This window comes from Ursus arctos, unplaced genomic scaffold (genome assembly GCF_023065955.2).
Source record: "Ursus arctos isolate Adak ecotype North America unplaced genomic scaffold, UrsArc2.0 scaffold_7, whole genome shotgun sequence".
Classification (NCBI taxonomy): Eukaryota; Metazoa; Chordata; class Mammalia; order Carnivora; family Ursidae; genus Ursus; species Ursus arctos.
In genome coordinates, this window is record NW_026623089.1 from 66,469,237 (window position 1) to 66,594,446 (window position 125,210).

General features: G+C 46.5%; 2 protein-coding genes and 1 pseudogene across 3 annotated transcripts; 1 reads left to right on the top strand and 2 right to left on the bottom strand.

Annotated features, from left to right (window-relative positions):
- Positions 1–27,448: 27,448 nt before the first annotated feature.
- COG2 (component of oligomeric golgi complex 2) lies at positions 27,449–79,124 on the top strand. 2 transcript variants are annotated; one of them, XM_026504206.4, is made up of 18 exons: positions 27,449–28,293; positions 46,455–46,616; positions 47,759–47,824; positions 50,008–50,088; positions 51,803–51,906; positions 54,668–54,776; positions 55,356–55,535; positions 57,154–57,278; positions 61,573–61,699; positions 63,609–63,748; positions 68,274–68,335; positions 69,914–70,065; positions 71,744–71,941; positions 72,842–72,914; positions 73,202–73,347; positions 75,112–75,251; positions 76,698–76,881; positions 78,444–79,124. In XM_026504206.4, exons 1-18 carry the CDS (start codon positions 28,222–28,224, stop codon positions 78,543–78,545), a joined length of 2,223 nt encoding a protein of 740 aa, XP_026359991.3. In that variant the 5' UTR covers positions 27,449–28,221; the 3' UTR covers positions 78,546–79,124. The 2 variants fall into 2 exon arrangements, with proteins under 2 accessions (XP_026359991.3, XP_026359992.3); XM_026504207.4 differs by having other exon boundaries at positions 73,205–73,347.
- On the bottom strand, positions 33,280–34,774 carry LOC113259258 (rRNA-processing protein FCF1 homolog; annotated as a pseudogene).
- Positions 79,125–87,145: 8,021 nt separating the features above from the next.
- Positions 87,146–99,755, bottom strand: AGT (angiotensinogen). Its single transcript, XM_026504205.4, has 5 exons — positions 99,624–99,755; positions 94,115–94,951; positions 90,438–90,705; positions 88,635–88,779; positions 87,146–87,871 (listed from the first exon to the last, which is right to left on the bottom strand). The coding sequence occupies exons 2-5, from the start codon at positions 94,941–94,943 to the stop codon at positions 87,686–87,688; spliced, it is 1,428 nt and encodes a 475-aa protein (XP_026359990.3). The 5' UTR covers positions 94,944–94,951; positions 99,624–99,755; the 3' UTR covers positions 87,146–87,685.
- Positions 99,756–125,210: the final 25,455 nt, after the last annotated feature.

Here is a 125,210-nt window from a genome sequence, read left to right on the forward strand (position 1 = left end):
ACAAATTGGATTTTAAACCAAAGACTGTAACAAGAGATGAAGAAGGGCATTGTGTCATAATTAAGTGGTCTAACCATCAAGAAGATCTAACAATTGGGGGTGCCTGGGTGGCTCAGGCACTTAAGCATCTGCCTTCGGCTCAGGTCATGATCCCAGGACTCTGGGATCAAGCCCTGCATTGGGCTCCCTGCTCAGTGGGGAGTCTGATTCTCCTTCTCCCACTGCCGCTCCCCCTCCCCCTCAGCCCACCTATCCTCCTGCTCATGCTCCTCTCTCTCTCTCAAGTAAATGAATTGTCTTTAAAAAAAAAAAAAAAGAAAAGAAAAGAGAAAGAGAGAAGATATAACAGTGGTAAATATTTATGCTCCCAACTTGGGAGCACCCGAAAATATACATCAGTTAATAACAAACATAAAGAAACTCATGGGTAATAATACAATAATAGTAGGGGACTTTAACACCCCACTTACAGCAATGGACAGATCATCTAAGCAGAAAATCAACAAGGAAACAATGGCTTTGAAGGACACACTGGAAAGGTCGGACTTAACAGATATATTCAGAACATTATCCTAAAGCAGCAGAATACACATTCTTCTCAAGTACACATGGGACATTCTCCAGAATAGATCACAAATAAGCCCTCAACAAGTACAGAAAGATCGAGATCATACCGTGCATATTTTCAGACCACAACACTATGAAACTGGAAGTCAACCATATGAAAAAATTGGGGAAGACCTCAAATGGAGGTTAAAGAACATCCTACTAAAGAATGAATGGGTTAACCAGGAAATTAAAGAAGAATTTTTAAAATACATGGAAGCAAATGAAAATGAAACACAACAGCCCAAAACCTTGGATGCAGCAAAGGCAGTCCTAAGAGGGAAGCATATTGAAGTACAGGCCTACCTCAAGGAGCAAGAAAAGTCTCAAATACACGACCTAACCTTACACCTGAAGGAGCTAGAAAAGGAACAGCAAATTAAGCCTAAAGCCAACAGAAGAAGGGATATAATAAGGATTAGAGCAGAAATAAATTATATAGAAACAAACAAGAAGAAAACCAGTAGAATAGATTAATGAAATGAAGATCTGGTTCTTCAAAAGAATTAATAAAATTGACAAATCCCTAGTCAGACTTATCAAAAAGAAAAAAGAAAGGACCCAAATAGATAAAATCATGAATGATAGAGGAGAAATCACAACCAATACTACAGAAATGCAAACAATTATAAGAGAATACGATGAAAAATCATATGCCAACAAACTGGGCAACCTGGAAGAAATGGACAAATTCCTAGAAACTTACAAACTACCAAAACTGAAACAGGAAGAAATAGAAAATATGAACAGACCCAAAACCAGCAAAGAAATTGAATCAGAAATAAAAAATCTCCCAACAAACAAAAGTCCTGGGCCAGGTGGCTTCCCAGGGGAATTTTACCAGACATTTTAAGAAGAGTTAATACCTATTCTTCTTAAACTGTTCCAAAAAAATAGAAATGGAAGGAAATCTTCCAAACTCATTCCATGAAACCAACATTACTTTGATTCCAAAACCAGGTGAAGAACCCACTAAAAAGGAGAATTATAAGCCAATATCCCTGATGGATGCAAAAAAATTCTCAACAAAATACTAGCAAATCTAATTCGATAGTGCATTTAAAGAATTATTCACCATGATCAAGAGGGATTTATTCCTGGGCACAGGGGTGGTTCAGTATTCACAAATCAATCAATGTGTTATGCCATATTAATAAAAGAAAGGATAAGAATCATATGATCTTGTAAATAGAGGCAGAAAAAGCATCTGACAAAATACAGCATCCTTTCTTGATAAAAAATGCTCAACAAAGTAGGGATAGATGGAACATACCTCAACATCATGAAGGCCATATATGAAAGACCCATAGCTAATATCATTCTCAGTGGGGAAAAACTGAGAGCCTTTCCCCTACAGTCAGGAACAAGACAAGAATGTCCACTTTCACCATTACTATTTAACATGGTCCTGGAAGTCTTAGCCTCAGCAATCAGACAACAAAAAGAAATAAAAGGCCTATAAATTGGCAAGGAAGAAGTCAAACTTACACTATTTGCAGATGACATGATACTCTGTAGAAAACCTGAAAGACTCCACCAAAAAATTGCTAGAACTCATACAGTTGCAGGTTATAAAATCAACGTGCAGAAATCTGTTACATTTCTATACACCAATAACAAAGCAGCAGAAAAAGAAATCAAGGAATGGATCCCATTTGCAATTGCACCAAAAACAATAGGATACTTAGTAGTAAGTCTAACTAAAGAGGTAAAAGATCTATACTCTGAAAACTATAGAACACTTATGAAAGAAATTGAAGAGGACACAAAGAAATGGAAAAGCATTCTATACTTACAGATTGGAAGAATAAACATTGTTAAAATGTCTCTACTACCTAAAGCAATCTACACATTTATTAATGTATTTTAATACCACCAGCATTTTTCACAGAGCTAGAATAAATAATCCTAAAATTTGTATGGAAACACACACACAAAAAACCAAATAGCTAAAGCAATTCTGAGAAAGGAAAACAAAATCAGAGGCATCATGATTCTGGATTTCAAACTATATCACAAAGCTATAATCATCAAGGCAACATGGTACTGTGGTGCCTGGGTGGCTCAGTCAATTTAGCATCTGACTCTTGATTTTGGCTCAGGTCATGATCTCAGGGTCGTGGGTTCAAACTCCACATCAAGCTGCATGCTCACTGGGGAGTCTGCTTGGACTCTCTCTTCCCACCCCACCCCCCCGATAAAGAAATAAATCTTAAAGAAAAAAAAGACAGTATGGTATTGGCAAGAAAAGAGAAACATAGATCAATGGAACAAAATAAAGAACCCAGGAATGGACCCACAACTATATGGTCAACTGATCTTCGACAAAGCAGGAAAGACTATCCACTGGAAAAAACACAGTCTCTTCAACCAGTAGTACTGGGAAAGCTGGACAGCAACATGCAGAAGAATGAAACTAGACCACTTTCTTATGCCACACACAAAAATAAATTCAAAATGGATGAAAGACCTTAATGTGAAACAGGAAATTATCAAAATCCTAGAAGAGAACACAGGCAGAAACCTCTTTGACCTCAGCCACAGCAACTTCTTACTAGACAGGTCACCACAGGCAAGGGAAACAAAAGCAAAAATGAACTATTGGGACTTCATCAAAAAGCTTCTGCATAACAAAGAAAACAATCAACAAAACTAAAAGGCAGTCTATGGAATTGGAGAAGATATTTGCAAGCAACATATCTGATAGAGGGTTAGTACCCCAAATCTACAAAGAACTTATCAAAATCAACACCCAAAAAACAAATAACCCAGTTAAGAAATGGGCAGAAGACATGAATACGCACTTTTCCAAAAAGACATCCAGATGGCTGATAGACACATGAGAAGGTGCTCAAATACAATCATCCTCAGGGGAACACAAATCAAAACCACGATGAGATACTATCTCAAGCCTGTCAGGATGGCTAAAATAAACAACACAAGATACAACAGGTGTTGGCAAGGATATGGTGAAAGGGGAACCCCCTTACACTGTTGGTGGGAACGCAAACTTGTACAGCCACTCCGAAGAACAGTATGGAGTTTCCTCAAAGTGTTAACAGTAGAAATACCCTACAATCCAGCAATTGCACTAATAGGTATTTACCCAAAGGATACAAAAATACAGGTTTGAAGGAATACATGCACCCCGATGTTTATAGCAGCATTATCAGCAACAGCTAAAGTATGGAGAGAGCCCAAAAGTCCATTGAATGATGAATGGATCAAGAAGATGTGGTATATATCTACAATGGAATATTACCCAGCCCTCAGAAAGAATGAAATCTGGCCACTTGCAATGACGTGGATGGAGCTGGAGTATATTATGCTAAGTGAAATAAGTCAGACAGAGAAAGACAAATACCATATGATCTCACTCGTATTGGAATTTAAGAAAGAGAACAGATGAACATATGTGAAGGGGAAAAGAAAAAGGAGAGAGGGAAACAAGTCATATGACACCCTTAACGATAGAGAACAAACTGAGGGTTGATGGAGGGAGGTGGGTGGAGGATGGGCTAGATGGGGGATGGGCATTAAAGAGGGCACTCATTGTGATGAGCACTGGGTGTTGTATGTAAGTGATGAATCATTGAATTCTACTCCAGAAACCAGTATTGCACTGTATGTTAACTACCTAAAGTTTAAATTAAAAAAAAAAGAATTCCTAATTCTTCCGGAATTAAAGCAGAGCTCTCTGTAGAGGAGTTGCGTTATTTTGCCAGATGCCTTAGGAGACCGCTAGCGCAGTGTCCCTCCAAGCTACATTGTACCTTGAGTGTTGTTGTTTTACCCAGGCAGTGAGAGTCTGTGCTGCAAAGTGTGTAAGGTCTAGCTTGTGGCCTCAACGTCCCATGGGTGTGGTTTCCCCTTCTACCGTGCACCAAGGAGCTGGGTGATCTTCCTTGCAGTGCAGTGGTGTGCTGAGGGCAGAGCTGGGTATATTTCCAGATCAAGCTGACACTGAAAGGTGTGGTTCTCTGGGGTCCCAGCTTTGGGGGAAGAGGGTCTTCTGGGATGTGCCACTTGGGCTGTCCCGTGCTGTGTCTCTGTCTCCTCGGCTCCATGAGGCAGTGAAAACTGGAGCTCAGGGTCAGCAAGGTTGGCAAATGCCCCAGGCTGAGAGCTGACTCTGCCACTTCCCTCTGTTTCCATGTTCCCTTGGATTCTGCCCTGTGTATGTCTGGATTTCTTGCCAGCTCATCAGCGCTTTGAAGAAGGCTTTGATTTTCAACCTTTTTAGTTATTTTCAGCAAGAGGGATGATTTGGGTAATTAGGTTGCCATATTGCCAGAAAGAGAACCCTGCAGGGCTTGTTTGTATGAAACATAAAGCAAGAAAACATTACTTAATAAAATGCACAGATTGGTAAATAGAACTCTGCTACTAATTTTGTAAGCAGGTGTTTCAATCCTCTTGTGGGACTAACACACATCATGATTTTTGCTTCTGTCCTGGGTGGTATGAAGTACTGCAAGTCAACTGGGTGACTTTCTCAGGAAGAGAGAAAAGACATGTGAAAAAGGAAGTGGATGATAAAATGGAGTGGGAGGATTTCCTCCCCTTGGTTAGGACTGTGACATTCCCAAGTGAAGGGAAATGAATCTGTACCAGTGCAGACTAATTGTAGGAGTATAAACAAATACTCTTGAATAAATCACATTAATCTTTTGACATTCTTAAATCAGACCAAAAAAATATATGGACTTTACCTGCTAACTTCCCCCTAAGTAGAGTCACAGAAAGTAAACTAGATGTGAATTCTTTTCTCCTTCACCCATGTATAAAAATGATTTTTGTCTGGGTGAAAGTGGGAGGCACCAGCCCCAAGTTCTATTTTAACTCATGAAAAAATGAGCACAAACACCCCAAAGGGAGTCTGCTTCCTAAGGAACCATGTGCTGTCATCCCCCTTCATGGATGCTCGCCCTCAGTGCAGGTAGACACTGAGTCTTCTTCCTTTATGGAGGCAGATGGGGTCTGCAGGTGCTACTAGACTGGCCTGGGGAACTGCGGACCAGGAGTCGAGACCTTTCCACAGATTGGGTGTATGAGCCTAGGCTCAGTGCCTTATTAACAAAACCGTGAACTGGATCGGAATGTCTCGGATCCCTCCAGCACATGAAAACAATTTGTGGGAAGCCTCTGTTCTTGCAGACTCTGATCTGGAGTCAGCTGTTTGACTCTTGCTTCTGAAGCTCCTCCCATACGCCAGGGGAGGCTGCCCTGTCCTCCCTCTGCAAGGACTTCGCACCCACCCTAACCTCTCCCAGAGCCTGGTCCTGCTTTGGCCCTGGGCTCAGCAGGCCTGCCTCAGATGGACTTTAGCTGCTAGAATGGTCCTATGGAAGGGCTTTTATGAGGGAATGAGTGGCCATGGGAAGAGAGATTTCTAACTGGGGTGAGGTGATAGCAAGGCACTAGGAATGGAGAAGTTAGGCTCACTTTGATGCTGGGCCGGGCAGGTGGCCTGAGGGATAAGAAAATAAGGATTGTGCTAAGTCGGAAGTGACATCCTCATGCTGGGAATCAGCCGTGGCTTTTATAGCTTCTCCGACTCAAGTTCATATTGCACGTCATGCTCCGTGTAATCTTCCTAAAGACTGTTATTATCACCTAGCTCTCATGCCCCAAATTATTGCAGTTGCCTTCGGCTTGCACAATAATGTCAAAATACCTTAGCCTGGCCGGCAGGATCTTCTAGGATCCTGCTTATAATATTCTGAAATTCTACAATTCTAGCGTCCTAGAAATGCCTGGATCCACACCCACCCTTGAGCTTCTTACTTTGTAGAAGTATTCCACTTAATTCTTTCTGTGAAACACAGTGGGACTTTGTTCTGGAGTTGGCTTCTACTTGGGTAGGAAAAAGATAGAATGTTCCGGGACAGAGGCAGGCAGCTGTCTCAGCTTGCAAGGCACTTAGATTTGGCTCAGTACCTCCCAGTCTTGCTTCTGTAAACCATTCTCATTCATGACCATGTGAGCCACCACGGGAGTCCCCCACGATAACCTCTCTTTAATCTCTCCACCTGTTCTGAGGCATTGCAAGGTCTAAATGGACTCAGGCAGGCGTATCTGTTTCTGAACATTAGACCGACACTGAGTACGCATACGGTATATGGCATTCATTGATTCTGAGTGTAGAATCTCTCCTTTATGGCTGTGTAATAAATTACCCCCAAACTTAGCAGCCTAAAACAATACATATTTAAGGAGTTAAGATCTCACACGGTTTCTGAGGGTCAGACATCTGGAAGCTGGGTGTTTCTACCTTGAGCTGTCTCATGAGGTAGCCATCAAACTGTCAGCCGGCCGCAGCTGTCTGAAGGACAAATCCACTCATGTGATGATTGACAGACCTCAATTCTGTTCAGGTGACAGGTGCAGAGGGCTTCGGTTCCTTGCCACCTGGGTATCTACAGGGCTGCCTGAGTGTCCACAAGAGCTAATGGTGAGTGAGAGAGAGAGATAGGGAGGGAGGGAAGGGGAAGAGAGGGAGAAAGAGAGCGAGAGAGAGAAAGAGAGAGAGAGAGAAAGAGAGATAGAGGAAGAGAAAGAGAGGACGGGACAGAGAGAGAGAACAAAACAAAAGCCTCAGTGTCTATTATAACCTAATTCTGAAATTGATTTACCCCCATTTCTGCTGTATCGTGTCAGTCACACCGAATGTGGGGGTACAACACAGAGTGCTGATACCAGGATGTGGAAATGTTTGTGGTCTTGCCGGAGGCTGACTGCCACACTGACTTACGCTTTTACCCTCACGCATTTGAACATCTTTGAAATTGGGATACAGCTTACGGTCAAAGGCGTACCATGGTTTAAAAGGCGAAATCCCCATTTAGCAGTATATAAAATCATCATGTGCCTTATCGCCGTGATTTGAGGGTATGCTGTTCTGGGACATATGGTATATGGACGTTCAGGCTTTAAGGAAGCTTCCTGGCTCCTGGCTGCTTTCCTTGACCACAGTCTCTCATGGCCCCACCTGACAGTCCAGCTGCCACCCACCAGGTGCACTCGGCTCCTCTTCTGTGCCCTTGCTCGCCACACCACCCCTTCCGATGTGCCTGCTTCATGATGAAATGATCATATCAGGTACCGAATCCTCCCGAAGCTTCCCCCGACCACCCAAAAGCATCACCGTCTTCTCACTCCTCGATATTCCTATAGCTACCGTTGCCAGCCATTCGTCGGCACTCATGCTTCTGTGCCTTGTAGACTTGCTGAGTTTTCAGTGTAGACATTTCAGTGTGCAATAAATGTTGCCGTATGCATTTAAAGGCCTGGGTTTTTTTTTTTTTAAATAACAGGATTTCTGGACTCTTCATAAAACAACCACAACAAACTTCTGTTCCTTAGGTGAAACTGTATAATCTGGGGTCCACATCAATCTTGGACAGTTATCCAAGAGTGCCCAAGCCCACTGTTATAAGCCAAAGCTGCAAAGATCCCTATTTCCAATGGCTTGTCAAACTCATGATTGTTCTGTTCTCCACAACATCTAAATTTTGAGATTTACTTGGACAGGGCTTCAATGCACACCATCACATAGGATGGGAAAGAGGTGCCTGCTCAATTTTACTCACAAAAAACAGGGGTTTTGTCCAGGCATGGGGTCAAGAATTGAAGCTTGGTATTTAATGACACTCTCATGAGTGGTTTAATTTGTTGCCTTGTCATTTTCTTCAGGTTTAATTCAAACAGGTGAATTGATGTGATCTATAGAGAGCAGGTGGAAAAGGGGGAGCAGATAAAATGCATGAACTGCAATTAAAACCCAAGAGAGCAGATTGTTAAATTTGAGGATTTTCCTTCAGTTACTTGCCTGCTCAGAAAGAAGGCTGTGCTGGACCATTGCCAGGAACACATTTGGAAAGACCCAGGCTCGTTCTTCTTGGGGATAGGCTGGAAAGCATTTCGATCATTGGGTGTATATATGGGAAAACAAATCATCACTCTTACCTTACACCATACCAAAAAATTAACTAGAAATAGATCATAGACTTAAACAAAAGAGCTAAAACCATAAAACTTCCAAAAGAAAATGTAGGCCAAAATCTTCATATCCTTGGGGAAAGCAAGGGTGGATTGGACCAGGTAGACTATTCCCTGGGCACCACTTTTCAGTTCAGGGCACAGGAAGGGAGGAGTCCTGTTTTGGTCTTGAATCTAAGCACTGTTGCCCCATCTAGCCCTAAATACCTATCACACTTGGTTGAACTCAGTTTGTATCTATTGTCAGTCTAGGTTAGAACCCAGCCAGATGATTCGTTGGCACCTCTCCTCATCTCTAAGAGCACATGGGTCTAATGTTCTTCAGTTTTCCCAGACTTGGGAATAGCTGTCTTGTGGAAGCATTGCAAAAGGGTGTATGAGAGGATGTCTATAAAACACTCAGATCTTTAGAAGAAAGGCCCCTAAGATTCACAGGGGACCACTAGCATAACTATGCTTCCCAAGAATATGTTCTTTTTTTTTTTTTTAAAGATTTTATTTATTTATTTGACCGAGAGAAAGACAGCCAGTGAGAGAAAGAACACAAGCAAGGGGAGTGGGAGAGGAAGAAGCAGGCTCCCAGCGTAGCAGGGAGCCCGATGTGGGGCTCGATCCCAGGACCCTGGGATCAGGTCCCGGGCCAAAGGCAGACGTTTAGCGACTGAGCCACCCAGGCACCCCCAAGAATATGTTCTGACTTGTTCCCAAGGACCTGTCTTTGATCTGTCTTTTGACGTCTGTGTTTAAATGCACACAGTTAATGACTGGGTTAGTGGTAGGGGTGAAGGGATGAGCATTGACCACAAAGTACCCCACCTATTCCCTCTGTCTTCCTCCTTCTTCTCCAGCTCCCCTAGAGCATCTGACAAGCAGAATTAGCTCACATAAAGCAAAGAACTCTCTTGTTAACTTAGCCCCCAGGTGTCAGAAGAAACAGCCTAAGTCCCTGAAACATGAAATGAAGATGTGCCCCCCAGCTTAATGATATAAGACCCCATCCCTCACACACCACACACCGTAGGAAGCTCTAATCACATCCGTTAAGGACCCAGTGGCAGAGCAGATATCAAAGGAACAGGGCAGGACGGAGGAAAGACAGTTATGTTTAACAAATGAATTTAAACAATTATACAGTCACCCACTGAGAACAGAGCTTTGAGCTCTGCTTCAAATGGGATATGAAAAGAATCAACTGAGAAATTGTATTGCAATCAAAGCTGGCCGGCTCTTTCAGAGAACTTTTCCGCAGGATCCGTATGCAGACATTATTGGTTAGAGAAATCTAAAAGGTGCTCTCTTATCAGATCTCTAGTGAATCTACAGTAACCGATTCTCTGTAATCATCAAAAACCCAATAATAACCATTTCAAAACAGTAAAAGCGCACTTCTGGTGGTCAGTGATATTTACTCATACTCATGTTTGTCATAATTTGCAACTGCCAGCATCCTTTGGACACTCTTCCTACCATTGAGGAATTTTCCCATTTTACCTTTCTACCCCAAAAGAGAAGCCAGGAAAGTACTTTCTCATTTTATCTTGCAAATGGTAGAAGGATGTGACGTAAGTTCTGCCAATCAGATGTATCCACATGAGGCTTTGATGGGAGAAGAAGCAGCAAGCACCAAGTAGGTAGGATCTGTTTCTAACGATGGAGGCGAAGGACTGGAGTTCTCTGAGCAGCCGTGGTCATGGTTCCATCCAGGGCCCACTGTTGGGCTGTCACTGCAGTATCTCCCCTGGGCAGTCCTGTGGGGCTACAGCCCCAGAACCTGGCATTGGCTCTCTGGGGATTCTTCAAGACCCCTGATAATGTTGAATAAAGTCCTTTTCTGCTCAAATTAGTTAGAACATTGACTGATACACATTGGTTTTCAGAAGCTAAATAATAGGAGAAAAACTTGTTAAGTGCTCTGAAAACTATAAAAGGCTGTACCAATCTATGGTAGCAATTACAGTACTTGGATTTTAAAGGCAAGAAGCATCAACCCAAGCTTGCAAATAAATAGACCACTCATGAGCTTGCTGAATTTTTGGCATTCTGCAGAGTAAAACATGGGTCACAGGATAAATGTCGTAGATGTTCCTTTTAGGCACATGGCAGGAAGTCTCACCAGGATGACGAGTTGGGTTTTCGGAAGTTTTCCAAAGCTACTCTTGGTGTAGGAACTAACTGAGGCTATTCCTGCACCCATACTCTGACATTGGACACTTGTCCTTTGGGGGGGCAGACAGCAGGAAACCCCAAGTTGGTGGGGCTGTGCAGGGTTTCAGTCTAGCCCTGATTGAGGTCCCAGCCGAGAGCCAGCATGAACCACCAGGCACGTCACCCATGCTCCTTCCTTTGTAAGGCTGAATAATCTTCCATTTTATGGATTTACCACATTTTGTGTGTCTGTTCATCTGGTGATGGACACTTCGGCTGCTCTTTCTGACATGGACCTTTCAATTCATTTCACACAGTCCTTCCCTCGGACACAGCCCACTGGGATGGCAGACAGAGCTCTTCTGTGTCAGCTGCCACGTGACCCAGCACTGAATCTGCTTCCTTATTCCCACAGTGATTTTTCACTCATAGCCTCATTGCCCTACTCTGATTTGGGGGCTTGATTATCAGAGTTACTCTGGCACATCTTTGAACTTGCCCCCACTTGATGGAGGGACAGAGTGCACACTACCATCAATGGGAGAAGGAAAATATAGCTTCTTATTGTCTTATCCATTCTTGCTCATGGAGCTCCGCCTTGTAGGGAGAGTGAGTGGGGGGGATTTCCGGTATCGCAGCCTCTTCTCCGTTAAGTAGAGTGCATTCAAAATCCACCTCCCTCACTAGGTGGGGTTAAACACTCAATTGCACCATGCAGTCTTTTTCAGGTAAAGGCACTCTCTCTCTCTGTTCACCTTCCTCCCTACCATGGGTCTGGGTGTAGGGTGGGTAGGGACTGGAGGCTGTGGGACACAAAGCCCTTGGATTTGTGCTATGTCTTGTGGCACTGGAGGTCTTTGCTGCAGGATGCTGGCTTGTGGATGGCCCTGTGCACATCTCGTAGGCTCCCACTGCTGGAGGCTGGCTCCTATCATGAATTCCCTGAATACTGTGGCCTGTTCATCCCAACCCCGTTCCTCTTGGTCTTCTATCTGCTCTCCAGCAGGAGCTGGGGGTGGGGGAGACTCTGGGTCATCTGCACACCACATAGACTGTGTGGAGCCAAGAGCTCGACTCAGCCTCTTCTGTCTGCACCCCCATATCTCCCTCCACTCAAACACTAAGCTTCTTGACTCAACTTTAATGACAGGAAGAGTGTTCTCAACACACTAGGAAAGAAGAACGTGGAGTCTCTCAGGTCTGACTCCTAGAAGGTTGAAAGGAAGAAGCTTTTACCAGCTGGGAATTCAAAAAAACTCAACTTTGAGACTCAGATGATGAATGACCTCTTCGATTTCGGTGGTACCTGAGGTCCTTCCTGAGACTTCTGGCTCTGCTGTGGAAGTCCATGTGGGAATGTAATTTCTGGCCCAAATGAGATTATTTTGACTTCATTTTTGAAAAAGATAATGTCCATTACTTGATTTCAATCTTAGAACAAGCAGAGTTGTTGTTCCCTTCCCTTTTGGAGACTCTGTTCTGCTGCAGCCAATTTCCCCACAGAATCCCAGCAAACCTCAATGATCACAGGGGAAGGTGGACATGGGTCCATTTACCAAAGAAGGTGAGGTGGGAGCTCTACTTAGATGAACAATTTGGTTATACCCCCACCATCAAAGAATGGGTGAACATTTGCTTAACTTTTTGTTCCTTTTTAAGGAATTAAATGTAAATTACGTTTCCATCTTCAGAAACCAAAACTTGCCAGTAAATCCCAAATGGCCCATCCCAGATTATTAAAACCAACTCCCTCTTCCCTCAGCTCTCTGCCACGCTGACATCTGCACCTCTGACCCAGCATCCTGAATCACTGATGAAGTCTGACGTCTTTTCACTCACACCTGTAATTGACCCAATTCATTCCCAGTCTCTGCTTTTTGAAAGTCTGGAAGATACAGTAATATGCTGAACCAAAGTCCTTGAATGGACACAGAAATTCCTTGCAAATACCCACAAATATCTTCAGTGTCTTCCCTTTGTACCTGCTGTCTCTCAGGTGCCCAATCTCCCAACAAATTTCTGTAAGTGTCTGTCATTCCATTTAATTTGATTTTGTGTATATGCTAGAATTAATCTTTATTTTTTTATTAGTTTGAGTCAAATGTACAGTGTTTAAAATAAATGACAGATTAAAAACATTTTTAGGAGGGGCTTACATACAAGTCAGTTATTTTAACCCACCAATTCACAAGCTAACTTTCTTTAATATCGTAGGAAAAAATATATAATGTCAGAAGGGCAGGGAGAACTTCCTCTTTGTTACTGCATATCTCTTGTGTCTTGTACAGTACCTACCTGTTTATTTATTTATTGCATTTTAGTTATTGATATAATAATATATTATGATTATATTTCATATATGATATTTAGTATATCATATTTTATATTATTATTTTATAATTCTGCATTATATTATATATTAATACATATATTAATATTTTATGTAATAATTGGTATTCATATCAAATACTAACTATTTATTGAGGCAGACTCCAATAAACATTGGTTGAATAATTAAGGGTTCAGAAACAATATCTTTAGACTCACACATCAGTATGCCAATGTCAATTTCAACAAATACTTTGTAAAAAGTTTTTGTTAAAGTGATAGAAGTCCTAAGGCTGCTTGAGTCTCTGTCACCTTGAAATCTATTAAGCAGAATTCCCAATAGCTAGAGGATTATGCAAAGGGAAGGCCATCAGTTAATTTAGGGATGAATCCCGGCATTCATGATTGTGTCTCATCATCTTGTGAGAAAGAAGAACCAAGAAGGTGTTTAATAGAAGAAAACAGAAGAAAAAATCATCACATGGTGGTTAGGGACATAAGTCCTAGCCATGGTTTTGCCATATTTGCTGTATGTCTTTTGTGAACATTTAACTTCTAATGAAACTTTATCAATAAAATAAGGAGATTTGCCTATTCTTGAGAAACTATCAAAACAGCAGTTTTCAACATTTAAATCAATGGCATCCTTTTTTTTTTTTTTTAAGCAAGATTACCAGCTAATCAAGAGAATGGGAAGATAAGCCACAGACTGGGAGAAAGCATTTGCAAAACACATATCTGATAAAGGATTGATATCTGAAATATACAAAGAACTCTTAAAACTCGACAATAAGAAAACAAACAACACGATTAGAAAATGAGCCAAAGAACTGAACAGACACTTTATTACAGAAGATCTACAGACGGCAAATAGCAAATGAAAAGATGCTCAACCTCATGACATTAGGGAAGTGCAATTAACACCACACATATCAGAATGGCAAAAATCCAAAACACTGACAACCCCAAATTCCCGCAAGGTTGTGGAGCAACAGGGGCCCTCATTCACTGCTGGTGGGAATGCAAACTGGTGCGGCCACTTTGAAAGGCAATTTTGCAGTCTCTTACAAAACTAAACATACTCTTATCCTAAGATCCAGCAATCACGCTTCTTAGTATTTGCCCAGATGAGCTGAAAACTTATGTCCACACAGGAACCTACACAAAAATACTTTTTTTAAGATTTTATTTATTTATTTGAGAAAGAAAAAGAACACAAGCAGGGGGAGTGGAGAGAGACAAGCAGGTCCCCTGCTGAGCAGGGAGCCCCATGCAGGGCTCGATCCCAGGACCCTGAGATTGTGACCTGAGCCGAAGGCAGACGCTTAACTGACTGAGCCACCCAGGCGCCCCCAACAAAAATATATATAACAGCTTTATTTATAATTGCTAAAACTTGGGAAAATGCAAGATGTCTTTCAGTAGGTGAATGGATAAATGAACTACGGTACATCCATACAATGGAATATAATTCAACACTAATGGTGGAGATCAGAGATGGAGGAATTTGGCTCTCTCCTGTCTCTTCCCACAAGGGCACTAATCCCATTATTAGGGCCTCAACCTCATGACCTAATAACCTCCCAAAGGCCCTATCTGTAAATGTCATTGCACAGGGGATTAGGGTCCCAACTTATGAATTTTGAGGAGGGACACAAACATTCAGTCCATAGCAGAACCTAAATAAACTCTTTTTTATTTTTTTTCACTTCAAACATTGAGAATTTTATTTTATTTTATTTTTGATAATAATATTTTTTATTATATTATGTTAGTCACCATACAGTACATCCCTAGTTTTTGATGTAAAGGTCCATGATTCATTACTTGTGTATAACACCCAGTGCACCATGCAATACGTGCCCTCCTTAATACCCATCACCAGCCTATCCCATTCCCCCCCTGCCAAAGCCCTCAGTTTGTTTCCCAGAGTCTTTTTTAAAAAATAGTAAAAAATTAACTAAAACCCATTAATGTAAAAGAACAAGAAAAGTACATTCGATTACTACAGATTCATTTTGTAACTGCAAATGTATAATATTTACTTAATATAGTCAATCACCTGGGGTGATAAAAAATGTGGAATCAGCAGTTACGGTTAACAATTTGAGTCAGCATCTAAACTATATTTCTGTTTTATTTTGTGTTTACTTGTGTTTTGTTTCTTGAGAAAAATCTGATTATAGAGATAAGTGATTGTAGGGAAATGCTGACTCATGACAATTTGCCTTAAAACCTCAGGGCACTCTGTAATTCAGCCCAAAGGCTTGAAGAAAAGATGACAAAATCTTTGCTTCAAAGTTGAATCACTAAGAACATTTCCTAAACAGAAACACGAACATTTTATTAAAGCAACTGAAATTTACACCGTCATGTGTTAGTCCCTCACTTGCTCTTGTAGAATGGCTTTCATGTCCCGTATGTAGACAGCATGAAAATCCCAGGGAAGAACACGAATCAAGCTATGCCCATTGGAGCAAAGCAAGTGCACATTTAGCATCTTTGCCTAAAGTTTTATGGGTTAACAGAAAGAGACATTTTTGGCTAAAAACCAGCCTGTGCTTTGCCCCCCAAGCAGTCTGCACAGCATGTGCCCAAAAGAAGGAGCTTCTTTTCCTAATCCACACACAGGCATCATGTAAAGGTAATAAGGCACCATAGAGTCAGCAGTGTGAGGGGTAGTTATGTATTCACACATACAGTTTTGATTTTATATGCACGGATATTCACAGGCCTGAATTTTTTAAGAGAGCAATTCAGAGTTTAAATTTTCCTAGTCAGTGGTGTATTTGGAAGCTGGAATATATGTACAATAATTCGGAGAAAAAAATGTATTCAGCAGTCTGTATGAGGATAAATGAATAATGGCTGCATAAGTAAATGTGGTGGTGGAAATTCAGAATATAGCACATCTCGGAGCACCTGGGTGGCTCCGTCGTTAAGCATCTGCCTTCTGCTCAGGGCATGATCCTGGGGTTCTGGGATCAAGCCCCACATCGGGCTCCTCCACTGGAAGCCTGCTTCCTCCTCTCCCACTCCCCCTGCTTGCTTTCCCTCTCTCGCTAGCTGTCTCTCTCTCTGTCAAATAAATAAAATCTTTAAAAAAAAAAAAAAGAATATAGCACACCTCGAGTGTTGTCATTATTTTAATAAAAATATTAATAAAAATATTTTTAAGATACATGAGTGAAGACTAAATGTGCAGCCTTATAGGCTATCCGCATAAAATGAGGTCACATATCCATTTCATCGAAATTAAAAATGGCTTAAAATTCTCAGCCCCTTCCCTAGAACCCCCAATTGCTGGAGCTGTTGCTTGGGATGCCATTGTTGGCACTGCCACCTTGCAATGACAGAAACATGCACAAGTTATTACGGGATCATAAAGAAGAGACACAGAAACCTGATTTAGGGGAAGAGGGTGAAAAAAATATGAGGGAATAACTGAACTCTGCATCAGAAACTATTGATGCACTATATGTTAACTAATTAAATGTTAATAACATAAGAAAAAATATCAGGGAAGACGAGTAACCAAGTGTTTTTTTTTCTGTATTCTGATGCTTTGACAATCAGAGGCCTTGCCCACGCTGGAAGGACCGCCCCTCCCAGGGTTGGTCAACTCCTAGAGAGAGTTACCAACTCACCTGGGAGTGTGCTTTTTAATGCAAAGTAATGAATCAAGAGTCTGAATCCCTGACCACCTTCTCTGTGGAACTCACATTCAGGGCCCTAATCACCCCAGGGCCAGGTAGCAGACAAGCAGGGACAGCCCCTGTACCCCAGCTCCTGCTGAAAGTGTTCAAACCAGCCAGTCCTAACCTGCTGTCCCTGCTTCCCCCATTCCTTCCTGCAGAAACCACAATAAAGACCCTTACCCCCACTCCCATCCTTCCCTGGTGGCTTGGCATGCCCCCTCCTTCTGGGATCTGTGAGTAACCAACTGTCTTTTCAATAGCAGTGGTCTCCTGGTCTGTTGGCCATACTATCCCTAAATAATAATAAAACCCGTAAGTCCAAACAAAGACTTCCTGGAGGAGGTGATGTATGAGGTATACGATGTGTGAAGAATGTCTGGTAGTATTATCTTTGTATCACAAGGCAGCAAATAGTGTTTTAGGCACAGAGAGCAGTAGGCATGGCCACCTGCAGGTAAGAGAAAGCCCAAGCCATCCAAGAATTCACAGTAGTTACTGTGGCTAGAGCACAGAACAGGAGGAAGGAGTGGATAAAAGTGGAATTGAAGAGATCGTGTAAATGGTGGAAACTGTTGGCTCTGTGTTGAGCCTGACCACCGTGCTTTCTCGTCTTCCTCTTTCTGGGGACAGGATGCCATTCCCTCCGGGTAATTTCTCCCATGCTTTATGCAGTCGGGGGGGGGGGGGGGGCACACATATAAACACACACAGTGATTGGTCCGCCTGACATCAATAGGACCAATCAGAGTCTCGCTGGGATTGATATGTAAATGACGGGAAGGAGAGGTTCTCTTTTTAGCCAAGTTGTGGGCTTTGCCGGATGGGATTCAGGAACTGGCGATGGCCATCTTCCCTTATACTTGAAGAGACTCTGCCCAGACACGAAACCAGCCACATGGAGACAAGTAAACATGAGACAGGGACAAAGAGGAAAATTTCCAATCCCTAGCTCTTGATTCTGAAATTTTAGTTCTGCCGCTCTTCTTTTGATTTTATGAACGACCACGGTATCCTTCCCTACAAGAACCTGAACATTCCTTTGTTTTGTTTTGTTTGCTTGCTTTTTACCTTGTGTTCAATCCGGTTTTCTTTGGATTGCTGTCAGTTGCAACCAAAGGGTCTTGCAAAAATCCCACACCAAGGAAATTTGCACGTCCTTAGGAGATACTCATTTTCAATAAGAGAAGGAAATAATGAGATGTGCATTTTAGAGTGATCACCTTGGAATAAGTTTAGAGGATTAATTGATGTGTGTGGGGGGGGGGGGCATATGGCTGGGGATGAGACGACAAATTGGAAGACTGTTAGAGTAATTCCGGCAGAGTGTGGTGAGTGCCTGAAGAGGAAGCGAAAAAGGGGCAGTGGAAATATTAAACATACACAAGTGAGAAGATTAATGAGACTTTGTGAAATCCAAATTTGTGAAATCCAAAATTGTGTTAGGGTTTTAACACATTTATTTTGGGATCAAATATTTTAAAAATTTCAAATGATCTTTGGTGGTGATGGCACCATGATCTTTTCAGTGATTAAGAACTCTGAAATCTTAATCTGGCCTGGTCTATATATTGTCAACTGGGCCTTGAGCACAATAAAAAGCCATTGAAGGGTTTTACACTGGTAGGTGGAGGATGGTCACGGGATTCCTTTTGCATTTTTAAAAGGTCATGTTGGCTGCTGTGTAGAGAATGGGTAGAATGAAGGCAAAAATAGAAACAAATCATTCTTCAGTATTTATGGAACACCTACTATGTGTCAGGTACTGTTCTAGACCCTAAAGATAGAATAGTTAACAAGAGACCAAATAAATTTGGTGCCCCCGTGGGGCTTTCATTTTAGTTGTTGAGTGAGAACATAAACAAATAAATATACACATATGTCAGGTGTTGACATGGGCTAGAAAGAAAACTAAGCTGAGTAAGGGGACATGGAGGGTGGGGGTTTAAGGGAGCAGGCTGGTTTTTTCTATAGGATTGTGTCAGGGAAGTCTCCCTCGTTTGATCCAAGACCTGGAGGAAATTAAGAAACGGGCAATTGTGCTATTTGGAGAAGAGCATTCCTAACAAAGCAAACAGCAAGCTCAAGGTGGGAGCACATCTCGTGTGTTTAAAGAATGACATGCTGACCAATAGTGCTGGACAAAAAACGAGCAAGGGGGCAAGTGGTAAGAGATAGGTAAGGAGGGCAGTGGGGTCAGATCACGTAAGGTCTTGAAGGCCATTGTAAAGATCGGCCTTTAACTTTGTGCCAGATGAGAAGCCCTTGGATGGTTTTGAAGAGGCTTGACTTGACTTAGATGAGAAAAGAATCACTCAGGCTGCTGTGTGCAGAACAGATTTGTGGGGTGGGGAGCAGGGGTGGAGGCAGGAGATCAGTTAGGAGGCTGTTTGCATTAAGGTAGATTGATATTTCATGACCTCTGTACCATTGACATTTGGGGTCACATTAATTTTTGTTGTGGGGGGCTGTCCTGTGCACTGCACGATGTTTAGCAGGGCTCCTGGCCTCTGACCACTAGATGCCAGTAGCACCCTTTCCCCCAGTTGTGATGACCAAAAGTGTCTCCAGACCTTGTCAAAGTCCCCTGTGGGGCAGGTGCACAACACTCTCCTGGTGGAAGACCACAATCTGGGTGAGAAGTGGTATTGGCCTGGACCAGAGTGGTAGATGTGGGGGTGGGGAGAAGTGGTGAGAGTCTGGGTGTATTTTGAAGGTAAAACACACAGAATTTATAGATATATTAAGTGCGGAGCCTGTGGAAAAGATAAGAGTTGGGATGATTTTACGATTTTTTCGGCCTGAGGCACTGGAACAATGAAGTTGCCATTTACTAAGATGGGAAAGACTACAGAAGAAGCAAGTCTGATGGGAAACAGGTGTTTGGTTTTGGAGAAGTTACATTTGAGATGGCGGTTGAATACACATGGTTATGCCAAGCAGGCAGTTGAATACATGAGTTCAGAGTTCAGGGATGAGGTCCAGGCTGGAGACATAAATACGAGCATCATTAGGATACAGGTGCTATCTCAAGCCCTGAGAAGGAGTGGACTTACCTACACAGGGAGTATGGACAGAGGGGTGTTCGGCAGCATTCTAAGGCAGCTTCATGATATCTGTCCCCTTGTGTTTGTCCTGTGCGTGTGGGCAGGAGTGTGGATGGGACCTCGGACTTGCTTTTAACCAGCAGAATTTGGCAAAGTAAGAGGATGTCACCATTATGATCACATTATATGAAATCAGACTCTGTTTTTACTGATTGGAGTGAGAGGTTTTCCTGCTGGTCTTGAAGAAGCAAAGAGCCATGTTTTGAACCACCCGTGGAGAGAGTCATATGGCAGGAAACTGCAGGCGGCCTCTGGGAGTTGAGGATGGTCTGGAAAATCTCCCCCCGACCTCCCACCAAACCACACAGGTGCAAGGAAATGAGTTCTGCCAACAACCTGAGTGAGTTTGGAAGCAGAGTCTTCCCTAGTGGAGCCTGCAGGTGAGAGCACAGCCTGGGTGACACCTTCACTTCTCCTTAGAGTGAGACCCTGAGCAGAGGACCCCAATTAACCTGTGCTTGGCCTCCTAACAGACAGAAATGGTAAGAAAATAGACTGAGTCGTTTAAAGCACCTAAACTTGCTATTATTTGTTATGAAGTAATTAATGTAAACAAGACAAGAGGCCCCAAATGGAGTTACTTATGCTAAGCCCCACGTCACCCAACCGAGACTTAATTCTGACTTCAGCTCTCCCAGAATTGGAATCTGAAACCAGTCAATCAGGCATCACCTGATCGCACTCGTTAGGTCATCTGCCAGACAGACTCCTGCCATCCCCGGAAGCAAAGTCCCCTTGCCATAACCAACCTGCTTTTTTGCCTAATGTGACTTTCTTGCTCCTCCTCCTCCCCTCTGCCTATAAAAGCCTTTCATTTTGTGCAGCTCCTCGGAGCTCCTTTCAGTCTGCTAGATCAGATGTTGCCCATTTCATGAATCACTGAATAAAGCCAATAGGTTCTTTAAAATTTACTCCGTTGAATTTTGTTTTTTAATGCAACAGGAAACTCAGACTGAAGGTCTGAGTCCTAGTGCACACTGATGTTTCAAGATCAGGAAGTTCAAGAGAACCCAGCAAGGAAAGGAGCCATCGGTGAAAAAAGCATGGAAGAGAAAGGGAGAGCCAAAATCTCGATGAATAAAATACAATATTTCAAGAGAAGTGAAGGGACTTCTGTGTCATTTAGGACTGATGGGTTGAGTCATTTGAGATCTGAGAACTAATCGTTGGATTTGGCAATGTGGTGGTGATTAGCTTCGTAGGTGTAGTCATGGGACCAAAGCGTGTTTGCAGTATCTGAAATGCAAAAGAAATTCAGGGTTTGGGTTCAAAGGGGAGCAGTGGTTATGAAGAGCAGTGATCAAGTCTGACTTCTGTTTTGGAGGTAAAATCAATTGGCTTTGCTGATGGATTAGATATGAGATAAGGGAAAGGGGAACTCATCCCAGGGGTTGAGGGTTTAGCCAGTAAGTAGATGGGGATGTTATTTACTAAGATGGGGAGACTGGCACAGGAGCAGGTTCGGGAGGGAGCAGGTTAGAAATCACGGTGAAAATAAGACTCTTGTTACATATTCATGGAGAAATGCCGCAGGCAGCAGGACAGTTGAGTCTCAGCTCCAAGGGCAGGTTAGGATTAGAGACGCTAACTTCAGAGCCCTCAGTTTACACAAAGCACTTAAATCAACGATGCTGGGTGGAATCATCTAGAGCAGTGGTTCTCAAACTGGGACTGGGAAGCAGGGGGTTTTGCTCCCAGGGCAGATTGAACAATAATTGGAGACATTTCTGGTGGTCACAAATGGGTCTGGGGTGCTACTGGCATCGCGTGGCTAGAGACCAGATATGCTGCTAACTTAAACATCCTGCAGGACACAGGACAGCCCCACAGCAGAGAATAATCCGCCCAAGTGTCAATAGTGCCAGGTTGTGAGAGCACGGCTACGGAATACCCAGAATCAGGCTCGTCCGTGGTGCAGAGATGAGTTAGAAAAGCAGGTTGAGAAGACAGGTCCAGGATGATAGGAAGAGAAACCACGTGACTAAGAGGGCACTAAGGAAGTGGGAACCTAGAGATGCAGAGGGTATGTCCACGTTCGCTAGTAGTAGGCATGTACGGTGCGCAGACCCGCCCACGAGAATTCATGCGCCCTGCACATTTTGAAGTGGACCTCTGAAAATTTTAATCATAAACTATTCATCGCAGTTTGTGTATATTTTATTATCTAGACGTTGAAAATATTAAATGAATATTAAAATATTCATTTAAAGAATGAAATAGGAAAGGATTGACTTCATTGGAATAACATTTTCCTGCTACGATTTGATTTTTTAAAAAGCAGGACAACCTAGTTTTCTGTTATTTTATTTACCAAACCACACTGGAATGGAACAAAATCATTAAAATGCTTATTTGTGTTTTTTCCTATTATGTCCCTAAAAATATATCGTTTAATTTAAATATAAAGGAATCAGTGTCACTAACCCAAAATGATTGTTTTTTTGATTTCAGAGCACTTCAACATCTGCCCAAACACGCTCTTTCCAATACTAACCTTCACCCTTAGTAAGGAGAGGAAGCCCTAAAGTTGGAGCCCCAGGATTACCCACAGAAGGACGTTATTTGAAACAAAACTGGCATTTCAACTTTGGTATCAGCCCAAGTCCTCTGCTCTAATAAGATTGGGGAGGAGTGTGCCAGGAAGTGAGAGCAGTATCGTGGCATCAGACCCATTTTTGGGCATATCAGTTATACTAAGAGCATACACAGAGTTTGGATCTAGAAATGGACTCCCTTAAAATGATCTGCACACGAGGATTCTTCAGAGATTTTTCAAGTATCCTTGGGGACACGGTATCCTCATAGGGCACCCACAGGTGTAAAGAAATATTTTACAAGTTATGCTGGGAATGAGGTAAGGAAAGAAATATAGAGGTTGCTGTGGGAAGATAGAAGCTTAAGGGAAGTCTTTGTTTTGTTTTGTTTTTTTATTTTTAAGACAAAGGTCATTTGTCTGCTGACTGGAAGGATCCATTGGAAAGAGACCTGGATGTGAACCATGGGAGTGGAGTCCTGGCAAGGGCTGGAGGGAATGAATCCCAAGTACAAGGAAGGGGACCCAGCTGGGTGGGTTAGAGCAGGGGCACACACTTCCCTGGGATAGTGTCTCCCTGCTCTTTTCAATAACCCTGCTCTATCTTCAGCTCTTTCTGTGTTTCTTATACATTTCTCCCATGATGCCAGGAACTTTTCTGTGTTGTTCTCCACAGATTTACAAACACTCAGGGCAGTGTGTAGCACATAGTAGGTACTTACTAAATATTTGTTGAGTAAATGTTTAAAAACAAAAAAAATGGATACAAATGCAAGTAGAGATTTGATTTGATGGTGTTAAGATAAGGGAATTCCTGCATAAGCGGTTTTATTTTCTTGACGTGTGACACTAGGGCAGGAGCTGAGAGTGAGGGGACATTGTTCAGAAGAGGTGGGGGTGGGGGTTGTTGAGGCAAGTCTCGAAGCTATGAAGTAGTCATCCATTAGAGGGAAAGCAAACCCACTGGAGAGACAACAGAGTTTGAAATCAGTGTTGAGTATCCACTGGAGGTTTGTGGTCAAGTGTTTTAAAGTACAGCAGGTTGGCTCTGTTGTGTGATTGATTCCTGGGTTTCTGGTACAGGCCATTGGCATTGGTGGAGCCATTTCTAAAGAAACAAAATGACGGAGGATAAGCAAGTCCTTCAGAAAAGACGATGAATCAAGTCTTCGAACATGCTGAGTTCTGAGGCACCGGTGGGACCTCACAGCGAATTAGCACAAGTAGGTGGTCGGTCACGTGGGTCTGGTGGGGAGGAAAGAAACAGATGGTAGTGATACAACGGGAGAGGTGTTGGCTAGGGCATGGGAGGTGAAACCAAGGGCACAGTTGATATCTCTACAGGAGAGGGTAGCATGGAAGAGAAACGTTAACTGAACCCTGAGAAACACTGATGGGAAGGTCATGTACATTTGTCAGGCACGCCAATGTCGACACAGACGACCGTAACCCCTCAGGGCCAGGCACCAGGGAGGTCTTCAAGCCTCATTCATTCACCCCCTCTGCCATAGCTCTGGCCACACAGAAGGTAATTCTACAATTCACTCGGATTTGATTTCTCTGCACTTTTCATTTACCAGAATCCTATCACAGTTTAGTCCTGGACATGCTGCTAGTGTATCATTTTCTTAAAAAGATTAAATAATGACCTTTTTATAAATATAAGCTGAATGCTTGTAGAGATTTTATTTAATTCATTCGTTAACAAGGCAACCACTAAGATGTTACCACCACTTCAAGGGAGAATCTCAAGAGCAGACACATATACAATCGGTAAGACTTAAATGAATTTGCTTTGATAGATGCAAATCGATATGCAAATAGAATGCAAATGGATGCAAAAGTGGCTTCTACCAAAGGAAAGGGGGTCAACTGTACTTCCAGTGGACAAAATTCATTTGCATGCCTGTAGACAAGATCATCTGCATCCATAGCAATTATGTACGATTTATAGAGTTGCAAAATAGCTCAAAGACAAGAAAGGCACAGATTATCCCATAGAATCAGTTAGTCCTGAATGGTATGTGAGGACAACACCTGTTTTCCCTTTGAAGAGACACTATAATCTTTTAGGTTCATTTCAAAGTCTTTCATGATTTTCCTTATAGTGCTTAAAAAAAAGTTATCCCTATCATTCTTATTAGTTTGAAAAAACACTAATAAAATATTAGTCTGTTATAAAATACACATGGAAGAATGTTCTGGCAGTATCATACCCGATCTGGGGTACTAACTGATTAGGGAGATGAGGCAGAATTTGGGAGCCCCTAGGTTAAATCTGTTTTCTAGTTGGAAGGGGAAATATTTAAGAATCAAATCAAATGACCTCAAATCCACTTTGGAATGAAACAGGGTATAACGAAAATATAGAAGATGTTGAAATGGCCCTGTTGGCTCATTGTGAGCTTTCCTGGTCGAAGGGAGCCCTCCACCATGATGCTAGTCCTCCTGTCCCACCTGCCCCACGCCTGCTATCCTGACGCTGAAGGACCGCAGACTATAGGATCAGCCTGCAGTTCAAAATGGAAACCCTCCGTTCCCACAGTAGTGAACAAGGAGGACTCTGGTTGCTGGTGGAAGAGTCAGCTGCTTTAGTCCAACAGTTCAAGAGAGGATCAGAAGAACATAAGGATGATATTGGAGAAAATGCTCGAATGAATTTCCGGAGCACAATATTTCTCTTTGCAATTTTCGAGTGTTCTGTAGCAAACCTGCCAAAAATGTGACAACTATAAATAGAGAAGAGTGGGAAGGAGAAATGAGGACCTGTCACAGTGCCAGCAAAAATAGGGAACCGAGAATTTTCCAGAGATTCAAAGTCAAAGGGGGTTAATATTTACTTAGAAATGAAGTTGTGGGCACAAGCTTTAGGATGAAATGAAGGCAAGAAAGACAAATTAGGCAATAGAGAGAGAGAGAGACCTGAAGATAAAAAATGTCAACTTAAAGTCTCAGTCCTCATTAAGGAAAGTACAGATCAGAGAAGAGGGGAGAGATTAGGACATACTGACTGCCGGTTACATCTGGCACTGATTAGCAGCTTTGTATCTATTTTTTAATTTAATCTTCCAGCTCCTGTTTCCTGGATTCCAGCTCCTATGGAAATAAGATGATAGTAAACATCTAACAGTAGACAAATATTTAACAGCACAGATAACTAACCAAACAAAAGCTGGCCAGAGGACCCCTGCTGAGCCACGTGTTACCCTTCCAATGGCTGGATCTCCAGGCCATGGTAGGGATCTCAGGAAGGGGTCGGGGTAGCAGGGGGACACACAGCAGGCTCTGGCCAGAGGCTAGTCACCAAACTTTGCGTGGCTGAAATGGTGTGTACCAACTGAATATCCGCTCCAAGCGGAAATTGAGGACAATGTCCTTTGGGCAGGTTTCAGCTTACTTTCCCCGCCTTTCCTTTGTCCTCTCCAGGGTGTTCCATTGGCATCTGGGGTCTTTCCTGTTGCTCCTGGCTTTGGTGGGCTGTACCACTGCCACAGCCTGTGGCTCCAAGTGGCAGCCCACTGTATGGGGTCTTGGCTGTTCCCTACTGACTTTTGGCTGTTCCCTACTGACTCTTGGGAGGAGAGCAGGCAGCAGGGATTTTCATTCTTTGTTGGCACCTAATCTCTTCAGCATCCCCAAGATTAGCACCCCAAGCTGCACAAGTTCAGGCTCATGTCTTTACCAAAGGCCCGGCAATAATTTCAGAAGGGAATTACAATGAAGGTAAGAAAGAGATCAATTACTAGCTCATCTAGACTTCTAGGGCAGGCAGTCGTTCCCAGATGTCTTTGTTTGGTCTGCCCAGCATCCTCGCCCCTCCTCTTGGTGCTTGGTGAAGACTGTGGGCTTTGCAGTTCGTGCTGCCTGTACTTGGCACTTATTAGCAGTGTGGCCCTGGGCTAAAAGTCATGCCTTTCAGAGGCAATCTAAATAGCTTATTAGACCTATTAATGTTGGCACTGTGGGCCTGTATGGAAGTATTATTTCTTCTTCATCTCTTCTCCTTCTTCTGCATCTTCTTCTTCCCCTCTTCCTCCTCTTCCTCCTTCTTCTTTGATGTGTAAACCAAGGTATTTGGGGAGCAGGGAATGATGTGCTGTTTGGGATTTGCTTTAAAATATATTCTAGACCTCCCCCCTCCAAAAAAAATATAGGGTGGCGCTGCAGGGGCCGTGGTAGGAGGAGGGCATATGAAACAGATGACTGGGGAAGCAGAGTGATGAGTACATGGGAGGCGGGGATCCTTTTGCTCTCTACACTTTTGTGTATGTCTGAAAATTTTCATAATAACAGTAAACAAACAAAGACCAAGTAACAAGGCTTTCATTCCCTATAATCCAAACAAACATAACAGGAACATAGAGTGCACTTTTCATAATTGTTCCTCTGGCAATTTATTCTGATTCTCCAGATAAGATTCCAGCTCTCATCCTATCTATCATATTCTCTGGGTATTGGCTGGGAATATTTTCTTCAACAAGGCTTGCGAGGCCCACTGCTAGGAAATATATTGTTTCAGATTCTATAACCCACGTTTTTAAAAGGTGACCAGTTTCTAGTTTGGAGTGACTTGAATATAAGATTCTCATTACAAGATATTGTCTTCCACTGTTCCATCCCTTCATAAGGACGATTAAGGGTTAATGTTATCTCTAGGAGAACACAGCATTGGGAGGGGCAGCCTGGGCCTGGTTCATCACAGCAAGGCTGCAGAGTAGAGTGTGAGGTGAGATTTGTGGTTTGAGGTATCAGAGTCTCAAGGAGAAAAAAAAAGAGAAATGAATCATCAGCATTTGACCATGGCATTCACACTAAAGGGGACGACAATGGGAGAAAGGGCGAGGGAAGAAGAAAAATCTCAAAATAAATGTGGGATGGATGGGGGGAGGAGGTGGGAGTCTCAGAAGTTGGGGGGAGGTGTGGCGATTGCACCAGTGCCGGCCACAAACGCACAGTTTCGCCCATTCCTGGCTTGGATTAGAAGGAAACACGCATGCACATCTATTTGTCGGCTGTGTTTTGTCAGCCGGTAGCGACGCGCTCCTTTAAGAGCCTTGAGGACCCGAAGTTGTGCTCAGAGGCTGGCCACCCTGGAGCTGAGCCCGAAGTGGAGCAGGGAGCTGCCCGGATGACCCAAGGCTGCCCAGCTGACCACCTTCCTCCCTGCAGATCGCTGGAACCGAGCCCAGGGGAGGAGAAGCTATGCTCGCCCGTGGGGGCCGGGGCTAAGGGCTGAGGCCAGGCTCCCACAGCGGCCTGGGCGCCCAGGCGGCAGCAGGGGCGGCGCACTGGGACCGGAGGAATGGCGGGATGATGTGCCCAACTCTGGAAGACCGGCAAAGGGCCAGCATCCCGCCACGGCTATGCTTCCCGCGGAACAATCTCGGGGAGAAGACACTGGAAGAGCCTAGCAAGCCGATTTTCCAATGGAAATGGTGGGGTGGGGAGGGAGCGCCCCTGACCCTCCCCGCCTGTCCCCTCCCGGGCTCACCCGGCCTAGCCAGCGGGTGGGCTGCCCCCTCAGAAACGTGCGCGAGGCCGTAGTGCCGCCCTCCGACGCACGGGGGCAGCACCACCTGCCGGCTCAGCGGCGGCGGTCCGCGCGCCTCTCTTGGCGGCAGCAGACGGAGGCGAGCCCGCAGCGTCCTCGCTCATTGGCCGCGGTGCGGGCGCTGCCATGTTGGCGGAAGCGGTGTGTTCTGTGCCGTGGAAACTGGCCGTGGCTGCGGCCGCAGCGTCAGGGAGAGCACCCTCCTACCTTTCCTCCTCGCTCGAGTCGCGGCGCTGAGAGACGGCGGCCGGCGGGATGGAGAAAAGTAGGATGAACCTGCCCAAGGGGCCAGACACGCTCTGCTTCGACAAGGACGAGTTTATGAAGGTGCGCGCCGGGGCTCCGCTCCCCGGAGCCGGGCCGTGGGTGGCCTGCCCTCCTTTGCCCTCCGGGGCCTCTACTCGGGCTTCTGCGCGCTTCCTGGGCCGCGTTCTCCCCGGACGGGCCCTCGGCGGGGACCTCGCTGCACTTCGCAGTGAGTCTCTTGGCCTCAGGTTTGGTAGGTGCAGCCTGGAGAAAGCACTTCTGTGAAATCGTGCACATTGAGTGAAAAGGCCTGAAAGTTCAGGGCCAGTGGTTTTGAGCTAAACGTAAAAGCCCCTATTAGGACCCGACTCTGTTACCATGCGGTACAGTCAGACCGCCGGTCCCCTGGCCTGACAGAAGTCTCACAGTTCCTTGCACCTAGAAGCTCAGCGAATGTGTGTTGGACACATCTCTGAACGCGCGTTCTTACCCAGGAATCGGGTCGGGTGAAAAAGGCATTTTCCTAAAGTTTTTGCCTAACTTTCGTCTAAAGCTCCTGGAATGAGAAATTTGAAAGACTGTACTGCCCTTACTGATTCTGTTGCAGTACTACAGAGCAAACCAAGCTCCTGTTCTAAAGTTGCCCTACTTCTGTTCCTAAGGCCAACTCGAAGCTGGTCTGCAGATAACTGTAGGACATAAACTTACGGAATAGAAATTTAAACTGAAAACATTTTACTGACAATAAAGGTTCATCAGGCATAGCCTTGAAAATGTCCAAAATTTGAATCAGAGCTAGGAGGAACTTTATTTTGTGTATCCCTGGGGTCTGTACTTAAACTACCAAAAAATATATGTTTAATTTCCGAGGATTGGGATTTAGTAGCTGGTTTCAGTGTTAGAAAGTTAAAATGTTTTGGCTCTGTAGGCACCTAAAATTTTGAAAGAGGGAGTTTTAAATTTCTTATTTTTTGATGACTTGAGGTCATAATATATTTTTTTTCTTTCTTGGGTTAACCAGCTAGTCCCTTTTTGATATTTGCATTCAGATCACATCTCCCAAACTTTGGCTTTAAAAAGTGTTTGGATCTTCTGCAGTGTGGCCATATTATTTTTAATATGTAGGGCTGTCTGGACGAAGGAATATTGTACCCTTGTTCTTGCACAGTGATGTTTCTATTAAACCACTGTAATAGAAGGTGTGACTTGAACGGAATGTCTGAAAGAGGGTACAGAGTGAATTCACTGATCCAGAAACCTTTTGTTAACTAAGGGTACATGATGAGGGGAGGTCACTGGAAGAAGAAAAGGCACACACAGAGACTTAAAGAATCTCAAGCACAGAAATCTTTGTCTATCTTTGGACTTCTTCAGGCTTCTTTTGGGCCTAACACCAGCATTTTCTCAGACTTACTAGCCCCGCCATCTTTCTCACTCTGAGCTAACAGAATGCCTTTGGTCAAAGCAGCTTTGGAAAATAGAAATCTCAAAATAGAAGTTCTAAAGTAGGACTCAGAGGTAGGGAGAGAGCAAACTGGGAAACTGGCTAGAATGCCAGCAACTCTGTGTTCTTTCGTGGCTCTTAAACTTCTGAATGTAGCATACAATTTATAGTGCTAATGAACGTGACCATGTCATACGTAGAAGAAAAATACACAGAACAGCTGTTCTGGGTAAAGTGTTGTTGATTTTCTAGGTGGGGCCTGGAGATAAAGGTGATTTGTAATGTGTGTTTCCTTCAGAGAGACATTTTAGAAGTTACAGTTGCGTGGTAGAAGTGATGAGTGGAGGGCTTGCCGTCGGGGTTATATTTCTACATACATGTCTCATTCAGCACATTTTGGAATGAGACTGGGAAGACAGAAAGGTAGATGGGGTGGGGCTGCCAGTTGTACCTTGGACAGTGCAGTGAGGTTGTTGTACGTTGATGCAGTATTTATTGTGGAGTTACGGTCAGGTTTAAAGCAGGAAATTGCACGTCTGTTGCATTGGAGCTGACTACAGGAGACTCCTTAAAAAGTCATATTAATGGCTTTTATGAGATCTAATGAGAAAGACAGAGGAGGGGAAATGTATGTGAAAGACGTAGGTGATCAAAATGCAGGAGTGGCACATGGGGAAGAATCACCTGGGGCAGAGGCGGTGGCAACATCATACTTTGTCAGCTTAGAAATACAAAAGTCCTTAGGGTTGACAGCCAACTAATAGATGAATAGGGTATAAGGTATTGGTAGTGGGGAAGAGGAAGTGGCATAACAGAGATAAATTAGACCCATTTACATGGGTGTGCTGTTGACATCATAGCCCCTTCCGTCGTAGCATATGACTTCATCTCCAGTTGTGCAGAAAAAATAGCAACCTTCATATGGGAGCTCCTTCATCCTGCCGATCACAGTCCCGTTCTTGTATTTGTACCCTTCTCCTCCTCTCCTGGTATGTGGAGGGGCTCTCCTTCCTCCTCAGGTTAAGTGTCCACCCTCGCTCAGAGTCCGCGCCCTCCTGGCTTTCAAGGACCCCGTGAGGGTCCTCTCCCCTGCGCTCCTTCCCATCCCCTGCACACATGCTCCTCTTCTAGGCTCTTCCACTTGACCCTCTGGCCTCTAGGTGTTGCCTTATCATTCTTGCGCATCACAGCCAGCGCTCAAGGGTTGACTTTACTTTCTCACCTTCCACTCTTAAGGCCCCATCGTTCCACGAAAAAGTTCTTACCAAAGCTAACTAGGTGTAAGTCAGTCCAGCAGACCTTTTCTGTCTCCTTACTTGACCTTTCAGCTGACCAAATGCTTTGCGTTGCTTTCTGTTTTCTTCATACCTCTCTGGTGTGTCTCCTGTGCATAATCATGCTCCTCCTGGTCGCCACTACATGGCTGGTTGTGGGCTCAGCCACGTGTTCTCTCCTTTCCCTAGATGACCTTCTTGGAGCTTCATGACCACCTATAGGCAGGTGAGGCCGATTCCTGTCTCTGGCCCAAATGCCTCCTGAGCGCCAATCCTATATACTGAACTTGCTGACATCTCTTCTTGGCTATGTCTGTGGCCCCTCAAACTCATCATGTTCAAGACTGAATTCTTAAGCACCTCCTGCCCTGAACACCAGCTTTCTCGTCCTCTTGCCTCTCTCAGTAAACATCCCACCATCCATCTAGTTCGGAGTCAGAAAACCGGAAGTCAACTCCTCTCTTTGTCTCCTTTCCAAAATCTAGTCTGTTACCAAGTCCTGTGGATTTCACTTCCTAAATACGCCTTGATTCCGTCGACTTCTCTCCATCTCTTCTCATACCTTCACAGTGCTCTCTCGCCATCACGCTGTAGAGGCTTCTTACCCAGTCTCTTTGCACCTTCCTTGTCTTTTTCTGGCCCATGGTCGACACTGCAAGCAGGGCACTCTTTTCAGAATGCATATGTGATCTTGTATGTAACAGGTGACTAGTCAGTCCACTGGCCCTTGAAAAAACATTTTCCAGTACATTTGGACATATTTCAAAGAGACTCCATTCCCCGTGGGGTAGTTTTTATTGGTGAACAGTTTGTTTCTGTGCTGAGCCAGTCTGCCTTGTTTGAACTTCTCTGCATCAGTTCCTCTCCCAAAGCCCCAGCTCGTAGTGGCTTCGTTGGCACCCCGGTGGGTAGGCACACAGTACTTTTTTCATGAGAAGCAAAATCAGGAGCCCTCCTTATGGTGACTGTAAGCATGGACCGTAGGTTAAAGGATCGGTGGGGGTAAGTCATCGAGGCTCCTCCCCGTTCTAATTGGGTGAATTGGGAATATTGAAACAGGAAGCGTGTCCGGAGTGTCCCTGTTCTCAAGGAGCATGCATTCTAATGGACAAAATGGAAAAGGGAAAAATGACCAGGTGCTCAGATCTCTTGGTATTGTGAGAGTTTGAGTAGCTGTGACCTGGAGGTGTGGGTCCCACTTCAGCTCTGCTGTCCGCTTGTGTGTGACTTGGGGCAAGTCACTTGCCTCTGGGCTTCCGTTTGCTTGTTAGTATAATGAGATGTGCTTATCTACATGGTCTTTGCAGTCTCTTCCAGCTCTTGACATTTTGTGCTTCTGTGAAAAAAGGACAGTAGTCCATTTTTTTGGTTTGCAGATAAGGAATCTGAGGCCTGAGGTGTCATGACTTCCCCTAAAGTCACACAGCTAGCTGGGGCAAATCACAGGCCTTCTCCTGACCCCCCGCATGCATCAGTCCTTGGAAATCATACTGTAGCAGGTTCCTTTCCAGAGGCCACAGGTGGGAACTTTGTGAAGTGGGATAATCAGAATATTAAGAAGAGCCCAAGGATGGCACAGCATCCGTACGCTGAAATGCCTGCATTCACCAATAGGGCCACCTCTTGCTTAGAAGAAATTCGACAGGGCTGGTGATCTGGACTCTCGGCATGTAGCTTAGCTACAGCAAACGGGACCAGAAGGAAAAGACGGCTGTTTGAGGCAGACTTTGTTGATGGCAGCAACAGATAGCGGCCAACAGAGAAGGAAGAGGGAAGAGTCACAAATGGCAGACAGCAGCGGGTAAGCATGTCAGCCACTGTTGCCCACCGTCCCCCATTCCTGGGAGTCGCTTTCCTGTGACAGGACCTGAGCGCTTACCCTGAGGGTTCTTAGTTTGATGTCACGTCTTGATGGCAAGATTCCATTCCCTTCCGCATCAGTTTGAGACAGACATCATAATAAAATTCGCATTCGCCAAATATGGAATATAAGGCTACATCTCATTTTATAGAGAAATTTTCTTTTTCCTTGATGATGGAGGATTTGTATCATCAGACAAAGTTTATCAGATTGGCACTTGGTAAGAAGAGGTTCTGGGAAAAAGAAGTGTTTTTTTGTCGTCCTCGCTTTTGATTTTATTCTTTTTTTTTGTATGTGAGCAATCATTTATAAAAAGATACAACAAAATTTAAAGTGATAACAAAATATCAGTTTCAAAACACCAAGAAGTGAGCACATAACAGAGGAAATGAGTAAGTAGAATAATTCATGCGATAGCGTATTGCTTGTATGAACTGCCAACAGAAAAAGTGGGTAAAAGAAGGCTGAGGAACTCTGTCTTTTAAGAATTAGAACCGAGGGGTTCCATCATCATCTGGCATTCGCTCAATGTTGTATCTACACTTAGAAATGTCCATGGTGTGAACTCCACGGATCTTTTGCATCTGGGTCAACTGATGAACACAATGTAACACTCTGAATTACTGTCTCTGCTAAGCGGTCATCTGCATAGGTTCCCTTGTGTGTACATGGTAATCGTTCGAATCTTGGATCCTTGGCAATCTTTAGAGCCCCTCGATACTTTTACCCCACTTTCTCAGTTTCAGCCGTTACACAGTCAGTTATACGATGGATACACTTGGCATACAGTCCATCACTGTACCAGGTCAAGCTTGGCTTTAATGGAAAAGTTGATTAAGTTGGTATCAACCAGGATGCGGTAAGCTGGCCCGGCTGTGTGTGTATATTGGAAGACGAAGCAGGAAGGGTGTTGGGGGACTTCTCTTTCCTTGAGTGTGCTGGGATCTTTCTTTCTAGGTTTTAATCTGTCCTCTTTAAGCCTCTGATCTTGGAGCTAAACATTTACTTCATTGGTCACATACTTCTTGCTTTCTTTTGCTTCCCCATGTTCTCGCCACACTCTTTTCTCCTTGCTTTTGATTTTCTAATTCATTCTCTGTAATATTATAAAACTTATCATTCGAATAAAATGTTGGCCTACTGACTTACTGATTATTAGTAATTTCTTTTTCAAAATTTGAGAGCAAGAAGCATTATGTAAATATATCTTTTTGTTATTTGACTAGTCTTATAGCATTTAGCATCAAATTTCTTTAAACATTTAAACAAATTAATCACAAACTGGAGCTTGGGCTTTTTCTTTTTCTTTTTTTTTTTAAGATTTTATTTTTAAGTAATCGCTACGCTCAATGTAGGGCTTGAACTCACAACTCCGAGATCAGGAGTCACACTGACTGAACCAGCCAGTTGCCCCTTGGGCTTTTTGTTTTAAAGTTCCTCAGGTGATTCCAATGTGCGACCAGTGTTGAGACCTCTGGAACTAGATAATTCCACTAAATACCTCAAGAAATTAAGTTGGAAAAGCAAACTAAAACCCTACATAGTTATGATTGGTGTTCAATTGGGAAAAGGAGAGGTAAAGAGAAGAAATCTGCTGGAGCAGAGTGTAATTAGGTACTCAAATATTTATTAGATGGATGAAAAAATTTACAGGTTCTCTTTGTCTTTTCATAAATATGTCAAACAGCTATATAAATTGAACAAAGGAGTTAGATATAAAATTGATTAAAATGTTAGAACAGAAGTTCCTTTAGAATTTCACTGTTAGTATTTCATGATACTTTTAAGATGATCTCTCTGTAGACAGTGGGAAGAACTCATTAGCAAAAGGTTTTAATTTCTCAGGCTTGAATAATTTAGTCACCAAATAAAGATTTAGAGTGAGTTTTGGGAGACACAAGTCCTAGACGTGTCACGTGCCTGTCACCCTACCTGGGTGAGAGATTTGAGGGCAGGGGCAAGAGGGAAGAGCTCCAGGGACATTTTTGCACACATGCTGCTCCCTCAGGCAAGAGCACTCTTCCCACACTTGCTGTGGCTAGCTCGTTTGTGTTATTGGGATCTCAACTCAGATGGTCATTGTTCTGTAAGTGTCTTTCCTGATCATCCAAGTTAAAGTACATCCCCTTTGTTACTTTTATGGTGTCCCGTTTTCTTTTTAGCTTTGATCACTCTGCATTCGTATCATGTTTGTTTACATGTTTATTTTTTCATTTCTGCATCAGAATATATGCTCCTTAAGAGCAGAGACCTTATCTTTCCTTTTCATGGCTGTGTCCCCAGATCTGAGAGCAGAGCTAGAGTGGCATGATAAATATTTAAGTAATATTTTTGGGATATATAGGGGCACTTATTCATCTGTGTTGCCCACTGGTCTTCAAGAATGTTTGGAAACATATGCTAGCTTCTTATGTCTTTCACCCCCTATATAGTGTGCAGGTTAGTGCTTAACTATTTTGGGTTTTTTTGTCTCAGTGAAGTGGAACATGTTTCAGGGCAGAGATCATAAATTTCATGTGCCCTTTTAGTACTTCTCATAATTACAGATACAGAGTGATGGTGCCAGGGGGATTCTGGTTCTGTTGTGGAGATAGTAGGTAGTGATTTTATAAGTCTGTGTATTGGGGGGGGTGTTTTACTTCTTGGTGGCTTAGAGAACTTTGATCTTTTTCAAAGTTCTATGTAATTTTCTTTTTCTCTTTTTAAAGATTTTATTTATTTATTTAACAGAGAGAGAGACAGCGAGAGAGGGAACACAAGCAAGGGGAGTGTGAGGGAGAAGCAGGCTTCCCGCTGAGCAGGGAGTCAGATCCAGGGCTCGATCCCAGGACCCTGGGATCATGACCTGAGCCGAAGGCAGACGCTTAATGGCTGAGCCACCCAGGCACCCCTAAAGTTCTATGTAATTTTCATAGTGTTAAAGATACTAATATTTGGATTTTTGGTAAGTTTTAAATGATTAATTCCCAAATTGTTTTGAACTAGCCTTTGTTTGCCATCCCTGAAAGCAACTAGTTAGTAAAGTAGCTAAACTTTTGAACTCTATATGGTTTTAATTTTGAGTGATATCACTGCTTCTCTGATGGTTGATGGTTCTTAAATTGCCTGCAACTCATCTGGTTTGCTGAGTTCTTTCCTGTATTCCAACACCTTTTGTGATTTCACAACCTCTGGCCTTTTGGGGGATTTGTACTTTACCTGGGTTCAAGTAGGAGATACCCCTGAGTACAAAGAGAAGCTATTTTTCTTCTAATTTCAGTATCTCCTATTATTAATGTCTTGCATTGTTGTGGTACATTTGTTAAAACTGATGAACTAGTATTGATACAGTGTTAACTAAAGTCCATGGTTTACATTAGGGTTCACTCTTCTGTCTATAGTTCTGTGGGTTTTTACAAATGTATAATGTTTTTTACCTACTATCCGTATCTTACAGCTTGGTTTCACTGCCTTGAAATCCCCTGTACCTCACCTATTCATTTCTTCTTCTCTGTCTGCAACCCCGGATCTTTATACTCTCTAAAGTTTTACCTTTTCCGGGGTGCCTGGCTGGCTCAGTCACTAGGACATCTGACTCTGGATCTCGGGGTTGTGAGTTTCAGCCTCCCCCACTGGGTGTAGAGATGACTTAAAAAAATAAATAAAAAATAAAAATGCTGGTTAATTTTTACCTTTTCCAGAATGCCGTATAGTTGGAATCATGTAGTATGTATTAGCCTTTCAGACTGGTCTTTCACTTAGCAGTATGCATTTACGTTTCTTCCAGGTGTTGTGGCTTAATAATTCATCTTTTTTTTTATTGCTGAGTAATCCATTGTGTGGATGTGGTACAGTGTATCCAGTCACCTACGGAAGGACATGTGGATTGCTTCCAAGTTTTGGCACTCAGGAATAAAGCTGCTGTAAACATCTGTGTGCAGGTTTTTGTGTGGACATAAGTTTTAAGCTCTTTGGGGTAAATACCAAGGAGCACAATTATTGGATCTTATGGTGAGAGTGTGTTTAGTTCTGTGAGAAACTGCCAAGCTGTCTTACAAAATGTCTTCCATTTTGCATTCTGACCAACAATGAATGAGAGTTCCTGTTGCCATGCATCCTTGCTAGCGTCTAATATTGTTAGTGTTTTGGATTTTTGACGTTCTAAGTCATATATAACAGTACCTTGTTTAAATTTGCATTTCCCTAATGACATACATTGTTGAACATCTTTTCAAATCTTTTCTCTTTTTTTTTTTTTCCCAAGATTTTATTTACTTATTTGACAGAGATCGAGCACAAGCAGGGGTAGCGCAGGGAGAGGGAGAAGCAGGCTCCCTGCTGAGCAGGGACCCTGGGATCATGACCTGAGCTGAAGGCAGACACTTAACTGACTGACCTTCCCAGGCCCCCTCTTTTCTCATCTTTAAATTAGGTTTGATTTCTTTTTTTATTTATTTATTTGAGAGAGAAAATGAGCAGGGGGGAGAGGCAGAGGGAGAAGGAGAAGCAGGCTCCCCGCTGAGCAGAGACCCTGGGATCATGACCTGAGCTGAAGACAGATACTTGACCAATAGTCACCGAAGTGATTTCTTATTGTTACTAAGACATCTTTATATATTTGGTTTTAAGTCTTTTACCATGGATGTGTTTTGCAGATATTTTCTCCAATCTGTGATTTGTCTTTTCATTCTCTTAACAGTGTCTTTTGCAGAGAAGTTGAATTTTAACAATGTCCACCTCATCAGTTTTTTTCTTTCATAGATCCTGCTTTTGGTTTTGTATCTGAAAAGTCATTGCCGAATCCAAGGATCCCTACATTTTCTCCTATATTATCTTTTAGAAGTTTTTCGTTTTACATTTAGGTCTTTGATCCATTTGAAGTTAATTTTTTATGAAAGGTGTGAAAAGTTTATGTCTTTATTCTTTTTTTTCGTAATGTCGATGTCTCATTCTCAGTACCATTTGTTGAAGACTCTCCTCTCCATTGAATCGCCTTTGCGTGCTTGTGCGGGTCTTGACCGGGGCTCTCTGCTCTGTTCCATTGATTTACTTGGCACTTTTGCCAGCACCTTTCTTAATCACTATAGCTTTACAAGCAAGTCTTTTTTTAAAAAAAATATTTTATTTATTTGAGAGAGAGAGAGAGACAAAGAGAGAGAGCACGAGCTGGGGGGAAGGGCAGAGGCAGAGGGAGAAGCAGACTCCCCACTGAGCAGGGAGCCCGATGCGGGACTTGATCCCAGGACCCGGAGATCATGACCTGAGCCGAAGGCAGGTGCTTAACCCACCGAGCCACCCAGGCAACCCCTGATAGTAAGTCTTGACATTGGGTGGTGGCAATCCTCGGTTTCCTTTTTTTTTCCTTCGGTATTGTGTTGACTACTCTGGGCTCTTGCTTTTCCATACAGACGTTAGAATCAACGTGTTGATATCTACAAAATAACTTCCTGGCATTTTGATTCGGATTGCATTGAATCTGTAGGTCAATTTGGGAAGAACTGACCTCAACAGTGTTGAGTATTCTTATCCAAGATTATGGACTGTCTCTCCATTTTAGATTTTACCTTCCTTGCTATCTTTCATCAGAATTTTGTACTTTTTCTCATACAGATCTTTTGCATATTTTGTTCAATTTGTACCTAAGTATTTAAATTTTTTTGTCTGCTAATGTAAATGGTCTTGTGTTCTTAATTTCAAGTTCCACTTGTACATTGCTGGTATATATGAAAGCAATTGACTTTTTAAAATTTTTTATTTAAATTCAATTTAGTTAACATATAGTGTATTATTAGTTTCAGGGGTAGAATTTAGTGATTCATCAGTTGCATACAATACCCAGTGCTCATCCCAACAAGTGCCCTCCTTAATACCCATCACCCAATTACCCCATCCTTCCCCTCTCCTCCAGCAGTCCTCAGATTGTTTCCTGTAGTTAAGAGTGTCTTGTGATTAGCGTCCCTGTTTTTCTTTTCCCTTCCCTTCCCCTATGTTCATCTGTTGTTTCTTAAATTCCACCTGTGAGTGAAATCATATGATATTTGTCTTTCTCCCTGTAGTTCCATCCATGTCATTGCAAATGGCAAGATTTCGTTCTTTTTGATGGCTGAGTAGTAGTCCATCATGTATATATAACACATCTTCTGTATCCATTCATCTGTTGATGGACATGTGGACTTTTTCCATAGTTTGACTATGGTGAACATTGCTGCTATAAACATTGGGGTGCATGTGCCCCTTCAAATCACTATGTTTGTATCGTTTGGATAAATACCCAGTAGTGCAATTGCGGGGTCATAGGGTAGCTCTATTTTTAACTTTCTGAGGAATCTCTGTACTGTTTTCCAGAGTGGCTACACCAGCTTGCTTTCCCACCAGCAGTGTGAGAGGGTTCCCCTTTCTCTGCATCCTCGCCAACATCTGTTGTTTCCTAAGTTGTTAATTTTAGCCATTCTGACTGATGTAAGGTGGTATTTCACTGTGGTTTTGATTTGTATTTCCCTGATGCCGAGTGATGTTGAGCATTTTTTCGTGTGTCTGTTGGCCATTTGTATGTCTTCTTTCGTCTGTTCATGTCCTCTGCCCATTTCTTGACTGGATTTTTGGGGTTTGGGATGTTGGGTTTGATAAGTTTTTTATAAATTTTAGATATTAGCCCTTTATCTGATACGTCATTGGAAAGCAATTGACTTTTGTGTATTAACTGTGTATCCTGCAACCTTGCTATAATCACTTGACTGGTTTCAGGAGGGTGTGTGTGTGTGTGAAGTCTTTGTATTTCTGTGGAGAGTCATGTCGTCTGTGAACAGAGTTTTATTCTTCCCCAAATTGTGCGCCTTTTATTTCCTTTTCCTACCTTATTTCATTGGTTTGGACTTCCCGTACAATGCTGAATAGTAGTATTATGAGGGACGTCCTTGCCTTGTTCCCCATCTTATATTTTCTCAGTATTACTACGATGTTAGCTGTGGGTTTTTTGTTTTTGTTTTTTTTTTTTTAAGATTTTATTTATTTATTTGACAGAGAGACAGCCAGCGAGAGAGGGAGCACAGCAGGGGAGTGAGAGAGGAAGAAGCAGGTTCACAGTGGAGGAGCCTGATGTGGGACTCGATCCTGGAGCGTCGGGATCACGCCCTGAGCCGAAGGCAGACGCTTAATGACTACGCTACCCAGGCGCCCAGCTGTGGATTTTTTGTAGAAATTCTTTATCTGGTTGAGGAAGTCCTCCTTCTATACCTAGTTCCTGAGGGTTTATAATGAAGAGGTGTGGGTTTTGTTAAATGTTTTTTCTCCCTCCATTGATACGATCATGTGATTGTTCTGATGATGTGATGGATCACATTGATTTTCTAATGTTGAACCAGACTTGCATTTCTGGAATAAATCCTACATGATCCTGGTGTATAATTTTTTAATATACCGTTTGCTTTTATTTGCTAATTTTTGTTGAAGATTTTTATATCTGTGTTCATGACAGATGCTAGTTTGTAGTTTCTTTCCTTGCAGTATTGGTTTTGGTATTATGGTAATGTTTGGTTGAATTTACCAGTGATTGAGATTGGTAGTCCTCCTTTCATCTGATGTTAGTAATTTATGTCTTCGACCATTTTTTCTTTGTTCGCCTGGCTAAGGGTTTGTCTATTTCATTGATGTTTTCAAAGAACCAGATTGGGTTTATTGATACTTTAAAAAATTTCCTGGTTTTAATTACATTGATTTCTGCTCGTTTTTTATTTTTTTCTACTTACTTTAGATTTGGTTTTTTGTTGCCTGAAATGGAAGCTTAGATTATTGACTTTATATCTTTTTTCTTTTCTCATATTTGCATTCAGTTCTATAGTTTCCCTTTAAGCAGCATCCCACACATTTACTTAGTTCAGAATACCTTCTTCCTTCTCTTGAGACTTGTCTCATGTGTTATTTAGAAGTGTGTAATTTAATCTCCATGTATTTTGGACTTTTTCAGCTGTCTTTCTGTTACTGATTTTTAATTCCATTGTGGTCTGAGAACATACTTTGTATAATTTTTTTTTTAAAGTTGTGTTTTGTGGCCAAGAATTATTCTGTCTTGAATGTTCCATATGAGCTTGAAAAGAATGTGTATTCCACTGTTAATGGATGAAGTTGTCTGTGGATGTCCATTGTATGTTAATTGATGGTGGTGATGAGTGAGCTATGTCTTGACTGAATATCTGATCTGTCAGATCCTTATTGCCCTACTGCTAGATCTGTCCATTACTGATGGAGAAGTGTTGAAGTCACCAGCTTATAATGATAATGGATTTGTTTATTTCTCCCTGCAGCTCTGTTAGGTCTTATCTCACCTTTGTTGATTAGGCACATATACATTAAGGATTATTGTGTCTTCTTAATTTCTTTATCATTATGTAATGCTCCTCTTTATGCCTGATAATTTTCCTTGCTCTGAAATCTGCTTGTTCTGAAATTCATACAGGTACTCCAGTGTTTTTGTGATTAGTGTTACTTTAAATTTTTTAATGTATCTGAACATTTAATTTGATATTTAAGTTGTTTCATTTTTCATTGCGATATAATTCACAAAGTATAACATTTACCATTTTATTTATTTATTTTTTTATTTTTTTTAAAGATTTTATTTATTTATTCGACAGAGATAGAGACAGACAGCGAGAGAGGGAACACAAGCAGGGGGAGTGGGAGAGAAAGAAGCAGGCTCATAGCGGAAGAGCCTGATGTGGGGCTCGATCTCGTAACGCCGGGATCACGCCCTGAGCCAAAGGCAGACGCTTAACCGCTGTGCCACCCAGGCGCCCCAACATTTACCATTTTAAAGTGTATTCTTCACTGGTTTTTAGTATATTTACTATGTGTGTGGTGCATATGTCACCACTGTCTTAATTCCAGAACACTTCCGTCACCCGAAAAATAAACCTATTAATTCCGATTCTCCCCTCCTCTTATCCCCTGGCAATGATGAATCTATTTTCTATTTTTATGGATTTACCTATTCTGGAACATCTCATATAAATGGAATGATAATACGTGACCTTTTGTGTCTGGCTTCCTTCAACCTTAGAGTAGAAGGTGTTTAGAGTTCCCTCATGTTGTAGCATGTAACAGTACTTTATTTGTTTTTATGGCTGTGTAAGAGGCTCTTCCACATTTTAAGTATCCATTCTTCAGTTGATGGACGTTGGGTTTATACTTTTTGGCTGTTACGAGCAATGCTGCTGTGAACATTCATGTACGGGTTGTGGTGTGAACATCCGTCGTCAGGTCTATCAGGTATTATACCCCTAGACGTAGAATTGCTGGTATGTGTGACTTCTTGAGCAAGTGCTGAACTGTTTCCACATTAGCGGCACCATTTTACATTCTCACCGGTGATATAGGAGGATTCCAACTTCTCTGCCTTCTTGCCAACACTTACCTGCTTTTTTTTTTTCTGTTTCTTATTTTATTGTAGCCATCCTAGTGTGTGTGAAGTGGTATCTCAGTGTGGTTTTGATTTGCATTTCCCCAATGACTAATGATGTTGAACATCTTTACATGTGCTATTGACCATCTGTGTATCTGCTTTGGAGAAATGTCTATTCAGAAGTCTTTTGCTTGTTTTTAAATTAGGTTATTTGTCTTTTTGTTGAGTTGTAAGAGTTCTTTGCATATTCTGGTTTAAATTAGACCCTTGTCAGATATACGATTTGCAAATACTTTCTCCCATTCTGTGGGTTGTCTTTTCACTTTCTCCATAGTGTCCTTTGACACACAAAAGTTTTTATTTTGATCAAGTTCAGCTTATCTATTACTTCTTAATGCTTTTTGTAGCATATCTAAGAGAGCGTTCCCCAATCCAAAGTCACACAGATTTTCACCTCCGTTTTCTCTAAGAGTGTTATAGTTTTTGCTTTTATATTTAAATCTCTGATCCACTTTGAGTTACATTTTTGTGCATGTGTGAGATTGGTGTTCCAAATTCGTTCTTTCCATGTAGATATTCACTTGTCCCAGTAGTAGGCACTTGAAAAGACTGGGTTTTTTTCCACATTAGATGGTCTTGGCATCCTTGTGAAAAATCAGTTGACCATAAATGTATGTGTTGTAAATGCTTTCTTTTCAAATACTTGGTAAACCTACACTATAAAAACCCATTCCTGGTAAGTGAAATATGTCTGTATTAATGCCACTGTGAGTTTGGACTTGCTCGTTGTCATAGCAAAAGCTGCCTAACCCAGTACTCACAGACGTTCCGAGTTAGTCTTGTGTTATGCAACATTTGTTTATCTGAGAACAAATACATCAATGGTAAGTTGAGTACTAATATTACCTAATAGCATTTTTTCAGTAGGGCTGAGTTATACAATTAGAATGCCATCATGAAGTCCAGAACTTCAAGGAATATATAACTGAGGCAGGCAAAGTGATCAGCCTGAAGGCATATAGCTGGTCAGTAGCACAGCCAGGGTTAGGAGCTGAGTCCTGCTCCCTTGTTCTTTCTCTGATGTGCTACATAACTGTGGTGGAAGGTGTTGTCTGGGAGGGTCTCAAGAGACGAAAGTCCAGGCAATTTCTGGCCCCAGTTTAAGAAGCAGGTGGTTTTCAGTCGATGACTGTGAAATTATGGTTTGGTTTGAAGTCCTCTTCTCTGACATTCTCAAGGTTGGTGTTTGGTTGATTAAGAAAGTCAGTTTAAACAGGTACTCTTAAGGAATGGTGCATGTAGTTCTTAGCATTTTATTTGAAAAAAATATATATATATATACATACATTTATTCTCCGTTGGGGTAGTGCCAGGCTCTTTTCTTTGAAAACTGGTCTGCTGATTAGATTTCTAAGTTGTTGGGGCACCTGGATGTTTCAGTTGGTGAAGCGTCAGCCTTCAGCTCAGGTCATGATCCCGTGGTCTTCGGATCAAGTCCCACATGGGGCTCCTTGCTCAGCAGGCAGTCTGCTTCTCCCTCTGCCTCTTCTCCTGCTCATGCTCTCCCTCTCTGTCTCAAATAAGTAAATAAAATATTTTTAAAAAAAGATTTCTATGTTGTCTTTTTTGCATTCAGTTTCAGTTTCTTTAACTGAATTGAATGAGAATCCTATGATCACCCCCTCCCTACCTGGTACATGGTCATCTCACCCATACCTAATTTAGCAAAAATGTTCTTAGTGATTTCATTGTATCAAGTCTTTCCAGAGTATCTGCCTTAGTTTTCATAAGAACAGTGCTCTTTTTGCACTCATGTTTTGTTGGGTTACACAGTGTTTAATAAAATTACATAGTTATGAAGTAAGTGTAAGTGGCCTTAACTGGTTTGGGAATCATCACATCTGATTGTTGCTGACTACACAGCCCAATGAGTAGCAAAGTCACAGGCGAAGTACATAGTAATTTGCTGCCTCGAAGCATGTTAGCCTACCAGGGGCATCACAGTGTTCTAGAGGGGAAACGGCGCATAGCTAATCCTGTGAGACCAATACTTGGAAATTGATTATGAAAGATTCGGAACATCTGTTCAATGGAACACTCAACATCCACAAAAAATATGAATAGAAATGTATGTGTTTTATGAAAAGACAATGAAGTTATATTTTTAGATGGGAAATAGTTTAGAAGAGCATGAGTATTAAGCTTTGTGTGTGTGTGTGTGTGTGTGTGTGTGTGTGTGTGTGTGTGTACACAGAGAAGGTCTGGGGTTTCTGTTCACGATGGTGGTGTAGGAGGATCTTGAACTCATCTCTTCCGTTGGATACACTGAATCTATAGCTCCATATGAAAAATTTCCTCTGGAAAAACCCCTAAAACTAGCTGAGTGACTCCTACACATTAGATGAATAAGAAAAAACCTACATTGACGTGAGATTCAGTCTTGCCATAAACCCCACCCCTGGCATAGCGACCCCTGATTGGGAGTGTACTTACAACCCCAGGCTTCTCCCTGAGGAGCAAAGGGTTTGAACCCCACATCTGGCACCCCAGCTTTTAAGACCTGCATCTGAGAGACAAGACCCCAAAACATCTAGCTTTGAAAGCCATCAGGGCTTGCATCCGTGAGACCCACAAGCCTGTAGTGAACTGAGAAACCGTTCTTAAAGCGGTTGTGTGAGTGGACTCACCCACCCCAGAACTCAGCACAGAAGCAGCTGACTGAGCAGTGTTCAGACTTTCTGTAAAAGAGGCTCATTTGCTTATCTTAAAGCCCCGAGGGGCAGGTATCTAATTTAACACACATCCTGGGGGCCTAGTAAGGTTTTCTCCAAAGGTGGAGCCGGCAGGTGCCATCTTTGCACTGTCCCTCTGCCTCGCTCCTGGTATCTCCTGGAAAGGAGCTTATATGCTCGTATGATGCCCTAGGTTTTGTAGTTGCTACCTAGCGAGTACCTCTAGATACCTGGCTCCAGTGGTCAGCAAGACTTATACTCAAAGTAGTGAGTGTTGCAGTATTTGCAAGAGCCAAGACTTGGAAATAAGTGTCCACCAGTGTGTGAGTGAGTAAAGAAAATATGTGTGCATACAATGGAATATTATTCAACCATAAAAAGAAGGAAGTCTTGCCATTTATAACAACGCGGATGGACCTTGAGGATATTATGCTAAGTGAAATAAGTGAGACAGAGAAAGACAAACACTGTATGACCTCCCTTATATGTGGAATCTAAAAAACAACAAAATGAAGTCATCAAGAACAAATTGGTGGTTGCCAGAGGCGGTGGGGGTGTGGAGGGAATGGATGAAGTGGGCAAATGGTATAAACTTCCAGTTAATAAGATAAGTTCTGGGGATATAATGTACATCATGGTGACTGAGTAAATAATACTGTATATTATTGTATATTTGAAAGTTGCTAAATCTTAGGAGTTCTTAGCACAAGAAAAACAATGTGTGTGTGTGGTGATGGATGTTAACTAGTCTTGTGGTGATCATTTCACAATAGATAAAAATACGGAATTGTTATGTTGTACACCCGAAACTAACATGTGTCCATTATATCTCAATTTTTTAAAGTAATTTATATTTTAAAGAGAAAGTCCAGGGCGCCTGAGTGGCTCAGTTGGTTAAGTGATTGCCTTCGGTTAAGGTCATGATTTCAGGATACTGGGATCGAGTCCCACATCAGGCTGCCTGCTCCACGGGGAGACTACTTCCCCCTCTGCCCCTCTTCCCACTCGTTCTCTCAATCTCTCTCTCTCTCTCTCAAATAAATAAAATCTTTTTAAAAAAGTAAAAAATAAAGAGAAAGACCAAAATAAAGTCTGGAAGGATGTGAATCATAATGTTAAATAGTGAAAAAAAAAAAACCCATTAATAGTGCTTAACTGTAGAGCATCAGAGAGTGGGTGGTTTTTATATAATTACTTCTTTGTTGGTTGAAAGTTTGTCAATAAACATTTGTTACTTTTAAAATTAAGAAGATGAAGCTGTTTCTATTTTGAAAGGAGCCTCTTTGATATGTATAATTAAAAAAAATAAAATGCCTTGTATAATCTAGGCAACAGGAGAGAATGCTCTTGGTGAGGGGGCCCCTTTCCTGCCCCTTTATGAAGTGAGCAGACCCCTGCTGTCCCTGTGTGTACTCAGAGGCACTTTTCCCCTGCAGTAATATAGTCTCTTAAATGAATAGAATGGCATTTCTCTCTTATTCTTTCTCTGATTTTACTTTTATATGTAAAGTATGATATCAGTACACTCATTTTTTCTTTCTGGTTTGACTTTCAGGAAGATTTCGATGTCGATCATTTTGTGTCTGACTGTAGGAAGCGTGTCCAGCTGGAGGAACTGAGAGGAGATCTGGAACTCTACTATAAACTTCTTAAAACAGCCATGGTCGAGCTCATCAACAAGGATTATGCAGATTTTGTCAACCTTTCCACAAACTTGGTAAACCTGAAATTCACAAGTCCTACACACACAGACACACTTTCTCTCTCATTCATATTTATTTTTAAAAGTACACGGTGTTTTTAGAAACCTTTCAGTTGATTTTTTCCCCCTTCCAGGAACTTGAAGAGATTACCAATCTCATTAATAAAAGAACTAAACTTTTTGGAATACACTTTTTTGGTTTTAGTTTTTATTCACTTAAGGCTGCTCTCACTTGATTATGTTTTGAATTCGTTAGTCAGTAGTGAAAAGTAAAGGATAATAATACCTGAGTTGTTGTTTTGTTAGTTGCTAAGTGATTACCCCTGAAGTCTTACTTGGTTTAGACTAATTTGCAGGAGCAAATAACTACTCGTAAGGAAATGGTTTAATTTACTCCCAGGTGTATGTGTTAGCCAGAGCTAGGTTGAGGGAACATTGGCCAGTATTGATATTTAGAAGGTTTGGTTTTATAAAAATGTTAAGAGTGATTTGTAATGAGTATATCAGTTGTTTGTAAAAGCTGTTTAGAAATGTTGAGTTTTATTACTTGGCAAAAAAGTCTCCTTGTTGATGTTTCGTTTTGTTTTAAATCTGTTTGTCCAGAGAAGTACAGAAAGTAGCAGCTCCATGGGAATTTCAGGAAGCATTAAAATTAATGAGGCATATTTGCTTTTGGGAAATACACCACTAAGATAAATGTTCCAGTAGTATTAGAAACCTAGAAAATTTTATTTCTGTTCTATTTAATTTGGATTTTTCTCAAGGGTTATAATAATGTTTGGGAGAGACATAGCCCATCAGACTTCCACATCAGCTGGCTGAGTATCATATATTACAGACAGAGAGCTGTTCACCTTCCGTGAAAATTTTTCACATTCATTTAAAATGTCATCTAAAGGCAAATTGTTCATAAAGAAGCTTTCATTTATCATGACTTCCTTTATTTTTATAGTTTCATGTATATCAACAGATTTTTTTCATATTCTGTGAGCAACATTAATGGCAAAATAACATTTCTGTTGTTTAGCTAGTGACTTAGCAAAATATGGTTGTGCCAAAAAAATAACTTAAGCCTGGTACTGCTTTGATCATTAAACAGATATGTCAGTGTTACTCCTGATTGTGATGTGTCTGTGCCAACCTGATTTTGCCTTTAGGTTGGCATGGACAAAGCCCTCAATCAGCTTTCTGTGCCTTTGGGACAGTTACGAGAAGAAGTTCTGGTAAGTCTCCAAATGATATAAAACAGTCTACTGTGAAGCATGTTGTCCTTGTTGGCTTTTCTCTAAGAATTCCTTCTATCCGTTAGGTGGTTGTTGGTGGTTGTTTTTTAATGGTTCATGATTATAGTATTCACCTTCAGAAAAGTTGTAAATGGTTTTCTATTTTTGCATATGCTATTACAACCTAAAAAACATGTTCGATTTGAAGAAGACAGATTCTCCGAGTAGACAGCCTTAAAATGTCAGGGGAGAGGAAGTGTATTTCCAAATTCAACTTATTAATGCCACTTTGCTCATATGTAAGTGGTTTCCAACTTGTGGATGACTTGTATTTTAACAATTTGTAATCCACCCCCCCCCATGTGGTTAGGTTCTTAGACTGGTCTGCAAAAGCTATGTAATCCCTAATGTAACTGAAGTCTAATATTAATATAATATAATACCTAATAAATGTTACATTTTAATGTTTAACTCAGAAAAATCTCTGCTGTAGAAATGAGGCTTTCCACCTCTAAGCCATTGGGAATAGGAACTCCACCTGGGTGAACAGTAGAGGGGGAGTTTGGCATCACTTCCAACAGAAAACTGTGCTGACCTGTCCTCCTCGCCTCCCCCAGTCCGTGTCTGGTGCCCTGACTTCCAGCCTTCGTCTGTTCTGATGCACTGTCATCAACTTGGTGCATGACACCATCCTTCCTTGTGTGTTTCCTCTAGCTTGAGTGGCCTCATGCACCTAGCCCCTAAGACAGTACCTGCAACCTAAGAGACTATAAGTAAAAGATAATTTAAGGGAAGACACAGTGCATGGTTAGAACCAAGAAAAATGGAGAGTAACAGAAATGTCAGTGCTGAGAAGCCCGGGGAGGGCTAGGCAGGGAAGAATGTGTGAAAGAGGTAAATCTTGAACTGTGCCTTGAGTTAGCCAATACTTTCCATTGTTTATGTCTTGTTTGAATTTTACATAATCTTGTTAAGGTACTTTCCCTTGGAGTGGAAGTGATTTTTGTGGTCTGCTGCTGGATTCCACACCAGCCACTGTGTGGCTCTCCCGCCACCTTTTTGGTGTGCCTCTTCCTCCCCCAGCCTTGTAGTGGTGCTGTTTTCTGAGCCCAGCCTTCCTTTGGCCTCCTACTTTTCTCTCGAAACCCCCTCCCTGGAAGCAGATTTGCTCTGCTCCCACAGGCTCCCGTCCCACCTCGCCCCCTGCAAGCACCGTAGCCCCTCCCTTTTCCATGGCCTATCTTTATAGCCACTTTTGTCCTGCCCAGCCACAGCCCTGACCTGCCTTTCTGGTCCCAACTCATGAAGCTACTCTGTGAGATCCTAAGATCACTGAGGGATACAACTGTTTCTGTCTTCTTCGTCATTGTGTCCCCATGGGCTACCACAATACTGACGTCCAGGAGGTATTTCATAGTGGTGATGGAGTGAATTCACCTTCCTGTAGAATTTTTGTGGTATGTCCACTTTATTCTAGTTGTTTCCATTACCTTTGTTTTGGCCCTAATTCCTAATTACCTTGTACTTGCCTTCATTCATTAGCTTCTGGACATGTTTCTCCACCTATGCACTCTCCCTTTTTCTGGCCTCCGGTTCTTATTTCTTGATTCCTGGTATTTCCAAAACAGCATTTCATCATGATGCATCAGTGCTTTGACATTCTCTAGTTCTCCAAAATGTGCAGAATCTAAAGACCTCATCTGAGTGAAGTCCTCCTAAGTTGACCCTCCCTTCCTATTTCTACTTCTCTCCAGAAGGAAGCCTGCAGTGCACACGGCTGTGTGTCCGTCCGACCCTGACCCCGAGTGCGAACGCACTTATATCTTCTCGACATCCCCTCCCCACCTCGGCAACACGCAGGCTTCCAGAGTCGGATTCGAGCCCCACATCTTTTCCAGACTGTCCTATACTTTGCTTCAGATTAGCCGCTCTCTGCCCTGACCCCCGTGACTTTCTCTGTATATGTATTATTATTCTTCTGGCTGTGCGACCCTGCCTTTGTGTCATTTTGCCCCCAAATCATGAGTACCCTCAACAGCAACTGTGTCTAGTATTTCGTGGTTTTGTCAATATCTGGGTAGTACTGGCGTGCAGGTATTAACTTGTGTGGAATTGAATGAGACGTATAAACTTGATATGTGACAAAACAGTTTCTACAACACATTTTCTCTATTCTTTTAAAGAGTCTCAGGTCATCTGTCAGTGAAGGAATTCGGGCAGTAGATGAACGAATGTGTAAACAAGAGGACATAAGGAAGAAAAAGGTATCCTCCAGTAGAATTCTTATTCTGCATGCCCGTTAAAGCCCTCTCGTCTTGTCTCCTCATACTTGTCAGCACTATTCAACTTTTTTTCCAAAACTCTCATGCATGTGCGTATTACACATTATAATGTCACGTTATCTACTTGAAATAATAAGACAGAATTTTAGAGGTACCCACATGGTCTCAAGATCACTTTTTCCAGAACAAAAAACAGTAATAACTGATGTCGGCGAAGCACTTGACAGTTTAACCGCCATATAAATTTTCAGCACTGCTGAAAAGAAAACATGCCTGCTTAGAGATTAGGATAGAAGTGGGCTTTCTAAAGCAAACTTGGTATCCTGCTGCAGGTTTGTGTTTTAGAAGAAACAGTATGTTGCTCTCTCGTTCTGCCATGTGTATTTCTTCTTTTGTTTCCCTCCCTTAAGTAGACCTCTGTATGCACTGCCTTTACTGTTCAGTGTTCCTGGGTTTTAATTTTATTTTCTGATTTTGTTTTCTTTATGTTCTGGTGTTAACTTTTATTTTTTTAATTCCCGGTAGTTAACATGCAGTGTTGAATTAGTTTCGGGTGTGCAAGACAGGCAGCGGCTCCGTGCATCCATGGTGGTCACCCCCGGGAGTGCGCGCCTTAGTGCCCATCACCTATTTCACGCATACCCGATTTTATTCACGATCATAAAGATGTACGGGCACAGTGGGCATTGGGATGGCAGACTTCTCACCAGCCTGCTGCTCTATACGATGTTTCCCTATGTGTATTTATTAGCATCTTTGTTAAAATCTCATGGGGGAGAAGCCTCTTTGAGAGACCTTCTGTTTAATTCTCCTTTAGATCTCCTCTCAGCTTTTGTCCAAAGAATTCACGTAGTGCGTTTCCAAACAAAATGATAAGCTTCATGAGAGCAGGGCATTTTTCTTGTTTAATTCACTCGTGTCCCCACTGTCGGGAAGAATGTAAGCTCCCAGGGGGTGTTCAGTAACTATTCGTTGAATGGATGACTTTGTATTTTTTTGTTCTTTTAAGGATGAGAGTTCTCATAATGTCCCTCAACCTCTTCGATAATATTTGTAGTGCAGAAGGTCTTTAATGAGTCGACACTTGGGCATATAGGTGTAGCATGCACATGTAGACTGAGAGGGTAAATATGATCTGAAACTAAAATTAAAGCATGAATAAAGGGCCATAAGAAAATAAATGGAGGGGCGCCTGGATGGCTCAGCCTGTTAGGCTGCCGACTCTTGATTTCAGCTCAGGTCGTGATCTCAGGGTCATGAGATCGAGCCCCAGATCGGGCTCCGTGCTCAGCAGGATGTCTGCTTGAGAGTCTCTCTCTCCCTCTGCCCCTCCCCCACACATGCACGTGTACTCTCTCTCTCAAATAAATAAATAAATCCTTAAAAAATAAGAAAGAAATGGAGTGCCCATAGGTTCGGGATGGGAAAAAGAAGAAATAAGAGTACAGCATATGAGAAGGCAAAAGTCTAGGGTGTTTCTTTTTTTTCTATAAACTTGGAATAGAATATTGAAATATGCTTGTTTTAGAAAGCCAAAATTAAGCTCTGTGTTTTTAGAAATATTTAAAATGTAGGATGCTCTGTATATTTGAAGTTGACTTTTGGTTTTATATTTTTTGCATTTAGCATGGGAAATAAAGATGATTAAGAATAAAGATCGTAACTTTTTTTGTTTGCTTAATTTTTATTTTTACAGATGTGTGTGTTGAGGCTTATACAAGTTATTCGATCAGTTGAAAAAATTGAAAAAATCTTAAATTCTCAAAGTTCTAAAGAAACATCTGCACTAGAAGCAAGCAGGTAAGCATTTTTGTATAAATAGCACGTTAATTAATACATCATATCCAGTCTGATTTGGAGGTGTTTTTTTTTTTTAGCTAGAATTCATTTCTGAACAAGAAGAAAATCCCGGTCTGTGGCTGAGTGTTTTTGGATGTAGCTCCAGGAGAGTGGAGCCCATGAAATGGCAAAGTTTCTAATACGTCCCTATAAACCCTTTGGCTATAGGCCACAGTTCTGACATGTCACCTTTCAGGGGGTCAGAGGCAGTGTGCTTCCAGTGGAAAATTTTTATATTTGGAATCACCTTCCCTGAGGACTAACAAAATCCTGTTGATCTTCAAGGTGTACCATTCATCTTTCTTAGATTTTTTTTTTCTACACATGCCCAGAGTATTGCCATCGATGTATTTTGCACCAACATTATATCATTATGAAACTGTATAGGACACATTTAGTTGAAATGTATAAACAGGAAAGCAAAAGCTTATGAGATAAGAAAAAAATGATGGCTTTCTTTTTTTTTTTTTTAAGATTTTATTTTATTTTATTTGACAGAGATAGAGACAGCCAGCCAGAGAGGGAACACAAGCAGGGGGAGTGGGAGAGGAAGAAGCAGGCTCATAGCAGAAGAGCCTGATGTGGGGCTCGATCCCATAACGCCGGGATCACGCCCTGAGCCGAAGGCAGACGCCCAACCACTGTGCCACCCAGGCGCCCCAAAATGATGGCTTTCTTTGTTATACTGTAACTGTCTTATTCCCTCCCTGGTGTGAACTTTCAGTCAGCCAGGTAGATGAGTGACTCAGAAAATGAGTTGTTAGGTCCTGTCAACGCCAGTGGGATGCACGGTGGTGCAGTGGGAAGAGCACAGGCTTGTCCTGCATGTACCAGTTGGGCCTCGTGAGTCAAGGTCGTCCGGTGCCTTGTGTCCTCTGTCATGTCAGGCTAACAGTCACTCCACCTGCAGGGTTATCTCGACTGCTGAGATACGCTCAGCCATTCCGGGCATACACAGGCCCTCATATGGGTCAAACTTCGGTCTCACGTGAGCTTTTCTTAAAATCACATTGATAGCTGTAATATTTTTCCATGAGTCATATTGGATAACCTGCAAAACCAACCAACCAAATCCAAGTTGAATGCACCCATAGTTCAGAGGCTTGGTCATCCTTTAAAGGTATGTTGGATTTCTTAATTTTAGGAATTAAGGTTTCAGACTTGGAAGGGACTTTAGAGACCGTATGCTCTGCATCTCTAATGATGTAGCTGAAGAACGGAGACATCCCAAAGGAAGCGATTCTAGGATCTGAGGTCTCTGCCTCCTTTCATATCAGGCTGTGTAACTAAGTGGTCAGTCCCTGCCGTGTTTGTGTCCTCAGCCCGTAGCGCTTGTGCTTCTGCCCCCGTTCGTCCGCACTTAGCAGAGACTCCGAGAGCGTCCGTTCTGACCAGTCCGGTGGGGCCTGTGTGTCTCCAGCGGCTCCGCTTCGCTGCGGCCCTCAGCAGCTCTCACAGCCTCTCCAGCCATGTCCTCGTTTGGCCTCTGGGAAGCCTGCCTTCCAGTGTTCTTCCCATCTTTGCCATTCCGCTGTGCTCCTCTGATAGAAACACCTCAGTGATCTCTGTTTCTATAACCCTGTCCCTTTGCAGTGCTGTCTTTGATAAATAGACATTCTGCTCTTTCTTGCTCAGAATTACCTTTGAGGATTTTTTTCTTGAGAAGAGCAGCTCTGAGCTGTAGAGGAAGGAAAGCCGGAGCAGGTTCGGTGCATAGTAAATACAGCGTGCTTGCCAGGCCGAGAGACGTTGAGATAAGGATAAATGTGAAACGCACACGAGCTTAGTCAGTAGAGTGAGGGATTAGGCTTCGGGGTTGGTGGTGCTGGGCGCTTGCTTTCCCTGCACACTAGTTTGGATGCTATAGGACGGGGCACACCGCTGCCAGTCTCCATACATCTTGTGTTTCCTTATGATGTGGGCTCTCCTCACCACCTGACTGCTCATCATCGGATGTAGGATGCCTCAGAAAAGCCTCTATAGTTTTTTTTTATTATTATTATTCAGCTTCCTTTGGTGTTGATGCTTTATCATGTGTTTGGGGGTCGGGAGGGAAGTGCATTCATTACACGTGGTGGCAGATTCACAATGAGTGTTCTCTCACTAGGACCCAGAGCATGGAGCTTGCTCTTTCCACTGTTCAGTAAATGTAAACTTAAAATCAGCTATTTTGAGGTGTTTCATTTATTGCTGCTAGAGGGCCAGTTTTGTTTGAGGAGACAGCAGTAGCTGGTACTTTAGAAGTATTAGAGGTGTTTTAGAGGGAGGGAGAATGAGGCAGGCGGAGAAGAAGAAGAAGATTCATGTATGAATGATAGGATAGGGCGAGAGAGAGAAGGAGATTAGATAGGAGGAAGGTCATGAATGGGAGAGCCTGAGGAACGTGGTGGAAAGATGCAGTTGTACCCAGACTGACCTAGAACAGCTCCTGCTACCCGTCTGGGCCCTGTGGCCGGGGCCCGGGCAGCATCAGTGGCCTCTACGGAATGACCCCTCCCCCCTCCCCAACCCCCCGCACCTGGAACCTGCTGCACATACAGTTTGTCGTGAAAATTGATGGCATGCAGGTGCAGGTGCCCTAGCTGTGTCACAGCGGGGCGTGGGGACACGCTGTGAAGAAAGTTGTAGCACGGGGGTGCGAAAGCCTCACCGTTGCTAACCGGGTGATGTCTCAGAAATTAAACAATTTTGGGAATTACATTTCTACAATGGTCTCTACTAGCCCACTTTGGACTGGACAGATTTTGGAGAGAATTGCCACAGAATTTAACCAGTTACAGTTTCATGCTGTTCAGAGCAAAGGCATGCCTCTTCTGGACAAAGTAAGACCGGTAAGTGTGATTTAGATGTTCCTTTTGCTGTTTGCGAATTTCCCAGCTGATTGGGCTTAACCTAGCATCACCCCTGATAATTGCTGCTCTATAGGATTTTGAAGCTCTCTTTGAATTTTTTCTTTCAGTTTTTGTTGCTTGGGCCCCTGCTTCCTATGTGTCACGCTGTGTAGGTTTTGTGGAATGACACAAGCATATCCTCCAAACTATACGAGTAAAATTAATTCTGACTTCATGTAACTTGACACATTATATGATGTAGTCAGAGTTCATTTATCCAAAGCCCTTGACTGGGTTTAAATGCACATTTGTCAGGTTTACTCTGTAGCTTAAGAAAATAACTTTTTGTCATTCTGTAATTCTGTCTAAATTTTCCTTCGATGAAGCAAAGATTTACTTACAAAGAAATCGGGAGAAGAAGAGATATGTGTTGTTACTCTGCAGGAAATGTTAATATTTTAATCTTATATATATTCTGGTAGAATAAGAGGTTCATTTTACATATATATATATATGTATTTGAATTTTTAGAAACTGTTCTACCTGGAGCTTTCTTTACTTGTCTGTTTCTTCTTGCAGCGGATAGCTGGCATTACGGCCATGTTGCAGCAGTCCCTGGAAGGCCTGCTGTTAGAAGGTCTTCAGACATCCAACGTGGATATAATACGGCACTGCTTACGGACCTACGCCACAATCGACAAGACTCGGGACGCGGAGGCCTTAGTTGGTCAAGTCCTGGTGAAGCCATACATGGATGAGGTTTGTGCACCTCACGTTCTCCGTTCAGCAAACACTCACAGAGCATTTGCTCTGACTTCAATTCTTCACTGGGTGTGAGAGAGAGAGCAGGGATCTTTCTGTGAAGATTCTCCTAGTTATTGCACTTCCGGATGTAAGAAAGGGTTAGTCCCTGTCAGTTACCGCCAGTGCGGCAGGAGTCAGTCTTCTCACGATGCCATAGCTCGGGGATCATCTTAATTTCGTAGGGGGTCTTGCCTAGGAAGAAGGTATGGATCAGAACATTTTCAGGTCAGTTTTAAGTTCTGTAAATTATACGTCAATGAAGTTGACGAGAAGGATGTTTGCAGTGCTGGGGTCAAATAGAACAGGTAAGCAGATGACCCCACACGGCGCACGTGCCTGCTGGAGGAGCTGGAAGACAACCCCATGAGCGTGGAAAGTCCGTGAGGGGAGATGTCTGCACAGAATAGATTTAGCCTAAGTCTTAAAAAGCGTGGAGGAGTTTGCCAGGCCAGGAAGGTGGGAGGGAGGGAATATTCAAAGATGAAGGGCTTTTATGGGCAAGTTAGCAGGGTAGTACCTTCAATCTGGCACTTGGTTGCCCAGTGTCCTTGACCTATGAGGATGTAGTTCATATAGGAAGTAAGTACATCCTGCCTCTGAGCAGCCAGGGATAGGTTGCGCCGTATGAGGTGTCAGCCCTCAGCAGTTTCCGACTTAGAAGGTGTCAGTTTCATCTGGTTCAAGCTGATAGAAGTCACGAAGCCCGTCCTCGGTGTTTGAGGACTTGCTTCCAGTCACTTGCCAGTGTGCATGCTCTTTCTGTCCAGTAAGTACAAAGCTACCCACCATGACTTCAGGATGAAAGTCTTCCGGTTTAAACAGGACAGTGAATCCCATTGATAAAAGTGAAATTGAAGGATTAATTTCAGTAATCCTCTCAGCTTCATTAGGATTACTAAAACTAAATGATCTGTCAGTTCTCTGTGTGTATCCTATTATATTTTGTAGCTATCTCTTGGGGGGGGATGAAAAAGATTATGTTATTCTTTATCAGTAAGTGAAAATATTTTAGTTACTAATTTATGCTTTTTTCATTGAGCTGAATCTAATGTGCTAAATTAGGGAAGTACTTTAAGTTTCAGTGGCATGTTAAATGAACTATGGCCACGTTTGTATTTTGTTTGCTTGTCATTCACCTCCTGAAACTCAACCTTACCACAAAAAATAAAATACTAAAGCAAAATAAAATGTGTTTTCTTCCATCACTCTCTGTCTCAACCCTTTCCCTAATGTGGTGATGGTAGATGACAAGGCCAAGGTGAAGACGGTACAGAACCGTTGTCTGGGAACACGGTATTTTCTTTCAAGCTCAGAAGGGAAGCAGATGAGTGTGTGTGATGTTTCAGCTTGTCACCCAGCCTTTGTGTCCTCCAGGGTCAGAACTGTGTCCCCTAATCCCAGGACCTAGTTTTTAGTGCAGCTGTCACTCACCTCCAGTTTAGAAAGTGTGTCACGTGGGGAGGAGGAATGAGGGAACGTATTTTTAAGGTTTTTTTAATTCTTTTCTCTGTAGTGTACAGTTCATGCTTCTCTTTCAGGTTCTTTAAAAAAAAAATGCTCTTCCTTCTGGTAGGTGATCGTAGAGCAGATCGCTGAGTCTCACCCAGATGGCCTTCAGATCATGTACGATAAGCTCCTGGAGTTCGTTCCTCACCACTGCCGCCTCCTTCGAGAAGTCACAGGAGGAGCCATCTCCAGGTGACGTAAACTGCTGTGCTTGCCCCTCAGCTCAGACCACCTGTTACCTCCTGGCGTGCTGCTGATCATTGGCGTCTTGTCTGACCTGGGAACGTGTGCACTTTCCTGTTCCTCAGTGCCGTGAGGCGCGGGTATCACTAGCCTGGGTTTACAGGGAAGGAAACGAATAGTGGGAACGAATCTTGAAGGTTATATTTCTCTGACTCCAGAGCCTCTACTGTTCCCTTCTCACACTTTCTCCTTAATCAGGTTTGAATTCAAAATTGGTTTCATCATCTGTCTAGAAATATCAATTCAGTTTAATTCAACAAGTTTTATACTGATTGTGGTTAAAGTCATGTTCAATTTTCCCTCCCTCTCTTAGTTCATTTCCGTGGCTTTCCAGTTCTGTTTCATGAATATTCCATTTCCTTCCACCATCGCCATCGTCCCAGTCCAGACCTTTGTCGCCTTTTGTCCGGGATAGCAGGCTCTCCCCATCTGGTCTCCTCGGCTCCACCTGTCCGTCTTCATTGCAGCCCTTGGCTGTCCCATCTCCCCAGAACTCTGCCACCTTCCTAAGTCTTTTGTGGCTTCTCATAGCTCATGGAGGAACATCCAGTCTTCCTGGCGCAGCCTGTGAGGCCCCTGATGCTCTGGTCCCGGTTGTTCTCCACTGTAGAACTTTCCCCCATACCACTGTGGTTCCCGGCCAGACAGTAGCACTTGACCTTCTCTAACACACCTTGTACAGAAGATCCCTGACTTCACATTGGTTCAGCTTACGGTTTTTTGACTTTACGATGGTGCAGAAGTGATGTACATTCAGTAAAAAACGTACTTCACATTTTGACTTTGGTCTTTTCCTGGGCTAGCGATCTGTAGTAGGATCCGCTCTTGTGGTGCTGGGCAGGGGCAGCGAGCACAGCTCCCAGGCAGCCATGCGATCACGAGGGTCAGCAACCAACACACTTACACCATCCTGTTTCTTGCTTTCAGTGCAGTGTTCAGTAAATTGCATGAGATATCAGACTCTTCATCGTGAAATAGGCTTTGTGTTTGGTGGTGTTGTCCAACCGTACGATGCTGTAAGTGGTCTGAGCATATTTAAGGTAGGCTGGGCTGAGCTCTGATGTGCGGTCGGTTAGGTGTATTAAACGCATTTTCAGCTTATGAGATTTCCAACTGAACGATGGGTTTATTGGGAGCTGACTCTGTCGTAAGTCAAGGAACAACTGTGCTGTGTGCTTCTGTGCTTTCCCTCATTGTCTCCTGCCCTTCCCATTCCCTTGTCTTTCTGTTGACCTCTTACTCCACATAAAGCTCCAGCTCAGATACCACTGTTTTTTTAGATTATTTATTAATAATATTATTATTTATTAAATGACAAGATCTCATCCCCAAGGTAAATATTTAATAAATAATTGTATTTATTTATTTGAGAGAAAGCACAAGCAGAGGGAGGGGCAGAGGGCGAAGCAGGGTCCCTACTGAGCAGGGAGCCCAATATGAGGCTTAATCCCAGGACTCTGGTGTCATGACCTGAGCCGAGGGCAGGGGCTTAACCGACTGAGCCACCCAGGCATCCCTGAGATACCGCTTCTTTCAAGAGACCGTCTTTTATCCTGATGTTCAGCGTTAAGCACGTCCTCTGGATTCCAGTACAGGTTGGCTTTTGCCTCTGTTGAGGACTGATGTCCATAGGCTTAGCACATGCTCACCTTCTGCGCTGCCCACCCCTTCCTGCTCACACCTGCTAAAGATAGCAACGACCCAGTGTCTGCAAAATGAAAGAATTAATCTATTTTCAGCATTAAAAAGGCAAATGAGGTCCCTAAACTTTATGAAATAAGCAAGCAATATGTTTGGTCTTGAATTTTTATTCTTTGGAAAGAAAAATCTGGTGTACTAAATATGCCACCTGACCATTGAAGTACCCTGTTTCCACTACGTGATTTTAGAGAAAGCCTGGTTTTGCCACTTGTGTTTAGTAGCCATGAAGATTTAGTTGGATTTGGATTTCATGTGAGAATTTAGAAGTCATGATGTAGGGACATGTGGGTGGCTGTCAGTTGAGTATCTGCCTTCTGCTCAGGTCCTGAACTCTGGGTCCTGGGATCGAGCCCCGTGTTGGGCTCTGAGCTTAGTCTGCTTCTCCCTCTGCCCCGACCCCTGGCTTGTGCTCTGTCGCTCTCAAATAAAATCTTAAAAAAGTCATGATGTAAAATTTAAGAAGTCACAGTTAGGAAACAACCAGTCATTAGATTGGACAAGGCTAGTCTTGGTCCTGAAATGTCAAGTTTCAAAGCTTTCCAAGTTCTTCCACAGTTTTCATTGTGGCAGAATTCATGTAGAAGCCTCAGAAATTTGAGGAATCAATTTTTTTTATTTAAAGATTTATGTGAGAGGGAAGGGGAGAGAGAGTGGGGGAGAGAACATGAGTGGGTGGGGCAGAGGGAGAGGGAGAAGCCAGCTCCCCGCTGAGCAAGGAGCCCAACGCAGGGCTCGATCCCAGGACCCCAAGATCATGACCTCAGCCGAAGGCAGATGCTTCACCACTAAGCCACCCAGGTGTCCCATTGAGGAATTTAAATTGTACCTTAGTAGGTCGTTATTTGCCTCAAGCATCCTCATTATGCCGCCCCTGACCCCCCCTTGCTTAGCTCCTGCCTTCAAATTTCCACACACTTGGCTCAGTGCGTCCCTTGTGCAGTCTTTACTATTTGCCCGTGTTGCCTCAGTATGTGCTCTTTATAATCTGGCAACACCAGTGGCCTGTAGCATTTATCTTCCAAAGAATAAGGATTTACTTTTCTCATTTGCCATCTGGTTCAACTGTTAATCTTGAGGATGTAAATTTTCTCTTGGGGCTTTAAGTAGCTATTTACCTTGGGGATGAGGAGACCTTGTCATTTAATACTGCTTATATTCTGTGCTTCTGTCGTTTTAAAATCCTTAATGTTATTCTTTCCTTCTCTAGATACCTTAATAGAGCTAGTTCTTAGTACGAGGGAAAGTATATATACTACTGTGAAGTGTGGCATTGGGTATGTGGAAGTACGCATCTTCTTTGCCCTCCCCAGCCCTCCTCCAAACCACCGGTGATTTCTTATCAATATTGAACTCTATAGTAAGATTATTTGGTATCCCTTTCTGGAAGTGAGGCATAGCTTCCTTGATAATCCATCTTTCCTGATAATTTTTGCTAAGCAGGAAAATTATGAAAGCATTTTTCTGTTTATTTTTAATACCAGCATAGTAAATCCCGATTTGCTATCACAACTTAGCTACAAAACTCCCAGTTTTGCTGAAATAGGAACTTATATAGAATTGTTCACCATTGTTAAAATTATCTTAAAATAGAGCATAGTGCACAACATACAGCAGTCAGAGTGGGTAGTCGTTGAGGTGGTATTTGCCTCGAAGATATTTAGTTATGTGTCTTTAAGTTCAGGAGAAACTTGAGGAATCTGCCTTATTTATTTACTTATGTATGTAACCATTCCTAACATAGCACTTACTGTATGCTAGGCCCCAGCCTAAATGCTTTACAGATGGTAACCCATATGATGCCCCTGTGATCCACATCCTATCATGTCCATCTAAAGATGAAGACAACCAAACACAGACGTTAAAGGGCCCACGATTTGAACCCAGGCACTCTGGCTCCGAGTGAATGTTTCATCTCAGTGTTGCCTCTCATTGACGTCTGTGACTTAGAAATCCAAAGTCCAGCCCTTTTGCTAAAAAATGCAGAATAAAGCAGGGACACACACACAAAAATTAATGTGGCAAGTTTTTTTTATCAGGATTTGTGATCGAGATTTTACTTGGAACAGTCCTAGAGTTTTAGAACTAAAGGTGATAATTGGAGATGGCTTCATCTTCACAGAACTGTTCGTAATTGGTAAATTAGCGTAATTTACAACGCTTCAGAGTTTAACGGTATTAAGATTGAACGCAAAGATTGCTTTTCCTGTGTTACTAGACTACTTCTTTTCCAAGGTAGAGTGTAAATATGGTGGCCTAATTAGGGGAGGAATCGGGCCAAAGCAGTTTGACACCAGCTTGCTCTCCTGTGTGGTAAATAGAAGAGTCAGGATACAGAGGACATACCAGCTTCAAGGTGAGACTGGGATCAAGGAGTAACATAGAAGTGTGGGGTTCTAAACCAGCTAACTAACAGAGAGAGTTTTTTGTAAAGATTGAAATAAGTTTTAGGCTGAGGAACTTCTAGTAAAATCACCACAGTAGAATTTCGCCCTTTATAAAAGAGCACAGCGTATCTGACTGAGATTTTGCTCTTGTCCTACAGTGAAAAAGGCAATACTGTTCCCGGATATGACTTTTTGGTGAACTCTGTCTGGCCAGAAATAGTACGAGGATTAGAAGAAAAATTGCCTTCTCTTTTTAATCCTGGGAATCCTGATGCATTTCACGAGGTACCTTTTCCTCCATCATCTTGATTCTTGAAGATACTAACCAGAGGCTTGAGACTAATCATATTTTCTGCACAGTTTTGGTTCTGTGGTTTTTTAAAAATAAAAATTTGAGTTCGTGAGTAGCATTTACAAAATTGTTTAATCCAAGTAGTAGTCTCCGATACTTTTGGGAATAAATATTTTAATTTGGGAATGTATACTAAAATCCGGTCTAAACACAATTGTGACTAGATACGTACATTATTTTCTCACTTTAAAAAGAGATCCTAAAGACCATTAAAAACCAGTCTCCTTGCAGTTGTTTTCCATGAAAAATTAGGTTTGCAGATCTGTACTGTATAATTTTTAAGGAAAACAAAAGGTATTGATTGGATTATAAAATCCTTATTAATTTTTAAAGTGTAGAGAGGTAGACAGCACTTGTGGTGAGCCTGTGGCCTAGTGGACTTCAAAAACGGGTAAAACAACAAATTTGGAGCTTTATTATTCCAGAAATACCACTTACCTATTCTCTTGACTAATTGTGTGATGTTAACAGTATGTCGAACAATATGATTACTTGGTGTCACTTGGTAAATTATATGACAGTGATTTTTGTGATTTTAAAAATTAGGGCTCTTAAAAATAGATACTGTAGCAGAATGAAATAGTGGTCTTAGGCATGAACCATTTAAGACCCTTTACGTTTTGCTGTACTCTAGAGAATTGTACTGATCATGTTAGGCTCGGGAGATGTTTCAGCTCAGAAATGACACTTTCTCGTAGCAGGTTGATTTTAGAATTCTAAACCAGTACTTAATGTTGGTGGGTATATTTCAAGCAAGCATAGCATCTGTCAGTTTCTTTCAAAAAATGCTTTCAGCTTTCAGCATTGCTGTGACAAGCTTCTTGTGAAGAGAGAAACATTTTTGTATTCCTTTAGCGTCCCATCGTATGCAAAGGTAGAATATGTTCTATCCCAAAAGGATGAATAATACCTTTTCCTCAATTCCACACGCCTAGACCACACTCGGGATTCCGTAAGTGTTGCTCAGAACCAATTGAAAGAGATTAAAAACGTGTGGTATCAAGTGCACTACGATTCTGGCCTAAGCACAGACTTCAGCGTATTTAGGTAAATGGTTTGGGGAGCCAGAATTGAGCCCCTCTTAATTAAAAAGTATATGGAAGGTCCACACACAGTCCCTGTAGAGCCTGGGCACTTGGGGCCTGGAGTACCCACAAAGGAATGTGCATTTCATAACAGCTGTGGTTTTGCTCTGCTGACTGACCACGGTTCTGTGTCCTCTATTAGCCTTGTCTTTGGGTAAATTCTCTCTGAGCCTAAACAGAAGAGGAAATGTCATCCTTAAAATACTAGCAGTAGTAGTTACCTGATGGGGTAGTTTTGTGAGCGAAAGTCAGTAGGACAGTTTTAGGCCCAGTGCACAGGTGGTGAGCGCTGAGTAAGTTTCAGCTGGTGCACGTGTGAGCGCCCTGTCAGCTTTTGTGCTGTTTCGCCTATAGAAATGACGTGATTACTCACCTGGTTTGATTCTATCCTTTTAAAAATGTTCTACTTCTTCTTCTGGAGCGGCAGTGAAAATGATACCACTTAATTTACAGTCTCTTCCAGTTCCGATGGACTAGGTTAGGGGTCCCCTAGAATATGAGAGCTGTCGTTTACAGAGCAGTGGGTTTCCGGATGGGCTTGCCACATAAGACCTTGAGCAGGTCACCGAACCACTTTGGGCATTACCTGATCTTCAAGTCAGGACCTGGGAAGCACGAGCTCTCCAGATCCTTATCAGCTCTGGAAACGGAGTCAAAGTGTTCACCTTCTTTATCTTGCTTACAGCTTTCCCTGTATGTTCCTGTCTCTGGTTAATTTGCTTACAATGAAAATTCCACCTGTTCGTTCTTATTTTAGAAATACACCATAAGTATGGATTTTGTGAGAGCATTTGAACGGCAATGTGGATCACAGGCCAGTGTGAGAAGATTAAGAGCCCATCCTGCCTATCACAGCTTCAATAATAAGTGGAATTTACCTGTTTATTTCCAAATAAGGTCAGTAATTTATTTCCTCCCCTCCCCCCCAGTCTTCTAAAATGGAATTTGAATACCAATGCAGGGTGTTGCTCTGCTTAACAGCCCTCTCTTTGAGATCATCCTACTGTTCCTTGGGAGGCAAAATCTAAAATGGAAACATGCAGGAACTGTCTTGTTTGCCAAAGTTCTGGCTTGCGCGACAGAAAAGTGATTTCGTAATTAGAAGGCTGAGAACACCAGCCTTGGACTGAGGTGGACACTGGGCCTAGCTCCATCCCCCCCCAGCTCCACACACATGACTAGTATGTCCTCATCCAGCCCACAGAGGCAGACAGGAGGGGCTCTGGAGCAGCACGATCTTTCTCCTTTCCCCTTCTCACCACCTGCCTCTGTCAGACAGCGGACGCGGCCCACATCTGTTGTTGGCTTCTCTGGACAGTTCTTTCCCTCAGAGGGAGTGGGGAGAAGCGCAGCCTTAAGTATGCTTTCTATCAGGTTCCATCAATCAGTTTATGAGAATCCTAGTTATTATTCTGGCTTTTCTTTATAATCTTTGACTTTTGTTCTCTCTGTTCTGGAAAATGGTGACGCTTCTAACAGATGTCATGATGATAGCACATATGTAAATAAGTACTTCTGTAAACTATTTGGGGAAATTTAGGATAAACTCTTAGCTACGTATGTTCTGCTAGAAAAGTAGATGAGATCAGGCATTTTTGCAGAGTGTCTTGAATGAGGTCATGGTGAGTTGCTTCATAGCATGTCATTAACTAGAGTGCTTTAGATAGAATGGTCTGTAAAGAGTCATGGGCTTTTTGTTTAAATCTCTGAGTGCTTTCATTATGATGTCCTTTTCCCCAGAGTTCTGAGGGAAAATCACAGGGAAATATATTAAGGATTAGGTACCTTGATTATAATTGTTTGCCATGATTGAGAATGTATGTAATCATCTTCTGATAATGAAATCACAGTTATCAGAATGTTAGGGAAATGCCCTTTCTCATACGACACTGTGTTTTATGCTTAATTTGCCAAGGTCACATCACCACGTAGCTTGTCTCTGAGTAGGAAACTAAGGATTTGTTCATCTAAGGTATTCACGGACCACATTGGAAGTGGTTGTTACAGGATAATCGAGATCAAGCCAGGGCGCAAGAAGCCCTTTGGATTCAGGAGCACAATTTAAAATAGTGAAGCATTATGTCACAGTATAAGACTGCAGTAGAGAAGAGATGTCTGCATTCTACCATTTCTTCTGTAGTCCGCGGTTTGAGTTAGATTGCTTTGGACGCCCAGTACCATCACATCACGTAGTTCTGGCTGCTGCTCCAAACTCCCCTTGCTAGTTGTTTCCCCAGATCCCATGACCCCACGCCTGGGGATCTTGCACTGTCACCCCACCTCCTGGACCCACCCTCCTGGAGCTCCAGTGGGCTGTTTTGGCCCGAGCTCGGGGCTCGGCCAGGCGGGGCCCCACAACGACAGCACAGCCTCGCTTCAGCTGGTTCTCATGGGGCTGGCAACTGAGCCTTAAACTATGTTCAAAGTCAGCCAGTTCCCTGAAAGATTTTGTACCTTCACAAGATTTTAACATTAAGCATTCAAAGGGATTGGTTAACTTTTTGTAAACTATCTTAAAATTTGTGAAATTTTTAAAAATGACGTTTGAGTTACAAAGTGTAGAACTTGTATTCAATATGTTTGTTTTTCCATTTTAAAAATAAATTCAAGTAACACTTTATAGGACTGTTGTGTTGATTTTTACCAGGTGTCGAACTGTTTACTCTGAGGGATGAAAGAAATTTCCACAAACATGACTAGGGTCAGAGTTGTATTGTTATCTCATTCACTTCAGGGTCACTTGAAGCTCAAAGCCAGTGGGGTGGTATGCTTTGACATGTTTATAGGGAGAAATATTCATATTGCACTCTTGGGAACAGATTTATGCTTCTGGTCTGACTGTAGGCCTGTATCCCCATCATCTTAGGAAGAAAGGCAGCACTCCCAGCCAGCACCTTCTGGGAGCACACTTGTACCCCCACACTGTTCCTGATACCCTGCTGGGTCTTCATTTCACTCATTCTTACAGGTGTATTGGAAAGTAGCTTTAGGACTTAGTTTCTAGGAGGAAGAAAATAAATGCAATTCTGACCAAAACTGTGTCAAATTGTCATGAGCCAGTGACTACCTAGAAACTGGTGTTAGTCCCTTAAATGCCAAGGCTAAGTTGTAGGTCCTTTTTAATGGAACTCTTTCTAGAGTATTACATACTCCCAGAACGATCACGGTATATACTATATTCGGTACATGCTGAAGATAGTATGTCTCCTCCTTAATGATGTGGGGTCTCTACAGCATTGACACACTTTCCCTTCACCCTCAAGTGTGCATGTGCATGGAGAAGAGGCGTGTAGAGATGCGGCCTGCAACATTTCTGATCCTGCCGAGCAGAGGGGGTGTCTCATTGCCGTACGAATTTTTATATAAGCACTTTTGGATGCTTGCAGACCTGTAGCATGCATGGAGGAATATGTGTAGAGACCTGCCCCAAACCGAAATTTAAGGATTTAGAAACCTTTTATTTGGGGTTTGCCCTTGTTGCATATATCCTGGCAAGAGCAGAATGGCATCACACGTCCATGTGCAAACTATAGCACGGCTTCTGAAGTTTCACTAAAGTCACTTCTCACTTTTTGCTGTTTTGCAAAAAGGACTATAACCTGTCACTTCAGTCCTGGAAGTTAGCTGCCCAGCACAGCTACGCGACGGGCTGGTGCTGGGCTCCTAGCTGGGAAGGCAGAGCTCTGTCAAGTGACCTGGGCAGTTGTACTTTCACGGCTCTTCCCACTTGGTCGCACAGGCAAAGGGTTGTGTGAAGGCAGCGAGATCCAGGGGTCCTGGTGCGTTTGGTTCTGGTACCTTCTCATGTGTGTGTTCTCGTTGTTAGCATAAATGTACACATAATTTTGTGTCCAATGTCTTTCCTTGCTACTAAATTATATTTGCTCTTCTTACTGCGTGTTGCTTCAAGCCGACCTCTTTGTGTATCACATTCTAGAATGAATGTGCCACACGGTACTCAACCATTTCCTTACTCGGGGCTGTGTAGCTTGCTTTTCCCAGCCATACACAGTGCCTGGTTAGCTCTCAGGCCCTTTCCTTGTCAGAGCTTACTCTGTATTGTATGGATTTTGGAAAAAGTGATGTGAGGGGCCTGAAGCTGAGACCTGGGGCCAGTGTGCTCTCCCCGCTGTAGAGCACCCCTTCCCACTTCTCTTCATTAGGCGCAAGGTCACCCTGCCCCCTTTTGCTGCCATTTTTGGGCTCCCTTCTCTTACCCCACCTTTCTGCCTGTCGCTTGCTCTCCCGTGCCTCCCATCTGCAGCTCGGGGAGATGAGCCTTCTGCGGACTTCCCTGAGCCATAGGAGGATAGGTTCCTTCCACATAGCCTCCAGGAAGCTGTAGGAAACCGGCCAGCTCCAACGGTGCAGGGTGCAGGGCAGCCTTGGGGTCTCTGGCTCTGAGCCGTGTTGCATATTCGTGGAGGGCACAGCTACTGCTCTCTGTCTGATGTGCTGTTCTTTTCATCCTTCAGCCAGTTTCCTTCAGCTCCGTCTCTGAACCGCTCTTAAAAAGCACACATATACTATAAAAAACCCAAACTGCTCAATTAGGTAAATTAATCTTGAGCGTGTGTCAGAATTGATTGCCAGCAAGGGAACTGGCAGGTGACAGGAGCATGCTGGGAAAGGTGTGACGGGGGACGTTACATAGTCGGGAAACAGAACGCTACCTGAGCAGCTAGTTTAAAAAATACACACTTTCATGTCACAAAGTCCTAAACGTGTCCACATCAGTTATTACAACAGAAGTTGGGGGCAGGATGTCTCGATGGCCAGTGGGCCAGCTGAGACACAGGAGAACTGACCAGAAGCGGTGGTGCAGACGCCGGCTGGCCATGCCGACAGGGTGGGCGCCGGACAGCACGAGAGGCTCCACAGAAATGCACAGAGCATGAGTGGCCAGCCGTTGTCGTGCTAACTGGCTGCCTGCTGTGGCTTTTCTCAAGCTTGCAAACAAAGATGCAGAATACAGCCTCCCCGTTCCTTAGTTCGGGTACGTTTATTCTGCTATGATAGTGCAAATCGAGATGGATTGGAGAGACCCACAGTCTCATGGCCGCGAGGGGACGGCACGAGGACAGGCAGGTGGGACTTGCCGGGCATGGCTTCTTGATGGCAGCTGAAACGGGCAGTTTGTTTAGTTTGAAAAACATGGTTTTAGTTGTAATTCCAGTCAGCTGCAAAGAAACAGAAAAACCCTACATAATAGTGGCTGAATCAAGAGAAAGGTATTCCTTGTTCAGTTAAAAACGTTTGCGAGACTGGGCATTCTACGGCCGGTTGGGCATCACTAAGAATGTCAGACTGAGGGACAAGCCGGTGGAGGAAGTGCCTAGTCCTCGGGAAGGAGGGAGAACAGGTAGGGAAAGGCATCCAGCAGCTGCATAAACCCTAATCTGTGCCCTTGTTTTTGTCTCAGATTTAGAGAAATCGCAGGATCCTTAGAAGCAGCCCTTACGGATGTACTGGAGGACGCTCCAGGTAAATTCCTGAAAGTGACCAGTGGCAGAGTGCCACTCAGTGAGCGAGGGAAGCCCAGCCAGTCACCCCGACCTTGTCCTGTCATGCAGTAGGTTAGACCTTAAAGACGTAACTCAACCTCTTTTTTTTTTAAAGAGGCTAAAAGAAATCAATTTTTTTTGTTTATAGAGCTTCTTTCTTTATAAAAAGAAATGGGATATTGTTTCAGCAGGAAAAGGAAGGAAATCTTGCCATTGGCAAGGGAATGAAGTCAGAGAAAGACAGATACCATATGATTTCACTCATATGTGGAATTTAAGAAACAAAACAAGCGAGCAAAGGGAAGAAAAGAGACAAACCAAGAAACAGACTCTTAACTATAGACACCAAACTGATGGTCACCAGAGGGAAAGGGGAGGGGGGGAATAAGTGATGGGGATTAAGAGGACACTTACCATGATGAGCATTGAGTCATGTACAGAATTGTTGAATCACAATATTGTACACCTGAAACCAGTACAACACTGTATGTTAACTATACTGGAATTAAAATAAATTTTTATTTTATTTTATTAAAGATTTTATTTACTTGTCAGAGAGAGAGAGCACAAGCAGGGGAAGAGGCAGGCAGAGGGAGAAGCACGCTCCCTGCTGAGCAAGGAGCCCGAAGAGGAGCTCGATCCCAGAATCCCGGAATCATGACCTGAGCTGAAGGCAGACTCTTAACCGACTGAGCCACCCAGTCATCCCTAAAATAAAATTAAAAAAAAAAAGCTTTAAGAATATAGGAAGCAGACCTCATTTTTGTTTCTGAATATAACATGGCAAGGAGATTAGCCCCTGGTGATCAGCTCTTTGTGTAGCAAACTGGCTTCCATCTGCTTTCATCCCAGGTGGAGGTAAATATCAGGATGGCCCTTCCCTCCTGGAGGATGATTCACAACTGGGGTTCCTGTGCCAGGCCTCTAGAGCCCTTGGCCCCCATCCTGGGGTAGTGAGCAGGTGACCGTGGTTGGCGGGTTCCAGACATGCTTGCCTTCCTCCACAGCCTCATTAATCTCATGTCCTGCAGTCCTTCCTGGTGGCCACTCGCATGCTGTATGGCTCTTTCCATAGCCACACAGGTCTCTAGGCTGCCCCACTGAAACTTCTCATTTCTGTGTGGCTAAGTCAGCCTGGACTGCACGGTTTTAGCCTCAGAGTTGGTCTTCACCCGTCTTTGCCAAACATGGTCATACGTCACTGACTTCCTGCATATAAATAGCATGTTCAGGTAGAGGAACAGAAGAGCAGACAAATGAAACAGGACAAATTCAGAACCAAAGTCGGAACCCTCGCAAGGGACCGCCACTCCCGCTTGTGTTTACTGATGTATAAAGTACCTGTTAACAAATGATTTAACATAATGCTGTACGTGCTTAATATTTATCAAACACCTGGGAGGGAGAATTGTGTAAAGTTAGAAAACGCATTGCCACGAAAGACGTGGTGGCGTGAATGGATTATGGCCCCCTTCTGCACTCCTGAATTATACGTTGAAAATGTTCGGATTGAGCCCTGAGTTGCCTGAGATTCCGTACGTGTCTGTTTCCTCTCCAGCTGGCAGCTCGTTTTGCCTCTTGGCTTCTCACAGGACGTGGGGCAGCCTGCAGCGCTGCTGGTCAGACGAGATGTTCTTGCCGGTGCTGGCGCCTCGTCTGTGGAGGCTCACGCTGCAGATCCTGGCTCGGTACTCCGTGTTCGTCAGCGAGGTGAGGGCTGGCCGCGCCGCCCCCCGACACCGGCGCTAACGCCAGCGCTCTTAGGGATTCCACGCACCTTCCGCGAAACGTGCTCAGCTGTTACAAGGTTGTCATGAGAGGTTAATCTGGAGGCCGACAGTAGGCGCATTTCTCATTTCGTGGCTGGTGTTTTCACTCTTGCCACCCTTGCCTTTACGGGCGTTTACGATCCCGCACTCAGTGCTTCGTCTTGTGGGAAAGCTCTGCTCTGATGAGCTCGTATTCCCTTCTCCAAGCCCGCATCTTTGAGGTGCCTCCAAATTAAAACAAAGATGCTCATTTTAATGAAAAGGAGTGGAAGTAAAAATACACACATTTTAATCGTATTTGGAAGCTTAAAAAAAAAATCATACGATCATCGAGATGAAAAGGTAGGAAAACTAACCTTTCCTTCATTTCAAAATATCCTACTCTTTTCCTTGTCAAGGTAGTTGAATATATTAAATATCTGCATGCCTATGAAGATTTATTAGGTTTAGTGCGTAAAGCATTCGTACAGCTCAGCACGCAGGCAGGCCCCACACCAGCGTCTTGGTGTCAGAGAGACCCTGTCTCCTGGACAGTCTCAGGCGACAGACTCGCAGCCGGTTCAGTGTGATGAGTATGAGAATACTCACGTATTTCCATGCGTGTGCTAGCTCTCGGGAAGGACAACACGAAGAAGCCTCGTCTGTGGAAGGAATACAGTCTTAGTTGCATCAGGAGATGAGCACGTCGTCGTGTTGGAGTGTTCTGGTGGAAGGAGTGCAGGCTTTAGTCAGAATCAAACCGAGGTTCTTCCACTTTTATATTTCGTGGCTTTGGGAAAATTAGCTCTGGGAGTCCCAAATTCTTCATCTGTAAAGTGGGGAAACAGCTTCTGTATGTGGTTGTGAGGAGTAAAGAGATCATTTGTTGACCAACAGATTGTTGACAAAGTGCCTGGCAGATCCTGGGAGATCAGTGGAAGCCAGTTTTCTTTTTCCCTTTTGCCTTCTTCTGCTCAGAAGGGTCTTAGCAGACCAGGCTGCCCATCAAGCTGTTTCTGAAGACCACCGTGCAGTCGGTTCTGGGGGCACAGAGGGGTTGGTGCGAGTCTTCAGTCAGATCTGAGTCGGCTGCGTCATGCATTCCTACCAGCCAGCAATTCTTACGTCTCTAATAAATTATTTTGCCTCGAACATTCATTATTCCATTTTTTTCTTGATGCCAGGGTACTTCTCTCTGGTTTTTCCCTTGTAACAGTACGTGATGTGAATAACACTTTTGTTTGTATTGTTTGAAGCATAATGAGGCTTGGATTTTGATTTTCTTATCCTTACTAATTACAATGCTGAATTTACCAAGCACACTTGGTAAATGATTTACCTAATAGAATTAATGAAATTTTTTAAATTGTGATGTTCCAGAAATTAATTTTCGTTCAGTTTAGGGACCTATTTTATTTTTGCCAATTACTTTTTATCACCGGAAATTAGACACAGGTTTAAGGAGGATAAATGTACGTGGGGTTGTAGCTTGACCTTATTTCTCCTTGTCTTGCTTTCGTTGGTAAACTTGTAGTGAATACTTTGTAGATAGCTATCACTTTAGGTAAGCTGTTGACCCACAAAAATAAAAGCTCAGAGATGTTGCTGGTGGAAAAGTAATCATTGAAATGGTTTTTCAGCTTTTACTCAGGCCCATCTCTAATGAAAGTGCCAAGGATTTTAAAAAGCCTTTGGTAACTGGTAGCAAAGACCCTTCAGTTGCCCAAGGAAGTGGTGAAGACCAAGGAGGTGGCCCTTCAGAGACCAAGCCTGTGGTCTCCATTTCCAGTACGCAGCTTGTGTATGTGGTCGCAGACCTGGACAAGCTTCAGGAGCAGGTAGGCCTGTGTCCCGGGAGAATTCCAGGTGCTCACTTCAGTGTTGCCACAGAAAGCAGTATGTGCAAAGATCTGACACCGTATGGCCTCACGAGGCTTAGAATCGTGAGGCCCAGGGGTACCTCGAGAGAACATGTTCATCTGCCCTCCGAGGTGTTTCTCCAGCTTTACCCCCCAGGTGGGCTCCGTTCCTCCTTGCTTATCAGTCTAGTCACGAACTGGGTGAACCTGGGGCCTCTGCTTCCTTTCCGGTGGTGCTGTGATGAGCTCCAAGCGAGCCACGCCGCACAGTTCATTAGCTCTGCTTACTCCATGAGGCACGATCACTAACGGGTTGGAGTTTAATTGTCTCTACCCCACTTGACCACATATTTCCTGGTAACGTTTAATCTTCAGCTGTACTTTGAAAGTGCTCAACTGTTAAAACGTCTCCCTCTGTTTTCCCGGATAGGGGTCCATGTTTGGGGCCTTTATCATTAATTAAGAGGGCTTTGTGGGCCGAATGTGTGTGTGAGTGCTCTGGTACATAATTCCGCTCTCCTCCGGCTTAAATATATTGTGGTGCTTGAACAAATATATGTTTTGAGCAAAAACAAGGTCTTTGTTGCAAGCTTGTTTTGGTACCCGGGAGAGCCACAGAATAGAAAATGGTTTTCATATTCCCTGGGCCAGTTAATAGCCATGCACTGCTGTTTCCCATGTTGTTGGGGTCTGTTTTTGTGAAACAGAATTTCTGTTTTGTGAAAGTTTTACTTTCTTCTGAGGAAAATGACAGAAAGTCCCAAGTTTAGTTTCAGTATTCATTAACAATATTTTAGGGTTTTATAGATGCAAATAGAATTGCCTCTTCCTTTGCTTTATAAAAAGTAACTGAATATATGAAGTGCGTATTTATTTCAGCTTCCAGAACTCTTGGAAACAATCAAGCCAAAACTTGAAATGATTGGCTTTAAGAATTTTTCTTCTATCTCAGGTAAAAAATGAATCTTTAGACCTAGCAAATCTTTGAATAAGAAATCATTTAAAATGAAACTTTAGAGCTTGTAGGATATATTTACCATTTTCTTCTCTAGTTGTAAATCCTTGGTTGTTTCTGTATTCTGTTCTGTGATTTTAAATTCTCTGAATGAGATATTTTGTTTAATTCTAATGATTTGATTTGATTTATTGTCGTATACTCTCTAAATACTATGACACTGTCTAATTTAAGATTCACTTCTGGGCCGAAGTAAGTGGTCACATGCAATCTTTCTGTCTCAGCAGCAGCCCTGGAGGACTCCCAGGCGTCTCTGGCAGCCTGTGTCCCTGCCTTAAGTAACAGGATCATCCAAGACTTAAGTGAGTCTTGCTTCAGTTACCTGAAAAGTGCCCTGGAGGTCCCCAGGCTTTACCGAAGAACCAACAAGGTCAGCACCACTCACTGGAAAGAATTCTGAGGTGGGAAATATATAGTAGGAAAGCTACCGAGGGAGGGAGTGGTTGAGCAAGACACAGAGAGGTAGGTTCCCAGGGCAGCCTGAGGCAGAGCTAATCGGCCTCATCCAAAGACTGTTTTTTTGCGGGAAGGGGACCCCGCAGGTGGATGGTTATGGCCAGCTGCTTTGGGAATTGGAGTCAGACAGTACGGACTTGTTCAGGATTCCTGTGGCCTTAAGGAAAGATAGTCATTTCAAAAGAAAGCATTTTTATAAAATATGTTTGACTCATACTCTTTTGGTCTTTGTATCTTATATTTGAAAAATATTGAATTTACCTTGTTCGCTTCATATTATCCTAGTAAGTACCTGCTTTCTTCTGTTCTTTAACTCGATAAGATTTGAAAAGCTGCATTAAGAATATGGAAAGCATTTCTGGGGTGAAAAAGCGTGCATGCACACTGGCGTTCAAAGTCGAATTCTCCTGTCGTCACATTTTATAGAATGGCGATTTGGGGACTTCGTGTTGACCAGTGGTGTAGGTTCCCCTCCTGAGCTCTTATTTTCGGGCATTTATATGCCCGTTTCCTTCTTGCTGTGCGTCACTTAATTTTCCATCGAATTTTCTTTCTTCCCAATTGTAGAGTTGGATGTTAGGCAGTTTACTACTAAAATTATTTTCAAGAACTCTGAAAATTTCCCAGGACACTGTGCTGTGTGCTCCTGCACACGCCCTGGTTCAGGGCAGCCTCTGCGTGTGCTGAGCGGGGGCCTCTTGTCCCGTTTGTGTCACTCTTCGCGTCCGACTCGGTGTTGCGGAGGCAGCGAGGGCTGAACTGAGCTGGAGCAAATCTCTTTTGTGGCTGTTCTTCTTCTCCTTTTAAAATCTGGGGTGTGCGGTAGGATTACCGCTTCCAGCAACAGTACTTCGTCACCTGATTTTCCCTTTCTGGTCTGACTTGAAGCTCCCACTTCAAAGTGGGAGAGAGAGGGGCGCCTGGGTGGCACAGCGGTTAAGCGTCTGCCTTCGGCTCAGGGCGTGATCCCGGCGTTATGGGATCGAGCCCCACATCAGGCTCCTCCGCTATGAGCCTGCTTCTTCCTCTCCCACTCCCCCTGCTTGTGTTCCCTCTCTCGCTGGCTGTCTCTATCTCTGTCGAATAAATAAATAAAATCTTAAAAAAAAAAAAAAAGTGGGAGAGAGAGACCTACTTTATATTCCCAAATACGTTAATTTTCTTCTGGTAAGCTACCAACTTTCCCTGTCTGTTCAATACGATGCTAATATGTTTACCAGGTGCTTGTGGGTCACATACTCTCATTTGTTCTTCTATAAAGTGAATGCTGGTGTCCTTGTTTTCAGATGAAGCTAAAACTAAGGAAAGTGAGATTACTCACCCTAGGTCCTTGCTCCTCCGTCTGTCTACCGGCAGCCTTGGCATCGCCCGGTGGGAGCTCGTTAGAAATGCGCAGTCTCGAACACAGCTCTCCCTCTGCCCCCCTCCGCCCTGGTACATACTTCAGTGCTTGTTCTCGTTCTCTCTCCATCTCTGGCTCTAAACACGATTTTCCCTTGCCTTACGCTGCTGGGCCCCCTCGTGTTCTCCAAGGATCTTTCTGCAGACAGCTGTGGGGGAGGGAGGGAGTTTGTTCTTGTCGCAAAACTCGTACATCAGTAGCATCTCTTTGAAGTTTGAGTAACTTACTCTGGTTTTTGTGTGTATATTTTTTTAACCCCTACTGTCATTATTCCAGGAGGTGCCAACAGCAGCCTCCTCTTACGTGGACAGTGCTCTGAAGCCATTCTACCAGCTTCAGAGTGGGCACAAGGATAAGCTCAAACGGGCAATGATTCAGCAGTGGCTGGAGGGCGCACTTTCGGAGAGCACTCACAAGTAAGTACCTGAGACGGCGGCTGTGCCACACGTTCTCAGACAAGCCCTGAGTCAGAGACCACTGAGCCATCGGAGGGTTGCACGTGGACAAGGCGGTGAGCGCATCAAATCAGTGTGTCGCCAGACGGGTCAGGCACAGGCGCTCAGTCCTTCCGTCTGTGTTGATGGTTGAGCTGCGTTCACTCCACTCGCCCTGCACCCAGAGAGCATCGGGCCGCCTGCCTCCCGGTGTCCCCGGGGTTCACACTGGCCCCGCACCTCCCTGAGCACGCCCGGGCTTTGCTGCCCGTCATGCGCCTCATGCAGGCCTCTTTCTGCAAGTCCAGGCCACCTTTTTCTTCGAAGATCCTTTCTCTCCTCAGCCGTGTCTGCAGTGGCTGTGATCCCGCCACATAATCAAAGGCTCATCCCGGTGAGGCCGCTGCTGTCTAGAAAACATACACTCTGAAGTATCATTACAACGAGTAAATGTTTCGTGTCTAAAACCCTGCAGCCCTTGAAAACATAAGGAAGTCTTCGGCATCCTTGTGGTTGAATGTCTCTTCATTTCTCATTTAATCGACTCTTCCCCAAGTGCCAGCATTGAGTGATGTCAAAAGTATATCACTGTTTTATTATTGAATTTTGTTTAATTATTTTGCAATAATATTTGATTTATCTCACTTGCCCCTGAATTAAGTGACGTGTGGGTTAATTTAGAACATGAGTTACTAACAGTATTGTTGTGGGCACATACATTCCGAGTGCCAAGTCACCAGCTTGTAAACAAAGTTTTGAAACGCAACTCATTTGTTATTTGCAAATTTCATTGCGAATAATGTGAAGGTAATTAGTTTTATTTAAAAATTTGAAATGCTTCCATTCTTTAAAAGATGAACTGTTCCTAGAACAGACTATAAATGAGTCTGTTACTTGCACTTGGGGAATGAGCTCCAGCTGCTCACCCTTCACGTGGGAAAGACCATTTGGCCCACAGTTTCCTCTTAGTGTTCGGGAGTAAAATTGTACACGTACGTATTTCTTCAGTTCTGAGGGAATGCAGTGCTACGGAGTCAAGACCCGCTCTTTGGGGGCACCTGGGTGGCTCAGTCAGTTAAGCATCTGCCTTTGACTCGGGTCACAATCCCCGGGTCCTGGGATTGAGACCCCCATTAGACTCCCTGCTTAGCAGGGAGTCCGCTTCTCCCTCTCCCTCTGCTGCTCCCCCTGCTTGTGTGCTGTCTGTGTCTCTCTCTGTGTTGAATAAATAAAATCCAAAAAAGACCCCAAAACCCTATTTTTTTTTCAGTTTTAAGAAACATTGACAAATTTACCATGGCTGTTTTTTTTATTGGAAATGAATTTCTGTCTTAAAAATCTCTTGTTTTGGCCCTCAAAGCCAGTTCATCTGTTTGGGGGCACACACAAACACCTCGGTCTCACCAGTGATTGTGTCTTGTGCTCCAGGTACTACGAAACCGTGTCAGACGTTCTGAGCTCGGTGAGGAAAATGGAAGAGAGCCTGAAAAGGCTGAAACAAGCCAGGAAAAGCACTCCCGCCAACCCCGTCGGTCCCAGTGGCGGTGGCATGAGCGACGATGACAAGATCAGGCTGCAGTTGGCCTTGGATGTGGAGTACTTGGGAGAGCAGGTAAGCCCCGAGCCATCGTCAGCCCGGTGCATCTGACGCGAGTTCTGTGGGCCCAGCGGTCTCTTGGTGGCTCCCCCGAGCCTGTACTTGCTGCCAAGGGGGCAGGGGGTGTCAACTCCTGGGGCTCGAAGAGTGGGTCAGGACCCCAAAATACTTGAAGGAAAAGGGCGTGCATAACCAAATACTAAACATTGACAGTTGAGGTCCGACAACCTCCTCCTGGCTCAGGGGCGCCTGTGTTCATGAGGCCACTTGAGTGTGAGCTCACAGACAAGATGGCGTCTTATTCGTCCACCGCCTGCAGAGTGCCCAAGACGTAATCAGGTGGTTAGACTAACTAGAAGAACATTAGCCCGTGGATTTCTCAGTGTGGCCCTTGAGAAATCTCTGAGCCTGACTTCTCTGCTTCCCTGGCTGAGTTTTCGGTTTTCCCTCAAACACAGGTTTTAGAGTCACAGCGGATGGACGAGCATTGCTGTACACAGTGTCACTTAGGAGGCCGATAGGGGTTCTGTGCAAGGCCTCCGTTCACACTGGGTGACTTGCTCAAGGATCGTGAAGCTTCTCGTCCTTGAGCAACTGGCTTTCTAAACTGTTTAGGTTCGCTGTATAGCACAGGCCCTCCAGGAAGGTCTTCTGCTAGAGGAAAGGAAGTGAGAGCCTGAAGTCTCCATCAGGAGATACTTGGCTTTCTAGCTCGCTGAGGACTCTCCCACGTCAGGGTCATCACTGGAGATCCAAATTTTGCTGCTTTGAGGTGAATTTAGAGATATATCCTGGCAGAAGTCCATTGCCCTGTTTCTTTATTTCACAAGAGAAACTTATCGAGTCTTTTTACAAGCAAGACAATTTGTTACAGCAATATGAAGAACAAAGAAGCCAAAGAAAGACAGGGAGGGGTGGGAGGGTAGCAGCAGGGGGACGAAAAGAAATGGCACTCCTTGGTTCCAGTCCCCAGAATGAGCAGCAGCGTGCCAACAGAAGCTAAATCTGGTGTAGATTTTTCCAGATTTTCGTGTGTGTGTGTGTGTGTGTGTGCGTGTGTGTGGTGCTTGCTGCTGTTAACAAAAGCAGGAACACGGTCTGCCACGACTCGGTTACCACAGTAATCCACGGTGCTCGCTCTGCCACAGCGTCCACAATTCATCAGGCTCTGAGAAAAGGTTGTTGGTGGCATGTGAAGAAGTGAAGAGCTCAGGCCAGTGCTTTTTTGAAAACTCTCCAGTTAAAAAATAGTTCACTTGATGATTCTTTTTGTGTGAATTTTCTTTTGCGGTCCACAAAAGAGCCTCTTATGCTGGTAAGAGCCTGGCGTGATGGACTGAGATAAATGAACATGCTGGCTTCTTAGAATGCTAAGTGTTTAGCCCCGAAATGGGAAGCTTGACCACGAGTCAGTCCTTTGGTGTGAAGGGAAATATACCCCGCCACTCATTGGGGAGCGCTCTTTTTCTGGGTTCGTGGAGGGTGGGGGTGGGTATTCTGTGTGTCCTTTATAAGGGTCTTTTGTTTGCATTCGGCTGAAACCACAGGACCTTTATTTGCTCTCATGGCCTTTGCAGATACAAAAGATGGGCCTGGCAACAAAGGACATAAGAAGCTTCCCCGCCCTCGCAGAGCTGGTCGCTGCCGCCAAGGACCAGGCAACGGCAGAGCAGCCGTGAGCATCTTGGAAGAGCCTGCGGGGAGAGGAGAGTTGGACGTCGAGCCCAAGGGGAAGAAAGTGGCTCTGTCCTCTTTCCAGGTCTCCGTGGCCCAGAAGTGCTTCCACGGCGTCTCCAGCAACAGGCCAGTGCCGCTCCTCTCTGCACACTTGGGTCTCTTGTTGCCCAGAACAGAACACAGAAGCCTTTTTCCGTTGTATGGAAGATTGTTTTTAAGACACTTGAAACTTTCTACTATAGTTTACAGAGCAAATTATTTTATTTTTATTGTAAATCTTAGCGTGGAAGAGCCGATTTCTAAAATACGATTAGAGTAAATAGCGGTGTGTGGCTACGGAAAGTTGGCCCCCTGGCCCCGCAGCGGGAAGCACCCGCCTGCAGGGGTGACTGCGAGAGGGCTCAGCCTCCCGTGCCGGGCCGTAACCGTGCAGGTGGCGCTCTGAGAGGCGGAAAGCGGCTCTCCTCCATTCTCCCAGTGGGCGTTCAGCGAGAGTGCTTCCGCTCACGGTGTCGCTCCTGGCCCGAGTTGGAACCAGGAGGGAAGACGTAGTTCCTGAATAAAAGACGTGTCTTCCAAAAGCGCATGTGGCCTTTACTTGTGGATCCAGGGCAGGTTAAATGGTGGTCCCCCCAGTGCCCTGTGGGGCGTGTTTCCTCCAGGGCACCTGCCTCCCACAGCCCTCAGCCGTGAGGCCTGCCAGTGGAGACCTCCTACAGGTGTAGGAGGTGACAAGGCCTGAGGCCCTGTGTGTCGGGAGGGAGAGGCTGGCTGCAGGGATGTCTGGAAGAGGTCGGAGCACGAGGTGGGCTGCTGCTGACCAACCCCACAAAGGCAGGCGCGCTTCTCCCTCCAGCTTGCGTTTCCTTGCATCTCAGTCTCCTTTGTTCAAAGTTCAGCTCTGGGGAGAGAAGGGAAGAGGATAAGAGGCAATTAAGAAAGCAGGTCTGGGAGCTAGTGGGAATTATTTTGTTTTTTGTTTTAAGTGCAGTGATGAGGCAGAGTTAGAGAAATAGGGGGCACGAGAAGAACCCCAGTAAAAGCAAGAGCAGCAGTGAGGGCAGCCCGAGCTCCAGGCCGTGTGGCTCCCCCTCTGTTCAGGGCCTGCGCCTGTGCCCTGTGGAGGAGGACTGCGTGCTGGCTTTAGCCATGAGCGCCCTGCCCCGGCTGGAGCGGGCCCTCTGCGTGGTGCTGGGCCTGTCGGCCGCAGGGGGTGCTTGGGAAGGAATGCTGGACATAATGTGAGAGCGAGCAAAGCTGACCTGGAACCAGTGGAGATAAACTGGCACCCACGTTTGTCTCTTGCTGTCTCCAGACCCACGTTCCGTGAGGGGGTTCTGCAGAAATTGTTTCTGCACACACCCCCAGCCTAGGATTTGAGGGAGCCGAAGGAGATCCAGCGGGGTCCTTCCACCCCATGCCAGCAGGCAGGCCTGCAGCTCCGCAGGACCTGTGTGAGCCGCCACAGTGGCTGGCCCTGCACTCGCCTCTGCGTGTAAACTTACACCCTTGTGGGTAACGCCACCCTCCCACTGTGCCCAGCAGGACCTTCTGGGAGCCGAGACCCAGCCTGCCAGGCTGACGAGCTCTGCCTACCTGCCTACAATCTGCTCAGTGGCCACGTGGCTGAGGCCTCCAGCCAGCCCAGCACGAGTCAACACTAGCCTCCAAGTGGGTCCCCTCTGCCTGGTTGCTTTGCCTTTCTCATTTGTTTCAAAACGTGGTTGACGGGGATCCAATGTATTAGCCCTTCCAGCTCCATGTTATCCCCACTATGCAGACGAGGAAACCGAACTCAAGGAGTTAAGATAGCTAACAAGCGAAATTTAAACCCAGGCAAGATAGTTCTAGAGTCCAGTTTGTTCACCACTGGGTAATTCTCCCTCCAAGATATGAGCATCAGAACAGAGAAGCTGATAGTCCAGGTCTGGAGCCCCAGGCTCGGCCTGGGCTCAGTAGCACTGCGTTCTGGGCTCATTTCAGGAGAGCTACACGCTTGGGGTCCAGATACCGATTTCCAGGCTGAAGAAACAATCTTTAGTTAAAAGCAGAAAGTTCCAAAATGCTTATCCCTGGCTTCCCCAGAATGTCTCTGTTAATGTGTGTTCTGTTAGTTAGATTTGCCTTGAATCATAATTGAACAAAGTTTAAAGACGAAACTATTTATACAGTAAACTAGAAATATTTTTTACTTTAGAACATGAGAGTGAAAAAGCCGTCTCAGCACAGGAGACGTGTCTCTGGCCCGTGTGATGTGGTGCCCGGAGGCCGTGCGCAAGTTGGTGGGGGTGCTCCCCGCGGTCATTCAGGGACCCCGGCTGCCTGCCAGCCGCCACCTCCATCCTGTGGCTTCCGCGTTCGCCGAGGGGGACTTTCTGTGTCGGTTCCCTGGCTGTTGTAACAAATTATCGCAAATGTGGTGGCTTAAAACAGCAGAGTTCTGTTCTCTCAGAGTTCTGGAGGCAGAAGTCCCGATGCGGTATCGCGGGGTCCCGTCTCCGCGGGCTCTATGGAGACAGTCCTCCTTGCCTTTCCCACCTCCCCTCGTGGCTCCAGGGGTCCCTCGGCTCATGTTAGCACAGCTCAGTCTCTGCCTCCATCTTCCCACGGCCTCCTGCCCTTCCCTCACAGGAACCCTGTCCTTGGACTTCGGATCCACCTGCTTAATCCGGGAGGGTCTCCTCATGAGATCCCAAACCTAACTGTGTTTGCAGAGGTCCCTTTGCCAAGTAAGGTCCCCGTGCACCAGGCACGGTTCCGCGGCTTCCGCTGTGGGCAGCCCTTATGGGGGCCACCACTCGGTCTCCCCGTCTGCTGCAGCCAGCTGGGGAAGGAGAAGCACACGGCGGGCCGCGCCGGGGGGTGGTTGTGGCCCCGCGTGGGAGAACACACCACCCTTCCACACACTCCGTGTCCGGAGCTCAGCCATGTGGGGACTGGAGATTGGTCTGGCTGTGTGTCCAGGAGGAAGAGAAGAAAGTAGATTTGGGGGCTTCTTTAGAGATGCACCTCGATCTGTTGGGGGTCTTCACCGGTAAGTCTTCCAGCTCCCCGGAGCTACTACATGGAGTTGCCCTCCGAGAGCCACTCGGCCACCAAGGCGCGTGTGGAAAAGGCTGCCCCCGGGCCTCGGGCCTCTCTTGGTGGCCTAAAGCAGGGCAGCTCGGGGCCGCAGGGCTTGGGGTGCTCGGCGTTGCCCTGCCTTCAGGCCAGCAACAGCCCTGGCGGCGCAGTAACGGGCAGACCTGACCCTGCTGCCACTGAGACCTTCCCGCTCAGGTTTCTGTTCCAGAACTCCAGACGGTGACGGACTGCAGACGAGCGAGTGGTAGATTCTTAAGCCGGGTCTGCTGGGGGTTCTTCGCTGCAGGCACCCTTTATTTTCGCAGTGCCTGGCGTCCCGATACACAAGACAGACCCCTCCCCGTGGCCGCCCGACAGCGCGGACGGAGGCTGCCCGCCGTGGGAGAAAGCGGCCCTCTCCCCGTCCGTCTCCTCCTGCCTCAGGGTCAGCCGCTCTGAAGGAGACGCCGTCACTGACCCGTGCGGACGTCCCCGCAGCGCCCACCTCCCTGGACTGGCCGCTGGGCGTCGTGTGGGACGGCGGCGGAGGCTGGGCGGGCGCTCCCTCCCCGTGCTCCACCCAGCCTTGTTCTCGCTTACACACTGAGTCTCAGAACACCCGGGATTCTCCTCTTGTGCCCGCTCTCCTTAATGTGGGACTGAGTGTGTCACTAGTCTTCGAGGTGGCGTTTCGATTGTTAAGGAGCCCAGCCTGATGCACTCTCCCACCTTGAGCAACTGATCAAGGCCGGGGGCGGAAACGGCGCGGTGTGGACACTGGCCAACAGCAGTGTCGGATCCCAGAGGAAGGGGAACCGAGCCCTGTGTGGACAGTGACCAGGCCCCGGCACAGGAGGCCCCAGAGCCTGGCGACTCTGGTTTGAGTTTGGAGGCGGGGGTGCCGAGGAGGCCAGAACATGGGGGGCAGAGTGTGGACAGGAGGTGGCTCCCGTTATGTAGCTGGGTGCTGATGAGCCACTGGTGTGGGCAGGAGCCTATCGAGGCGAGGAAAGGGTCCCCAGAAAGGAGCGGGTAGAACAATCTTCCGAGCTCGACGGGCCCAGGAATAGTGGGTGTTCCCACGGGCCGGAATGGAAGGGCTCTGACAGCGGCCACGAGTAGGGTCCTCAGGGGGCCATGGCCTCAGGGGTGGCCCCAAATTAGCCTAACCAAAGGCTGGTCTCCACCCACTTCACAAAGCTTACAAGCAAGCCTCAGAGGATAACTTTTTGGGTAACTCAACAGAAGTGTGGAGCAACTTGCATTCAGGGAGGTGGGCTACGGGACCCCGACTTCCTTGAAGTGACGGAGTGACTGACATTCAAAACCCACGGTGTTTGAGCGTCTCTCAGAGGCACCCTGAACGTCTGCTCATTCTGCAGCTTTAAAAATCACGTGGCAGGGGCGCCTGGGTGGCTCAGTCGGTAAAGCGTCTGCCTTCGGCTTAGGTCATGATCTCAGGGTCCTGGGATCGAGCCCTGTATTGGGCTCACCGCTCAGCAGAGTCTGTCCCTCTCCCTCCGCCCCTCCCCCTGCTGGTGCTCTCTCTGTGTCTCTCTCAAATAAATAAATAAAATATATTTTTTAAGTCACATGGCAAACCTGTGTCCACACAAAAACCTGTACACGGATGTTTATAGCAGCTTTTATTCATAATTGTCAAAAACTATTGGAAGCAACCAAGTTGTCCTGCAGTATGTGGATGGACAAACCAAAGGGTGGCCCATCCAGACAATGGAATGTCACTGGGGGCTAAGAAGAAATGAGCTATCAAGCCATGAAAAGATACGGAGGGATCCTAAATTCATATGGCTAAGAGAAAGAAGCCGACCTGAAAAGACTGCATACTGTAGGATGCTAGCTGTACGACCTTCTGGAAAAGAATGACTGTCTATGGAGAGAGTAAAAGGATCTGTGGTGCCAGGAGGTGTGGGGGATGAATCAATAGGGGGAGCACAGAAGATTTTTAGGACACCTACTAGCCTATGAGAACTCTGTACTTTCTGTTCAATTTTGTTGTGAGCCTGAAATTACTCTTAAAAAATAAATTCTAGGAGGAAAAAAAAATCACATGGAATGATATTCAAATCCAAAATCTGTCCAAAGCCTTCAGTACATGTTTCAGAGATCCGAGCTTTTCAGATTTTAGAAAGGTAATGTGGTTTCCCTCCTGGGTACCATGGGCCACGTGGAACAGCACCTGCTAAACAAACACATGTATCTTCCTGCAGCAAATGCAGGACTCTTCGCACTTCTATAAACTTCCGTAATGTAAGCATCTTCAGCAGCCTCGTGTCTGTTCAGACTGGGGTTTGCTGCCAAATGCATAACAAACAAAAATCATTTCGTTTTGTCTAAACTCGGTAGGATTTGGGCTCTGATGAGCTTTCTCGGTGGGCAGGGAGGCACCCGGGCCACCGTCCCTGCAGGCCCCACACATGCCCAGGCTGGAGATGAGCAGAGCTGCTGAATCATTCCCTTGTCTATGGGGGGGGGGGGGGTGCACTTTGCAATCCCAGGAAGACTTAGAATTCAGGGAAGAATGGTTTAAGAGAAACAGACCCCCAGAACTGATATATTTGTGTTAAGCAATCTGCAAAATGTTGGTATTTTGTATCCTGGTAACAACCTGACCCACTTCCCATTTATAAAGGAGCCGGAGGACAAAGAACAGCCGTGGGCCGGTTGGCAACATCGCACTCTTAGCAACTGCTGGCAGCCGCCCGAGCCCCAGCAGCCCCAGCAGCCGGCTCAGCGGGAGACGTGCGCTGGTCCCTCCAGCTGCTTTCTGAAATGAAGTGGAGAACACCAGTGTTCTCGTCCTCTGGCTGCAGCGTGACCGTGCTGTCCCGTGTCACCATGAGCAACTTCAAGACCACGGTTCACGAGGCAGGATGATGTCAGCGGCAGTGCCTCAGTTTCCCTGCCGGCACCCATGTGGGAAGGGCTGTGCTGGGGGTCGGGGGAACAGCTCTGAACCCACAGTGCACACATATATAGAGACCACTTCTCGTCTGCAGTTGTTTCAGGAAATCACAGGAGAAGCTGTCATGGTTACAGTTCTGATTGAAGATGTGTCATCCCCCCAAGAGCAGGAATCCAAGAGCTGGCGCCACTGGCTGAGGCCCCAGCCCTTCTAGAAGCCTCTGCCAGGAGGGGGATTCCGTGCCGGCCCTAACCCTAACCGTAATGTCCAGGGTGCATTTGCGGGCCCCCTGGGAAAATGCAGATGCTGACCCCAGGGCCTGGATGGGGCTTGAGGCTCTGCGTCTCTAACACGCTCCACAGGCCATGCTGAGCGCACCTGCTTCCTGAATGTCCAATTCTCCCCAGAGACTTGTCATCTAGTAGTCGTTCCAAAAAGCCCAAACCAGAGAGGAGCTGGGTGCCAGCTTCTGCCCCACACTGGGCCCCTGAGGGAAGAGGGGCCCAGGGAACGCAAAGCATGGTGGACAATAAACCCGGCAGGGTCAGGCCCTGGGGTCAGGGCTGCTGCGGGAGCAGAGTGTCTGCCAGCGGTGGAAAGGGGGGCCCTGATTAGCACCCACGGTGCGTTAATGCGTGGCGGGGAGGGCTCAGGATGTCTGGATTGCTGCCTTGTCAAAGTGACCACGCAAAGCACAGGTGCTGTGTTGTGTTTATCCCCCCGCGGGCCCGTATCGCTCAGGCTGGTGTCCTGGGAGGTCTGGGGGTTTGCGGGGAATGTGCACGCCTTGCTCAGGCTCCTTCACTGTCTGAAGGAGGCAGCCAGCCTCATGCATTAGAACTTTCAAGCCTCCATCCATAGCCGTGTGACGTGCCTGAGGCCTCCTTGTGCGGCCAGAAAGCACAGGCTGATCTGAGGAAAGGGGAGCGGGGGGAGGCGGCCAGGAACTGAAATGATCCCCAGCAGAGAGCTTCACCTGCAGCTTTAAAGACAGGGCTGGGTGCTGCTGCACCCCAAAACGCTTACAAACTCGAGACCCTTCCCAGAAGCTTCCCCTGGGACATTTCACCTGCTCTGCTCCCCAGTTCCCAGCCCGGCCCCTGTAAGGTCAGCGGTTCTCTTTAATGGATGGGGGAGCACGAGCCCTTGAAGACGATCCCAAAGGGGAGACTCTTGAAGAGCCTGGAATGTGGGGGGAGCAGCCTTGAGGGTCCCCCAACGATACCGTTAGGAGACTTGCTTGAGCGCGTGTGCCATGCTGTTGCACGTTTCCTGTTGCTGTAACACGTGACCACACGGGTAGTGGCTTACAGCAGCACATGTGGATTCTCTTACGGTTCTGAGGCCAGAAGTCAAAGATGGATCTCACTGATCAAAGTCACGGGGTTGGCCAGGCAGTGCTCCCTCTGGAGTCTCTGGGGGAGGCTCCTTTTCCTGCTGAAGGTTATGGAACCGGACTTCCAGACAGGGTAGAGGTCATGACGTTTTTATGGACTGACTGCCATTAAAACGGTGGCGGCTATTTCTCATTTATTCGTTCAGGTATTTCCCACTTTGCACAGAAAAGCAGGGAGGCCCAGAGAAGGGAAGTCACCTGCTCCGGGTCACAGTAAGTGTCGGAGATGGGCTTCCAGCCCGTCCATCCTGGAATCCATGCTCCTAAGCGCCCACCGTGCTGCCCCTCACGCGCCTGGCCCAGCTGTCCCCTGGACATCGGAGCGGGGGGTTGAGCCACACTAGCTGGGCGCTCGGGAACGTGAAGGGGGCACTGGGGTTCGGAGGGCATTGCAGGCCTGCCTCGTCCTCACAACACACTCCATCCCCTCTGGACCTTGGGCAGCACAGTCGTCATGCAAGTAGAACACAGATGCTTCTGCTCACACCACGGAAACCGCACACGGGAGAGAACTGGCTCAATGCAGCATTGGTCATCCCCACTCTCACCTCTGGGTGACTGTCCAGCTGCCATGTGCCCCCGGGCCCTCGTCGGTGGGCGCCATGGTCCATAGCCTGCCTAGTTATTTAAGTGTCTAAGGAGGGAGCCAGGGAAGGCGCTTTATGTATGTCAGGAAATGTCTTCACTGTCGTCAGCAACAGCGATCCGACCCTGTGTCCCCGGAAGGGAAGTCATGCCCGTCGGCCCCGTTCCTTCCCATCTGCAAGTCGGGGCATGGGAGCCTCCCACACACCCACCTGCCGCTTAGGGATGGAAATGTCCAGAAGCAAACATCTCCAAATGATGGCTAAGTACCAGCCCTCACCTTCCATGGAAATTCCACCCAAAAGACAGCTCAAAGCCCTAGGAAGAACTTGGTGTGTATGGTCTGTTAGCCAAATGGTAGGTTTTGTTTTGCTGCTAAGTGACAGAATTTTTCTTTTTTTTTTTTTAAGATTTTATTTATCTATTTATTTGATTGATTTTATTTATTTATTTATTGAGAGAGCGTGCACGCAAGCGAGAGCAGGAGTGGGGGCAGGGGCAGCCACAGAGAGAGAAGCAGACTCCCCACCGAGCAGGGAGCCCCACACGAGACTCGATCCCAGGACCCTGAGATCACGACCTGAGCCGAAGGCAGATGCTCAACCGACTGAGCCACCTAGGTGCCCCAAGAATTTTTCTTTTTTGTTTATTGTTGCAAGACATGTATTAATAACACAGGGATAATCAGCCATGGTATTATATTCTAACGTAAATTCAGACACTTGTGTGTTTCAGAGATCCCAGTATCCTGGTAAAGAAGACCTGGAAACCAACCAAAGTTAAGGCATCAGGGGGGACGGCAGCTGGTCCGCTCGTATTCCCTAACCGAACTTAAACCCAGGGCAGTGAAAACTGTAACTGTAAAACCCAATTTCTGTTCTCTGATAAAAGGGACACAATTTTTGGTTTCACCAACCAGTTGGTCTGTTCAGACTTTCTCCTGAACGGTGTCCTGTGCTAAACTCTGGCTCCTGGCCCCCCCCCACGTGGCCCGAGATAAACCCAAGAACCCGGAGGCCTCCTGCCCGCAGGTTCTGCTGCTCATTAGATGGAGGAGACCGGCTTCTTTCCAGCTCCAGGCTGACTCACGGGGAGGCAGAGTGACAAATCAGCATTGCTGTGGCAGCTGCCCTTGCCTCGGTGACAGCTGCATCTCGGGGGCGGGCCAGGCCTCACACCGTGCTCAGCGGGTTGGCCACACGGCCCAGGAAGTGGAGGGCAGTGGAGTCTTGCTCGTAAATGGCGAACAGGAACGGGCGGCTCAGGGTCACCTCCAGGGGCCCATCCGGCTGCGGGGCAGACTCTGTGGGCTGCTCTCCCTCGTCTGCTTTTAGTTCCAAAAGGATGCTATTCAGCACCTGCAAAGCAGCAAACGTTGGGATGGCTCCCGAAGGCCCTCCAGGCCCAGGGAGAGGGTGCAGGACAGCTGTGTCTCCAGCCTGCCCGCACCACGTATGCCCCTCGGTGTAGACGACTCCCACTCGGCCCAACTCACGACAGCTCCTCCCCAAACTGTCTCTCCAACCCACCGGTCCCCACTTTCCACCTTGCTGTCCAGGGCAGGACCCCGGGCCCCTCGGCTGTGGTCCACCAGTGCCTGGGTCATCCCACTCATTTAGCAAGAGGGCCCATGCCCCCCAACAGTGATCTCCGAGGCCAGAACTGTGCGTGGCCCCTCCCCAGTACCCAGCGCAGCGCCCGGCACATCCAGGCACCCCAGCTGCAGAGATGCATTGTTCCACGTGGCAGAAGGACAGTCTGTCTACTGCTGGGCGTTCCCTGTCAGCCCTGCCGAGAGCTGACGCTGGGCACTTACTCCCATGGCCTGAGTCCTGACCCTGCTGTGGGTTCTGGGAAGGACCGCAAGGCTAGGCCAGGCTGGGCAGAGCCAAGGACACATGGTGGGGAAGGGTTTGCTGCTCTCCACCTGTCCCCGGAAAGCCCCGGAAGTTCTGGTCATTTCTTTCCCACCCTGGGTGCACACCCACCTAGCCATGCTTTCCTCCCCTCCTCTCCTGCCTGCCTCCCAGAAGCTCCCTCCATGCCCCAACTGTCTACGCCTCCCACCCTGTGAACACACAGAATCCACTCGGGCCCAAAGAGACACCGCCGGCACAGTACCTTTCCGACTCTGAGATTGTCCTCACTGATTTTGCCCAGGTTCGCCTCGGCGCCCAGCAGGGTGGGCAGCTTGGCCTGGGCAAGCAGGTCCTGCAGGTCGTAGGAGGCTCTCAGTGTCAGCTGGGGCATGGTCAGGCGGATGGCCCTGAGGGGACGATCACGCTTAGGAAGGTCCCGGGTGGCTCCCCCTGGGAGGCCCTGGGGCCCCCTCACCCAGCTAGGCTGTCTCGGGAAAAGTCCGTCAGCAAGAAATACAGCAAACAACTTGCATGTCCTTGGGAATGCTGTGAGAAGGATGTAATTTAGAGCACTGCTCTCTGGGGGTTTGACGATGACTTGTCTGTTCTTCGTTCTACTACGGTTTTCGGTTGGCTGCATTGAAGCTGTATTACCTGGATAATTGTAAAATGCTATTCTCTGAAATAATGTATCGTGTCTTACTAGCCACCTTTCAATGGAGTTCTTGACATAGAAACCCCCGTGGAGGGGAGAGCGATGGGAGGAATGTCCCGTCACTCTCCGTGCTGGCCATGCTGCTTACGTCAACTCGGCTGACCTTCCTGTAGGACCTCTGCCTTCCTTGGGCATCCCTGAGAGCCCGTGGATGTTTCCGGGGACATACCAAACCTTCGCAAGAGTTACAGTACACCCACGTCCACAGCAGCATTATTCGCAATAGCCAACAGGTGGAAGCGACCCAAGTGTCCATTGATGGATGAGTGGATAAACGAAACGTGTCTGTCCATGTAATGGAGTATTAGCCGTCAGAGGAAGGAAATCCTGACCCATGCTGCCACATGGATGAACCCTGAGGACATCATGCTAAGCGAAATAAGCCCGCCACAAAAGGACAAATGCTGTATGAGTTCCCTCACCTGAGGTCCTGGGACAGACACATTCACAGAGACTGGAAGTCGAATGGCCGAGGCCAGGGGCTGGGGGAGGGGGAACGGGGAGTTCGTGTTTCCGTTTGGGAAGACGACAACATTCTGGAGACGGGTGGTGGCGAGGGACACGCAGCCATGTGGGTGCTTCATGCCACTGAACCGTGCGCTTACAGACGGTTCGCGGTAAGCATGACGTGATGGGTTTAGAGCCACCACAACAAAGACTGATTTTAAAAGGAGCGTCGCCCTCCTGAGGCCAGTGCGCCCCTGAGTGCCTTCTCGGGGCAGGTTTCCGGACCCCACTGCTCTGGGCCGGGGATGCGGGTCAAGTGCAGCACCCCAGCGGAGGGGAACGGCTTTCTTCCCGCCATAGCTGGAAAGAGGAGCAAAGCACTGGGGCAGCAAAGTGGGGAGTTCTGGAGTCAGGGACAGCTCCCCGTCCCCCAGACCTCTCAGAGGGGTCCAAACCCTTCTGGGACGCCAGTCCCCAACAAGCTCTTGGAATGCAGCAGATTGTGGGAGGGAGCACTGGTGGGGGGGCGGTGGCACGACAAAGGTCCCCATTCAGGACAGGCTGAAATGCAGTCCTTCAAAACCAGTGGGTAAGCCCAAGCCCACGGAAAGCACACTCCCCACTCCTTTACCTCTCCTGCGCCCAGAAAGAGACGGTACCTGGAGAGCTAGGTCCGTGGATGGATGGATGCAGGGGTGATGCGTGAACGCACCGGCCTTCTGCCCCCGGAACAGCAGGGTCACCTGGGCCTTCCCCGTCCTGTGCCCAGGGCTCAGCCATCACCCGCCCATCTGCTCACCCCACGTCCGTCCCCTCCCACCCTGCGTGGAGGGATGGGCCCAGCTCCCCACTTTCCAGGGGGAGCAGCCCCCGAGGGGCCAGGTGGTGTCCCAGGAGCCATACCGGGGAGACAGGTTCTTCAGCCACGTCAGGAAGTTGTGCTGGAAGGTGAGGGCCTCCACCTGCTGCAGGTCCGAGGCGCCGTGGGGCTGGACCAGCAGCAGGCAGGCGTTCTTGCTGAGGGGCACACGGGTCAGGGACAGGTTGTTCTGGGCGTCGCTCCAGTGCTGGAAGGTGCCCGTGCCCGAGATCATGGGGACCGACACCGAGGTGGCGTTGTCCACCCAGAAGTCCTGCAGCCCCGGCAGCAGGGAGAACCCCTTCAGCTTTCCTGGAGACCCAGAAAGGAGACAAGGAGGGACGGGCAGCTGAGGCAGGGGCAGGCGTGTGTGCTCAGTGCTGGGGACACCGAGGAGCAGAGCCGAAGCCCAGCCTGTGCCCCAGCCTCGCCCCGCAACGTCCCAGGCCACGGGGCCTTTCCCCGCCCCAGCACTGCCCCAGAGCTTCACAGCCCTACCCAGGACCCCAAGGGCCGGACGAGTCTTCCTCCTGCAAAACCTGACTGTTTGAGTTCACTTGGGTGACACCAACTGCCCGTGTTGAAGACATTTTACACACCAGGTGCCACTCTGAGATTTTACACCTGTCACCTTAAGGCCCACAAAGGAAACCAGAACACTTAGGGAACTTAGGCCACTACGAAGTGACTGGGTAAACTCACCCCAGATCTGTCCTGGCCCAAAACCTGCGATCCGCCATGCTCACTGGCTTCTTTTTTTTAATAAATTTAATTGTTTTAGAGAAGTTAGGTTCATAGCAAAATTTAGAGGAAGGTGTAGAGCTTTCTCGCATACCCACCAGTCCCACATGCACAGCCTCCCGCACTATCAACACCCCCACCGGAGTGGGACATCTGTTAACACTGATGACCCTACAGGGACACATCATTGTCACCCAGAGTCCAGGGTTGACATTAGGGCTCACTCTCGGGGCCGTACGATCTATGGGGCTGGACAGATGTGCGGTGACCTGTATCCACCAACCACAGTGTCACCCGGACCAGCTTCACGGCCCTACGCATCCTCGGGGCGCGCTCGCTTCTCAATCTGTGAGCTGTGACAGTCTCCCCTTCTCAAGTCAGGACGCAGAGCTGAGCACACCTGTCTTGCAATGCGGGCGCCACGTCTCAGGCCTCCGTGCTGCCCAGGACAGACATACAACCTGGTGTGGCCAGTGGCTCCGAGCAAAGCGCTCCGTGCGAGCTCGCCCTGGGCCCTTGGGGCGGGGGTGAGCCCTGTCTGGTGCCCTCCCTGACGGGGCTGTGCAGGTGGAGGCGGAGGGGAGCGGCCAGCTGGCTCTGCTGTCATGGGAGAAGGGGCAGACGCCTGCTGAAGGCCCTGTCCCTGGGGGTCTGTCCATGACTGCAGCCCCTGGCACAGCCCCTCCCTCTGCGCTCTTCTCAGTCACCTTGAGTGCCTAGTCACACATGGTGGGGCTGTTTCTGGGAGGAGAAGGTGGGGGTGAGTCTGTCACAGAGCAGCTCCTGGGTGCTGGCCACCTGGGTGTCTGAGGAGAGGCAGGTTAAAGACCCAGGGTGCCCTTTCCCTGGAGCAGAGGTCTCCAAGGTGTCAGGGTGGGGGCTGGAGGGACAGGTCCTCCAGGAGGGGAGGGGAGGGGGTGGACAGGCTGCCTTCCCAGGGCCTGGTCTGATGAGAAGGGACGGGCAGAGCCACAGTGACCTTCGTCCCAGGCTCCCTGGGGAGGGCCTCAGCGTTGGCCCACCAGGTCTGGCCAGGGACTTGTTAATTAGGGGAAGAAAGGACGAAATCTTTTCTCACCAAAACAGAAAGATGTGAGAATCTGAAACAGAGGTGGCTTCCCCGTCCCGCCCACTCCGCTGAAAACACAGCACACTCCTCGTCCAGAGGTTAAGTAAACCTCTCAGGGTTAAGTCAACTGGTGGTGTGGAAGCTGCCAGAGCCAGCGCCAGCTCGGGACGACCGCAGGGTCTGGGCAAAGGGCGCCCTGTGGCTCAGGGGCTCCCATTCCCGAGCCTTCGCCAGTCGGGAACATCCAGCTGTCCGCTGAGGTCGTGGTACTAGAACGTCATTACCAAAGGGCAGCTTAGAGCTCCTCAGACAGCCTGCGGCTTCATGAGCGGGCACGCGGTGGTGGGCAGGGAGGGGCTGTGCAGCTCTGTCTGGTGGAAACTGAGGCACGGAAAGGTCAGGGAGCAAGATCAGAGGGTGGTACATGGTGGGGCTGGCCCAGCATCCAGGCACCTGTGGCTCTCTTGCTCTCTCGCCTTTTTTGGGGCACGACTTTCTCAAGGAACTCTCCTCCTGGGGCTCCTCTTAGGAACGGCAGGCTGAGCGTACGAGTCCCCAGTCCCCCCCGGGGTACGGTCACCCTCAGCTGGAGGCCGCCTGTGCTGAGCTCTGCTCCCACGACCTGTCGGCAGTCCTGGGTCTCTATCATCTTCCTCCTGCACCCAAAACGGGCTGGAGGTCCTTCCCCTTGGCGGTTTACAGACTTCCGGGATGGCTTCAGAGTAAGAAAATAGTCATGCTGTCTCTGGTTTCATCTTTGGCCTGCTGTCTCCCTTGGCTCGCGAGCGCACCCTCCCCGGCCCACCCATCAGTGTGCAGAGCCACGACCTCAGCACGTGTCCCCCGGTCAGTGTGCCTGTTGCGTCACCGTCCCGGGACCCTCCCTGCCTCCAATGCACACAGCCCCGGCTGCCCGGATGACCTCTGAGCAGAACATTTTGCCTGCTCCAGCACCCACCACCCTTCCCAGCATCCCATTCCAAAATCTGGCCCGACCCATCTCTAGGGCCCTGCCTTCCACTGGTCACATCCACTCCGAGCTCTGGCCAACCCCAGGCGCACTTGCTCTGGTTCCTGTCCCTGAACTCGCCGGCCTTTGCTCACACATTTGTTCTCCTACAGCACTTCTCCCCTCACCGCCCCCAGGCCTCTGTCCTCTCTCCAGGGACCCTCCCTCCTTCAAGTGCTTGGCCCCCCCAGGGCACTTCTACTTAGAGCTCTGTAGCTGGGGGCATTTGCCTATGGGATCTATCTCCCCTCTTGAGCTTGAATAGGCAACCTGGGGTCTGGACCTGTGCATCCTTCCTCCCTGGCCCCTCTGAGCCGCCCAGCTCAGGGGCATGCACGTAGTAAATCTTCAACGATCAGTTGTTGAATGAGCAAACTATCTTTGCAGGGATTGGGGGTGGGGTGGTAATGACCCCTCCCAACATGAAAGTGCTGTAAGCAAACAATTTGGTTATTTTTGCATGAACTTTGACCTTCTCAAGAAGCAAGAACCCCTCCCTCCTGAGGGCGGAGCTGGACCACAGGGCCGGGAGGGGTGGGTTTGGATCCTAGGACCCCCACTTGCGGCTGTGCCATCTTGAGGAAGTCACTGTGTTTTCTTCTAGAGGTAGTAACGCCTCTTCACCACATCACAAGAGGATTAAATGATCAGAGTACAAGGATGTACTATAGAAGCTGCACATAGTAGGGCAGCAGGTAGAGAGATGGGTACTCATCCAAGGAGTCCACCGGGCAGCTACTTCCGGCTCCTTGAGAGCGGCTCCCAGGTACTTCCTCATGTTCGCCACCCTGCCCATCTCCAAGGCCCGGACCTGCTGAGCTGAATGCTGGACATGAAGCCCACAGACGAAGAACTGGGACCCTCTGGCACCAGCCCAGGGACACCCACGGGGCTTGCCTTACCTTGGAAGTGGACGTAGGTGTTGAAAAGTAGGGTGCTGTCTGGGCTGACTCCTGACACGGGTCTGTCCATTTTCCACCCTGTCACTGCCTGCATGAACCTGTTTATCTTCTCAGCAGCAAGATCCGGGTCGGTGGACAAGTCCAGAGAGCGCGGGAGGGTGACGGGAGCAAAGGGAGCCAGGCCCCGCACAAAGGGCTGCTTCAGACGCAGGCCAGGGGCTGTGAACAGGCCCAGCACCGTGGAGAGGAGCAGTGTGGACTGGCTGCCAGCCCCTCCCTGGGCGACCAGAAGGCCCTGGATGGTGTGCAGGGCGGAGAGGACCTTGTGGCCATCCAGCCGGGAGGTGCAGCCCTGGTCCTCCCCGGGGACCCCCAGGAACGCCTGCAGTCTGCTGGCCGTGGGGTCCAGCGCACCCAGGTAGAGAGAGGCCAGGGTGCCAAAGAGAGTCGTTGGGGACAGCACGGTCCCGCTGGCCGTGCTGCAGGACTCGCTCAGCATCCTGTACATGTGGAAACCCAGGAAGTTGAGCATCATCCCCACTTTCGCTGCCCGCATCCTTTCGTCCTCCTGCAGCTTCTCAGTGGCCAGCGCCAGCTGCTCTCGAAGGGCCTCCTCGTCCACAGGGGACGTCTTGGCCTGAATCGGGACCGGCGTGAAGGTCAGGGCCTTGGGCGTCTCCGCACTGGATTTCTCCAGCTGCTCACAGCTGCTCTTGCTGTAGACGAGGAGGTGGAAAGGGTGTATGTACACCCGGTCCGCAGCGGCCAGGCCGGCCCAGGCCAGGAGACAGAGGACGGTGGCCCCCAGGCTCACCCCAGCAGCAGCCATCTCTGTACCTGAAACATCATTCCATGAAGGGCGACAGATTACTAAGTGAGTAAGTGCCCTCCAGCCAGACTTCTAGCTGTTCCCATATTCCCTGCGGTCCCTGAATCCAGGAGAAATGTACCCCAGTCTACACATTTCGAAGAGAAGCAATAGATTCAAAGCTCTGAGGAAAATACCTCTGTGATCCACTACACACTGTGATGGGCTGAGCTGTGCCTTTACAGGGCCTATTTCGGGGTCGGTTTTGATATTAAGACAGTTGTAGATTTTACAAAACACGAAACTGTCCATTACACCAAGTAAAAACATACACAAATGTTTTCACAAAATACTATAAGTGCTTCTCTTCGAGAATATGTGAATGGCTGATATTATATTTACCTTGTGCTAATCAGTGATACTATGCTTTAGTCAACAGTTATGTGTTTAATAAAGAATAATATGGGTGGCTCAATCACTTAAGTGTCTGCCTTCGGCTTGGGTCATGATCCTGGGGTCCTGGGATCAAACCCTGTGTCGGGCTCCTTGCTTGGAGGGAGTCTGCTTCTCCCTGTCCCTCTGCCAACCTCCCACCGCGTTCGTGCTCACACTCTCTCTCTCTCAAATAAATAAATCTTTTTTTTTAAAGAGTAATATGAAAACATTTAATCTTATTTTTAAAGAAACTTTAATTTTAAAATTAAAAAAATTTTGCCTGTTGCCTTAAAGTTTTTAACTTCGTATGTTGATGTCCTTAATCCCACTCCCTCAAAATGCACTATATTGGGAGATAGAGTCTTTAAAGAGGTAATTTAGGTTCAGTGAGGTCATCGGGATGGGCCCTCATCCAATCTGCCTGGTGTCCGTCTTAGAAGAGGACAATAGGACACAGACACACAGACGGAAGACCCTGGGAAGACAGGGAGAAGACGGCCATCCACAAGCCAAGGAGAGAGACCTGAGAAGAAGCCAACCCTGCCGACACCTCAAGCTTGGACTTGGAGCCGGTATGTGATGAGAACGTTATCCCAGAAGGAGCACATCAGTTCTTGTCGCCTCCGTAATCGTGAGAGAACAGATCTCTGTCGTTGAAGTGACCCAGTCTGTGGGACTTTGATAAGGCCACCTGAGCAAACGCATGCATTCACAGGCCTCTGGCCGTGAGTTTTCACTGAGAAAACCAACCGTGGAGCAGATGGCAAGTCTTCAGGAAGCCCCCTAGCCCCAGGGAAGGTGGGAAACCAGTTTGGACTACAGGACTAACACACACAGAGGTTTTGCCCATGTTATAAGTTGGCCTGGCAAGAAAGATCGCACCGTGTAGTATTGACCAGGAAATGTACCTGATTTCCCAGACAGGGTGCATGATTTAAGAATACAGATATTCTAACTGGGTAGTATGTGACAGTTCCCAGAAGCCCCTGCCCAGAGATTACCCTGTCTAGTCCCTGCGCTATTCATAGGAGGAGGGAAGGGCTTCAACTCTCTGCAGACACAGAAAGGGGAATTCTGAGGCCTGAGGAAAAGTTCCCAAGGTCACACAGCAAGCGTGTAACAGACGTAATTCAGACCTGCGTTTATCCCCGCCGGTCAGTCCCAGCCCCGGTTCCCACTGGTCTCACCTGGCAAGATTTAGTGACTGTGGAAGTCCATCCCACCCCCAGAGATGTCAAACTGGCCCTGGGGTGTGGCCCGGGAATGGGATTTTCAGCCTCCCCGAGGCCCTAACAGGCAGCTGGCATCGAGCACCAGAGGCTCAGCCTGAAGCCCTGGGGTTTCTACCTGTCCCAGCACCCCAAACCAGCCGGCAACTATTTCCTGCAGGGTGGAACCCCAATGGAGCTCGACACCAGCCCCACCAACAGCCTGATGGCCCTGGTCAGCGCTGGGACCGGGTATAGATTGTTGTAATGACTTCCCAGGTAACTCTACGAAGCCAGGAGTAGAACAATCTTCTGCCCTTGACGTGGTCTCTGGGGTTGGCGGGAGGCTCTCCAGCACCCTTCTCTAGAGCCCTGGGAGTCTGCTCCAGCCTCCGCTCTCGCCAACAGCACACAGAGTAGCCTGAGATCCTGGAAGACAACGTTCTTGGGCTGGGTCTGCTAACTCATTCCACTGTCTAACTCTCTGCATTTGTAGGAGATCCATGTTCGTTGTAGGGGTTCATTCGGTTCCAATCATTTCAGCGATATCTCACTCATTTCTGGTGAAGACGTGGACTGTATTATCAACTCACTTCGCACTCCCTCCTCATCGTCGCTCATCCCCCTGACCTACCACCACAGGCCAGGCATCCCTGGAGCGGAGGTATGTCTCCACTAACTCGAGGTCACCTTGACACCTCCGTCTTTCCTGCACACCTATGCACACCCAGTTGTCCCCTTCTACCGGCACTCTGCACTCCTCTCCTGGGTCTGGTAACCTGCACCCACTTTCAACTTAAAAGCACTGTGTGTTTAGTTCTGCTCTGGTCATCAATTACCAAAGAAACTTTGACTTCTGACCTCAGCCACCACGTCACCCTCTTCCCTGTGCATTTGACTCAATCCGCTGTTCTTGTGAGAAGCCACATGACATACAAAAATGGAACAGAAAATTCTCCTTCCTGTCCAGACAGGCCTCGGTTGCCAGCTCATGGCTCATGTAAAAAGTCAAATCATGGGGTGCCTGGGTGGCACAGCAGTTAAGCGTCTGCCTTCGGCTCAGGGCGTGATCCCAGTGTTATGGGATCGAGCCCCACATCAGTCTCCTCCGCTATGAGCCTGCTTCTTCCTCTCCCACTCCCCCTGCTTGTGTTCCCTCTCTCGCTGGCTGTCTCTATCTCTGTCAAATAAATAAACAAAACCTTTAAAAAAAAAAAGTCAAATCGTGCTGAGTTTTCAGGGGAAACTTGGAGAAGCCGAGGGCTGGAGAAATCGTGCAGTAATGGCACCCAGTCCCGGGTTGGGGCCCTGCAGGTAAGGACAGTCCCCTCCCTGCTTTGCCAGTCCCTTGCGGGGCAGGCACTGACTCAGGTGAAGCAATTTCACAGATCATTGTCAGGACAGAGTCTGCTGTTGCTCTCAGCCTGGATGGGTGGCTGCTGCACTGGCTGGTCCTAACTCAGCACACAGCGGGGTCTCCAAATAAACGGGGGCTCCAGGCCCCTGTGGATCTGCCCTCCTCCACCACCCCTGCTCAGTCTCCCTCTCCACCTTCCTGCTTCTCGGTATCCCTACCCCTCGTGGTTCCGTGGCTTCGTGAAATGGTGACACCGGCAGCCGACACTGTTCTAATGCCTGTCATTGCCAGGCAGTGTTCTAGTGCTTTCCATGAACCAACTCGTCTCATCCTCCTAAGGCTTCTGTGACACCCCATTTCACACTGCAACTGTCCCCCACCACTCCTGCCACCCTGAACTCACTTACCCCGCTTTACTTCCTTTTACCACGGCACTGACCACCTTCTGACCTTATACATAATTAATTCTTATATATTTATTTATGTTTACTGTTTATTGCCTGTCTCTTCCCACGTGAAGGCAAACCCCACGAGAGCGGGGTCCTTGCTCTCTTTTTCTCGCTGAGATAGATAGATAGATAGATAGATAGATAGATGATAGAGAGATAGATAGATGATAGATAGATAGATGATATATAGATGATAGATAGATAGATAGATGATAGATAGATAGATAGATAGATAGATAGATAGATAGATAGATAGAGATGATAGATAGACACCACATTTACAGAAATGTTCCTGAGACATACTCGGTACTTGATAAGTAATTGTTAAGTTGATTAATTAATGCTGTTTTGCAGATGAACAGAGAAGTTTCATGACTTGCTCAAGGTCACACAGCTGAGTGAAAGACAGAATCAGGATTCAGACCCAGAACCCCTGATGCCATAGTCCATAGACTTCAGCACCCACCTATAGTGCCTCTTGAACAAAATAATAAGAATCTGTTTTTTTATTTTCTCCTGAGTTTAGAAAGCACTTTCACATTATACTAGCTCTCTTAATTTATACCATAGTTCACAAGCAAGGGAGGCTAAGCATTGCTATTTGTCCCATTTTATAGATGAGCAAACCAAGGCTCAGGGAGACAAAGCGATGAGTTGAGTGCACAGACCCAAACCTCAAACCAGGACCAGAAGCAGCACTGTGTCAGGCGAGGCAGAGGGAGACAGAAGCAGGCCACTCCTCCCCTGAGCCTCTGGGGACGCAGCCCCGGGGTAACTGAGTCTGCTCCCCCACCCCCCTCCCAGCTCCAGCACCTGCACAACAGCTTCGTGTGTCCCACCGACTAGAAGAGACCCAGTGGACTCTAGGCCACCGTGGCTCTGCTCCCGTGCCAGCCCCTGAGGACCCGGCCCGGCTCAGAGGCAGTGGGAGGACCCGGCCACCGTGCCCTACTGCTGGGGAGGGGCAGTTCCTCTGTTAAGACCTGGGGTGGGCCAAGGGGGAGGACAGTGTGTGAGAGGACGTCCACTGGGACGGGAGGGGAGAGACATTGTCTGCGTCGTCTTCAATAGAGATCCCCCTGCAGCACACGTCACCCCTGACCCCTGGCTTCTGGCTCCCAGCAGCTTTTCCCACCTCCCCCCAGAGACCCCTTAGCTTCTACTCCCAGCAGATAACTCAGCTGCCCTGAGAGAGATGGGGAGGGGGTAACAGTGAGGCAGGAGTGTGGATGGAGAGGGACTCCCCGCTTACCTTCTGCTCAAGTTCCCAAAACAAAAGCAGCCTCTTCCCCTGGCTGGGCCACCGAGGCCCTATTTATAACAGAGGGGTGGGGATGGAGCCGTTCCCAGACCATTCTGTGCCCAAGCTGGGGAGGAGGGAGGTGACATCACTTGGCCTGACCATGGGGGCGGGGGCCTCAGGCAGCCAGGCCTGACTGGGGGACAGGAGCCAGAGCAACTCTCAGGCTGGGACTCCTTCCAGGAAGTCAGGGTGATCGATACACACTTTCAGTGCTGAACAGAATAAGCCGGTGTGCTGTGAAGTTACACATTTACCCAAGCTCACCGGCACTGGGGCCGCGGTGATGGACACGGGCGTGTCCCACGTAGGTGTGTGTAAGTGTGTGACAGCCCGAGGCCAGCCACCCAAGCCTTCTGACAGAGTCCTCTTGAGGTGTGCTTCTGAGTGTCCCCAGGAATGTGCTTGAGTCCCCAGAGGGCAGGAGAAGAAGCAGTGCAGGGCGGCCTGGGAACAACTTCTGACCCCGCAGTCTTGAGCGGCCCAGTGGTTGTCCAAATGACCTTTAGGCACCTGCTCCATGAGAGGCCCTTGACGGGCATGGGGAGAGACACACGACCAAGCAGAAGCACCTTCTAGAGACTTGTGATGTAGCTGGGGAGACTGCTAGAGGCCAACAATGGTACGGACGGACGGAAAGGCACCAACAAGATGCTTTCAGATCCTGGCAAGGAACAATCATTAAAACTGGAGAAGGTTTCAGGAAGAATTGTCATTTCAGTCAAAGCTTGAAGCATAAATAAGTTGGGCTTGGATGTTGAAGAGGGGATCTTTAGAGGCTTATAGGATAGTAATGAAGGGGTGGGAAAGCATGGAGCTCGTTTAGGGGACAGCAGCACCCCTGAAGATACTACGAGGGAAAGCAGGGATCACAGCAAATGGCCATTGCTCCCTGTGCCTGCCCCTGTGGCCGATGAGGGCCCCCCATCTTTCCTGCATGTTCCCCGGACAAAGGGCTTCAGGCCAAACTTTCCAGGATCCACGCTGACACAGGAGACGAAACCCACTTGCTGCCCCAGATCTGTGGCGTGGGACCGAGTGATGTGGAAAGAAAGGACGCTGGTTAGAGCCTGAACACCAGCTCCGAGGTCAACGTCGATGTCACGGGAGGGAGGCATGGAAGACGTCTGAGCGGGGGAATGCCATGGAGCCTGATTTCTGCTTTTACAAATGTCCTCTAATTGTGACAGGCATCAAATTTCCAAGCTCCAGCCTAGAGAGAATGCTGAAACAAATAACCAGGAAAGGGACCGTGGAAGCTCATGAGCTTTGGGGAAGCGATGGGAAGAGTTTGATCTTAGATGGGTTTCTTTCGAGCTTCTATTGGATCCCAGCAGAGAATACTCGGGTAGACGATTCCCACCCTCAGGATGGAGATCTGGGCTGGAGACATAGATGTGAGGAGCTAATGCATCATGGTGGAATTCAAGGTCTGTGGGTGGAGATGTCCCCCACCCCACCCCGAAAAGAGTTAGAAATAAGGCTAGGGGAGAAGAGGGAAACCTAGGGAGTTGGGGGATGGAAAGGGAGTCAGCACAAGAGGGGGGTGGGAGAGGAGGGGGGGGTGCAAGACACAGAAGGTGGTGTTCCAGAAGCCAGGGGGAAGTTCTGAGAAGTGAGGAGTTAGGGCCTGAAGGAGGTCTTTGGGCAACATGTCAGAATGGCTTCAAGTCATTGGTGCAGAGATGTCTCCACCCAGAGCATTCTTGATGGATCATTTGCTGACTCTTTATTGCTCATCAGAGACCATGAGGAGGTGGGTAGGAGTCCCGAGGGAGCTGGAGAGCTGCCCCAGGAAAGGACGAAGGAGGGGTCCAGCTGAGATGATTCGAGAAGCCAATGGAAGATTGAATTGTGAACTCCTTTTTATCAAAATGTGGTAATGTAGGGGTGCAGGGACTGGAAAACTCCGTATTCTCAACTCCTAGACAGAAGGAAGAAAGAATTCATATTTATTGAGCAGTTTGTTAAAAATCAAAATTCTACCAAGCAGATGTGAAGATGTGATTGGCTTTATTAAATGATTCATGAATCGGGCAGCACCCCATCTAGCAAGTAGAGGGGAGCTCCACTGAGCAAAACAAAAGAAAGGTTTTTAAAGGCAGAGAGAGGTCATGCAAACAACAAATAGAGGAATTTATTAGCGAGAGCAAGGAGTGCACTGTTTAGGCGACGTTGCCTTCCTAAAGGGAGTGGAAGGGGTCTATCAGTAAATCTCCTGGTATCGACCAGAAAATTCTATGTTGTCTGCTGAAAGATCATGTTCTTGGGGGGTTGAAACTGCAGTTAGGTATTAAGTCTTGGTTTGCTGAGTTAGCCTAAGTGACACCATTTTGGGCCTGTGGTTTCCTTTCTAACATGGGGCTCCGTGCCCGGTGAGGAGATCTTCTTAGATGTCTGCAGTGCACATTTTAGCATACCCGCAGCCATCCAGGGAGAGAAAACTGAGGCCCCAAGAGGTTCAGCAATTTGCTAAACGTCACCCAGAAAGAACGTGGTGAATCCAGGTCTGTCTAAAACCCACATCTGTTCTTTTCCTAGCACATTCAGGCATTTGTCCGACAACTATTTATCAAAAGCCTACTATGGGCCAAGAATTGAAGTTCAATGTCTGTCTGAGCCCAGCTGTCCAAAGAACAGCAAATATTTCACAGAAATGACAACATTAAGGGGCAGGAGGACATCTGCTATCTAGACAAACCATACCACACACATTTTTCTTAAACTAGTGAAGTTTGGGGGAGAGGTCCTGAACCCCAAATATGTATAATTCTAGATTTTACCGTATTATCTCAAAATGGCCCAAAACAATGGGTAAACCAAAGCATGAAGAGTTGAATCATGGGACCACAGAACTGGAAGGAGCCTCCCAAAAGTACTAGAACACCTTCTTTTCAATGTTTTAAGTTCTCTGGTGCCTGGGATGGTAGGGTAGCAGGACCATGACCTATGTGGTCCCTGGTTCCTGTTTCTTCCCATTAAGACACTCCCTCACCTTCTACACATTCCCCACGTTGCATCAGGGGGTGACCAGTTGCCTGAGTAGCTCTAGGACTCTCGCCTATGGAGTATCCTAGGTTTAGGAGGGCAGTCTGCTCATCAGATCACTCTTGCAGACTCGAGCAACATTTCTTTCATTGATAATAAATAGCAGGATCACATAAGATTGGGCTATCAGGATGGTACTGATGTGCTTCTTTGGGGACTTCTGAGCTACCAAGAGCCACTGCCAAACCCTTGGGCTTGAGCCATGTGTGGGCCCACACATCTGTCTCTTCCACCTGTGTCCCATGTATCTTTTCTGCTCTATACTGCCTCAGGCTATGGACGGCAGCAGGCATCCTTCTTCCTGTGGACCCCCTGCCTCTGGCCCTCAGAATGCTCACCCCACACCTTCCACAGGCTCTGTGTCAGGAAGTCCTCTAAGGGTGGCTGTCCTCTCCCTCCCAAGGCCTTTCAAAATCAATGGCCATTCACTAACTGGTCCCTCTGATGGATGCCTTTTCTTGCCTCAAATCAATGTAGTGACATCGTACTCTCTGGGGTGGGCTTCAGCCATGCCAGATGAGAGACGGACATTCCCTGGGACAATGAGATCCCCCTCCAGTTTCTCCCTCAGATCACGGCTGGTCTCCTGTCCTCCCTGCTCCTGCTGGGTGCCGAAGGTAGGTCAACACTGGAAGAGATTATACTCCAGGAGTGCACCCCAGGCCTGCACAGCCTATGGAGTTCAGGGGTATGATCGTAAGACATGTTATTCTGTTTATGCTCTGAAAAATCCAAACAGTAAATTTAACATGACCAAAAAAGAAGTCTCATTCAGACTTCCCTATAGGTCAGACTTGCCTTTGTGGTTTGTGGTCAACACAGGGCAGGGCAAACTTGCTGAGTCGTTGGAAGCCAGCATTCCCAGATGGTACAATGGAGGACACAGCTTCGGGAGTGTCAGGCAGCTGCGGAGACAGGAAGGTCTGTACCGTCTCAACACAAAGAGGCTCGAGGAGCCACAGTATATTTGCTGTGGCAGAGAGGAAACTACCCAGGAATGGCACATTTGACAATAAAGAACAGGAGGAATCTTGACATTCACCTGATTAGACAGTAGGGACTTAAGTACCTCTTCTCTAACCACTATTCCAAATCTTCTGTTAAAAAAAAAATCACTGTATCTCACATGGGCCCATGAATTCTATCACATAATTTTACAATTATTTTGCTCATATGTACAAGTTCCCCCTCAAAGTTTTTTGTCTGTGGTCCCACACAGCTTAGTGGCAGCCTGGCCTCAAGGGAACATCCAGTGTGTCCCTCCTCTGAGTGCCCCCCCACTCCCTAGGCCCAGGCCACCTCCACCCCGTCTGTGAGCTTCTGCAAACCATGCCCCTGAGTGCCCTTGAGTGATTCCCCCCCTCTCAATTTTTTCAGCCCTGAGAGTCCCCGTCACACAATTACAGCTTTTAGTATATTTGAAAGCAGCTTCTCAGGGATTAAAACACATGTCAAAGTTCATTTCAAACTCGTTACAAGGTGGAGAGAGGCCTCTAAGCAGACATTTCTCTCTTGGCAATGACATGTTATTGGGGGAAAAATAAGGAAGGAATCATTGTTAAGTGGGACACAGTAAAGGATGTTGGCTTCGACTCCTTGCGAGATTGGTTCAAGGCCATTAATCAGCTCCCAAGGCTGACTATCAGCTGGGTGGATTTTCGATGCTGGGCTTTTAAGCTCATTAAAATAAATCAGAAAATTGCTAGAGCATTTGATCAAGACCGTAAATTATTCCCCGAAGAAGCAGCCACTCAAACAGGCCACAGACTTTTGACCCGGTTCAGATTTAGGACAATTTTCTTTCTAATAGATACCGTTTCTTGTGTCCGCTCCATAAGTGGAAGTTAGGGAGTTTATCTGTGGCTAAATGAAGACTGTGGAATGAACAGCACACACTGGCTGGGGAAATTGAGTAAGCCATCCCTCAGAATGGGGTCCATGAACACAGCCATGGGTAGGAGGCAGCACTGGGCCACGGTGATGTATTGGCGGGGGGCTGCTCCTCAGGCTGACGCTCCTGGAGGTCAAGTCCACTCTGTGGTTACGGAGATGAGGCTTGGTCTAAACGAAAACTCCCGCTTTTCCACCTCTTGACCAACCAGCCAGCCACGGGACAAACACACCTAAACTCCTACTCCAAAGCAAAACAAAGCCAAACTGGGAGAGCAGACGATGCTTTGTTTACATACATGATGCAATCGACTCCAAGGGTTGTAGAATGAAGTAAGGAAAGAATGAGGCATGAACACGGGAACCAGGTTTCTATTTTTGCTTCTAGGACAAAACTCAATATTTCATGGGGGACTTGCTTCTGCCTGGATCTTGTCCCCCGAACATGCCTGGTCCGGGACACGCGAGGACAGAACACATCATTTCCTGGAACCAGGCAGCAGGGAGGAGCTCCCCATCCTGCAGCCAAGTTTTTCTTTTTATGACAAGGACACGTTCCACCACTTCTGAGTCCTCATCCCTGCTCATCTGCACCAGGGGGACTGGACCAGCTCTTGAGGTTCTCCCAGTTGGTAAAATGGACCCATCAGGGAGAAGTCCATCTCCTTCCAATGAAGGGTACTCAAATACAAAGACCGAGTTCTCAACTCACAAGGGCTTTAGATTCCTGGTCCATAAAACAAAGTAGTGCAGCTCCCCCGTCTCAGCAGGAGGCACCTGCTCCCCCGGGAGCCCTGTTGGACATCACATCATTTGGGAAATTTTGTGATTGGAGCATATTTCAGAAGTTAGAGCCAAACAGATGGCTTTTCTTGGTCACCACATACAGTTGTATCAATAAGAAGTGGATTATTTGTTTCTATCAATGTCAATATTGGGTGATACAATTAGCGAATCCAGTTCCCAGTGATTGTAAAAAGTAGTAATAAACTTTATGCCAAATGCTGTTGGATGCTGACCTCTCCTCTCCCCCTGCACCTTTCTCCTTTGTCCACATCCACGTAGAAATTGAGAAAAGTAACTCTTCCCTTTCCTAGCCTCCCCTGTAACCATTAATGGTCAGGTAAGATGGTTCTGGCCAGTGAGACATAAACAGAAATTCGAGGGCCTCTGGGAGTCTTTGTACTTTCTTTGTATTAGAAGAGTTAGTGGCTCGGACGTTACTACCCCTTCTTCCTCCCTCAAACGTTACGTAATGCCTGGATACAGAGCAGCCATGTTGCAACCATGAGACAACAAACATAAGGACCAAAGGCCAACAAACTACTGAAAGACCAGAAGAGCATCTTCAAAAATTCAATTCCAGAGAGCGTGGGCGGTGTAGTCAGGAAAGGACCCGACCCTTGGTTTCGGCTCAGGTCATGTGAGGCTCTGCTTAGAACTCTTCCTTCTTCTCCCTCTGCCCCTCCTCCCCCAAAGAAATAAAATCTTTAAAAAATTCAATTCCGTTGAGTACACTAAATTTCCTGTCAAATTTTAGCCTCTTCGTAGTGGGTCTCCCTTTTACATTTGTTTTAGTTGGATTTTTGGTTTTTCCTTTCTTTTTTTTTTAGTTTAAGTACAGTTGACACAGAGTGTTAGATTCATTTCAGGTATACAACATAGAGATTAGACAACTCTGTATGTCATGTTACACACACAGTGTCATTGTTATTGATTTTTAAGGAAGTAATCTAAGTATAAAGTATGACAATTTCCCAGTTAAATTCAGAACTTAATCTCTTATGTCTAGATAAGGTTCATGAAAACTCTAAACCCTGAATGAATAACATTAGTGTCATGCCTAGCTTTACAATTAGTTTTTATTTTATCATATAATATGCTCCATCCGTAATGAACACTGTGATGAAGGTTGGGAGGATCGTTCTGCCTCCTGTTTCAATAAGATGGGAATATGATTACCTTCCCTTTATCCCTCCCCAGGATGTTTCATGGTTCTCGATTTAAGTCCACAGGGTGATGAGCTCCTCTAAGAAACCTGGTTACGTACGACCCTGCTGACATACCATGGCTGGTGGACAGGACCTTTAATAACAGGTGTAATCCTGCGAGGCTGGGTGAAGAGGAACCATTTCTAATGTACATTCCAGGAGCTCCCTACCCAGAGTCGTCTATGGTCAACCCTGGCAAGTAAACAAATAACAGAATAACGTTCATCTATTCCAGGGACTGGCAAGCTATGGCACACAGGCCAAATCTGGACCACAACTCCATAAATACAGTTGTATTGGAGGACAACGAGCTATCACCTCACGCCAGTCAGAATGGCTAGAACCAAAAAGGGAAAAAATAACAAGTGTTGGCCAGGATACGGAGAAAAGAGAAGGCTCATGCACTGTTGGTGGGAATGTCGATTCGTGCAGACGCTGTGGAAAACAGTGTGAACATTCCTCAAAAAATTAAAAATAGAGTTACCATATGACACAGCGATTCCACTACTGGATATTTACCCAAAGAGAAGGAAAACACTCCTTCGAAAAGATATAGACACCCCTATGTTTACTGCAACATTATTTCCAATAGCCAAGATATGGAAGCAACTCAAGCATTCATTGATAGATGAATGGATATAGAAGATGTAATATCCACACATAATGGCATATTACTCAGCCATAAACAAGAATGAGATCGTGCCATTTGAGCCAACACGGATGGACCTAGAGGGTATTATGCTAAGTGAAATAAGTCAGTCAGAGAAAGACAAATACCATGTGATTTCACTCATGTGTGGAATGAAAAAACAAAACAAACAAAAAACAGGCTCTGAAATACAGGGAACAAACTGGTGGTTGTCAGAGGAGAGAGGGGTGGGGAAATGGGAGAAATAGATAGAGGAGACTTCCAGTTATAAATTAAATAAGTCATGGAGATGGAAAGTACAGCCTAGGGAATCAGTCAATAATATTGTAATAACATTGTACAGTGACAGATGGTGGCTGCACTCACTCCGGGGAGCACTGAGTAGTGTAAAGAACTGTTAAATCAATATGTTGTACATTGTATCTTAATTATACTTCAATAACACATATAGATATATATTAATCTATATGCAGTAAAGTCTTAATTGAACACAGTCATGCTCATTAGCTTCCATACCTTCTATGGCTACTTTCAGGCTACAACAGCAGAGTTGAGTGGTTGCAACTGAGAAGATATGATCCTCAAATATTTATTATCTGACCCTTCACACGAAAGGTGTGCTGAATCCTAAGCTATCCTGTTAATTCAGATTGCCAGTGACAAAGGAAACAGACCTATACTTGTACGGCATCCTTCTATTTAAAAATTAACTTTGGAGGGCACCTGGGTGGCTCAGTCAGTTAACTGGCTGACTCTTGATTTCAGCTCAGGTCATGATCTCATGAGGTTGAGCCCTGCGTTGGGCTCCACGCTCAGTGGGGAGTCTGCTTGAGATTCTCTCTCTCCCTCTGCTTCTCCCTCCTACATACACTATTTCAAATAAATAAATAAATCTTTAAAACATAAATAAATACTAGCTTTGGAAACATCTACTCTATTTACAGCAGCGATTTCATGTATAATTTTATTATTTTATTCCTGCATGAAGAGATGACTATCCAGAAAATTCTGAACAAAGTGACACACAAAAAAGTTAGATAACACCTTTTAGCCCCTTTGTAATGAAAAGGACAGGTAGAAATAACTTATATAACCTACCCAGATGATGGCTAGAATTGCACATTACAAACTCACCACCAACAGAAAACTGATTTAAAAAACTACACTGTTGGTAAAATTCAGATCTGCCAACTTTAAGCCTGAGACATTGGACTTGACCAAAAGGGCAGGGGGAGAAAAACAAGAGGAAACTTTAGGTCTGGCCATAAAAGAAAACTCTGAGCAGCAGGTACTATAATCAAGAAATTTTGATGAGGACAAAAGCTAACTGATTAATCAGCTCTTCACGATAAATTTTAAATGGAAAAGAATTTATCCTGATGAAAATCACTTTTGAGAAATAAGAATGGAAAATGCTTCATTAACTTTAGAAAAATAAAAATGATTTAACTACTCCATACGATTGAAATTGATTAGTGAATTAAATTGGCTGTATGGGTTTTATCCCAGAAAATACATCAATGAAAATTCATCAGGAGTCACACAGATTTGAATTCAGCATTCCTGTTTAAGATGGCACATTCTCGGGGGTCCTCAGTTTGTTTTGTGGGTGCCTCCCTGGTTGGGGGATGGCCCTGGACAGGCCTGGGGTTCTGTTTCTGTGTCAGTAGAGGGAGTTACTATGAAAGCAGATACAGAAAGTACTGTTTTCCAGATCTATTTTCTCTATTCAGACCATCTTGCACCTGTATTATTACAGCAAGGTGGCTAGCCTCCACGTGTTTGCTCTGGCAGCCATGTAGTTGGGAAAAGTCTACCAGGGACAGTACTGCTCGCCATTTAATAAGTTTAGATAAGGAATGGCTGTCCAATGGGAAAATGTTGTCACCCTTTTCCCACCAAATCTCCATACTGATGATGATAGAGATGCTGTCCTTCTGGGCCCGAGTTTTATCTCTTGCGAAAACTGAGTTCCAGAAATAGTGTTTATGTAATGATCAGTTCTTCTTCCATGGAAAACATTGCAAAGAAATTGGGGACGAGAAATCTGAGGAAGTGCCTTCCTGCCCCAAACAGGAAGGAATGGAGAAGTCAGGGTGCAGTGAGGAGGCCAGCCACAATAGGGGTGCCAGCAAAAGCTGCCAGCCAGAGCCAGCCCTACAGTGGTGGCCAGGATTCCTGGGTCACCACCGGGGCGCCTCCTTGTCATTGTGGAGAGAGCTAGGTGACATGTCCTGTCTGAACTTCGGTATGAAGAGAAGTGCCCACGATAGTTGCTTTGCCCATCTTACCAATAGAGGGACCAGCTGCCTTATCAATGGTTCCATGGCAAGTGGTCAAGCTGTCTGTTCATTGGGGCTTGGCCCAAGATGTCATGTTATGAGCCAAGGTGGAAGAGGACTCTATTTGGTTTGCACTCACAATATTTAAAAACAAACAAACAAAAACACTGAGGTGGTTGGACCACTACACTACTTTACCAACAGTAGGGAGTCTGATGGGTGTATGAATCTCTTCGAACATCCTGTCCAAACATCCCTGCTCCCTGTTTCAGTGAAGAATTCCATCTGTGTATGTTCTTCAACAGAGCCTTACTGGGAGAACCCAGCCACTGTGTCTCCTTAGTTCTTGTTTTTCTACTGCATGCCATTCCCTTGGATCTCAAAGTGTTTCTAAGAAGACACCCTGGCTATCTGAGTAAGGGTAAGGAATTTGGCTAAGGGATCTGAAAGTCCTCCCTTCTCCCTCTCCCCTGGGTAGTAATGTTAATGGCGACTTTCTGGAGTCAAGGTGGCACTGTGGATCGTGAATGGTGGGACTTTCTGGCAAGGTCAGAAAATTGGCACCCCAGTATTAGAAAGCCTAAATTCATACCAGTGGTCCTCAAGTATGACCCTGTTGCCCAAAAAGGATGATATGTCCTCCTAAAGATTCTAGGCAAAGGAAAAATACGATTCTTCTCAGCTCCTTGCTCCAGACATTAGTGACCCACTATGCCAGGAACTGCTTCTCATACCTGAACCCATTTAAGTGATCTCCCAGGCCAGAGCAGAGAGACCATCACATAACACCAAGCACTGGAATTATGAATCCCAGAGGTCTTCTCCGGGAGGCAAATACCCAACCGCACTCTCTGGGTTATTCCACGTCATAAGCTAAAACTATTGATCAGACTGTCAATTAATATTTACCAAGCACACATAAACAGACTACAGTTACAAAGGAGATTAGGAGACTGAGAGAGAATACCATATACAGTCTTATGCCAGGAAATACCAAAGCCTATGTGACAATGACAATTCTCCAGCAAAATTCAGATCATCGATACAAGCTTGGGAAGTACTAGAAAACTTCAGTAAATGATTGAGGAGTGCACAACAAAGTTCTGCTGAAGTCCTATCCTCCAGAAAGACACCATGCCCGAGGGGGGAAACGGCAAGTTCTATCCACTTCTGAGGGACCGATAATTCTCATCTTTTGTGAAAAAATTACTGAGCACATATTCTTTTTTTTTCTTTAAAGATTTTATTTATTTATTTATTCAACAGAGATAGAGACAGCCAGCGAGAGAGGGAACACAAGCAGGGGGAGTGGGAGAGGAAGAAGCAGGCTCCCAGCGGAGGAGCCTGATGTGGGGCTCGATCCCACAACGGCGGGATCACGCCCTGAGCTGAAGGCAGACGCTTAACCACTGTACCACCCAGGTGCCCCACTGAGCACATATTCTATATCAGGTCTGGACCCAGCCCTGGGAGGCACAACACAGGAAGTTCTCCAGCCTTCCAGGGTCTTATGTCAACCTAGGGAGGTACTATGTATGCACCTGAAGATGTTACCTGTGAGATCACAGCAAAAATTATAAGATGCTGCCCCTTCCTAAGCACTTCTGATGTGCAGGTCACCCTTCTAAGACTTCACACCTGCTACTCCCCTTCCCTTCTCCGTAACAGAGCATGTGGTGAAAGGGTAGAACGTACTATGCACCATAGTTCTTTGGGCATGGGCATTATTTTTGATCTTGTATCATATACTCTTGAATTAAGGTCAGGGAACAAATCGGGCTCATTGTTATAGTCTCTGCAAGCCCCAGGAGAAAAATTCGTATCTCAAGGGTTGTGATGGGTATTTGGCACACAGTGTGCTGTCACTCATGAAAGGTTGGCTGGGGATGTGGTTTTCAGCCAGGTGGCTGGGGAGAGAGCTAACTCTGTTGGGCTGACAGCAAGCAGAAATCAACGGTAATCTGACCCTCCACCCGACCCAGAGCCGAAGGTCACTATCTTGTGCACTTTGTCCACCCTCTCCCTCTCTGGGCTCCCACACTGCCCTTTGGCCTCCCCGGGCTTTCATCCATGGCCAGCAAGAGCCCAGTGGCACCCAACTAGTCTTCAGCCCAGCTCCCCTGCACTCCTGGGCAGTGTTTCCAACACACAGAGGGCCCTGTAAGGACAAATTCAAATTAAATAATAAGAGACTCTGTTCTGTTCTCCCTGTTGAGAGTGGGGGAAGGGATCTCCCCTTCCCCATCCGTTTTTTCAGAGCACTTACCTTAGAAAACTTGCGTTGTCAATACAATTCTCTTCTTTTTGAAATAAAAACAGGACGGGCCAGAGCTCCCCTATCTCCCAGTCCCTGAGGCCGTGCATAGGAGCCTAAGCTGAGTGGGGGCCCAGCTCCACGCTGCCAAACTACCTCGTGTCGTTAAGTTGTGAGAAGTGTGCCTCTCCTTCAATTAGCAGATGGTCACTCCAATTACCAGGTAAAGTTAGACGGACTCTGCGTGACCAGAGTGCCATCGTGTCCTCTTACTTGAGGACTAGCTGTCGTCTGTCTTGAGAACATGCGTGTAATGGTGGTATTTTGCCATCTTTTCATGGATTCCCTGTGATGCCCACCACATGCGGTTTAATGCTTATTCACTCATAAAAGTGTTTTCTTTCTCTACGGCTTTGTGGAGAGAATTGCCGAGTTGGGAGAAGACTCTGTTTTTTAATTAAATGTCCCCAACAGTGCCCCATAACTGCTTGTCTAATGCATGCATGGCTCTGCCACATGTCCCACAGGCCGCCTTACTAAACTCCCTGCTTCCTGCCCCCACAGCTCCCTCCCATCTGTTGTTCACACGGCATGCAGTGAGGTCTTTCTTCAGTGTAAATCACATCACTTCCCTCTAGGACCAAGACTGTCCAAAGGCGGCCCATTGCAGTTAGTGAAAAATCAGAAGCCATTTACACAACCTGACCACTGCCTTCCTCGGTAAGCCCTAGTACACGCTCCTGCTTGTCCTCCGGGCTCCGGCCACTCTGACCTCCTTCCTGTCCTCTGAACACAGAAACCACCACCCAGCATGATCTCTTCCTCGATCTGTGAGCAGGGGCTCATTACTCGTCAGTTCGAATCTCACCCTTCAGAGGCCTCTGTGAGCACCCCAGAGGAGCACCTTGCCCCACACCTTATCCCATGACTCCTCCTTACCGTCCTTATACCGGGATCATCGCATGAAATTATACGGTTTACGTATTGAACTCTGGATGATGAGCTGCTCCGAGGGCTGATTTTGTTCGTGGCAATAATTCCACATCTTGAACCTCAGAACCTGTCTGGCCACAGGTGGGTCTCGAAAATCTGTGTGTCCACCAAGGTGGAGTGGCCCTGGCTTTCTTGGTGAACTGGTCCATGAGTGCAGCAAATTAGCACAAGAAATTTGGAGAGGGACCTAAAACCATCCTGCGCATGAGAGGGCTCAAACTAGTAGCTGGTCTATTAAAATTCAGCCCCTTTTTGTGAACATTCCTTCTGCTTGAAATGATAGAATATTTCTATCAACTCCTGAACTCCGCTCTTTACTGGATGTTTCCAAGCACTCTTTTACGTGTTCACCAGGTTTCAAACAAACAAACAAACAAACAAACAAACAAACAATTTAAAAATCTATTTTTTTTTGAGTAGGTTCCACGCCCAGCATGGAGCCCAATGAGGGGCTTGAACTCATGACTCTGAGTTCAAGCCCTGAGCTAAGATCCAGAGTCGGACGCTTAACCAACTGAGCCACCCAGGTGCCCCAACAAATAAGAAATCAAAAGGCTAAAGCTTGTGAAAACAAGTACCTGTGTATACTACCATCGGGGACCCCGAGCCAGCACCTTTGGCCTAAGGCTGCTTTTCTTAATAGATTTGTTCGCACTTACGTACACCCAAAAAGCTGTCTCATTTGCTACAATGTAATAAACCCATGTAGGCCAAAATGGCGTCTTTGCTATGGTGTGAAAATAGGAAGCATTTGAAGGATTGACTTTTCCTCTGGAAAACTTGCCAGTGCGGTTGAGATGGGGTGAAATCATCTGATCGTGTGGATTTCCACAACTGTTATTTTCACCCCAGGCTCTGCCCACTGGTGACATCTGGTTTGATGGGGCCACTTGAGAGCCACGGCGATGGGGACTAGAGTCTTCATCTTGGCTGGCCCGTCCTTGGGCCACCCCCGTGCCCTCTTTTCTCTCTCTTCTACTGGGAGACCACGTTCTGGAGACTTGTTTTGCCAATCACTCAGGGACCACCACCGCCATCTGCAAGGGGAGGGGGAGGGCTCAGGCAGCAGCTTCGGTTTCACTTCTCTGAACCGTAAGGAGCTGAGTTCAGGCCTGTCAAAGCTTCTCACACACTCTCTTGCAGGTGGCACGTGCATTTTCTATTTCTCTTGTGTGGACGATCCTGCAACCAGTGAGGTCAGAGTCTCCACTGGAGTTTGCACAAGTGTGTTTACATTATGTTTGTTTCACTTAAATCCCTCATGCTTTGTTCACAGTAGCCAGGAGGTGGAAGCAATGCAGGTGTCCACTGATGGGTGAATGGGTCAGCATATGTACATGTATGTACAAAGGAATATTACTCAGTTTCAAAAAAGAAGGGAATCCTGACCCAGGCTACGACGTGGCTGGACCTTGAAGACATGATGCTGAGTGAAATAAGTCATCCGCAAAAGGACAAATACCATATGATTCCACTACTAGGAGATCAAATTCATAATAACAGAAAGAGGATGGGTGGTGGCAGGGCCTGGCGGAGGGGAACGGGAAGCTGTTGTTTAATGGGAACAGAGCTTCAGTTTGGGAAGATGAGAAAGTTCGGGACCTGGATGGCAGTGATGGTCACACAACATGGTGAATGTCCTTAATGCCCCTGAACCGTGCACTTAAAAATGGTTACGATGGTCACTTTACGTTAACATATTTTACCACAAAAAGACTCCAGGAAAGAATTTAACTCATAAATTCTCTAAATAATTGGCTGTGCTTATCAGCTTAACAAAAGACCAGAGCCAGAAGCACGCAGGAGGAAAAGGTGGGTAATAACCAGATCACTCATTGGTTCAAGGAACGATGCTCAGGGCTGTGCTCGCTGTTTGGGGGCTTCCCGCTCAGCACTGCTGGCCCCCAGTACCCTGCCTGCCCCCCGCACCCTTGCAAACAGCTCACTCAAGACTCCCACCCGCCAGCTCCCTCCTGCCCTCACCTCCTGCCCTGTCCCCTGGGAGGCTGATTGACATGAATGGTGCCACAGGGCTCCCATGGCTTTCCATTGGTCCCTGCCAGTGGGGGAGATGATCCTTATTGATCGTGCCCACCACTCCCGCAGCCCCCGCTTCCTATAGGGAGTCTCTCCGGGGACTACACCCTCTTCAATCAGCTCCTGCCCGGCCCCCCCTTCCTGGAAATGCCCCCCTCCTGCCCCCTCCCAGATGTGGATGTTCTAAAGGTGCCCTGCTGCCCCAAGCCCCGGGGAGCTGCTCAAGCTACTGTGAGTTTTCCTGTCTACATCCTGGTCAACAAATCATTGATGAAAGTCTTCTCGGTTGTCCGGTGGGTGTAACTCCTGTTTCTTCCCAGGACTCTGACTTTACTTTTTAAAAGAAAAATGTCTCATGTACATTTAGGGGAGCTTGGGAAAGGGTATCAAAATTCAAAGAGTGACGATATCTTAAATCCAAAGTGTTTGCTTTGGTGCGACTGAGAAAACACGTGCCGTTCAGTAATACTCAGTAATACTCTGCTTCCAAGCTCCTGAAACAAATCCAGTCTTTACATAAAAGGTTTAACACAAAGTTGCTGCTGTTGTTTTTAATTTGATTGATTTCTTTTCACTTTGGTCTAGATCAGAAACATTATTTCAAACATCCTTGTTTCCCCAGGATTTTCAGAACATGTGGCGTATGAACACTGGGCTGAACAACAAATGGGGGCTGAGCAAGGAAGAAATCTGTTACTCGGGTGTTCAGGGTTTAATTAAATGTGTTCTCCACTCCCGATTTCTTTTTCCTGAGTCAGCCACATGCTGCTATACTGTCAAATGTAATTCTTTGAGCAGCTCTTTGGGACCACACTGGAAAATCTGGAAGCTCTGTTTCCTGAAGGTGCCACCAGGTTTGCCCTGGACAAAACCAGAAGCGACCCTGGAGACTGCAGTGGACATCAGTCACTTTTCAGCACCTGTGGGTCTCGGGTAGAATCTAGAAGGGCTGTTAGTTAGAAGCTCTGTCCCCCTCGGGCTCAGGGACAGGTGCCCGGCATTTGAGTCCAGAGCACAGATGTATAAACGGCTCCCAGTCACCCCAGCTTCCGACCCTGCTGCAGGAATGTTCCTGTTCGCAGATTTTTTTTTTTTAAGATTTTCTCTTTTCATTTGAGAGAGATAGCAAGAAAGAGCAGGAGCAGGGGGGAGGAGCAGAGGGAGAGGGAGAAATGGACACCCAGCTGAGCAGTGAGCCTGATGCAGGGCTGGATCCCAGGACCCCTCTGGGATCACGACCTGAACCAAAGGCAGACGCACAACCGGCTGAGCCACCCAGCTGCCCCCCTGTTCGCAGCTCTTGGATCTCCCCCAGGTCCTGCTCATCTTCATGCCCGCTTCCTAGTTTTCCTATCCATTGTCCATTTTCTGGGTTTCTCTTTTATAAGCAGCTTTATTGAGATATAATCACATATTACACAATTCACCTATTTTAAGTATATGATTCAACAATACTTAGTATGTTCACAGGTATATGCAACTATCACCACCGTCCATTTCAGCACATTTTCATCATATCAGAGAAACCCCGGATTCTATAGCTATCACCCCACTTCTACCCCACCCCCCACTCTCCCTTCGCCCCTGGCAATCACTAACCTAGTTGCTGTCTCTACAGATTTTCCTGTTCTGGACTTTCCTCTGAATGGAATCATAGAATATCTTAGTCCATTTGGGTTGCTGTAACAAAGATACCACAGACTGTGGGGCTTAAAAAACCAACATTTGTTTCTCACAATTCTGGAAGCTGGGAAGTCCAAGATCAAAGCCCCGCCAGATCTGGTGTCTGGTGAGAACTCATTTCCTGCTTCATAGATGGCCGTCTTTTCCCTGTGTCCCCAGTGGTGAAGGGGACAAGGGGGTTTTCTTGAGCCTCTTTTCTAGGGCAGTAATCCCATTCATGAGGGCTCCACCACCAAATACCATCGCCCTGGAGGTTAGGTTTCAACCTATGAGTTGGGGCCACGAGGAGGGGACCCAGACATTCAGTCTATGGCATACAATACATGGATTTTTGTGACTGGTTCTTTCACTTGGTGTAATGTTTTCATGGTTCCTCCACATTGTAGCATCTGTCGGTGTTTCATTCCTTGTCATGACTCGCTCATATCTACTGCATTTTGGTTATCCGTTCATCAGTTGATTCGCGTTGTTTCTCCTTTTGGGCTGTTATGAATAATGTTCTACACACGACCATGAGCAAGGTTTTGTGTGGACGTGCAGTTTCATTTTGGAGCGATATGCCTTGGAGTGGGATTGCTGGATCACGTGGTAACTATGTATAATCATTTGAGGAACTACTAGACTCTTTTCCAAAAATGTTACAGGTTTTACATCCCCACCAGCTCACACAGTTTTTAATTGCCTAAATTAAACAGGAAATTATATTTATACATCAGTTACAGTAATCGAACCCGTGACTGTAGTAGTTCATATCATAGTACCGGGATGAAGAAAAGTTCTATCCAAAATGAGTGACTCGTACGTTCCTTTACGTCCTCACAGCTAGGACTGACAGTCAGTGACTTTATAAATTATCTTTTCATGGGAGCCTAAGCTAATAAATCCCTTTGAAAGCTGGAGCATAAGGATTGCTATGAGATTTTATGAAAGCCATTAGCTCAAAGGAGACAAATAGTTCTTCTCCTGAGCCATTCATCCGCACAAACATAGCATGTGTTTGCTGCCTAATGGCGCCTTCCCAACGTGGGAGAAGACAATTTATGAGAGTCTGAAAATGATGTGTCAAAAAGACGAGATGAGAAGTGACAAAAGATGAGATGTGTGAAGAGTTGCTGAAGATAAACCTTTACCACAAAAAGATGGGAATTAAGCCTATGTCAATTACTAAATAAGCAGCTGGACCGTATGATGTAGGAGAGAGCTCAAATGAGATATTTGTAAATATATTAATTATTTTAATAAGCCCAGCAACATTATGGAGAATATAAAAATCTCTGCAATGAAAGGATTTTTTTTTTATTCCATCTCTTTTTGCTATGGAAAAATTTTACAAACTACCGGTGACTGTCCTTCCTCCTACAGGATGGAAGCTGCTTCAGGACATTACTCTGCATTATTCACACCCAGAGCCAGGTGACTTGTTGGCAAAACTCCCCGCTAATTGGCTTCCTGGAGCTTCGGGTCTCCCTTACTCCAATCTCCCTAGATGTGAGCTCAAAATAAAATTAAGGTCCAGGGGTCTTGCTTGATGTCATAGAAAATCTGAGGGCTCTCCTCGAAGCTAGGCTGGACTCACCCCAGGACCCTGGGACAGGTTGTGTAATTGTGAAGACTTCTGGATTGGGGACGATCCAGGACAGCTGAGTGTTCTGCCTGTATCTTCTGGGATAATTCCTCTGGTGTATCAGAGGGAGCCTGACATGGTGCTTGGACTTAGGATGGAAGGTTCCTTCAGATGCAGAGCAAACTCCCCATAGCATCTTTGGGAAGGAGGGAAGGAGTCTCCCAGACTCATCCCAATCCATAGTTCCTTTGGGTGATCTAGGGGAGATTTAGGGGTGGATTAGTAGCTGGGACAGGAAATCTTCTGCAGAGGAATTAGGATCAGGACAAAGGATACCCTCACAGAGCCAATGGGGCCAATGCCATGGGAGCGTCTCTATCTCTCGCATGCTGCGTTTTCATCCAAGCCAGGAGGCCCCACTGATGGCAGTGATGGCCCTGTACCAGCCCCCACACCTCCCCTGGGTCTACCTGGGGAGTGCTTGTGCACCCCCAGGTGGAGCCTTCCCCAAAGGTAACTGAACTGATGCTTTTCATCAGTTCTGAAGACTGGAAGCTCAGACCAAGTGTAATTTGATTTAGAAAATGATGTGTAACAGGGATATTTTTTTGACACTAAATCCCAAACCAGTGTATTTTTACCTCCAGTCATGCTCGTTTCTGAGCTTCCTTGTGACGACTGTCCCATTAATTCCACCACAGTTATTGTCTCATGGGACGTTTATCAGTGAGCTTTTGCTACTTAACAAACCACCTCCAACTTTAGGGCTTTAAAGAATACGTGTTTTTCATGAGTCTGTGGTTGGCGTTTTCCATCAGGCTCTGTGGGGCTGTCCTGTTCTGGATGGGCTCTGATGTTTGCACCTGAGCCGGCTCAGAAGGAGACAATGGAGCTGGGATGGCTCTGGACAGCAGAGATGGCTGGACCCTCTCTCCCTGCAGCCCCTCACCAGCAGAATACTAGCCAGGCTCATGGATGCGGGTGGTGTCAGAGGGGTTCTCAGCACCAGAGCAGAAGTCCCAACGTGTCCGGAGCCCAGGCCAGGCTGGTGAGGGTGGGGAGAAGTTGAAGGTGAGAGTGGAGCTCCCATGTCTGAAGTCATTGCCTCCACCCGCCCCAACACTCCTCTTAGTTAAACACACGGAGGGAGAGCAATGGAAAGCTTCCAGATGTTTGCAGGAGACTCCGAAGACAGTGCGCTGTGCACCAGGTTCTGTGTGCATCCGTGGGAGCAGACAGCCTCGCAGGGGGCTCGTGTGGGTACCAGACAAGAAGGGGCACCAAGGCTGTGCAGGTAGAGGGAGGCCTGCGAGCCCGCTCAGGTCCCAGGACCTGAAGATCATCACCTGGAAATAAGCCAAGGGTGCCCACAGGCCCCAGGATTCCTAGCCACAAGCCAACAGTTGCTACTTGAAGCAGAAGAACATTTATTAAAGTAGAGGGAGATGACCATTTCTAGGGAAGCCAGAGACTCAGGATGGGGAAGAACAAAGCCAGCGCCATCCGAGGCTGCTTTTGAGAAAGGCCCTTTCATGGTCACTCGCTGGCAGAGATCTTGTTCCTCAGGCCAAACATGCTAGAAACTCGCACAGGATGCCGTCGAGCGGACACCAAAAGCTTGGCATGCAGGCCAACCCCTTGCACCGACAACACACAAACCAATTTCCTGCTCTCCTGCTTCTCTGCCTCTCACTCTGAATCAATCTCACAAGGGGGCATCTGAGGAGCAGAGCCTGAGTCATGCAGCCCCTGGCAGCCAGGAAGACCTGGGAATAAGGTCTGCTCTCATCCCTGGGAAAATGGAATTTATGAAATGGGAAACTCTCTAGTTTGGAAGAAGGGTGTTCAAATGGTGCTGCACAGCCCCAGCACGACAATCTCCACTGTTGGGGGCGGGGGTGTGGCCGAGAAGCAAGAGTCACTTTTCCCAGGCATTGCCCTGAGCAGGCAGGAGATGTGCTAGGGAGGCTGCGGAGCTGAGAGCCCAGCCAGGGAAGGGAACCGAGGGCCAGAGATTGAGGGGGCCCAGAGAGACCCCAGCAGAGGGGCTCCCATCAGGGAAAGAGGTTGGAGCCATGCTGCCCCCCAGTGAACTGCATGATAAGAAATTGGAACACAGGTTACACTGGCTGTGAGCCTTCAGCAGCAAACACAGTGAGGAAAGAGGTGAATTCCCAGAGGCCCAGAGGCCCCGATGCCCTGGATAAGTCAGAGCCCCTGTTCCAAGTGCCACTGTCAGAAAAAAGGGAGAGGAAGACCGCTCAGTGGGGAGGGATGGACTCAGGGGGTGTTTGAGCTCTGAAGGGACTGCTAGTTGACAGAGCAAGAGACTATTTTAAAATGAAAGAGGGTACCATATGGCAAAATTTAAATGCCATTGTTACTACTGGGTGGGAATGGGGACTCCAGAGCAAGAGGCAACAAGATGTGTAGTTTTTAAAAAGTCAAGTTAGAACGTTTGCAGGCTAAACCACGGAGAGTGAATTTCCATTCTGCTGTGCCTGGGGTTCGAGGCATCCTAGGATCTGTGCACGGCCTCAACCTGCAGCCCCCAAGGGAGCCCAGTGAAGCTGTCGTCTTGGGATGAGACCAAACTGCAGGGACAGAGGCCCCAGAGGGTCAGCAGAAGGAAGCCAGGAATATTGGTCTTTCTTCCACACTGAAATTTTATTTTATTTTGTTTTAATTTTTTAAGATTTATTTATTTATTTGAGAGAGAAAGAGTGGGGAGGAGGGGCAGAGGGAGAGGGAGAGAGAGTCCTAAGCAGACTCCATGCTGAGCATGGAGCCCCACATGGGGCTCGATCTCACGACCCTGAGATCACGACCTGAGCCAAAACCAAAAGTTGGACCATTAACCGAATGCACCACCCAGGCACCCCCACGCTGAAATTTTTAAAGAGTGAAACCCCTCAGGAATGCAAAGACAATTTCAAATTGTCACCTTGGGCCATAGGGCAGGAGCCTAGTGCTTATTTGGGGCCTTGGGGGAAACCGTATCCCACAGTCGAGCCAGAAAGCGAGCCTGCAGCTGAGGGAAGCATAGGCAGCTTGGGCAGCTCCGGGAAACCGGAGGGGAACCATCAGTAGCTGATGAGTGTGCGTCTCCAAGCTTCCAGCTCTCTGCAGCCAGACAGCTGAGGCCAAAGACTGGGCAGAGCGCCTGGGGAAGATCTGGGCCCGGTGCCCGAAGGTGACCTCCTGCCCCGTGATGCTATGCCGATGTGGGTGGCCCACTGGGGATGGAGGGGGGTAGCTGGATGGTGGAATGAGGGCTGTTCTGGGGAGGACGCATCTGGGGTAGGAAGTGGGAGTCACACCTGGGCCCCAGGCTTCCCAGTGTGAACCTGGGGGTGATAGAGGGAACACTAGCTCCCCACCTTCTAGGAAATGGGCGTGGCACTCGTGACCACCACTCCCGAGCTTCCTTTGCAAGCACGCAGACTTCTTGGAGGGGAGATGAAGGGAGGAGACACAGAGCCCCTCTAGAACGAAGACATCTTTGAGCTTCAAGCTAGACTTTGTAAAGTCTACGGTGACACGAGAGTCATTCCCAACTTAGAGAGAAAGCCCCCTGGGGCTGGGGGTGGAGGACAGATCCGCCACAAGTCAGGAGACTTGGGGACCTCTGGTCTGGTTCTGGCCCCCTGGAGGCCCATCTCCCTGTGCCCCCCGGTGAGAAAAGGGGACGGGGGCAGAGACACTGGAGACAGTGCTTACCTCAAGAGGACTCAGTTTTGGCCTAAAGAGTGATTAAGCCAACAATACTTAAAACTGGCCTGGAACTCCCTGCGCCATGGGGGCATGGGCATCAGAGGAGAGGAAATTCCGTTTCTGCACACGTGGGATGCGCTGCATGAATTCCGAGATCCCCGTCCCGGCCCCGGCACTTACAGTAGAAGCCCCTTTGCACACACTGTGAGTGTCACGTGTTGGGGACCAGGGGTCAAGTGTGGGGAGGGAGTTGCTAGGAGAGCTGGGAGGGGGAGAGTGGAGAGCATCCCATGCTGATGGGAGGCACCACGCCAGGTTCCTGCGGCCGGAAGGACTCAGTAGCTGGGAGAGGGGGACAGGGGCATTCTCCACGTCTGCAGCCCGGCTTGCTGGCTAACCGCCCCCTGGACCTCAACCTTGGCTGTCTCCCAGGCATCTCAAACTTAGAAAGAAATTCATCTGAGTACGTCTATAAGGTCACAAGTATAAAATAGTATCAAAAGTCACATAGAGACATCTCCCTGACACCCTAGCCCCTGCTTACGCAGTCTATCCCCAGAAGAGGGGATCCTCTTGCTAATGCCTTTTGTATTTTCTAAGAGCTTCTTACGCAGCTAGAAATGCATACTGTCTCCCCCCTTACTTCACAAACGGTGGCCGACTTTGCACGCCACGCTGCACGGGGACCTTTCAGTCAAACATCCGTGTCACCATGGAGTCTCCTCGTTCCCGTCTGTGGCCACACAGTGTTCCATGTCACGGTTAGCTGGGCCGTAATTTTTGATGCTGGCCCATAAGAGTGGGCCCTGAGTGCTTCTCAACTGTTTTCTAAAGTATAAATAGTGTTGCAATGAAGTGAACAAGCTTGTACAACGTTCACTTTTCAGGGGTGCAGGTTTATCTGCAGGAGAAGTTGCTAGGAGGAAAGAGCTGGCTTGGGAGGGGGGTTCCGGGCATTTGTAATTTTAATAGATTTTAATCAACTGCTCTCCAAAAAGTTTATGAGAGTTTACACTCTGTCCTCCCACCAGCAATGAGGAGGGCATTGTCTTTTTCTTCCTTTCTTTCTTTCTTTTTAAGATATTATTTATTTATTTGACAGGGAGACACAGTGAGAGAGGGAACACAAGCAGGGGGGAGCTGGAGAAAGAGAAGCAGACTCCCCCTGAGCAGGGAGTCTGACACAGGGCTCGATCCCAGGACTCGGGGATCACGACCTGAGGCGAAGGCAGCCGCTTAATGACTAAGCCACCCAGGCGCCCCAGGAGGGCATTTTCATCCCAACATATCCGGAGTTTTGAACTTGCAGGTCTGTCCCTCCTCTGTCCTTGGACTCAGGTCTGGGAGCAGGAAGCCCCATCCTAGCGCCCCACAAAGAAGCCCTGACAGTAATTTTGCTAAGAGAATCTGCCCCTTTTCTCCCGCTCTCCTATCACACCTGCCCTAAGCCGTGGCCCCTCTCCCCTGGACACCTGGGCTCGAGACCTGGCTCCCCTCCCCTCGGGGCTCTTCCTCCAGCTGCCCCAGCCGTTCTCCAGCAGCACCCAGCGCCGCTGAGCCAGGCACAGAACACAGAACAATTCCCCTTGCAGGACTGGGTCTGGTGTGTGCTTGGCAGGTCCTCCTGAGGGAGAGTCCGTCTGCCCTGCTGTGACATCCAAGCCCACTGGAGTCCTCGGGCAAAGTGGCTGCACCTGGGTGAGGGTCCAGATGGTTGGTTCTCGAGTTTTGCCCCCAGGTGTCACAGACCCACCCAGGCTTGATCCTCGCATCCCTCTGCCCTGCGCACAAACCCACCTGGGCTTACTGCGGAGAAAGGAAAACAAGACATATTCTGTGCAGGCCAGGATGGGGAGGGGAAGGACTAGTAGGCCCCATGAGGCCGTGGTAAGGATCAATTAATCTAGAATTCACTTTGTTCTGTCAAGGGGAAGGAAATACAGCTCTAATGATGCATGGTCCCCGTGAGGCTCACAGGGCTGGAAGCCACCCATGTCTCTCTCTAGGCTTGTGACAAGCAGACAGACCTCATTACAGGAAATGCACCCATTCCCGCCGGCAAACCCATGGACCTTCCCCTCCGAGGTGTTCAGAGCGTTTCCTAGGGTGTGTGAGGGGGACTTCGTGGAGGAGCTGTACAGGGCCTGGGGAGCAGGGTGCAAGGTGAACCCCAGTAGGCTGCAGATTGCTAAATGCTTTCAGTGCATTTCCCACTCAGAGGAATTTTCACAGTAGTCACAAATGGCAATGCAGTCTCCGATTTCCTGGTAACTAGAATACGCTTTCAGGAACAAGGCTGGTTCTTCCAGTCCACAGGAGAGACCAGGTGGAGAGACTCCTACCCAGAGAGGGGTTTGTAATGGGAACAGAATAAGGACACACGTTCCTGGAGCTTGGGGAAGGTCCGGCATGAAGTGGACCCTTCATGACTCTCCACGGTGTTGAATTTCACTTCAAGTTCCATTTCCCTCTCACTGGGGCATCTGAGGGGGAAATCCTCAGAAACCTGGGCTGCTAATCATTTTCTTGAAATGATCCAGAAATGGATGGCCCTCCTGCTGTCACACCTGTCTGCCTGGCTCTTGTCCTTAATCACTTGTAAACAGAGCTGTCTGTAGGGCAGCGGGACACAGGACTCCACTGTTTCTAGCACAGAATCATTCCAGAATCCTTTATTGTGCAAACAAAAAGGCACAACAAAAGAGGCTTAGCAGTAGGGTCATGAGAGCTGTGTCTGTGGGATAGGGCGGGGGACAGAGAGGACAGGGGTGGGAGGAATCCTCAGCTCCCGACCCTGTATATGCTGGACTCCACAAGCTGCTTTGATCCCATAGTCCCCCTGCAGCCCTAGGAGACCCGCTGTCCTGACTCACACCAAGAAAGCACACACAGACTGTTTGCCCAAAGCACCCCAGGCAAAACTGGGAATTCAACCCAGATGTCACCAACTTCGATGTCTACACATTCTCTGTAAAACCGTGTGCAGGATACACTCGACAGGAAGTGTGAAACTAAGAACATTCCCGGGAACTGGGAGGCCCTATAAAAACTCATGTCTTTTTTTTTTTTAAAGATTTTATTTTATTTTATTTTATTTTATTTTATTTTATTATTTTATTTGACAGAGATAGAGAGGGAACACAAGCAGGGGGAGTGGGAGAGGAAGAAGCAGGCTCATAGCGGAGGAGCCTGATGTGCGGCTCGATCCTGTAACGCCGGTATCACGCCCTGAGCTGAAGGCAGACGCTTAACCGCTGTGCCACCCAGGCGCCCCAAAACTCATGTCTTTTAACTACACCCACTAACTCAAGACCCCATGACTCCAACAGCCACTGTGACTAGTTCGAGAATCGCAGCGATATCGTTGTAAAGTGCTTAGAAGACCAGGGGCTTCACACGGGGGCTAATACTCTATTAAACTGCCTCCAACCTCT

Excerpts from the sequence above, each read along its gene's own strand:
- COG2 (XM_026504206.4), top strand. The coding sequence starts at position 28,222 with ATGGAGAAAAGTAGGATGAACCTGCCCAAGGGGCCAGACACGCTCTGC. Across the intron at positions 50,089-51,802 it reads AGGACATAAGGAAGAAAAAG|ATGTGTGTGTTGAGGCTTAT; the intron begins GTATCCTCCAGT and ends TTATTTTTACAG. Across the intron at positions 73,348-75,111 it reads TTTACCGAAGAACCAACAAG|GAGGTGCCAACAGCAGCCTC; the intron begins GTCAGCACCACT and ends TCATTATTCCAG.
- AGT (XM_026504205.4), bottom strand. The coding sequence starts at position 94,943 with ATGGCTGCTGCTGGGGTGAGCCTGGGGGCCACCGTCCTCTGTCTCCTG. Across the intron at positions 90,706-94,114 it reads CACCTACGTCCACTTCCAAG|GAAAGCTGAAGGGGTTCTCC; the intron begins GTAAGGCAAGCC and ends CTGGGTCTCCAG. Across the intron at positions 87,872-88,634 it reads ACAATCTCAGAGTCGGAAAG|GTGCTGAATAGCATCCTTTT; the intron begins GTACTGTGCCGG and ends GCTGCTTTGCAG.